This window comes from Taudactylus pleione, unplaced genomic scaffold, assembly GCF_031769625.1.
Source record: "Taudactylus pleione unplaced genomic scaffold, aTauple2 ptg000393l, whole genome shotgun sequence".
Taxonomy (NCBI): domain Eukaryota; kingdom Metazoa; phylum Chordata; class Amphibia; order Anura; family Myobatrachidae; genus Taudactylus; species Taudactylus pleione.
Genome location: NW_028284794.1, coordinates 712098 through 852611, shown reverse-complemented (window position 1 = coordinate 852611; position 140514 = coordinate 712098). Strand labels below are relative to the sequence as shown.

General features: G+C 44.1%; 1 protein-coding gene across 1 annotated transcript; it reads left to right on the top strand.

Moving 5' to 3' along the window:
• Positions 1-19621: 19621 nt before the first annotated feature.
• LOC148506831 (sialic acid-binding Ig-like lectin 12) lies at positions 19622-132127 on the top strand. The gene is made up of 10 exons (XM_088446079.1): positions 19622-19664; positions 80432-80839; positions 92119-92463; positions 116817-117176; positions 118451-118537; positions 124738-124839; positions 126437-126464; positions 126566-126627; positions 126712-126746; positions 130711-132127. The coding sequence occupies exons 1-10, from the start codon at positions 19622-19624 to the stop codon at positions 130831-130833; spliced, it is 1593 nt and encodes a 530-aa protein (XP_088302205.1). The 3' UTR covers positions 130834-132127.
• The last annotated feature ends 8387 nt before the right edge of the window (positions 132128-140514 follow it).

Genomic DNA, 140514 nt, shown 5'->3' with positions numbered 1-140514 from the left:
TCATCCGTACTTGGTAGCCCATATCTTATACACTTAATAACAAAGCCTTATGGCACACATTAAGGCATCAGCAGAAATTAAAATCAGGAGTTGGAGATTAACGAATGAATGAGGGTTTTACAACTATGGAAATAATAGACTTTCAAATAAAAAGGAAAGACTCTTTGTTGGGGCACTCTTGGTTGAAAAGATAGAATGTGGATAAAATATAACTTTTCAATTCATTATTTCAATTAAAGAATAGTTGTATCCATTGCAAAAAAGAGAGAAAGGTAAATGGGCAGATATGAAAATAAAATATACCCATATATCAGTCACAATACTACTTCTTATCACAAAAAAGTCTCATTACCCTATATAATGATTGGGACCTGTTCTATTAATGAAGGGTATTGGTTCATTGGAGACAATTATACTGTCACAGTGCGCCGGACACCAGCACACACTTACATGGTCCGGCAGCGCTGGTCTGCGGCGGGGAGTCTCCGGTGCTAGACGCTGCTTCCTTCCTCCCTCTGATGCAGGTGGCCACGGCTCCCAATGGGTGTGCTCTCCGACCTGTTAAATGTTTAAAGGGCAATACACTCCTCCCTGGTGACGTCACAGGAGGCGCCTAGTTCAATCCCAGCCTATATAAGGAAGTCCATGGGAGCACTCCAGTGCCAGAGTATAGGCTCCAGTACCTTACTCCAGCATTCCTGTGCAAATCTCGTTACCTGTTCCTGACCTTGGCATGTTTGTGACTCTGTTTTCATCTGATCCCTGGTACTTCGTTGACAATATGGTTTTGACATTGGCTATCCTCTTTGACCTGCAAACGTCTGCTCTCTGGTACTGTATTGTCTGTTTGGTTCTGACCTGGCCTGATGACTACGCTGAAAGTCTTCCCTGCTCCAACCAGAGTTCACCAGCACCTGTAGAGGGGAATCTATTCTGAGGGTCATGACCTTGTGTGTCAGATGCAGACAAGTCCAACTTTCTTGCGAGGGTCCCTGGTGAAAACCACCGGCAAATTAGACTCCATGCCTCAGAAATAGGTCTCGCCAGTCCCCAAGATACGGGTTGCATCCATTATCTACCCGAGAGTTGCGACACATACGTTTATGGGACTACAGATCAATTGCTGCAAAAACTGATATAACATATATGTAACAGTATAAAGAGGTGAAAATATTAAAATAAAATCACAATCCAATTGTAATGTAATAATATGAAAATAAAAATTGCTACAAGATCTCCTGGTTTGTTGTTTGATTGGGTAATTATACTCACAATGGAGTTTCCAGTTCTAGGTTTTGTGCCGGTAATGTTTTATATAGGGATGTACGTCGACCCCCGTATTTTGGTTTTGGTTTTTGGATCTGTGTCTCCTTCAAGGTTTTGGATCTGGATTTGGTTTTGCAAACCACCCTCAAGTGTTTTGGTTTTGGATCTGGATTCTTAAAATAAAAAATAGATAAAAAGTTTTAAAAATAGCTAAAATCATGCAATTTATGCCATCCAAAACCCGAAATTCGGATTTAAAAATCCAAATTCCGAACCGCAAAAATATCAGAACCGCGACCTTGATTTAGCCGGATCTCCTCAGTAGATTAGAATCGCAACTCGGATTTACCCGGATTCATGAAATGTGGGTGGATTCGGATTTCTGGAGAACCAAACCGTACATCTCTTGTTTTATAGTTCAATCTTTCTCATAACCCCATGTTTCCACAAGAAGAGTTTTATAATAGCAATATCATAAAACATGCCAAGTTGAGGTAAGAAGTGATCCCCAATATATAACAAGGATTGTGGACCTCATTCAGAGTTGGTCGTTGCGGCGTTACGGTCGTACTGGAAAAGGTGCCGGATATGCAAATGATGCACACGCATGTTCCGTCCCTAAGGTCGGATCGTTAGCTGGCCGACCAAGGGGAGGATGCGGTTGGATCGCTAAAAAAACGCCCCCATCTCGTACGCATTACATGTCATCTCCGGCCATATAAGGATTAATCGCAGTCATCGGAAACCATCGAACAGGTCGTAGAGCTAAAGGTTGACCATACCCTCTCTTAAGCTCTACGATCATGTCAGTGTAAAACCTCCCATGTCACGTGTGCCATGACGCTACTTTGTTAATTATACACTCCCATAAAATGCAGTTCGCATAATTAGGCACGCCTGCGTTCGGATCTCCACTCCCCCGTTTTCAAGCACCTTCCCCTGTTACCACCCACAAACGCCTCATTCTGTCTCTCAAACTACCGACCTGGCTGTGTTCAAGGAGAGAGAAATTTCTGATCGTAGCCGCTAGTTTGCACACGCGCATTGCAAACTTTATGCATGCGCAGTTTAGCGAACATCGGTGGCGTACGACTGTGCGGCCGCAACGACCGACTCTGAATGAGGTCCTGAGTCTTATTACAGGGTGTGTGACAATGCCAAATATATGTGAAATATTCCCATTACTTGCCTGAGGTAACCTTTTTTACTTGGATGATTCTTAGCACGCGTATATACAAAGTGTGTATATAGATAAATAAGCCAATACTGTATAATACTCACAAAATAAAATCACAAATGAACTATGGGGTGAGTCAGCACTGGATTGAATTGCAAAGCAGCATGCAAGCAGCTTTGCAATTCCATCCTTGCTATTATGTTAAGGCATGCAGGAGGCGTCATGTCTCCTGCATGCATTAATGATCCAAGCTGCATCCAAGGATGCAGCATTGGATCATCTCCGCGATCCTTGGCCGGCTGAGTGACCATGGGGTCACGCAGGCTGACAATCGCAGATGTTCAAAAAAGACCAGGAAATCTTCTGCCAATGGAAATCCTGGCCTCTTCCCTCCCCTCCCCCCAGTGGCGATGACACATCTCCGTTTTGGAAAATAGAGGCTGATGCTGACCCCTCCCCACCCCCATCCAATCACGCATGAACCGTAATGCACATTAGTGACCATATAGTATCTATGTCAGTATATATTGCAATCACAGAGAGTGGCACCATGTAATCTGAAACATCTTAGTAGTTAGCATCTGTTACCGGACGCCTTTCGTCTAGGATGGCCCTGGTCACAGGTTAGCGCTTTCGGACTCCCACTCACAGTCAGTGACCGCCTGTCACTGACTCCCCCCACTGCGGCGTGGACATTTACTGAAGCTGCTACCACCAAGCTCCTTTAAGCGGTGCTTGGAATCGCTTTTTACAGACAATCAGGTTCCTACCTTGGCACCTGGAACGGCTTCTGCTTGCATATGAATTTGACTAGCTGCGGCCACACACCTTAATTGGTGTCGGCTGATTCCTCCTAATCCCTCTCAATGGACCAGGTCTGCACGGTAGCTTGGCAGAGGGCCTGAACTTGGAGACGCTGAGCTCTTACCCAGAACAGCCGGAGAACGGAATTGCGTTTGGCACAATTCTGTTGGTCGCAGGATTGAGGAAATTGAAGTCAGGCAAGATGTTTATTGCTCAAAGTCTTAAAAAAGACTCAACCTTCCGAATGAAGGGGTATATTAGCATTCAGGAATCTTATCAATCAGCAGTTCTTCTCCTCAGAGAATTTACAAGGTTGTACAATATTACCAGGCATGAAGCCTTCTTTTATGCCACTCCAATACACATTACAACAGGGGGTAAGTCCGCCCTGGGTTTCTTTTAGACAATCAGGCTATCTCACAAAGCATAAATAAATAAGTCTTACATTTCATATAAATTAAATCAATTTCCTTGATACCACCCTAAAACATTTGGTTTCCTAAGCACAAACTGAGTTAGCATATACAGTTTCTGAAAAGGTAAATATAATGCAAATTTCTATTGCATTCGTCTTTTCACATGTTTATGACTAAACCAGTTTTGGCTTTCTGAGTCTTAACACCTTCTAAGTTTTTACACATAATAGAAGCTTCCTAAACACAAACAACTTGTTTTCATCAAACTGGCTGGGTAATGTACATAGAGACACACCAGAGACCTCTGCATTTCAATGAAAGTGCTAAATGAAGGTTTGGTCACTATGTCAGGATAAGTAACATGTCACTAGGAGGTGAGAATATCTCATAACCATTTGACTTAAATGTTACAGCCTTCTAAAACAAAACAACTTATACTTTCCTTATAAGTGCATAGGCTAAACATTTAAAAATTAAATTTCCACAACTGCGCACAGCACATTGAATGACATGTTCAAACACATTACATATACATTTGCAGTACATGGCACACTGCGCATAAAGGTCCTTTCACAAATGGTGCCGCAGCATGAGGGTTAATCTCTTCAGCGCCGTGGCAGCCATTTTAATCATGTGTGGTTGGCCTTCGGCCACACTTCTCCCTCAAGAGGGCCACCAGAGGGCCATGTCCCAACGATTTGGCTCCTGGTCCCGCAGTTTCTTGGGGGTTTAAGGGCAGCTACCAGGGTGGCTTTTGCTCCGGCCTAGACAGTTCATCCATATTGCAATGGGCCCTTCCTTTTTGGTGCACAATGTCCAAATAGTCACACTGAAGTCGAAGGCTCCACTGCAAGTGTCTGTCAGTTTCCCCTGTGGGGGGCCAGTTGCACACATAGTGCTGAAGGTGGTCCAATGCCCAAGCAATTGCTAACCACTGTGTTCCAAGTGTGGGATACCTCACCTCCCACCGTAGCAGTGTCCTGCTCAAGCAAGCCAAAGGGTGCTTCTGCCCATATGGCTCCTCCTGGCTCCGTACTGCTCCCAGTCCGTGCAATTATGCATTTGTTCGTGCCACAATGTCCTGGTCCTGAATTTGCACCATCTGTACTGGAGCTAGTACCAGAGTCTCCTTGAATGACTGGAATGCCAACTCATGAGCAGGTATCCAGTCCACTGACTTGGGAGGTCCCTCCCTAGTCCAATCTGTAAGGGGTGTCACTACAGCACTAAAGTCAGGGACAACTAGTTTGTAGGGCCTTACAGTTACTAAGGTCAGTACCTGTCTTGGGGTTGTGGGCCGGGGACAGTCTCTGGCTGCCTCTACCTCCAGTGTTCTGGGCCTACCCCTATCTCCCCCCACTCTATACCCCAGGCACTGCAACTGTGTCATCTCCACCTGGCATCTGTCTGTACTACCTGTCAGACCTACCCTACAATCCTCCTCCAACAACCTATGGCTAGGGGAAACTACTCTGTCACCTAGGCTTTCTCTCATCACCTTGTCCACTATACGTTCCACAGTGATAGCGGACAGATCACCAGACTCTGAACCCCATGTGGCATCCACCACGGTTAGGCTGCGTGTCTTCCCTGATCTACTTGGAACAAGCAGGGGACCTTGCTCCCTAACTGGCCTATCCCCTCCTACCTTCCTGGCTACCCTGTATCTTAACCCTTCCCGCCAGGTCACACTCTGCCACCATCCCTGAAAGGCCGCTGCCAGTATGGCACGATATGCCTTCCAGAGGTGAGTCAGCAAGCTGAGCTGCCCTGAACTCCTGTCTGTGGCCCTCACTTCCTTCTAAGTAGGGACAGTCAACAGGTGGATATGGGTTGCGATCACTAGGGTCAGTCTGTTTGAGGTCAGTCAAAGGGAAGTCAGTGTGGTCACTCGTAATCACCGCCGGAGTTGGCAAACCACTAGGGACAGGAGCATCACTGGGCACCCCCACAGGATCCAACAAGCCAGAACCGACATCCTCTGCATTGCAAGGGGACATAGGCATACAAGAAGCAAAAGGCATGCTGGGTAGATGTGCTTATCTAGCCACTGTAATCTTTTCCTCTGGGCTGGTTGATGCTGTGGTAAGCAGCGCTGGCAGTTGTCTAGCCGCTGTGGTCTTTTCCTCTGGGCTGGGCTGCTCTGATACAGATGTTGTAGACTGTGATCTGGAAACTTGACTCCAGGTGATGATGTCAGTAAACGTGGTAACGATTCCACCACCAAGGTCATTCCCCAGGGCCACATCAGTTGGAAGGCCATCCATGACGGCAACATCCCTCAACTCTGGTCCAACTCCCCAGTCCAGGTAGACTCTCGCCACAGGTACCTCTCGCTCCATTCCGCCTGCCACGGTCACTTTGGCAGTGCGACCTGTACTGCAGCAGGATCAATAAGTTACAAATGTAATGAAAAGAGCACATTTATTTTATTTGAAAAAAAGCTGCCTGATTTATATAGCGGTGGAACTTGACTACATTGTTGACAGTGACACAGCAGCAGCAGAGTGAGCACGGGACCCAGCAGGAAGTGGCTATTGCTATCTGAGAGCCATTGAGGGTTGGCAGTTGGTGGCCATCTTAGGAGAGAAGAAGCTGCTGTACTGCTGACCAAAAGGTGCTGTGTTCCCAGAGACCCGACTGGCAGGGGAGCAGACTGGTGAGCGCTGTCATCATGGCCAGATCAGGAACATCTCCCTTCAGCTGTTGTGTGTGTGCAGGAGGTGGAGTTGGGGTGGTTAAGCAGCTCCTCCCCTAGAGATGAGCAGTAGACAGCACCCAGAGAAGAGGGCTCTCCCCTGCCATCTACAGTGAAATGACAACCTTTGAGGTCTATTTACTAAGCAGTGTTAGGAGACAGAGTGAAAAGTGATAAGGTACCAGCCAATCAGCTCCCAACTGTCATTTTTCAAACACAGCCTGTGGGATGACAGTTGGGAGCTGATTTGCTGGCACCTTATCACTTTCTTATCACTTTTCACTCTGTCTCCTAACACTGCTTAGTAAATAGACCCCTTCATCATTTTGGAGAGTGAAAGATAGAGGAACTGTAGGTGCAGCAGTCAGAGACCTCAGGACTACCTCCTGAGCAGTGTGTTCTGCAGAAACATACATAGATTAATGAGATCCATGTATGTTTCTGCCTCTAATAAAACAAAAAAAAAGTAAATTAAGCAAAAAAATTGGGTTCTCTGTGAGCCAGTCCTGGTTTTGAAAGTACTGAGGACAAAATGTGTAGGGGACCCCGTATATTATGTACCAGCACTAGGCTCTGTGAGCCAGTCCTGGTTTTAAAAATATGGGGAAAAAATGGCGTGGGGTTCCCTGTATTTTTAAAACCAACACAGGACTCAAACTAGTTACAGTGTAATGCCACAGCCAGAGGACCATTTCACTGTGTCCCCCAGCCAAAGAATTAACACCCCAAACTAGTTAGCCCAGGCCCAGGAATCCCTGGGGAGGTGGGGACCCCCCAATAAAGGTGTTCCCCCTCTCCTGAGCACCCCAGGCCTGGGCTGACGCCTGGGGCACTTCCCTGTACCCCAGAGCAATGGGTGCAGGGGTAATAGTTATAATAATGCATTTTTATTTTTGCTTATTACAGTGAGACTACAGGTCCCAGCATAGCATACCTGCCCTTTGGCACTTTGGCACTGCAAGTGCCAGCAGATGGCCAGCACTGGGACCCCCACTGTAAAAAGAAAATTGTAGAACATCTACAGAGCACACACACCATACACAGTGAAAATGTATTACATACAAACATACAACCTATACTTAACTTGTCCTCAGGGTCCAGTCCCCTTGTTCAGCAGCATCCCCATTTTTCCCTAAAAAAAATTAATACTGATCTACCTCTTGGCACAGGCCGGCCCTCTTCTCCAGTAGAGATCCTGACCATAAAATCCTGGCTCTTTTGTCTCTACTCTAGACTTCCACCTTGCTCCAATGCTCCACAAAGCAGGGAACTGACAATGTGTAACAGTGTCCACAGGGCCGGTGCTAGCGCCCCCCTGCTAACTATAAATTTGCACCCTCCCCATTTTTCTACAAAGGGGCATTTGCTGCCATAGACATGTACTGCAAAAATGGGTGTGGTCTCACAAGAAAGGTGCATGATCACACAATAATATCTCTAATTCAAATTATGCTACACAGTAGCACAATCTTATTCACAATACACCACACATAGTGCCCCGGATTTACATTACACCACATAATAGTGTCCCTTATTCATGTTATGACACACAGTAGTGCCCCTTATACAATTCCCAGATTAGTGCTCCTTATACACAATGCCCAATAGTAGTAGTGCTCCTTATACACATAATGCCAACAGTAGTAGTGCTCCTTATAAAATGCCCACAACAGTGCTGCCCTTTACACATTTTCCCACAGTAGTAGTGCTCCTTATGCTATGCCCCAGTAGTAGTGCCCCTTATGCAGTGCCCCTTATGCAATGCCCCCATTAGTAGTGCCCCTTATCCACTGCACCCAGTAGTTGTGCTATATAAGCAGTGCCCACAGTTGTAGTGCTCCCTATGAAGAGCTCCCAGTATTAGTGGCCCTTATGCAAGGCCCCCATTAGTAGTGCCCCTTATGCAGTGCCCCAAGTAGTAATGCCCTTTATGCAGTGTCCCCAGTAGTGGTGCCTCTTATACAATGCCCCCATTAGTAGTGCCCTTTAAGCAGTGCCCAGAGTAGTAGTGCCCTCTATGCAGTGCTCCCAGTTGTAGGGCCCTATGCAACACCCACAAGCCCTCCATTTGCTCCCCTTTTTTTTAGAACCCAATTCAAGGTTCTCACACTCACTTACAAAGCCCTCACCCATTCCTCTCCCATTTGCATCTCTGATCTCATCTCCCTTCACTCTTCTGTCCGCCCTTTTCATTCACTTAATACATGCCGCCTTTCATGCCAATTGATTACTTCCTCCCACTCCCGCCTCCAAGATTTTGCCATCACTGCTTCCCACCTTTGGAACTCCCTCCCTCTCCCCATCAGACTCTGCACCTTTCTACAATAATTCAAACAAGCTCTTAAGACCCACTACTTCACTAAAGCCTTCCAGCTCTCATCCTAACTTGCTGCTACATCTTCCTTTCTCCGAGCCTACCCCATCTGTGTCACTCCTGTTTGTCTGCCCCTCCCTTAAAGAATGTAAGCTCTTTCAAGCAGGGCCCTCTACCCTCTTGTGCTTCTCCCTACTGTAATTTAATTTATCTCTTACTCCCCACTAGGGCAACTTGGCTGCTTATGTGGGTGTAGAGGTCGCTAATATAGCTATGTTTATTATACAGGTCCGTGTCCTGCTTTGTATTGTATTGTAAGTCACTGGCTACTTATTTGTTTATGTACTTTGTAAGGCGCTGTGGAACACTTGTGGCACCATATAAATAATAATAATAATAATAATAATAGTAGTGCCCCTTATGCAATGCCCCCAGTAATAGTGACCCTTATGCTGTGCCCCCAGTATTAGTGCCCCTTATGCAATGCCCTCATTAGTTTTGCCCTTTATGCGGTGTCCTCTGTAGTGGTGCCCTTAATGCAGTACCCCCAGTAGTAGTCTAGTGTCCCCAGTAGTAGTGCCCCTACATATAAAGAAAGTTAAGAAACACACACACAACACTATACCTACCTGAAGCCCCTCTCCTTTGCCTACCGCTGTCCGACTGCTCCTCACGCTCGGCACTATGGGAGAAACATCATGACATCATACATCTCTCCCTTCACCCACTGTAGAAGGTGGAACACAGAGCTCAGGAGTAATCTCCAGCCTCCAACTGCAGCTACAGGGAAGGACTTGGAGCTGCCTGGTGCCCTTTGGTAACAAAATCTTAGCGGGGTTTCCATCAAGTGGAGTAGACAGCAGCGGCACCTCTCCAACCCTGTGTCTTCCTATGGCCCAGGTCCGGCTGAGTGCATTGCACTAGCCCTGAGTGCCCATATTGGAATAAAAAAATAATTCAGCTCAAGCAGGCTGGTCCTATTTCCATATCTTATGGCTTACTGGGACTGATGGCCCTGTATACATCTGCAGTTGTTTCTGGATGCACAAAAAATATTACATTAACAAACAAAGTGAACATTACATTTTTTCAAAGTATTCACCAAAGGAGTCTATGCAAAGTTGCATGTTCTCAAATCATTTGGTGAACCAGCTGAACCAGTCTAAAGTAGGTACTGTATGTCTTTTACATGCAGGATGATGGTCTCCACTACAGCTTCTGGTGAATCAAAACAAATCCCACACATCTTGAGCCTGATTTGTTGGGAAAAAAAAGAAGTTACAGGGGGTCAGGTCTGGACTGTACAGTGAATGACCAAGCTCCTGGATACGCTCATTGACCAGAAATTCCACCACTTTCCTACACTTGTGGGCAGGTGTATTGTCATGATGGAGAAGGGCATCATGAGAGTGAGTTCTTGGATGACACCTGGAAATGGCTTACAGCACTTACGGCAGGCATTGGTTGGCGTACCAAGTCCCAGTGATGGTACGCTGCTGTATGAGTGATACGGTAGCTACATGACCAATCTTGTCCACAAATACAGCCCCCATCTGCTTGACCACTCTTAGCTTACATCAGAACTTGTTTGGTGGCGCACCTCCAACTGGAATAAATTGGACCGACTGTTGTTTTGTCTCTGGGTCAAAACTGTAGATCCAGGATCATCACCATGAATTCCCATACAGAGTTTGAGTGACTGCCATCAAACCTGGCCAGCATGTTGCAGCTCCAAGTCACCCGAGCCTCCTTCTACTTTCAAGTCAGCTGATAGGGCACCTAGTATGTAGAAACCTTGCTCAGACCAAGCTTTTCATGGAATATTCAGCAGATTGATCCCGATGAGATGCCTAGCTCCTTCTCTAACTGGGCCATGATCACCCTGGCATCCACCTCAACTACGGCCCACGTGACAGCAACGTTGTCCTTGGTGATGGGGGGCACAGGTCAGCTGCAGTACTCCTCGTCTTCCAGGGACCGTCTCCCATGCCGATATTTTGCAAAACACTCAGACACATTGGTTTTCCTTCCCAAAAGCAGCTCCCAATTGGTCAAAAGACTACTGCTGTCGCAGACCACTATTCTAGTCATAGGAATCAAAGCTCTCCAGTGGCCTCTGTTGAGTTTTCATAATGAGTTTCTTGAAAGGAAATGAACAAGCTGACTTCTTCGGTGTGCAGTGCTGCTTATATACGGTTCTGTGACCTGAAATTTTGCAAGAACTTTAGTCAAAGACTACAGTTCACAACCAGACAGTCAGATTGTATCTACTATTTTTATGCACTGCACATACAGAAACTTATTGCACAACCCTCTTACTGTACAATGCACTTTGTATGAGGCAGATTATACTGTAGCTTGTTACATGTCAATTATTCTCTCTTCATGTGCTTTCCACACTCTCTCTATAATCAAGTTTTTAGAACCCCCTACTCCAGAAGTCCTGAGTTTGCCCCTTGATGTAGTTATTACAGATTATTCCTGGCGATCTCCGTTGGTTGACAAGGCAAAAAAAACGTTATAATGACAAAGGATATTTTTTTTTATTATTCAATATTTTTTATTGATTTTCAGAAAACAATATCAAACATAAAAAGAACAAGAAAAAAGTGAAAAAAATTTAAATAAATGACAAAGGATGATTTAGAAGGTGTTTAACAGTCATTTTAATTTTCACTAGTATTACAGAATTAGATCAGATTTATGACGCATCACAAAAGTACATCTCGAGTGGGAACCTCCTACAAACATTTGCATTCCAACACAGAAAAAACTTGCCTTCAAAGAATCTCTAAACTACAATACATTGCTCATTTCCAGTATTCTTGAAAGAAGGTGTCAAAATTCAAACTACGTAATTAGGAAAAATGGCAACATTTTTAAATATATTAACTTTTTTTAAATTTGTAATTTAAAAAAATCCTTTTTACATTTAGGCACGCACCATCCCCAGAAGGTCCTGAGTATTTGTACTTGACCCTTAGCACACACAATTAATATAGTTTTCTCAGGCATGTACAGTATATCAGAGGTTCTCCTTCACCTCTAAAAAGTGGACTTTATTCTGCTTAACCTTTTACGAGATAAGCAATTTTTTAAAATACTTTTTTCTGTCAATCTTTGTTTGTTTATGTTTCCTGTCTGGATTCTTATTAAATATTGTTTACGGAGAATTTTACTCCCTTTTTATGGTCTGAGGTCTGCTGTGTCTGTTTTATGAAGCTGGAGGTTGGTCTTTAAATAGTAAAAATATGGAGGAGTGACATTTATATATGCACTTTAATTTGCATTATCTGGTATGCAGATGTATGTACATCTACTATTAATATGTTTGCATAAGAAATGACTGCACCATATTGCGTTTATTAGCTTGATCTAAGCCCTTTTTTAAAGGTTTTTTAAAGGTTTTTCAAGCAATATCACCCCTGGGACTCCTATCCTGAACATATTGTTGCCTAGTGTTTCCTGACCATAGGGGTGGTTACCTGGACATCAGATAAGCTTTAACATTATTATTTTTTGGTACGCACCTTACTTTTCTTTGAGCACAAATCAATATACTTTAATCATTACACAATTAGGCGCACGTCTCTTATTATTTTTCAGCATGTATATCAGAAGGCCTGATTCAGCAAGGATCACAACTGCAATTACTCACACAATCACCAAATTGTTGTGATCTGCAACAACCAGCCACTGCGATCGGGATTGCAATCGCAGAGGCCACGTAGACCCATTGCAAAGTGACAGGAAGTGCCATTTGTGGGTGGTGACGGAGGGGTGTTTGGCGAAACCCAGGCGTGCCAGTGCGTTTGAACGCTGTTGCATGGGCATGCAGAAATTATCCACTGAGATGCCTCATGCAGCATGAGTACTCACAGCATACGATGAGGTTAGTAATTTCTGAGAAAGGTCAGAGCGTGTGTAAGTGTGTGCGAGGCTGTGATGGTACTCCATGTTACCAATGGTTTCTCAGTCTTGTGTAGTCACTGCGTGTGATGAGGTTAGTAATTCCTGAGTAAGGTCAGAGCATGTGTAAGTGTGTGCGAGGCTGTGATGGTACTCCATGTTACTGATGGTTTCTCAGCCTTGTGTAATCACTGCGTGTGATGAGGTTAGTAATTCCTGGGTAAGGTCAGAGCCTGTGTAAGTGTGTGTGAGGATGTGATGGTACTCCATGTTACTGATGGTGTCTCAGTCTTGTGTAGTCACTGTGTGTGATGAGGTTAGTAATTCTTGAGTAAGGTCAGAGCCTGTGTAAGTGTGTGTGAGGCTGTGATGGTATTCCATGTTACTGATGGTCTCTCAGTCTTGTGTAATCACTGTGTGTGATGAGGTTAGTAATTCCTGAGTAAGGTCAGAGCCTGTGTAAGTGTGTGTGAGGCTGTAATGGTACTCCATGTTACTGATGGTGTCTCAGTCTTGTGTAATCACTGCGTGTGACGAGGTTAGTAATTCTTGAGTAAGGTCAGAGCCTGTGTAAGTGTGTGTGAGGCTGTGATGGAACTCCATGTTACTGATGGTGTCTCAGTCTTGTGTAGTCACTGCGTGTGATGAGGTTAGTAATTCCTGAGTAAGGTCAGAGCCTGTGTAAGTGTGTGTGAGGCTGTGATGGTACTCCATGTTACCAATGGTTTCACAGTCTTGCTAAACATTACAGATGTGTGTAAGGTAAGGTGGGCGTCCCTATGTAGTGCTGCAATGGCATAGCGAGTGCAATGGATTAGCATACTATCACAGTCAGACTGCGAGCATAATCACTATTGCATTCGCAATTGCAATCTGTAGTGAATTGGGCCCAGAGTCCAGTCTGCACACAGTAAGAACACCCATTACCTCCAGCATCCCCTGACAACAACCAGTATAGTTACAGTAAGAATCACTGCACAGACCCATGTGCTTTGTGCAGAGCAATGTCATGCAAAATAAGCTACACAATCTGACGCAGTACTTGCTCTGCATGTTTACAAATATGATCACATTATCTATGTTGTCATCTATTAAACCATACTTCCCAATGTTGTATTCAACCAGACTCTTCAAAACTACATCAAGCTGAATGGATTTTGTACAGTATCAGAGTAAAAAATAATTAGGAAATGAATATTTATACATGATTAATGAGGTTATCAGCTCTATCGTTCATTTAAATATTTCTGTTTACATGTGTCCATAAACTATTAGCTCCACTTGTATATGATATATAAGTTTTTAATGGGATGTAGTTAGGATACCGGCAGGAACTATCCCTCCCGAAAATATCCCAACAGCCACATCCTGACATGGGACTAAAGACAGGCACCCCCCCGGGAGGGTTAGGGTAGGGGAAGGGGAGGTTAGGGTTATGCACCACTTGGGGGGGTTAGGGTTCAGCACTAAGGTGGGAGGTTTAGTATTAGGCACCCCTAAGGGAGGGTTTGGGGTGGGGAGAGGGCAGGGTTAGACTACTTACCTGATGCTGTCAGGATTCCAACCCATTGAGTCGCCGCTGTCGGTATTTGATCTGCCGGCATTACATACCGATTCCGTTTTTAATGATTGTTCTGTTTATTGTTTATTCACAAAGTGCGTATTAGTATGGCTGTCCTTCCTACAGTCTTCTGAGAAGAAAGTAATGTGTCACAATTACTCAGTACTGTGCTGCTTCTTCTTTTAAGTGTGTATGTCACTGACATCATTGCACAACACACTTCGTGCTACTGCCAATGTCACACGAACTTCAGTCTGCACTTGCACAATCCTGGGGGTGCAGATGCTACTTCCATCAACAAGATCTGTGCACTTATGCAGATGGCAATGTCCTGGCATCATTAGTTCATAAACAAGTAAGAGATTATCATTATGTTTAATTTTCAAGACATTTGCCGCGATGGACAGTTGCTACACAGTCATATGAAACGCTAATTATACTGTACGTTGAAACGTAAAACAGACATATGAGGTTGGGGGCGGGATCTAATAAAAGCAAAATGCGTCCAAAATTCAGAAAACTGCAGTTTTTGGCGTTCTGGCAGCATTCCCCATATGTACTATGCTCCGTAATGAGATATAGATGGCTTTGCCTAAATCTGTGGTTTTCTCTTCTCATTGTTCACTGAGAGGGGATCCAATGGGATCTCTCCCAGTGTCCCCCAATGAGTACTTGTCACCTGACGCATGTACAGAAGAACTCACAAGGATTTCTGGGTCATAAACCTGGAAGGCCTAGCAGCGGTAGAGCTGTCCTTTGTGACTTTAATTACAGTTCTTAGTGTATATACCAGCATTATTAAAGCTGCTATGCATACTATAAGTGGTGGGATGTACCGCATCCAAAATGCAATGGGTAGTACATCCCGCTATGAATGAGGAGGTACAATAAGGACAGAGGACCCACCGCAGGAGAATTTATCTTGCGTTTCAAAATGTAGTGAAAAATTAATATATAGAACAAAACTATGAAAACTCGATGAAAATGCTGGTACACTGTACAACACATCAACTATTTATTTTTGGCTAATGACAATCAAAAGGGACATGGATTATGTGAATAACTATACATGAGTAAAAAGGAATAGGATTGAAATACTGTCGGCTGAATTGCCACTGGTTCAAAACCCGACAGTGAAAGGCCGACAGGTGAAGATCCCGACACCCGGAAGTGATTTTATAATGGGATATTTGTGTATAAACCTTGATTTGCGCTGGCAGTGACAAAGGCACTGCAGGAATGTGCGTGGTACCAATGCTTAGGTCATTAGGATGTAGAGCCTTGAGGGCCGCACCATCACTGCCCCCATGGCACCTGCATTTGGCTTGCAGAATGCCTGGAATAGCACCCTGCAGTTTCTTTACTTATTGGCACTGGTGACACCATCCCCTCTGTGTGACATCATGACATCACATGTTTGGGGGGTGGAATCAGCACAGGGTACAGAATCGCACTACTCTGGCACTGACTAAGCTTAATGAAAGACTTTATGAAATAGCCCAATACTATAATACAAAGCTGGATAGTTAAAAATGAAAATCCTGTTTACTAGCCTCTGTCTGACATAATGGGCCTGGGGGTCAGTGGGTTGTGTCAGTGTAGAAAGTGGACATATGTAAAGTTATGTGTGTACTGTATAATGGGGAGATGTTTGGGTAGAATAGTCTATGGAGGTTATGTGGGCGGTTCTGGAATGTGATAAGCTGCCTAAAAAGTATGTGAGTTTTCAGGGAATGCTTGGAGGTTTTGAGGCTAGAAGAAAATCTTGTTGTGTAATGGAGGGCATCCACAGAGAGGGCTGTATTATGAGTTAGATCTAGATGAGGCTGTGTCTTTTTCTGCACTGCATCTGTGGCTTATGCTATGCCGTGGCTGATTTCAATTAAAATGGGACACCCACTTGCAGCATCTTAAGACAGTGGTTTTCTGTTACAGATCGACTTTGGACGCACCTTCGGTGCACCACCACACCTTGTACTAGCCCTATAAAATGTGCATTTTATCCATTTGATTATGGTGTCCCCTGTGAGTGGCTGTGCATGTTTGGATGCAGCCACTTTCATCCCCAGTTACCTCCCAGTAACACCCACTAAAATCCACTAACTCTGCATCCTGAGCTGTAACAATTGGGATGCATGCACAGTGCGACACAGACACATGAGAAGATTTACAACATTGGCCAACTGCATGCGGCATTGGCACTGTGATCACCTCTGAATCAAGCCCTTCAGTGTGCAGCACAGTGTTACAGCTCAGCGATGAGTACAGAAATGGATGCAGAGTTAGCAGATTTTAGTGGGTCTTACTGGGAGGAAATGGGGGGAATGAAAGTGACTGCATCCAAACATGCACAACTGCTCATGCAGGAGACCATAATCAGACAGATAAACTGCAAGTTTCATAGGGCTGTTGCAAGGTTTGATGGTGCACCGAAGGTGCGTCCAACAATGCTACTGTTTGTTACAGAAAGATGTTGCAAGTGGGCGTAAAGTAATAGCAAGCAAGCGAAGAGCAAAGCTAAGTTCATTCCAGGGGTCTGATACGCTAGGTGCACTGCAGCAGGCAAAGACTTCAGAGATCATTCTGGGAGCTGGTGGACAGATGAGCATTCAATAGGGATATACAAGAGAGGAGAGTAGTCAGAAACAAAGCCGACGTGTTAGATTTTCAGTAACAGTTGAGGAGCAATGTAGAAGTTATTAGTCTCAAATGAAGCTGGAATCGGTACACAGGAAAGATGATCTATAGCATGGTGTGCAGTAGAAGGCTCTCATGTACAGAAGTATTAATTTCCCTGGCACTGGCACATGGGTCTGCCCTGGCTTTATAGCACTCGGGTGGGGATCTGAAAGCATTAGATTCTGCCAGCACTTCACACAAGTGTGGTTTTACTTTTCACAGTTCCTAAGATTTGTTTTGGGACAGTTCTCCATCTTCTCAGCCTGTGGGCAATTCTGCCAAAAGTAATTGAGCAATACTGCCAGCTTCCCATAATTGGCACACCAATACGAGAAAGATGCACTGTGCAGATATGTACCTGCAGGGGTTAATAATAGTGGGTACGTGACTCATTCTGATCATCTGCGTAAAATTTGTCTGTCTTTGTATTGCTCAGAAACAGCTACAGGCCTTGAAAAAACAGATACTGTTGGCAGAATATTGTATCAAATTACTTGTAGAACAGAGGTCATTGTTGAACAGTTAGGGCTCTATTTACTATTTGTAATGCAGATTGTAGTGTGATATTACAGACTGAATTCGCATTTCGAACTCAGGCAATATCACAGGGATTTACTGTAAATCCCTTGCAGAGAGAGAGCTTGCGATAAAGCTCTGTCCCTGCGAATCCCCTCCACCCACTTATCACGGTATTTTCGCAAAAAATACCATGACAAGTGCCGACACATGCACCGACCAACTGTCGCTAAGCCCCACCCCCGCCGCTAATCTTCACCCCCCGCAGCCCCCCCTCCCCCCCAGCGCCCCCCCTCCCTTAATTACACTTACCTGCAGTCATCGGTGCTCCGGTGATGTCCTCCGTGGCTCCAGTCAGCTGACATCCCATACTGCACTGGGACTCAGTCAGGTGACGACCGGGCCCCAGTGTAGGCTGGGAGACCAGCTGCCCAGAGGGAGGACATCACTCGGAGCCCCGATCACCGGTCCCTGGACTCTTTTTCACAATTTTTTTTTCTTTTTTTTAGCAGTGATCAGCGGAAATCTGTTTAGACCACACAGCTGATCACTGGGTCCGGATTCGGGCTCTGCTCTGCCCTTTAGAACGGAGCAGGAGCCCGGTAACTGGGGGAGACCCTGGATAACGCTACCTCCAGGTGGCGTTATTATCACAGGGCTTTCCCCGGTAATTTTTGACAATTTATTTTTAGCAACTTTGGCCAGATCACATTTCCCATTACAATTATGGGAAATGCGATCTGCTTACTAAAAATAAGTGATACTTAGGGCTTGGAGTAGAGTTTTCCAATTCTACTCCAATTGCCCCTGTACAGGGACCCTACAATGTGGCATTATGTGTACCAGGGGGCCCTACAATGTGGTATAATGTGTACAGGGGCCCTACAATTTGGCATAATGTATACAGGGGCCCCACAATGTGGCATAATGTGTACCAGGGGGCCCCACAATGTGGCATAATGTGTACCAGGGGGCCCCACAATGTGGCATAATGTGTACCAGGGGGCCCCACAATGTGGCATAATGTGTACCAGGGGGCCCCACAATGTGGCATAATGTGTACCAAGGGGGTCCCACAATGTGGCATAATGTGTACCAGGGGGGCCCACAATGTGTCATAATGTGTACCAGGGGGCCCCACAGTGTGGCTTAATGTGTACCAGGGGGCCCCACAATGTGGCTTAATGTGTACCAGGGTCATGTTTCTGTAATAAATGCACTGAAATGTGCTGAGCTATATCACCCACTTCTGCAGGAGCTGGGGCAGAGTGGGTACTAGGTCAGGCCCAGACAGCAGGTGCACACAAATCTGCCCCTACAGACCAGTACAGATTTTTTTTACCACATCTAACTTTATGACCATAGAAGTAGAACGTGGGTGGCGATCTGCGTTCTCACACATGCAAAAGCCACTAGTGCAGACCAGCATTTACGCAGTTACCACCTGTACGGCGGTATATGTTCTGCATGCTGATGATTTGACTTGTTGCAAACTAGGTGCATATGCTGCCCGTTAAGATGCAAAATCATATGTGAGGTGAACTGGGCATACTGCATGTGCGAATCACTCCCTACTGTATGCCAGAATCACTCTTTGATATCACACGCCCTAAGGAAGTCCTATCCGAGAACGGACTGACGAAATGCATTTGGGCGTGCCCAGATTATGTGAGCTGCTGTGATATTAAGGAGATATTCTGGCTGCTTTGTATATAGGCACAGGACGCTGGTTCTCTGGGTAGCGATACTGGTGACTGTGCAGCTAATCCTGTGCCTGTTATGTGGTGACATGCTGACTACTGTTTACTTAGGTGTATGTGATTATTATTACAAGTAACATTATTGCTTTTATGCGCCCTACATCTTCTGATTTATACACAGCCTATGCCTTCTATGGGAAGGTGATTACAGAGATGCTACGCTACATCTAAAAACCCTGCAATCAGGATCTATACTCTATATCCTGTATATGCCCTTTACGCTAATAACACTCATCAGCTTCATAATCCTCTATGTGAGTGCAGCACGGCTGAAGACGCACAGTGCGATCAACACATCAATGTTTTATCTATTTATATGGGAAACGGCTAAAGGCTAAGTCACATTTTTCACTCTGGACTTACTACGCCAGTGTAGGTATATGAGGAACTATGAAAAGAAGAACTAGTTGGGAGAACTTCTGACCACAATTCATGATGTCCAGGAAACGTGTTTTTTTTTGTATTTTATTTGTAACCACTGGGAAACGACAGAACCCGCCAGTAGCTTCACTTACCCGAACATGGAGGCCACCAAGCTCCTTCTCCTGCTATTCTCTATCCAAGGTGAGGGATCATTGTATATTATTCATTCTCTAGTGGTTGTAAACGGAATTTCCTGTGCACTATTCTCTTTGTGTACAGTTACAGAGGGGTGAGTGTAAAGCAGGCTATAGAACAGGGTGATGTATCATGAAGTTACCATGTGAGAGGTTCCAGAATCCTTACTACTATGCTCAGCCTGACCAAACAGAGAACCTGGTTATAGAGGTCACTGCTCTTATATATTGTATCCTAAATTGTATCAAATCATTTCAGTTTATCCTGAAACTTATATAATTTAGGGGCATATTTATCAAAGGGCTAAAAGCTTTTTTCTTTGTTTTCACTGTTTGTCCGATACGTCACACGGTATAACCTTGCTACTGCCGGTGACAACCCCCACCTTTACAGTGAGAAGGCTTAACAAGTTTTTCTATGATACTAGTATTACCAATTTTTTTCTTCCTTGAAATAATGGGCCTGATTCGGTATGGATCGCAACTGTGAATGCAATAGCGATTAGGCACGCAGCCTTACTGCGAAAGTATGCTACTCCATTGTGATCGCTATGCCATCGCAGCACTACACAGGGACGCCCACCTTACCTTACACACATCCGTAATGTTTAGCAAGACTGTGAAACCATCAGTAACATGGAGTACAATCGCAGCCTCGCGCACACTTGCACAAGGTCTGACCTTACTCAGGAATTGGTAACCTCATCGTACGCTATAAGGCCTCAAGCTGCGTACGGCATCGCAGTGGATAATTTATGCACGCCCATGCAACGGCATTCAAACTCACTTGCACGCCTACGTTTCGCCGACCACCCCCAGTCACCACCCACAAATGGCCCTTCCTGTTATTCACTCTGCGATGGGTCTGCCTAGTCACTGCGATCGCAGTCCTGATCGCCGTGGCTAGTTCGCGCATGTGCACTGTGATGCATGTGCATGCGCAGTTCGCAACAATTGGCCGATTGCATGCGTAAACGAAGTTGCGATCCTTGCTGAATCAGGCCCAATAAAAATAAACACACAATATTGCAAAGTGCAATAGCAACAATTGTGCATGATGGGAATACCTTACAGTAGAGTTTGCCATAGTGCAGTGCTTTTCGCATAGTAAACTATATTGCTCTCAGAAGGATCATAGAGAAACCTAGACCTGTGGTTCTCAATAATAATGCTGATGCCGGGTCACAGACGTTTGGGCTCCGCAGAGCAGCTGATTCACCTGAATTGGTGATGCCGAGGGAGGTGGAGTTGGGAAAATGACAATTTTTTCCAGAAGAAGAATCTGCTTTGAAAAGTATGGCAAAGCTAAAGGGAAGGGTATGTGGCAAAAGGGGAACTTTGCCATGTTCTGATGTCCAGAACAGGACTCGTTCCCCAGGAAAAGGACAGACAAGGTTAAGGATCCTGCTTTTTCCTGCAGAAATGGTTCTACACACAGGTGCACTACATGGGTGTGATGGGTTTGGGATGTGTGGGTATGAAAAAAGGATTGTGGGATTCAGTGGGCAGGGCGTCTGATGCTGAATAGCAGGTGGATGATAGTTAGGGCTGGTGGGGCATAGCTAGTGTCAGGAAGACATCTCATGTATACACATTCCTTTGTAAGCAGACTCTTACTATATACAGATGTGTCCTGCTACATCTTTGCCGATCACACTACAAACATGCGCACACATCGCACCATGTGATTAACCGCAGCAACATATGATACGGTAAGCTATGGCATGCACTGCGCATGCACCATGCAATCCTATGGAGGTACGGCTGTGAACGCAGTGTGCATATCCGCTCTCAGTCGCATGCTTCGCACTATGCGTGGCACGATTTACTGCATATGCAGCAAAGATGTAGCAGCACCCATCTATATGTATATATATATATATATATATATATATATATATACAGCAATTACGGCTGGCACTCCATCTGGTTAAAATTGAAATGTGCACCTGGTGCCTTCCTCAATTACCCTTCCCAAGTAAGGAAATAATGCACTCGTAGGTAAGTATATCAACATTTCAGAACTCTATTCAAGGTTCTTTCCTCAGGAAAAAAATCAATTGATTGTATCCTGAGGAAAGACCATTGAATAGAGTACTGAAACGTTGATATACATACCTACGAGTGCATTGTCATCTTTGTGAAGTTGCCGTGAGTGCTGCCTATTGCGCTATATATATATATATATATAGTGGATACTGCTTACTCTTGCTTTCTGCATGCACATACAAAACTGGTGTTTTCTTCTTAAACTGGGTACGCCCTTACCTGAGTGGCCAACAGCTGTCAAGCTGACCAAGCAGCCAATTTGGTAAGCTATACACACTTACCAATTGGCTGTTACATATATCTGTCCAGACATCACAACTGGGCAAGCATTAAAATGTACCCATCCAGTTGTGATGTCAGTGTCAGTGGCTACTTCAGCCAGTGTGCAGGTGGATGGTGGGTCACCCGTACACACATGCAGATGCACCAATATATCTGCATAATATATAGGCATTGGCTGTTCTGCAGGGCTGACCTGATATGTCTGTAAATGACGTCGTTCACAGACATATCGGTTGTACACACTCGCTGGTCCACTACTGATGTATTGTTCGCTGTTCGATTAAACAATATATCTAGTAGCGTTTGCCCATCATTACACTGCATTTTAGAATGGGGCAAGCCCACACCTCCCTCACAACTCTAATCGGGTCATACATTTTACATTTCCCACTTGCAGCACCAATTTTTTACCTCCAGTGCATTTAGTAATTCACTCCTAACACTAAATCATCCCCAATATCAATCCACAATATTGTAATCCTCCCCACCTTACATTTGGGATAGTAATTACATGCATTTGATCTCCTTTCAGATAGCAGTATATACCTTTTGATCATGTAAAGCTGAAAATATATATTTAGTTTTTTATTTTAACTTATTTTTCAAACAACTCGCTTTAATGTAATTAACAATATTTTATTTGATTTTAGTAATATACTTAAGCAGTACTAGATGGTTTTGACTAACATAGACCTTTTACATAATAGAGTTGGGGGACTCAATCAGCATGGTGTGGCAGCTTGGTGTTTGGCTGAGCACATTGCTGTTTAATACCGCAGCCAAAGAGCTTTCTCTAGACCATTGTGGGGGCACATTGCGACCATTATGCTGAATTTAATTTTCCCCCTTTATCTTCGCATCACTCAATTCTCATAAAACTTCTGTACTAGTATTTTGCATCTCAAACAATGTTTCTTTAACACAATTAATAATAATTAGTAACTTTTTATTTGATAATTCTTATATTGCAACAAGGGCAAGATATTAATGTTTCCCAACTTGGTTCCTGGTAAATAATTGAATATAAAACACCAATACATTTTAAATAATTAAATATATATATTTTTTAAATATAACAAAATATAAAGAGTTTATTCAGCACAGACACTGGCTGCTCCCTTTGTAGTAAACACGACAGCCTCAGAAAAGAAAAACAAGAAAAAAATAGGAAGATAGTAAATAATATATATATAAATTATTTTAAAATGTGTACACTACATTTTCCATTTGAATAGGTGTGTGTATTTATAATGGACAGTCTGTCACTTGGATTGTCAATTGCTTATGCAGACTTGTAGTATTAATGCACTATACAGTGGTGAGATGTATGGAATTACCGTGCGCTCACCTACAGGTAGCCGGCAATTGCAGGGAGGTGTTTTCCAACACAGTTGAGCCATCTCACTGGCTTTGGGTCAGTCGGTTGTAGCCTAATTGAAGCGGTGAGAGACACTTCAATGAAAAAACTTTTTTGGCTCACGAGTGTATAGTCACACCACTTTCTGTAGTGCTGGACAGCATCGTGGAGTGAATGTCCAATGCAAAACACAGAGCTACCACTGAACATAATCTGGGCAGGGTAAGCACAGCAATGTCAGACTTTAATCCTTAACAAGTTTTATTAAAAGTGTAAAATATTGTTTTTACCCTCTTCCTATCTCTGTCACATATGGTTTGTACACAAGGCATTTTTTGGCAGGACACATTTGCTAAGACTGGATTTTTAATATCACTTTTATTTAAATGGTCTATTTCTTATCCCTCAATTTGTGGGTATCAGTGAGGCATACAGAAGAGGGCACAGGAGTAATGCAGGGACGTTAAATCTCAGAATCTTGTATGTGCTCCTCCCTTATATACCCTATGCCTGCAGTAAGTACTCCGTATAGTGCCATGTCAGTGTATGTGCTCCTCCCTTATATACCCCATGCCTGCAGTAAGTACTCCGTATAGTGCCATGACAGTGTATGTGCTCCTTCCTTATATACCCCATGCCTGCAGTAAGTACTCCGTTTAGTGCCATGACAGTGTATGTGCTCCTTCCTTATATACCCCATGCCTGCAGTAAGTACTCCGTTTAGTGCCATGACAGTATATGTGCTCCTCCCTTATATACCCCAGGCCTGCAGTAAGTACTCCGTTTAGTGCCATGACAGTGTATGTGCTCCTCCCTTATATACCCCATGCCTGCAGTAAGTACTCCGTTTAGTGCCATGACAGTATATGTGCTCCTCCCTTATATACCCCAGGCCTGCAGTAAGTACTCCTTTTAGTGCCATGTCAGTGTATGTGCTCCTCCCTTATATACCCCATGCCTGCAGTAAGTACTCCGTTTAGTGCCATGATAGTATATGTGCTCCTCCCTTATATACCCCATGCCTGCAGTAAGTACTCCGTTTAGTGCCATGTCAGTGTATGTGCTCCTCCCTTATATACCCCATGCCTGCAGTAAGTACTCCGTTTAGTGCCATGATAGTATATGTGCTCCTCCCTTATATACCCCATGCCTGCAGTAAGTACTCCGTTTAGTGCCATGACAGTGTATGTGCTCCTCCCTTATATACCCCATGCCTGCAGTAAGTACTCCGTTTAGTGCCATGACAGTATATGTGCTCCTCCCTTATATACCCCAGGCCTGCAGTAAGTACTCCTTTTAGTGCCATGACAGTGTATGTGCTCCTCCCTTATATACCCCATGTCTGCAGTAGGTACTCCGTTTAGTGCCATGACAGTATATGTGCTCCTCCCTTATATACCCCATGCCTGCAGTAAGTACTCCGTTTAGTGCCATGACAGTGTATGTGCTCCTCCCTTATATACCCCATTCCTGCAGTAAGTACTCCGTTTAGTTCAGTTACAGTGTATGTGCTCCTCCCTTATATACCCCATACCTGCAGTAAGTACTCCGTTTAGTGCCATGACAGTGTATGTGCTCCTCCCTTATATACCCCATGCCTGCAGTAAGTACTCCGTTTAGTGCAGTTACAGTGTGTGTGCTCCTTCCTTATATACCCCATGCCTGCAGTAAGTACTCCGTTTAGTTCAGTTACAGTGTATGTGCTCCTCCCTTATATACCCCATGCCTGCAGTAAGTACTCCGTTTAGTGCCATGACAGTGTATGTGCTCCTTCCTTATATACCCCATGCCTGCAGTAAGTACTCCGTTTAGTTCAGTTACAGTGTATAGGCTTCTCACATTTGCAGGCTTTAAAGTTTTTTAATGTTCTCTGTGCTGAGGATTGTGGCTATGGCTCAGAGATGCATGCAGGAAACCCGCACAGTACTGACATTTGTGGGGAGTGGGAGGGGGTATTGAGCAGGCCCTGGTAGCACCAAAAACCACCTCCATGGACAGGCCCCAGATCCCGATGCTGGAGGCTCTGATGAGCACTAGTGCAGTGACGGGGTTCTCTCAGAATTACTGGGCGCTGCAACCTGTCTGTCACCATCACTTTCATGTTTCTGATTGTGTTTTCTTATTATCCTGTGGCTGTTAATCACTTACTGTACTATCATGTCTAAGGAAAGCAAAGGCTTGGAGGGTACAGTACCTTAGTTCAGTGGATTGTCCAATCTATAGTACCATCATGATGAGATCATCAGATGCTCCTGAAATTGTGCAGTCTGCCAGCTGAGGGTCTCTGTCTGACTTGTACTATGGGGTTTGGCATCTGATGGGACCAGGTCAATTGCTGCCTCTTTGAAAAGCTTGCTCAGCTAGTCTTTATTGCCTCGGAGTCAGTGCAGGTCCTTTTTAACCAAGCTGCTCTGGAAAGGGCTTCCGGGTCAGTTTCTTGACCCTGAGTTGTTTGGCCAAATGTTTGAGTTATTTGTCCAATACTCTATGGGTTCCCTGGCATTTACTCAGCTGGAACCTGCGTTAGAGGTGCTTCATTTGTGCAGGAGAGTATGGTACAGCAAGCTTCAGAATGGCAGGGTTTTTGGAAACTAGATGTGTCGAGAATTCTGGCCAAGATCTTCTACTTCCTAGTTGTGGAATAGTTTATTGGACTCAAATAATATTCCACCATGGTGATGTTGTACTTTATTTATCATGGAGCACCAGGATTCATCTAACCATGAGAGAGACATGTTGGATTTCAATGGACAGAGCAAAATGTTCCAGTCACCTGATGTTCAGTACAGGTGTTTTCTCAGTCACTAAAACTTTCATCCTGGGGAGCAATTCCTTTATTAGAGGATTTCTCTGCAGGTGGGGTTTGCCCGACATCGTTTTGATGATGTCATGGTTGAGCATTTACTGTAGATGTCAGGTCAGTGCCTTGGGACTTTAATTTTCCAGTTCATTCTAGTGGATATGCTTCTTTGGTTACTAAAGAAGATAAAAGAGAAGACGTTCCAGTCATTATAGTTACTTTGGACTGGCTAAGCAGAGCATGTTACTTGGACATACCCTGGGATGTTAGAAAATCCTTCTTGGCTTCTTCTGCCAAGACCTGACCTGTAAATCAAGATCTATGTTTCTTCACCTGAGCTAAGTAGCCATGCTCTTTGTGTAAATGCTTGTCTGAGAATCTAAGTAGGGTATACTGCATGTACTGCCCTCAATTGTGTCTCCTATATATCTCCGTCATATTATACTCATGTGTTGACTGCTCATACCATCCTCCTTTCAGTCTTTGGAGTCATTAGAGCAAAGATATTTTTTTTTTAATCTGTCTTCAGGGGATATCCCACAAATGTTCTTTAGTGGATAGACCCCTGAGTATGAAATAATAGATTTATTAATAATAGTAACAATGGCTATGGGGATTATTCCTTCCTAGACATTCTGTCCTGAGACAATGTTTATAACATCACAGCTTACTTTCCACCAAACCTAATAGGACACAAAAAATAGATTGATTCAATAGTGAGGTGAAAAAATAATGTACATTACTGTGTAAAGGTGCCCGGTAAGAAGAAAAGTCAGAGAGAATATAAAGCATAAGAATTGCAGGAACAAACCACAAATGTTGCTATTAATACTTTTTATTTCCTTTGCACATTTTTTCAACAATTGTTTTGATTTTGCTGGTTTTTACATTATGTTACCGTGTCAAAATCTTTTACATGGAATTTATAAAAGTTATAAAAGTTGTGGTTTATACATCAGTGTGATGCTGGTGCTTACTTTGGGGCTGCTTCTAATTTGGGAGCAAAAAAAAAAAAGCAGGTACAGTAACTTTTCCCCTGGACAAACCATATTGCAATGCAAGGGGTGCAAATATTTAATTTCTTTGTGTGCAGGGTAAATATTGGCTGCAATTGCATGTAGCCCACAAATGCTGGACAGATTAGATTTGAGTTTAGATGTCACATGACCCTCTCAAATCTCTCTGCACATCTTACATCTATCCCCCCTTCCCCCATCCCCACAGTGCAGCATGGTGTTACTAAGGTGCAAAGTGCTTTTTGTTGTTATGTTCCCAACTCAGATTCAGCACCTTTGTCTCTTAATGATTTGGAGTTTACTTTTTTGGTTATTGCGGAAGCACCTTCTGAAGTTTATATTGGAGGGTGCTTGTGTCCTACATAAATATATTGAGGAGATATTTGTGATTTTGGAATATTGATGTAATACTAAACGGATGTGGTTGTTACTGGTGGGGTTATTACTGGTGGGATTATTACTAAAGTGGTTATTACTGGTGTGGTTGTTACCGGTGGGGTTATTACTGGTGTGGTTGTTACTGGGGTGGGTTTTACTGGTGTGGTTGTTACTGGGGTGGGTTTTACTGGTGTGGTTGATACTGGTGGGGTTATTACTGGGGTGATTATTACTGGTGTGGTTGTTACTGCTGTGGTTATTACTGGTGTGGTTGATACTGGTGGGGTTATTACTAGGGTAGTTATTACTGGGGTGATTATTACTGGTGTGGTTGTTACTGCTGTGGTTATTACTAGGGTGGTTATTACTGGTGTGGTTGTTACTGCTGTGGTTATTACTGGTGTGGTTGTTACTGCTGTGGTTATTACTAGGGTGGTTATTACTGGTGTGGTTGTTACTGCTGTGGTTATTACTAGGGTGGTTATTACTGGTGTGGTTGTTACTGCTGTGGTTATTACTGGTGTGGTTGTTACTGCTGTGGTTATTACTAGGGTGGTTATTACTGCTGTGGTTATTACTAGGGTGGTTATTACTGGTGTGGTTGATACTGGTGGGGTTATTACTGGGGTGATTATTACTGGTGTGGTTGTTACTGCTGTGGTTATTACTGGTGTGGTTGATACTGGTGGGGTTATTACTAGGGTAGTTATTACTGGGGTGATTATTACTGGTGTGGTTGTTACTGCTGTGGTTATTACTAGGGTGGTTATTACTGGTGTGGTTGTTACTGCTGTGGTTATTACTGGTGTGGTTGTTACTGCTGTGGTTATTACTAGGGTGGTTATTACTGGTGTGGTTGTTACTGCTGTGGTTATTACTAGGGTGGTTATTACTGGTGTGGTTGTTACTGCTGTGGTTATTACTGGTGTGGTTGTTACTGCTGTGGTTATTACTAGGGTGGTTATTACTGCTGTGGTTATTACTAGGGTGGTTATTACTGGTGTGGTTATTACTGGTGTGGTTGTTACTGCTGTGGTTATTACTAGGGTGGTTATTACTGCTGTGGTTATTACTAGGGTGGTTATTACTGGTGTGGTTATTACTGGTGTGGTTATTACTGTAACCACCCCTTTCATCTGCTCAGCTGTTAATACTTTTTTTAATTGTCTGTAAATTGCTGCCAAATAATGAGCTCTTTCTGTACATTATTTGATTGTATTTTCCTATAGATTTTCAGAGGTGTGTAAATAACTGTTAAAAAATAATAAATAACTTTCTGCATTACCACCATATGCATTACATATAATATCTGTTTGTGTGGGCATGGGATCCATGGACTCTAACCTCCTATAATCATTAGGTTGACTTCCTGCTGCTTAATGTCACAGAGTGTTTGTCTCAGTAACATAAATACATATTCACATGTATTTATATAAAGGGGATCAATGTAGGATCAAATAACAAAGACACATTCCCTGTGGTGGCAGCAGCTGAGAACTTGCTATTTCTTCCCACAGAACATGAACATCTGAAGCAACATGAAAGAAATCAGCCCATATGAGATTATGGACCTGGTTCTGAGTCACAGGCTAAGCGCATGCAGCAGCGTCTTTTGGTGGTCGCCTGTCTGCGAGGTTATGCAAATGCCGTTACAAACTCCTTCCTTTGTGTACATTTGTTTGGCTGAATGTGCAAGGACTGAGAAACCCACTTCTAACACCAGTGCACACTATAATACCGATTGGTGCATCCTTATACACCCCCATTGGTCACACCATCAAAACTTGCACCAGCTCTATGGCAGGTGCAGTTTCTGCACCTGACCACGGCCTATGATGCGTGCAGCTTTGCATATGGGAACGCAGCTGCTTGCACTGATACATGCCCATGACACACCCATATCGCCCACTGAACAAACCATATTTGCATGCACACCTAGCCACCTCCCAGTCATTGCCCAGGACCACCCATCATGTTACCACAACATTTCTGATACTGTCTGACCTGATATCAACAGTGCCTTGGTGTGTGCATTCTGTGTAATGCATGCGCCATAGGGGCTTTCATAAATTCTTCTGCTTGTGCAATTTCATATAATCGCTCAAGTATGTGAACACGCCATTGTCCAGAATCAGGCCCTATGTGGCCCAGGAATTGGGCACTAAATACTGCTCTGTGACAGAATCGGCAAAGTTACAATTTGTTCTATGTAAGAGAGTGAAAATAAATAATAATAATATCATCAATAACAACAATAAAATAATAATATTAATAATAACAACATCAACAACAATACAATAATAATATCATCAGCAATATAATAATAATAATAATAATAATAATAATAATAATAATAATAATATCATCAACAAAATAATAATAATAATAATAATAATAATAACATCAACAACAACAATACAATAATAATATCATCAACATATAATAATAATAATAATAATAATAATAATAATAATAATAATAATAATAATAACATCAACAACAATAATACAACAATAATATAATCAACAATATAATATTAATAATAATAATAATAATAATAATAATAATAATAATAATAATAATAATAATAATAATAACTATATTGGGCAGCACAGTTATACATGAAAAAGATTTAATGTTGTAGTGGAAAACCACTACACTTCCTGGTGCTGTTGTGAAATTAATAATATAAGTCAATATCACCAGCTACAAGTACTTCATTAGAAAGCAAACACAATTATATGTCTAAATTTGATTGAGATTATTTTATATCACTATGCACAGTATTTCAAGTTTTTTCTAAGTTTCTATATACAGTTAAACATGCAAAAAATATTATAAAATACAGGTGTGACACATGAAATAAAGGCAGTTCTTACTGTATGTCCCATCATTCTCATGACCTAATAAAGACATAAATATTATAATTCAGTGAGAAGTATTTTATGAGAAAAAGGGAAACACTAGAAATTATTATGCGGTGTCCCTACAGTGATAGAAAGAAAGACTTTGCAGTGGGATTGTTGCGTTTGTCAACAAACACCTCCCCATCTGAGTGGACAGTTCCACAATTTGCCATGAACCATAAGTGCTCAGTCACTTCCCTAAAACAGAAAGCTAAGTGTCCTGCGTGTCTGCTGTGGTTAGTAAGTGCCTTTTACAGCGGATATTTGGCAAGCACTGAAACACATGGTGAGTTTGGTAATAATAAGATGTTTATTTATCAAAGTATTTTTGTTCCAACCAGTAAAAAATAAAAATACATTATTCTTTAAAGAAATAAAAAAGGTTCTGGGAATGTGTTACAGTACCTAAGCAGAACAAGGGATGCTAGACTTCAAAGTATACCAATTTTACAGTATAACCAAAGATGCCTTATTATACAGACACATACTGATCTGTACTTGGGACAGCTGCGCTTATAACGTATGTTCCCATTACTTATAGCACTGCACATAAATGAGGAGACCTTACTGCTGCCTCCGATGAACATCCTTATAAAATAGAGGAATTTGCATTAGGCAATGCAGATAAAAGGAAGTAAGAGGTTTAGCGAAATGGATGAGGGTTGTTAGTAACAGAAATGTGACTCAAATTACATGCTGGTGAGCTGCACTTTCTTACATATCCCTTTCAGCTATCAATGCCCCCCCCAAGAAAACTATTTCGCTATAATTAGGGGTGTGCGAGTGCACAGAGCCCTTTGTATAGCCCCCAGCCCCCGCTGCCCCATGGTCCCCACATCTGGCTATCAGGGTGTCTGGAACAGCATTGGGCGGCTAAGATCTCTGCAGAAGTGCCGCCCAGAGCAGTCTTACATTGCATCGGGTGTGTACACCGCTGCCCTTCCTGTGCCCCGGAGCATCCAAATTGTCTCAAAAATCTAGAATTTTGGCACTATGGTTCTATATTCAAGACTATATTACAGTTATTGTGCCATTGGTTATCAGGTAACTGCAATGTACATGGGAGGCTCGCAGAAAATAATTGCACAAGGGCACCCTTATTTGTTAAAATGCCCCTGATACTGTACAGATTAAATCAAATGTGCACACTTCCATGGTGATATTTAGGGCTCTATTTACTACAATCCGCATATTGAATGCGGATTGTAGTGTGATATTACTGCACTGGGGCCCGATCACCTGATGACCGGGCCCCAGTGTACTATGGGAGACCAGCTGACCGGAGAGGAGCCATCACCGGAGGCCCGATCACTGGTCCCTGGAGTCAGGTAAGTAAAAAAAAAATTTAAAATTTTTTTTTTCTTTTTTTTACAGCAATCAGCTTGCGGTCTGCTTAGACCACACAGCTGATTACTGGTACCAGCTCCCATCTCTGCTCTCCCCGTTAGAGCAGAGTGGGAGCCCGGTAACTGGGGGAGACCCTGGATAACGCCACCTCCAGGAGGCGTTATTATCACAGGGCTTCCCCCGGTATTTTTTTACAATTTATTTTTAGTAACTCTGGTCGGATCACATTTCCCATTACAATTATGGGAAATGCGATCTGCTTACTAAAAATAAGTGATACTAGGGGTTGGAGTAGAATTTTACAAATTCTACTCCAATTTCCCTGTAATAACTACAGGTGAAACTAAAATAATGTGAAAAGGGTGTGAAAACACCCTTTTTCACTTTATTTTAGTAAAAATAATGTTAATAAATAGAATGAGCTAATTTCCCTTTTTAGTGACATATCTCCAAATATGGTGACATTTCTATTTATATAACTCAGAGTAGTGGAAAATGTAGCAATCTGTGTGTTTTTGTTTTAATTATAACTTTTTGTCCTCTGCTTATGACTAAACTATGTTTCATAACATACTGCGTGTAATTAAATTTCTCACTATCTATTAATTTCTACAGAGCTGGAAGAATATTTTTCTGATCCTTAAGAGATATATATATATATACATATATAGGTGCAGAATAGTCCGGCACTCGCCAATGACAGCAATGACAGCAATGTGCCTGGGTGCCAGCAATGACAGCAATGTGCCTGGGTGCCAGTCCAACAAAAGTGCACATATATATGGGAAAACGGAGGGCACTTCATAGGTCTCAACAGCAACAGTATAACAAACCAGACAGAGCCAATAGTATAGCCATCGTTTCAGTGCACAGCGCTTTTATCAAAATACAGAATGTGTACAAAAACAGAACATAAATAGCTATCTACTCACCCCTATGTGGCAATCACCTTCACAATCTCCCCCACTGCTGCACCTGCCGATGACCTCACTCACATGGGACACACCAGCGCTAATACCAGACATGGGGGGCGTGGTCAGCACCCGTGCCGTCACCGAGGCAACCGACAACAAAACCATCAGATTGGTATACAGTATGACCTGGAGACAGGGCGATACATATAGATGAGTGTGCGCACATGCACCAAACTCATCAGGCAAATACACATATATGTCATAAAAAGCAGAAGACATAAAAACATAAAAGCAGTAGTGGTGGAACAATGTAACAATGAAACTCATGTAAACATCCTAACAATAGCTGTTGACATGTCCACAATGAAAAGCAGACCGCTGATATCAGTGTGCCCATATAAACGGGCACTATATAATAATCAGCTAGTGAAGAATGTGCAGATGGCAGGCTAGAGTTTCCCTATTAACATGATCATTATAGAAAACAGGTAAGGGAAAGTCTCTCATTAAGACCTAAAGGATGTACGGTCTGTAGAGTATAAATCCATTTAGCCTCTTCTGTAGAAGGATACGCCTTCTGTCACCACCTCTAATGTTAGGCGGTACCCAATCTATCATTTTATATCTAATGCTTGATAGATTATGCTGTAACTCATGAAAATTATAAGCAACTGGCTGATCGCAACCCTTACCCTCTAAGGCAGCCCTTATACTGGAACAATGCATGGCCATGCTTTCTATTAATTGGCGAGTAGTCTTGCCAATATACAACATACTACAGGGACATCTGATATAGTACACTACAAATTTGCTCGAGCAAGTTAATGCATGCTTAATAAAGAATTTTTTTACCCGATCTCGGGTGTACAAAAGTGTCACCTGTCTCTAAAAAGCTGCAGGTGGCACGTCCAATGCATTTGTAGTTACCCGGCTTACGTGTCAAAAAATGACTAGATTTGTCATTGTGTACTATAATATCCCTGATGTTTCTGCCCCATTTAAATGAGGGTAGTATGGAGGACCCTAGAAGGGCTGGGATCTGTTTATCTGTAGATACTATGGGACACATTTTTTTCGCCGTTTTCATTAGTTCCATGCTGCCAGAGGAGTATACTTGTGTCCACACTAGACAATTTGAGTGGTTCTTCTGCAGAGAGGGTGAAAGCTCATCGCTGCAACAAATAGCCAATGCTCAATCCTTGGCCCTAATATTAGATTTGTAATGATATAATCAATTGAGGAACTTGAGCATCATATTCTGCATCTGTATCGTAGCATCACTGGGATCACTGCAGATTCTCACCACTCTGATGATAGAAGGGTGTTCCTATCTGTAGTTTTGTAGTACATGGAGGTTTGAATGGTAGCAGCATGCTGGATAGTGATGGAAACATCCAAAAAATGGATACTGTCATAGCTATTTTCAAATTTTAATTTAATCGGGCAATCCCGCTTATAGATATCTTGAATCAAATGAACAAAATCATCCTGTGTGCCCTTCCATATTAGAAAAATGTCATCTATGTATCGACAATGCCCCAATATAGATGCTAAGACAATGGACTTCGAGAAAAAGTAGTCTTCTTCGACAGCAAACATAAATATGTGGGCGAAGCTCGGGGCTACGCATGATCCCATGGCACATCCGGAGCGTTGAATGTAAATCTTCTTGTCGAAAATAAAGTAATTCCTCATTAAAGTCCACGTGAGAAGCTGGATAGAAAAATCAATGAGAGGACCTTGGTATTCAGATTTGCGCAGAATGTACCTACGAACCGCTTCAATCCCTTGTGCCTGAGGGATGCTGGTATACAAACTGCATACATCAATGGTGCACATCAGATGTGACCCCTGAAGGGGAGACAGTGCCTGAAGTCTCAGTATGAATGCTGTGGTATCCTCCAGAAAGGTTTTTTCTTTCTGAATAAGGGGCTGAAGGAAGTGATCTAGATATTGCAAGATGCTGTAAAATAGTGAGTCACGAGCTGCTATAATAGACCTACCGGGCGGACAGGTAGCATTCTTATGCAGCTTTGGGATGGTATATAGGACAGGAATTTTGGGATATGGCTGAGTCAATGCATCTCTAGTGTATTGGTTAATAATATTATCCTGTACTGCCTGAGATAACATATCATCAAATTATTTTTTGAACACCAACGTAGGGTCCCCCGATAATAACTCGTTTACTGTGGTATTACTCAATTGACTGTATATTTCGGCTTTGTATGCTGTTAAATCTTGTACCACGATGCCGCCACCTTTATCCGCAGGGCAGATAGTAATATCCTGGTATGAACCAAGATTCCTTAATGCCTGTCTTTCCAAATAGGTGAGGTTTGCACTACTCTTATTAGGACTGGTTTTGTAGTTCTGAATCAAGGTGTCCATGTAACTTGTATAACATTTAATGTTAGCATTGGAATACAGGTTGAGTCTCCCATATCCAAAATGCTTGGGACCAGGGGTATTTTGGATAACGGAATATTCCGTATTTTGGAATAATTGCATACCATATTGAAATGCCTTAGGAATAGGGCCCAAATCTAAACCCAGAATGCATTTATGTGTTATATACACCTTATACACACAGCCTGAAGGTAACTTTATACAATATTTTCAATAATTTTGTGGCTCAAACAAAGTTTGTGTACATACATGAAATTCATTTATGTTTCATATACACCTTATACACAAAGCCTATAGGTCATTTTATACTTTATGTTTAATAATTTGTGCCTTAAACAAAGTTTGTGTACATTGAACCATCAAAAATCAAAGTTTTCACAATCTCAGTCATGCTAAAAATATTCCGTATTTCGGAATGTTTGGATATGGGAGACTCAACCTGTAGTAGGGAATGAATTTGGACTTTTTATATATAGGACCATGTTCTCTTTGCACTGGTGTAAGCCCAAAGTGTTCTTTTAATTTTATGCATCGATCGAATTTGAACAGATCAATCTTATTTTGGAAAACATCTAGATCTTTAGTGGGGACAAACGACAGTCCTTTATTTAGTACTTTTAGCTCCAGCTCCGTTAGAGTTCGTGAAGACAAATGAAAATCTACTGTCTCCGGTTGTAGATCTTTTTTTGCCTGTATTGCCCACTGACCTTTGCGCCTGATGCGGGTTCTCCGGTGAGGTCTAGGGTGGCTCTCGTGGCTATCCCTAAAGGTGGCCTACTGCTGGAAGTGGCTTGAGCTCCATCTGCACATTCTGCCTCTCTAGACAGTCCTATGGGATGTCCACTACAGACAACACTACAGGATTCAGGGATATATCCTTGCCACCAGGTGAACAATTATGCTTGACTGATTCTGATGCAGAAGCTACAGTATATTGTTCACAGCAAAGCTGCAGGATTAATCTGTAGCAGACTCAGTTGAACAATTGGTGGCACAACTGGCCAGATTAAAGAAACATGAAGTGGACTATTTCCTTCATGGTGTCTCTCTGTCAGATTATTATAGAGATAAAAAAAATACCCATGGGGTTCTGGATATGCAATATTCCAACCATTGGTAGACACAATCCAGAAATTCTGCCACCAGTGGGCAGCAGTCTTGAATAAATGTTCCTAAGATCTAATATTATTAGTTATAGAAGAATCACGGAGAGAACTAACCCTGGTTCAAGAGAAAATTAACAGCTTGGAATCAGCACACCTTACCAACATTAAAGCCAATAGTTCACAAGACTGGTGCAAGAAACTGCATGAAATTGAAAAATACAGAGCGGACCTGGTTCAATTTAAAAAATCTAAATTACAAACAGTAACCAGGTACTACGCTGAGTTGAGAGTGTACAGTTGGGCTTACAATAGTGGAACCAATCGTGATAAGCAACTGAAATTTTGGAAACAAAGGAGATTTCCCTTGGAGACATAACAATCAAGTGGAGCGGCCTTGTCTAGTGAGGCAGAATGTGCAGATCGAGCTCAAGCCTCTTCCAGCAGTAGGCCACCTTCAGGGGTATCAAGGAAGTGGTGGAGACCTGCGCTAGGATGATTATGTGGCTATATATGTTGCAGTGCTTGCTGCGGACCTCCCTGGGGATACCCACCCCAAATCATACAGGATTAATCAATTATGGATTGGAGGTCAGCGCTACACTTGGTGTAGTACGTAAAACTGAAACAGTGGGTGAAGATGAAAAAAGGATATTTTATTGTATAATTGTAAAAAAAAATTGTAAAATTGGGGGTCACAATGCCCCTATGTATATTACTCAGTGCAAAGTTTTGAAGCGCAGTAAGGGAACTGCGATTCAGTGCAGGGTGTATATGAAATGGTGGGGGGTATATATCAGCTGGGATACAGAACAGTCAGTGATACTCCCTGGGGTAGTGTACCATGGAGAGATGCAGCTGTGAGTCAATAGAAGTCTTAAACGCGGGGTGTCCAAGTCTGTGTCTGGCGGGGCGGGGCACAAAACTTACCCTCGACGTGCTTGTCTATTCACCTCCGGGTGAAAGAAATCCTCTTCTCCCATCTGGGGTCCTCCGGTCCTTGGCTCCGCTGTGTTAGCCAGCGCTTGTCAAGACGCGCCGCTGGTGGGGTAGCCACGAGAGCCACCCTAGACCTCACCAGAGAACCCGCACCAGGCGTGAAGATCAGTGGGCAAGACAGGCGAAAAAAGATCTACAGCCGGAGATGGTAGTTTTTAATTTGTCTTCAAGAACTCTAACGGAGATGGAGCTAAAAGTACTAAATAAAGGACTGTCGTTTGTCCCCACCAAAGATCTAGATGTTTTCCAAAATAAGATTTATCTGTTCAAATTCGATCGATGCATAAAAATAAAAGAACACTTTGGGCTTACACCAGCGGTGTCCACATTCATTCCATTCCCTACTATTCCAATGCTAACATTAAATGTTATACAAGTTACATGGACACCTTGATTGAGAACTACTAAACCAGTCCTAATAAGAAAAGTGCAAACCTCACCTATTTGGAAAGACAGGCATTAAGGAATCTTGGTTCATACCAGGATATTACTATCTGCCCTGCGGATAAAGGTGGCGGCAACATTGTACAAGATTTAATAGCATACAAAGCCAAGATATAGAGTCAACTGAGTGATACCACAGTCTACGAGTTACTATCGGGGGACTCTACATTGGTGTTCACGAAATAACTTGATGATATGTTATCTCAGGCAGTACAGGATAATATTATTAACCAATACACTAGGGATGCATTGACTCAGCCATATCCCAAAATTCCAGTTCTATATACCATCCCAAAGCTGCATAAGAATGCTACCTGTCCGCCCGGTAGGTCTATTATAGCAGCGTGTGACTCACTATTTTACAGCATCTTGCAATATCTAGACCACTTACTTCAGCCCCTTATTCAGAAAGAAAAAACCTTTCTGGAGGATACCACAGCATTCATACTGAGACTTCAGGCACTGTCTCCCCTTCAGGGGTCACATCTGATGTGCACCATTGATGTATGCAGTTTGTATACCAGCATCCCTCAGGCACAAGGGATTGAAGCGGTTCGTAGGTACATTCTGCGCAAATCTGAATACCAAGGTCCTCACATTGATTTCTTTTACCCAGCTTCTCACGTGGACTTTAACGAGGATTTACTTTATTTTCGACAAGAAGATTTATATTCAACGCTCCAGATGTGCCATGAGATCATGCGTAGCCCCGAGCTTCACCAACATATTTATGTTCGCTGTCGAAGAAGACTACTTTTCCTCGGAGTCCATTGTCGCAACATCTATATTGGGGTATAGTCGATACATAGATGACATTTTTCTAATATGGAAGGGCACACAGGATGATTTTGTTCATTTGATTCAAGATATCAATAAGCGGGATTGCCCGATTAAATTAACATTTGAAATAGTTATGACAGTATCCATTTTTTGGACATTTCCATCAATATCCAGCATGATGGTACCATTCAAACCTCCATGTACTACAAAACTACAGATAGGAACACCCTTCTATCATCAGACAGCCAACATCCACAATCCCTTAAATTTGGGCTCCCTTTCTCCCGATTTTTACGAGTGGTGAGAATCTGCAGTGATCCCAGTGATGCTACGATACAGATGCAGAATATGATGCTCAAGTTCCTCAATTGATTATATCATTACAAATCTAATATTAGGGCCAAGGATTGAGCATTGGCTATTTGTTGCAGCGATGAGCTTTCACCCTCTCTGCAGAAGAACCACTCAAATTGTCTAGTGTGGACACAAGTATACTCCTCTGGCAGCATGGAACTAATGAAAACGGCGAAAAAAATGTGTCCCATAGTATCTACAGATAAACAGATCCCAGCCCTTCTAGGGTCCTCCATACTACCCTCATTTAAACGGGGCAGAAACATCAGGGATATTATAGTACACAATGACAAATCTAGTCATTTTTTGACACGTAAGCCGGGTAACTACAAAAAATGTATTGGGTGTACCACCTGCAGCTTTTTAGAGACAGGTGACAATTTTGTACACCCGAGTTTAGATAAAACATTCTTTATTAAGCATGCATTAACTTGATCGAGCAAATTTGTAGTGTACTATATCAGATGTCCCTGTAGTATGTTGTATATTGGCAAGACTACTCGCCAATTAATAGAAAGCATGGCCATGCATTGTTCCAGTATAAGGGCTGCCTTAGAGGGTAAGGGTTGCAATCAGCCAGTTGCACAACATTTTTGTGAGTTACAGCATAATCTATCAAGCATTAGATATAAGATGATAGATTGGGTACCGCCTAACATTAGAGGTGGTGACAGAAGGCTAATCCTTTTACAGAAGAGGCTAAATGGATTTATACTCTACAGACCGTACATCCTTTAGGTCTTAATGAGAGACTTTCCCTTACCTGTTTTCTATAATGATCATGTTAATAGGGAAAGTCTAGCCTGCCATCTGCACATTCTTCTCTAGCTGATTATTATATAGTGCCAGTTTATATGGGCACACTGATATCAGCGGTCTGTTTTTCATTGTGGACATGTCAACAGCTATTGTTAGGATGTTTACATGAGTTTAATTGTTACATTGTTCCACCACTACTGCTTTTATGTTTTTATGTCTTCTGTTTTTTATGACATATATGCGTATTTGCCTGATGAGTTTGGTGCATGTGCGCACACTCATCTAAATGTATCTCCCAGTCTTCAGGTCATACTGTATACCAATCTGATGGTTTTGTTGTTGGTTGCCTTGGTGATGGCATGGGTACTGACCACGGCCCCCACGTCTGGCTGGAGTGCTGGTGTGTCCCATGTGAGTGAGGTCATCGGCAGGCGCAGCAGTGGGGGAGATCGTGGAGGTGATTGACAAATAGGGGTGAGTAGATAGCTATTTATGTTCTGTTTTTGTACACATTCCGTATGTCTTGATAAAAGCGCTGTGCACAGAAACGTTGGCATATACTACCGGCTCTGTCTGGTTTGATTTACTGTTACCGCTGAGACCTGTGGAGTGCCCTCTGGGCCTGATTCAGAGCCGGATGCTATTTGCGCTCGCTCGTCCAGAAAAAGGGGCTGGCTATTTAAATTGACCATTCGCTCTTTGTGGTCTGTTGACGCCTCTATGTCTGAATGAGCGAACAAAACATGCGGACGGTTTTTGTAAAAAACGCCCCCTGGCCGCTCGCATCATACTTCATCTCCGCTATTTATTAGATTAATCGAGTACATCGAAAGGCGAATGAACTGCTCGCTATTCTTGTGGTAGCATTTTCCTACCGCAATCATGCGAGCAGTTCTGGCTAAAAGACACCCAACTGACGTGGTCGATGACGCTGCTTTGTTAATTATGCACACCCATTAAATGCCCGTTTTGACCGTTTGGCACGCCTGCGTTCGGATCTCCACTCTCCCGTTTTCAAGCACCTTCCCCTGTTACCACCCACAAACGCCTCATTCAGTCACTCAAATTAGCAGGCATTCGCTATATTGCGAGCACACAGTTTCTGACCGCACTGACTGGTTCGCGCATGCGTACTAATACCCATATGCATGCACAGATGTGCGAACATAACTCCGAACGAACGAGCGGCCGCTTACAAGCGGCTCTGAATCAGACCCTCTGTTTTCCTATATATGTGTATATATAAATATATATATATACATAAATGTGTGTATATATATATATATATATATATATATACACTGTATATATATATATATACATATGTGTATGTGTATACCGCCACCAGTCCCAAGTGCTCTGCCACGGCTTCCGGGTCCGTCCTGGCTGCGCCCACACATGACGTCACCCACGCGACCCGTTGCCACGGCTACAAAGTGAAAATAAAAACATTTACATGGATATTTAATAAATACAAAATTAATACATAGCAATGCAAAAACACATATAAATCATACATTAATGTGCTAATAGAAGCTATAATTGAATCACAATCTGCCAAAAATATAATGTATATGAAGAACTGATTTATATAAACTCATATCTACTATCTAAACACCCACTCTGTTATTAGTATCTGAACAAAATGATGTCAGAAGCATCCTGATAATGTTAATAACTAATTAAATCCAATGATTTTAAAATGAAGTGGCCATATGCAATAACATTGGTCATCCCGGGTGAACAACAATGGGGAATCAGACCTGTCAACTGTCAAGCATCGTAAAGGAGCACAAAAAACACACCAAAGTAGAGAGAGTAACCTAAACATATTACAAATTCCCAAAGATAAAAGTTATCAATACCATTCACCATATATGCTTTTATTGCAGTTTATGGACCTAATGCCCATTCTCCATCTATGGTATACAATAGTTATGCTGCTTTACAAAAAACAGTGTAAGCCTAAGCTATCATTTAATCCTTTCGGATGTACGGTGCCAAGGCGATATATCCAGTGCGATTCGCATTGTAGTAGCCTTTTCGACAGATCACCACCTCTGCTTAATGGCGGAACGTGATCAATTAGAATGTAACGTAATGTGGAAATATTGTGTCCAGTCTGTGAAAAGTGCCTAGCTACAGGCTGGTCACTAGTCCCAGAACTAATAGCTGCCCGAATAGCAGAGCGGTGTAACGCCATGCAATCCCTCAGGGTCCTATCTCTTTTTCCTACATAGCCAAGGCCACAGGGCACCGCAGGGCAGAGGGCGATGTTTGGGCTTGTCAATTTTCCTATTTATTATCATTCTCACATATGGCTTCCTCTTCTTTTATCCCCAGCATCTCCTGGCCTCCCTTATCTCTTCCCTGACCTTTCCCCATGAAACCATGGCTCTTTTTCAGGCGCACTATCTTATATCCCTATTTAAAAAATGGAGGGGGGGAATGCCAATGCTCTCTCTGGCAAAGGACACCAAAAAGTCCAGTTATGAGAGAGAGAGAGAGAGAGAGAGAGAGAGAGATCTGTATTGTGGCACACTGGCACATAGATGCTTTCTATTTGTTGATATGCTATAATAAAGACAAATCCATATAGTACTACTGGTGGGTAGGGCTGCCATCAGATATTGTAGGGCCTGGGACTGATATCACCATTCATTGTTTGTGCAACTCCAGCCTCACAGTGTCTCTCCAGTTCCAGCCAGCCCCTTCTGTCTCTCCAGCTAGCACCTCTTCTGTCTCCCCAGCCAGCACAACATCTGTCTCTCTAGCCATCAACCCTTTTATCTCCCCATCCAGCACCTCTCCTGTCTCCCCAGCCTGCACCCCTTCTGTATCCACAGCCAGCACCCCTTTCATCTTCCAGCCAGCATCCCTTCTTTCTCCCTGTTCACATTCTAGAACTCTTTCCAATAGGAAAGAGCTGGACATTAACCACAGTCACAACTACACTGTGTAAATTGTGGTGTCATTCCTATGAGCATCATACATGCCCTGCATTAAATAAATCCTGTTTTGGGAAAATATATAAATTTGCAAAATTCAGCAGTTCCAAATTCAAGAATGAACACAGACAGTTCCACGCAAAGCGTCCAGACAGTCTGCCACACAGGAAAATATATAAATAGTTTTTGAAGAACAAAGAACGTGGTCATGTTGTCTAATCATTGGGGATAATACTGCGTTCAGGCTTGTCTCTCTGTCATGGTATGTTAAACCTCGAAAGTCCAGTTATGGCTGTGACAGAGAGAGAGAGAGAGAGATTTGTCTGTATTGTAGCATACCAGTACATAGATGTTTTATCCTTGTTGATATGCTACAATAAAGACATCTCTATAGTACTACTGGTGGGTAGGGCTGCCATAAGAAATTGTAGGGCCCGGGACTGACAAAATAGGCAGTGTTTGTGCAACTCCAGCCTCACAGTGTCTCTCCAGTTCCATCCAACCCCTTTCTGTCTCCCCAGCCAGCACCTCTCCTATCTCTCAAGCCAGCACGCCTTCTATCTACCCAGCAAGAACCTCTCCTGTCTCCCCAGCCAGCACCCCTTCTATCTCCACAGCCAGCAACTCCCTTCTGTCTCCCCAGCCAGCACCACATCTGTCTCTCCAGCCATCAACCCCTCTATCTCCCCAGCCAGTACCTCTCCTGTCTCCACAGCCAGCACCCCTTTATTCTTCCAGCCAGCACCACTTCTGTCTCCCTGTTCACTTTCTAGAACTCTTTCCAATAGGAGGGAGCTGTACATCAACCACAGTCACAACAACGCTGTGTAAATTGTGGTGTCATTCCAATAAGCTTCATACATGCCCTGCATTAAATAAATCCTGTTATGGTAAAACAATTAAATTTGCAACATGCAGCAGTTCCAAAGAATAAACACAGACAGTTCCATGCAAAGCGTCCAGACAGTCTGCAACTCAGGAAAATATATAAATAGTTTTTGAAGAACAACGTACGTGGTCATGTTGTCTATTACCTGGGGACAATACTGCGTTCAGGCTTGTCTCTCTGTCGTGGTATGTTAAACCTTGAACAATGGGAGGGACCACACTCATAGTAATAACCAATCCATACCTGAACCTGATTTTGTAGTGATGTGCAAGTACATACTGAGGGCACCACATACTGTATGAGGGGAAGAAAGCCCAAAGCCCCTTGCAGGGGTCCCTGGTGAAAACCACTGATATATGCTAGACTTTGCACATCTGCTCTGGGTATACACTAATCCTAGCTGTATGGGCAAAAATCACATTATCCAAGCGAGAGTGGTGACAGGTAATGGCAATGATTGTAGGGTGAATAGATGCAACAGGACACCTTGGACTAAATTTACGAAGCATCAGATTTTGCAATCTGCCGATTTGTGCACTGACCCGTTTTATATCCTCATGTTTAGATCTGTTTTTTTTTTTTTTAATTGATTCAAATTTTAAAAACAGCTAAAATCATGTAATTTTTGCACTCAAAAACACTATTTTCGGATTTAAAATCCAAATTCCATACCTCAGGAAGATCAGAACCGCCATTTGGATATGTCCAGATTCTTGAAATTTGGGTGGATTTAGATTTCAGGAGAACCAAACTGCATATCTCTATAATTTACTAATGCCAAAACCATCACAGGGAATGTAGACTTTAGAATAGAAAGCAATATAACTGGCTATCAAAGCACAATTAATGTTTTAGACCATGAAAAACAATGGAATATAAACCTCAGATTTATGAAGCAGTTGTTTTGAAAACCTCTGTAAAATCACCGGTAAACTAACCCAACGTAATGACTTTGCGATTACTGGCTAGATGGCTGAAACAGTGGGTAAATTAAATTATTTTGACAGGCAGGATTGATGGACGGGAATATCATCCAATTGGGCTATGGGGAATTGTGATGTCTTTCACCAGACATGAATGGTCTTAGCAGAAATACACAAACAAACAAGCATATAAACATAAAAAACAAATGGAAGACACACCTCAAATAGACAATAAACAGAAATAGAAACAAGACACTTATAGAAAAAAATATCACCACAAGTAGAAATCACTTCTTGTACTCATTTCCCAAAACTTTCTCCTTCTCCACTTACATTATTCACAAACCCACACAGGGAAAGAAGCCGGCTGTCTGTTTCTATGATGCAAATAACATTTTGCATTGTATGGAAGACACCATAGTGGGTTGTAATTTCTTATCCAGCAGTATTGATGGCAGATTATGTTTAGACAAAAAAACCCTGCTCTTTATTAAATGCTAGCAATTTCACATAATAATCCACCGTCAATCCGTAGTGGTTTATGGCGGGTTCTAAATGACACCAAAAATGCTGCTTAGTAAATTTAGCTCCATATGGTTAATTATATTAATGTTATCACTTCATTTTTACAAAAGCAGGAGAAACAGAACATTTTCAACTGTTTTTATGAAAAAAAAGTTTTTGGTCCATTCATCAAAAGGGTAATGCAAGAGATAACACAGATATCTCCTGCTCACCTTTCTCTCCTGGAATTGCATGTTGTCCCCATTCACTAGTATCACATATATCTCCTGCTTACCTTTCTTTACCGGAATGGCCCACTTTCCTCATATTCTAGTATCACAGATATCTCCTGCTTACCTTTCTCTCCAATAATGGCCCAATGGCCCCATATACTAGTATCACAGATATCTCCTGCTTACCTTTCTCTCCTGGAAAGGCCCGCTGTCCCCATACACTAGTATCACAGATATCTCCTGCTTACCTTTTTCTCAAGGAATGGCCAGCTGTCCCCATACACTAGTATCACAGATATCTCCTGCTTACCTTTCTCTCCTGGAATGGCCCGCTGTCCCCGTACACTAGTATCACAGATATCTCCTGCTTACCTTTCTCTCCCGGAATGGCCCAATGTCCCCATATGCTAGTATCACAGATTCACCTGCTTACCTTTCTCTCCTGGAATGGCCGCTGTCCCCATACACTAGTATTACAGATATCTCCTGCTTACCTTTCTCTCCAAGAATGGCCGCTGTCCCCATAAACTAGTATCACAGATATCTCCGGTTTACCTTTCTCTCCTTGTCTGAACTGATGCCATCTTCAGATGTAGAGATGTGTGTGGTCCCCATGTTTTGGTTTTGGTGTTTTGGATGCAGATTTAATTCAAAATTTATAAAAACAGCAACATTCCTGTAATTTGGGCCAGTTTTTGTTCCTACAGTATTATTACAATCAATAACATTAATTTCCAGTCACTTTTGACCACCTCACAGCTCACAATATTGTTTTCACCCATATTGATCAAGGGCTCCAGTGAGGTAACTGGCTATGCTAAGTGACAGAGCAGTGGCACATATACATGACAGTTTAAAAAATAATATAGCACATCCATGAAACACAGTGGCACTGCAGTGGCAGACAGAATGGAAGTTTAATATAAATTGTATGATGCTACAGAATGTTTTCACTAACCAAGAACTAGATCAGAGGGCCTGATTCAGAGCCGGACGCTCTGACCAGAACGCTCGCTCTGAATCAGGGCCGGCCTACCTAAAATTGGTGCGAGCTTATGCGAGCGTCCATGATGATGGGCACATTGGTCAAGACCATCGCGACCATCGGGCTTGCGACGAGACCCTTGCGGTAGGGTCTCGTTGCCGCAAGCCCTGGAGTGATTTTGGCTCTATCAGAGCCAAAATCACTCCCACTGACATCACCAGTGATGTTAGTGGGGCCGGACCCAGACGGTAGGCGTTCCCATGGGAACGCCTCCGTCTGGACAGCCACACCCCCGGCACGCCCACCAAAGGGGGCATGCTGTCAATCACCATCAACAGCACCCTTTGGTGTGAGACCCTGAGCGACGGCTTCCCCTTCGCTTGCCGGGTCTCGCGCATGCGCACGATGGAGCAGCCGCCGTCGTGCACATGCGCATTTGGGTACCATCAACCCGCTTGCGAGCGTCCTGCGCTCGCGAGCGGGTCTGAATGAGACTCAGAGTCCTGATGCCAGCACAAGTAAATGGAGGTGGAGTATTTAGTGGAGGCCAAGTAAAGCATTAAAAAATTTATTAATTACAGTGTTAATATAATGGTCAAAAAATAAATCCGAGAAATGGAAAACACTAGTACAAAACAAGCATACAAAATACCAGTGATATTAATTGATTGATTAATTGTGATTGCAGTACTAGTATAACTATAAAAAAAACAATCTGAGACAGGGAACATATTATTAAAAACAAACATCAAATATTCCAATAAGATTTTTAAAGTGGAACCTGAATTTATAAAGCCAATCATAGGCCTCAGGATGCAAGACAGATTACTAGCCTTGTCGATGTTGATAATTCATTTTAATTTTATTATTATATGATTTGATTATACTACTATATCTGCTGACCAACTGCAGACACTGAGGCTAATACGAATTAAAAACTGGTGAAGCATGGCATTGCCAGCTACAAAAAAAACATGAATGCTCTAATACAGTACAGTAATATACACGGCCGTCATACACATAATATTGGCAAAGCCCAAAATGAAAAGTGGTGCAGGATGGAATTGCCATTGGGCTCTACCTCCCACCCTATTGTTGAATATTAGAAAGGAGATACAAAGTTTAACAAATATCAGAGATTGCCACTTTTCGGCTTAAGTGCTTGATTTGTTTGGGCCTCCTCAAAATAGGCTTCAAATGGGCTCTAGTTGGTTAACAGTGTTGTTCATCATCTCTACTTGTTGGATATGTAATTATCATCTTCCTCCTTGCCCTCATCAGTGTTAATATCATCATCTTATAATATTAGCTCCTCCTCACTAGAATCTACCATTACAGACGTTTCTGTACTTTGTTGTAATTGGTGGAAAAGGTCTTCCTCATATAATTTGTAGTTTATTTTTATGAACTTCAGTTCTTCCACAATTTAGGAAGTAGCCTCCTACACCAATTGCTAACATGTTTCCTGGTTGTGCTAAACATTCAATCTACACACTGGAGTACACTCTGGAGGGTGGGCAGCTTAAATAAGACAAAAGCTAGTTTGTTCAAGGGGCTTCAATTTACCTTTTATTTCCTCCCAGTTCTCAAAGGGACTGTGTGACATGCTAATTTGTACATTATCATTAAAATAGCCCTCCGCCATTTTATTGATGCTTACCTTAAAGGTTGAGTCATAGTAGAGAGGTCAATAATTGTGGTCAATTCTTTTAAGCTTGACCCAATGTCATAATGGTGTTTCAATCTGGTGTGCTGAATTGATCCATTCTCATCACTAGTGGGTCTCTTGGAAAAGGTCAGTTTGTTTGCTGGCAGCAGCATTTGCAGTAGAAAGTAAAGCAGGAGACATCCAGTTTGTATTGATGTATTGTCCTCAGTGCAGCATGATTGGCCCATCCTCCTATTTGTACACACTGGACTTTTCCCCACTCACCGACTGTAGCATTCGTCTGGGTTCTCTAGGCTCAATGGCATGAGCAGTATCCTGTCGACTCTGCTGGAAGGATCTCCCTCTCCTCGGTTTTGTCTCCTAGCTGCCTCCGGCTCTTGTGGCCTCTGCTATGGCCCCCTAGCCGCACCATCAACTCCTGTGTTGTGCTCCAGCTTCCTTATTCCACCTGCAGCTTCCTAGCTGCACCAGCAGTTACGTCCCTCTGAGCCTAATCAGCATTCTCGGCAGGTCAGTGGATGCTAATTGTACACAAACTTGCACACTAACTTGCTAACTTGTACACAAAATTGTACACACACTTATACTCAAACTTATGCATTGTCCATCAGGACTTTGGATGCTGATTTGTACACAAACCTGTACACAAACTTGCACTCAAACCTAGGTATTGTCCAACAGGACTCTACCTTACGTACTGTCTGTCAACACTTTGGACGCTATCTGTACTGTAACTAGTACACAAACTCATACTCAAATCTTTATGCTATTTGTCAGGACATTGTTTCTAGTTCAGTGCTCCAGCCACAACATCGGCTCTCAAAGCCAAATCAATTACCAACTCTTCAGCATCGTCTCCAAGCCGCACCATCAGCTCTCAAAGCCAAATCAATTACCAAATCTTCAGCATCGGCTCAAAGCGCACCATCGGCTCTCAAAAACAAGTCAATTACCAAACTCTTCAGCATCACCTCCAAGCCGCACAATCGGTTCTCAAAACCAAGTAAATTACCAAACTTTTCAGCATCGGCTCCAAGCTGCACCATCGGCTCTCAAAGCCAACTCAAATATCTTCCTCTTCAGTATGGGCCTCAGGTTGCCTTTTCTATTCATATATCCATACCACATTTACCACTAACAACTTCTTGAACCAGCTTCTTGATGCATCGATAGTGTACCACCTCCTGTTCCAGATCTATAATCATATCTACTATCCACAATTTAGTCTCCATTCCAACTGTTGCTCTCACCATTGAATCCTTTTGCTCCTCCATGTGAATAACTACCACCTCGAGGTATAAGTCCAGGCGGCCGCCTAAGTACTGGTGAACATATCCCAGATCTAAGGGAATAACGGGCGGTTGTTATTGGCAGAAGATCTCGCTAGCCTGGTTCTAGACTTTTGCACATGCAGTAGGCATTGGATATCATAACAGTTTGGATTAGTTTGGATTTATCTTACTGGCTATCCAATCCAAAACACGTGATAGCCAGATAGCCAATATGATGCTGTTAATGATGAGAACCGAACATATCTGAGTAACTCCGAGTAAAACCGAACCACACATCTCTAGTTCTGTGCTGACAGTGGCCCTGTTTCAGAGCTGGATGCTCTGACAGAGCGCTCGCTCTAAATCAGGGCCGGCCTTCATCTTTTTTAGAGCAGCCTCCTGGCCACTCACTCAGCAGCCTCCTGACCATCACGACCATCGGGCTTGAGATGAGACCCTTGTGGTAGGGTCTCATTGCTGCAAGCCCCAGAGTGCTTTCGGCTCTAACAGAGCTGAAAGCACTCCCACTGACATCACTTGTGATGTCATTGTGCCGGCCCCAGACGATAGGCGTTTCCATGGGAACGCCTCCATCTGGGCAGCCATGCCCCCGGCCCGCCCACCAAAGGGGGCGTGCTGTCACTCAACATCGACAGCACGCCCCCTTTGTTGCGAGACCTGGAGCGACGGCTTTGCCATCGCTCTCTGGGTCTTGCCCATGCGCACAACGCAGCCGGCTCCGTTGTGCGCATGCGCACTTGGCCACCATCAACCCACTTGCGAGCGCATAGCGCTCGCGAGCGGGTCTGAATCAGCCCCAGTGTCTGAATTCACTTCACTGATTTATAAGTGAAATGCTTTAAGTAGTAGCTTGCATAAAAAGGAGAGTATTATTTATTGTGCTGGAGTAAGCTACAATGCCCCACCTCCCCCAGTCCATATGTCATGGATTGTCTTAACAGGGTTAGCCATTTAGCTATCAGATCCCTGAGTTTTCCCAACAGGTTGAGAACAGTATGCCTCTTAGTGAAGCTGGTGATATAGGGATTAGTCTGCCTGTGAATGAGCTGGCATAATGTGTTAGTTACTGCTGCTCTATCACTTGTGGTCACCCATAAACTCTCCTCTGGGATCTGTGAAGATTATGAAAACACAGTTTGTACTTCAACCAGTATCATTTTTGTGCCCTAATTTGCCTGCTTTAAATGTGACACCACTAGACCTAGAGCGAGAATGTCTTGCATGTGAGGTTACAGAAGATGCCTGACTGTGTGTGGCACCAGCTTCCACAATGGGCATTCTAGGGCATGAAACAGCAGTAGCAGGAGCACCACTTACAAACAACGGCCATGGTATGATCATTTCTTTTCCACTGCATTTGGTATATGGCATGTTGGCAATTTTGCATTTTCAGCAGTCAATTTTCCCTTATTGATTTAGGTGATGAAATATTGTTTAGATTTTGGGTGGCCTTTTTAAACCTTCTTTCCACTTGACCACCTTCAGTAGATGTTAAAGTACTATGACTGGCAGCAGCCGCAGAACTAGTACTGACTTGCTGCTTCTGGTCTTCTGTTGACAGTTCCATGATTGGTTTTATTTTTGAAACCAGGACAGGAATAAAGCTACTATTGTTCAATTTAACTACCACCATACTAAGTGAATATACAACCATATGATAGGAAAAAGAGGGACTGTTACCTTTACCATGTTTTACACTTGAGAATTTATTTGAGAAGCAGATGATTGAGGTAGATACCATCACAAACACTGTTGCTTACACTGGAAGTAAAGCACACTATGTAATGTTTTTTCTAAATAATTTATTTTTTGACACAAACTGGCAATTTTTCTCATGCACTAGGAGGAACAGGTCTTCTTTGCAAGAATGATTTTGGAGTGTAGATGATGGTGGTAATACCACCACACACAACATCGCTTATACTGGAAGCAAACACATACTGCAATTTTTAAATAAATGACTTTTTTTTTTTTTACATAAACGCAGGCAATTGGTTTCATGCACCAGGGGAGGAGAATTCCACCGCACATAGGGCCTGATTCAGAGCCAGATGCTATTTGCGGCCACTCGTTCAGAAAAAGGGGCTGGCTATTTAAATTAAGCGCTCGCTCTTTGCGGTCTGTTGACGCCTCTATGTCTGAACGAGCGAACGAAACATGCGCTCACTATTTTGGTAAAAACGCCCCCTGGCCGCTCGCATCCTACATCATCTCCGCTATTTATTTGATTAATCGAGTACATTGACAGGCGTATGAACTGCTTGCAGTGCTTGTGGTTGGATTTTACTACCGCAATCATGCGAGCAGTTCTGGCTAAAAGACAACCAAGTGACGTGGTCGATGACGCTGCTATGTCAATTATGCACACCATTAAAATGCCCGTTTTGACCGTTTGGCATGCCTGCATTCTGATATCCACTTTTCAAGCACCTTCCCCTGTTACCACCCACAAACGCCTCATCCTGTCACTCAAATTAGCAGGCATTCGCTATTTTGCGAGCACACGATTTTCGACCGCAATGACTGGTTTGCGCATGCGTACTAAAACCCATACGCATGCGCAGTTGTGCGAACATCGCTCGGAGCGAATGAGCAGCCGCTTACGAGCGGCTCTGAATCAGGCCCATAGAACAGTACATAGTCAACATGATTTTTTTTTTGCATTTTTATTTATATCAGGAAAAAAAGACTCAAAACAAAAAGATCTTCTTGGGGTGCAGAAGTCTCAGACACAGTAAAGCATTTTGTAGACCGATAAACAATATACTGCAGTCAGTGGCATAACAATGGCCCCCGTAGACCGTGTGGTGGCTTGGGGGCCAAATTAGCGGGGTACGGGGGCCATCGCTACACCACAAAATGTCAATCTCAATCCAGCAAGTGTGAACACTGGCCTCTGAAGCAATCAGTAGCTAATGAAGGCTCTGATCAACACAGAGGCCAACAGTCCCAGTGATGCAGTGCGGGGTGATGTCATGACATCACCTGCGATGTGAGGTATCTGCGATTCTGCTGGATTCAGTTATATCCAATCAGTGATAGAGGCAGTGTGAGACCTGATGGCGTGAATCCAGCAGTGCACAGCATGCTAAGGTAAGTACTACACAGGGGTGTACGGGGCCCACTGGGGGCTCTTCTCTACTGGGAGAGGGCACTAGTACTGGGGGGCACTGCATAAGTGGCACTACTACAGGTGGGCACTGCATAATGGGCCCCACTACAGGCAGCACTGAATAAAAGTCACTACTACAGAAAGTACTGCATAAGAGGCACAACTACAGGGGGTACTGCATAAGGGGTAACTGCATAAGGGGCACAACTACAGGGGGCACTGCATAAGGGGCAGAAATACAGAGGACACTGCATAATGGGCACTAACCTGATACACACAGAGTTTACAGGATATATCCTATGTTCCCCGGACATAAAAACTGTGCAACTTGTCTTCAGCTGAGGTGAAAAACTGGAAGGAGTAGAGAGGAGGGTTGGTGAGGTAGATATTTCAGGGTGGGATGTAATTGGCATGGCATAATGTCTAATGGGCATTGTGTGGCACCATGTGCTATAAGGGGTATTACTTAGTGTGTCATAATGTGTTATAAAGGGCATTACTGTTTGGCATAATATGTTATAAGGGGCATTATTGTGTGGCACAATGTGTAAGGGGCATTACTGTGAGGCCTAATGTGTTATAAGGGGCATTACTGTGTGGCCTAATGTGATTTAAGGGGCATTACGGTGTACCATAATGTGCTGTAATGGGCGTTACTGTGTGGCATAATGTGTTATAGGGGCATCACTTAGTGTGGTATAATGTGTAAGGGGCATTACTGTATCACAAAACTACACACTTTTTTTGGGAATGCGCATGCCAGAGGTGACTGCAGAAAACCATCTACTTTGGGAGGGGGGTGCATCAGAATGTTTTTGGCAAGGGGTGGCACAATTTATAGTTACACCACTGACTGTTGTGATAGATTTCCTTAAGCAAAAAAGGTGCATGTTCACTTTTACAAACAAAAGAAAATCAATAAACAGCACCACACACAGTAGCCTGTCTGTTTGCACTGCAGTGTATGTGTGCAGTCTGTGGACCTCATTCAGAGTCGGTCACAAGCGCTGAGCACTCGCAACTGACTCGATGTTTTGGACCTGCGCACGTGCAGCGGCCGCACAGCACGTGCGCAAGCCCCGGAGCGAGAGAAAAACTCTCTCGCTCCTGAGCTCACTACAAAAGGGGCGGCTGTCGATGTTGATTGACAGCTCGCCCTGTTTTGTAGGCAGGGTGGGGGAGTGGTTACACAATGCCTGCCGTTTTGTGGGCGGCCGCACTGACATCATCAGTGATGTCAGTGGGGAGCTTCTTGCTCAATCAGAGCAGGAAGCTCCCTGGGGCTTGCGGTTGCCGAGACCCAACCGTAGGATCTGGTTGCAAACCCCGATGGTCGCGATTGTCTTGACCATCGTGACCATCACCTGGTCAGTCACTAAGCTGTGGGAGGTAACCCACAGCTTAGCTAGCGACCAGGAGGCCGCACAGAAAAAAAAGAAGCGCCCGCCCTCATTCACAGAGAGCGATCGCTTCTTGCTACCGCCTCTGAATGAGGGACAGTGTGTGTGACAAATAACAAACACTGACAATTATACCTGCAGCAAACCCTTCACAGGCAATTGGATCTGTATCTCCTTCGTGTTTTGAATCTGAATTTGGTTTTGGCAAATCCACCCCTTGCGTGTTTTGGTTTTAGATCTGTATTTTGTTTCTCAAAAAAAAATCATAAAAACAGCTAAAATCACATAATTTGGGCCTGTTTTTGTTCATACAGTATTATTAACTTCAATAACACTTATTTCCAGTCATTTCCAGTAAATTTTGACCACCTCACAGCTCTCAATATTGATTTTTTCATCTAGTTTAGGGCCAAAAGGTTGCATCCAGCTAGCTGGCTGACTAAGCTAAGCGACAGTAGTGGGCGGCACTAACATTTGGCAGTTCAGCTTTCAACATGGCACAGAGTGGCATTGCAGTGGTAGACAGGATGGCAGTTTAATAAACTATACAACCCCTAGGAATTGTAAAAGCCAAGAATGTTTTCCTTAGCTAGGTCAGAGGCCCGATGGAGTTGGAATATGTTTATGGACTGAAGACAGGGAAAGGATAGAAGGAATGATTAGTTTTTAATTTATTTCTTTTAATGTTTTGATTATTAAAAAAAATTATGAGGGAAGATCAATCTAGGATCAAGTTCTTCATTTCCTAAAAGACATCTATGATCTGGAGGAGGTTTTTTATACATCTAATAGATGTGCAGACAGACCACCTGCAGAGTCACAAGTACGTGGATGATAAACTGTGGTCTGCCCGGCAGTGTCACCAAACAATAATAGCGCAGCTAAGTTGCTAACGCACACACACACAAAAATAATATATATATTTTTTTATTTTTTTGTGGATTTATGATATTAATTTTATTTCACTTTTATTTCTTTTATACTGGGGAAGAGCACCACTGAATGAGGCAGCAGCCCCTTGATGAACAACACAGATAGCACCCCTTCTTTATGGATGTGACAGAGTGGGTCTCTCCCACATTCTGAGGAAAGGGTTAAATTCCCTGTAGCCAGGGAGGAACCACATACTTACCTCAATTAAGACCAGCTAAGGTATAAAAACCTGGTAACTGTAGTCAGTCAGTGGTAATGGGAGAGAGAGGTTACACCTTCAGTAGCTCTCTCTGTGCTGGACAAACCTAACCTTGACTGTGCTGTGGATGCTCTGTTGGTATGAAGTTCTGACTCATGTAATCTGACTTAAATGTTTCCTGAACTGTGTTTGCCTTATGTAAGAAGCTATTACACTTGTTCTGCCTTTTCAAGCTGGGAAAAAAAACCTTACTTGTTTGCATCATCTCAGTCTCCAATTGGTCATCTGAACTTACCCACTATATTGTGGTATCAGAAGTTGGATAAAGTGGGTCCTGTGCCAAGGATCCTAAAGAGACCACCATGGAAGCTGTTTTGCAGCAAATGTTGGACTTCTTTAAACAGCAGCAAGCAGTGGTAACTGCTCCAGTACTTCCCAACATGCAGGCCTCAGATGATATGGAGGCCTTCTTTACCACTTTTGAAAGAGTTGCTACCATGCAAGCATGGCCCAAGATTCCTGGGCTATATGGATTGCTCCTCTGCTAACGGGGCAGGCCCAAGCTGCATATGCCGCCATCTCCCTGGAAGATGCAAAAATATATGACCGAGTGAAGGATGCCATAGCAGATCGGTTTGGCCTCTATCCAGATGCATACCGGCAAAACTTCAGATATGTGTCCTGTGATTCTGATGGAAGGCCACGCGTCCTGGCCCAGAAACTGGCCGACCTCGCAGTTAAACAGCTGCAGCCAGACCTACATAAATCTGCCCGGCTGGTAGAGTTGGTCACTCTCGAATAGTTTGTTGTGCTTTTCCCTGCCAAAGTTGCTTACTGGGGCTAGCTACATCGAGTTGAGAATTTGGATTCTGCTGTCCGGCTAGTGGAAAATGCCTTGCTGGTGCAAGATGGTATGGAGAACCTTTCTTCTTTAACAACACTGTAGTCTCCCCGACTGTCTCCACAGCAGGTGTTGTCTTTGGATAAGGTGCCCCCCCATATGGATTCAGATAGGCACTAGTGTCCCTCATAGACAATGGCTCCAGGGAAACTGAGGCCCACAGCTTCACCCTTCTTTTCACGTAGAGGATTTTTGGCCCAGAAATTGTTCTATGGGGAAGGTGAAGGCTGCCCATTTTCCAAAAGATGGAGGTCCAGAGTTGAGGACTTCCCCAATTATTCCAGCTCAAGTGTGTTCCTCATGTGGCCAAGGTGGACATCACGAATGGGCATGTCCAGGGATGGATTGCTCTTTTTCCGGTGTCTTTACGGCTATAGAGACCTGCCTTCTTCCACCTAGAATACAGGTATGTGTGCAAGTCAGCAATAGGCTGGTCGAGGGCTTGGTGGACTATGGATCTGCTGCTACCCTGACACATGGGGATTTGTTGTCCCCCGAGTTGTTGTTGCCTAACGAACTAGTGCACATGTTTTGTTTGCATGGATATGTTCGGGCCTTTACCTGTTGCCATGATCCTTTTGATAATCAAGGGAAAGACAGCCAAACTATGTGTGGGTGTGTATCCTTGGTTACCAGCCACTGTGTTAATGGGTCGTCACTGGCCTCAGTTCTGGGCTCTGGTTCTGCCGGAGGTACAGGTGCCTGCAGCACCCCTTGAAGAGACAGTTTCCATCTCCCCTGATTTGTTTCTGTCTTGGGTAAAGGCTCCCAAATCTAAGAAACAAAAGAGAAGAGATCACAAAGACAGGCTTGCTCGTTATGTTTTGTTGGGACAAAAGGTCTCTTCCCATAATGCTACTGTTTGCAATGTGCCTGGAAATGCTGATGTTCCTGTTCATGTCAATGTATCTGATAATTCTGATGAACCTGTCATTACTAATGTGCCTATGCATGCTGATGTCCATGGTAATGCTGAGAGGTCTAGGAACACTGATGTGTCTAGCAGCCCGCCTAATCCTTGTGGTGTGGGCAATAATGCTGAGGTTCAATTAAGTAGTATTAATGAAGAGGTTTCAACACTTCCCCTTGTGCCTCAACCTAATTTAAGAAAGGCCCAATGGGAATATCCTGCTTTAAAAAGGTCCTTTCAACAGGTTCTTTCAGTGGATGGTGTCCTGTTGTCAAATGTAACAGAAGTAAAATATCCCCATTTTGTGTTGCTTAGAGAGGTTTTAGATCGACTAGACAAGCACAGACAAACGGGGCAGGTGATATGACAGTTGGTGGTCCCAGGCCCTTCAGGAAGCAGATTATGGTTCTAGCCCATGCAGATCATTGTGGTGGTCATTTGGGATGAGATAAGATGGTGGAGAAAATAACCTCCCGGTTCTATTGGCCAGGTGTTTATACTGAGGTCTCACGGTTCTGTTCCGCTTGTTCAGAGTTTCAAAAGACAACAGTAAACTGACCAACTCCTGCCCCGCTCATCCCTCTCCCAATTGTAGGGGTCCCCTTTGAAAAAATAGGGGTTGATTTAGTGGGTCCAATTGAACCTCCATCTATAGGCTATAAATTAATTTTAGTTGTGGTTGACTATGACTATGCCACCCATTATCCAGAGGCATTTCCCTTAAAGGTTGCTACAGCCAAACAGGTAGCGACTAAGTTTTTAGAGCTGTTTTCCAAGGTAGGATTGCCTAAATAAATTCTTACCGACCAAGGGACAATCTTTATGTCCAAGTTAATGCAAAGGGTGTTTAAGTTGTTAAAAATCAAATCTGTCAGAACCTCAGTATATCATACCGAAATGGATGGCTTAGTTAAAAAATTCAATCGTACACTAAAGTCTAAGTTAAAGAAGTTTATAGAGATGGGAAAAAGGTGGGATGAGCTTCTACCCTATTTGCTGTTTGCAATCAGAGAAGTGCCCCAGGCTTCTACTGGCTTTGCCCCTTTTGAGCTTCTTTATGGAAGGAAGCCATGGGCTGTTCTTGACCTTCTACAGGAAACATGGGACGAACAACCAATAGAGGGTGAAAGCATCCTTCAGTATGTGGTCCAGATGCGTAATCTCATAGACCTAGTAGGTCAATTGGCTAGGGAAAATTTGGTAAATGCACAGGAGGCCCAAACTTCTCTATAACCGTAATGCCCGAACTCAAGTTTTTTCACCTGGGGATAAAGTCCTTTTGTTGTTACCTACTCAGGGAAGTAAATTACTAGCATGGTGGCAAGGGCCATTTGAAGTAATTAGAAAGGTTGTCAAAGTAAATTATGAAGTCTCTCAACCTGACTCCCATAAAGGTAGGCAGATTTACCATGTTAACCTGTTGAGAGCATGGAAGGATCAAGAGGTGTTTTTTGTAGACCCTGGTAATGGCCATAGTGTCCTTGGGGTCTCATTCAGACCTCTACATCGTCCTGCTTGCAAGTGCATCGGCACTTGCGAGCGAGTCTATGTAGAGGCCCTGCACACGTGTCTCTCGCTCCGGGGCTTTCTACAAAAGGGGCGGCTGTCAATGGTGATCGACAGCTCGCACTGTTTTGTAGGAGGGGCAGGGGGGGTGGCTTGCCAAATGAAGGCATTCCCGACAGAATGCCTGCCATTTGGGGGCGGCTCTACTGATATCACTCGTGATGTCAGTGGTGAGCTTCTGGCTCTAGAAGAGATGACAGCTCACTGGGGCTTGTGGCAAACAAGACCCTACCACAAGGGTCTTGTCGCAAGCTCCGATGGTCACCATGGTCTTGACCATTGCAACCATAAACCTGGCCGCTCGCTAAAGCTGTGGGTGGTCACCCACAGCTAAGCGAGTGGCCAGGAGGCCGGCTCATTTTAGAGATGCGGCCACCCTCATTCAGAGTGAATGCTAGCATTTTGCGAGTGGCTCTGAATGAGGTCCTTACACCACAGACTCCTCAGTCCGGTGAGGTATCTCCACCGCTTGAACCTTTGATTTCAGACCAGCTGAAGCCTCCCTTGGTGAACCTTGTTAATGAATTCTCAGATGTTTTTTCTGATAAATCAGGGAGGACCAATTCAGTCTTACATGACGTTATAACCGCACCTGGAGTAGTAGTTCAACAAAGATAAAGCTAATCCAGGAAATTCAAGAAATGTCTTGGTCCTGAAACCAGATGGTTCTACAAGATTCTGCATAGACTACCGCAAAGTTAAAGCAGTATCCAAACTTGATACCAACCCTTATCGAACAAGCGTCGATCACCTGATTGATAGGTTAGGTTCGGCCAGATATATTTCTACCCTTGATCTTATGAAGGGATATTGGCAAATTGAGTTGACCAAGGAAGCTAGGAAAAAAACAACTTTTTCTACTCCATTGGGCCTTTTTCAGTGGAAAACAATGCCTTTTGACTTACATGATGCCCCGCCTCTTTTCAGAGGGTAATGGACCGGGTGCTTCGTCCTCATCAAAATTATGCTGCAGCATACTTGGACAATATTGTCATATATAGTCAGTATTGGAATGCTCATGTTAATAGGCTTAGGGATGTTCAAGTCTTTTGCCGTACTAACAGACACCTCAGATGGGGCCTTGGGGGCAGTTTTTTGTCAGGAGTTTGATGGCATTGAACACCCTATATCTTAGTAGAAAGTTGTTCCCATGAGAGACTAGGTATTCTGTAATAAAAAAAAGAATACCCCACTATAAATGTTCTCTTGAGTCATTGAGATATTATTATCTTTTTGGGGCCAGGACTAAGGACACTATGGCTATTACCAGGGCCCTGTGGTTACTGATCATGCACCGTTAAAATGGTTACAGTCTATGAAAGATTCTAACCTAAGACTGACAAGGTGGTACCTGGCTCTCCAGCATTTTTCTTTTGAAGTCCGGCACAGACCGGGATGTCTACATATGTATGCAGATTTTTTTGTCCCGAACTAGGCTGGAGAGTCGGGCTTCAGTCATGGGTGATTTAGGCTCGCCCTTTAATGGGGGAGGTATGCGGCAGAGTGGCCTCTCCCACATTCTGATGAAAGGTTTAAACTCCCTGTAGGAACCACGCCCTTACCTCAATTAAGACCAGCTAAGGTATAAAAATTTGGTAACTTTAGTCAGTCAGTGGTAATGGGAGAGAGAGGTCACACCTTCAGTAGCTCTCTGTGCTGGACAAACCTAACCTTGATTGTTCTGTGGATACTCTGCTGGTATGAAGTTCTGACTCATGTAAACTGACTTAAATGTAGAGATGTGTGCCGACCCCCGTGTTTTGGTTTTGGATCCGGATCTCCCCTAGATTTGGATTTCTTTCTTTGGCATTTAGGTTTTAGATCTGTATTTTTTCCAAAAAATGATATAAACAGCTATATCCACATAATTTGGGCCTGTTTTCGTTCCTACAGTATTAGTAACCTTAATGACAATCATTTTCAGGCATTTCTAGGCATTTTTAACCACCTCACAACTCACAAAATTGATTTCACTATTTTCAACAATATAGGCCAAAGGCTGCAGCGAGCTGGCTAAAGTAAGCAACAGAGCAGCAGCACAAACACACGGCAGTTTAAAAAAATATAAGACATCTATGAAACATTGCCATACGGCAGTGGCAGACAGGATGGCAGTTTAATAAACTATAATAATGTCAGTCGGCAATGCCCCAAATTGTGCCAAATGCAAAGGAAAGAGGTGCAAGATGGAATTGTCCCTCCCACCCACTCTTATGTTTAATATTAAAAAGGACATGCACAGTTTAACAAGCCAAGCACTTTAGCCACTAGGACTGACACTTTCGTGGCTGAACTCCTTGGTTTGTTTGGGCCCCCACAATACATTTTTTGGAAGAACTACCTTCAATTATTAAGGAGGAGGTTGATGATGAGGGTGTTGGTGGTGGAGATTGCATGTGCTGGTCCAAACTGCTGGTAGCTGATACTGGACTGCTTGTCATTAATTTACAAATTATAATTTTGTTAAACAAATTGCATGAACTCACTGCAAATGATGTAACAGGGAGGAGGTGCCTAGCTGGTTAACGTCCCTTCCTCTGCTAACATTGGCTTTATAAATGGAACAGACGCCTTCACAACTGTTGTCAGAAGTTAGATTAAAATAATTCCACACCCAAGACGTTGCTTTTCTGGCTTTCTTTTTATCATTAGCAAGAACTGCTGCCACTGGTGGCTGATTTACCCAAACCACATCCTTATCATCAACATCCACATTAGCGTCAGATAGGACACAAATTTCCCCCTCATCCTTCTTTTGCACTTCCTCCACACTATCATCCTAATATTTTACTATATCACCATCTAATACTAGCACAGCCGTCATGGCGTCAGTGATCCACTGTGAAACTGGGTGACAGCTGTTATACTTACTTCCTCTATCAAAGGACTGTTTAATAGTCAATTGTTTTTTTAAATTACTTCTGATCACGAATGAGGATGTTGATGATGATGCAGGTGTTGGTGTTGGCACTTGGATCCCACAGAGAGGGAGCAAGTAGGTGACACTGGACTTGTTATGTTTTGAGTTTTGGAACTTGGCAACATACACTTTGATATTTGAATGCGCTCCATGTGACTTAACAAGGAGGAGGTTCCTAGGTGGTTTATGTCCCTCCCTCTACTCACTCTTGCTTGGCAATGGTCACATATGGCTTGACAACTGTTGTCCAGATCGGGGTGGAAATAATTCCACACGTGAGAATCAGATTTTTTTGTCTTTTATCCCTGCATGACAACAATGGGCTTTGGCTTTTTCAAACCATGGGCAACAGCTGTTGCCTTACTTACACAAAGGACATCCTCGGCATCAACATCCTCATGACCAACATCTTCATCATCAACATCCTCATCATCCTTAGCACCTTCAACTACCAAAATATCCTCCTCTTCTTCCATGTGCAATTCCACAGAAGCATCCTCAGTGACTTCGTCTGCAAGATGTTGACTGCTTTTCTCCACATTTACAGACGGCACACAAATGTTAGAGCTTGGAGGATCCTCCAGTACACTAGTATTTTAGGTCTGGCTCACACATGGCAACCGCGGACACACTTGCACTCTCCTCAGGGATTTGTGATTTTGATTTCTCAGCGTATACAGTTGGAATTTCCAAAGGGCTATCAGAATCAGAACCAGCTGTCTTTCTAAAGAAAGGCCAAGGCCTTATCCTTACCTTGCCACTTCATGTAGTGAATGGCATATTGCCAATTTTTTGTTTATCCAAAGGCAAATTTCCTTTTCATTTTTTTTTCTTTACTTTGGTAAAACTTGCTTTACTATATCGATGGCGTGACTTAAGCCCTGGGGCATGGGCCTTCATAGAGGACAAGGAAGTTGATGGCCTTACACTGCTGGCGGCAGCTACAACATGTGGTTCTTGGCATTGCTCTCATGTCATGTGACAACCCTCCATATTTTCTGCAGTCTTGAAGCAGTTTCATTGCTGACTTGCTAGAACGTATGCGGCTAAGCCTAACATGCACAGACACACATACAATTATTAGAAAAAAAAGACAAGATTCTTTTACTTTTTTTCAGCACCAGAACTTGAGTCCAGAGCACAGATTGATGATGACTGGAGTCGGGCAGCACTAGCTTGCATTGCTGACTTGCTGTATTTTGTGCAGTTAAGCCTAACATGCGCACAGACAAATATATATTACACAAAAATTTGGGTCCAGAACTGGGGCTCAGATGGACGCAGCAGACAGCACAGCAGAAGGCATCAGCCCAGATGGATCAGCAACAGCCCAGATGGACACAGCAGACAGCACAGCACCAGCCCAGAATGGATCAGCACCAGCCCAAGACACAGCAGACAGAATAGGACACAGCAGAGAGAACAGCACATCACCTCTCCCCATCCGTACACTACCCACTTTCCCTGTTCAGTCTCCACAGCCGGAGTGAAATGGCGCCCGCCACATCCCTTATATATAGAGATGAGAGCTCATGAGCCGCGAGATTTCATCTCTATGGTTTTGCCTCGAGATCCGAGTAAGATGGAAACAACCGAGCCAGCTTGGATCTGAAACCGCTCATCTCTAGTTAAGCATGGATATTACTAAAACCAGGACTGTTAGTGTGCTTTGAGGACCGAGTTTGGGAATCACTGATCTAGATTTTTTAAATAAAATAGATGAAAAGTTTTGAAAACAGCTAAAATCATATAATTTATGCAACCCGAAATTCGGATTTAAAATCTGAATTCCAAACCACAAAAAGATCATATCTACAACCCAGATTTACCCGGATCTCCTCTGGAGATTAGAACCGCCACTCCGATTTACCCAGATTCCCTAAATTTGGGTGGATTCGGATTTCTGAGAACCGAACTTCACATCTCTACTCAGGGCCGCCATCAGGGGGGGACTGTCGGGACTACTGTCATGGGCCCGGGCACTCCACCAAAGGAGGGGGGCCCGGCCTGCTCCTACCACCCACCCGCCGCTATTGCTACTAGAGGAAGGCAAAGCAGCCTCCTGTCGGATGCCTGCCTGGCCGGCCACTGCTGCTAATGAATAGGGCCCCCCTGCTGCTGCTTGAGCAAGGCAAAGGAGCCTTCTGTCGGATGCCTGCCTGGCCGGCCGCCCACCCGCTGCTGCAAATGAATAGGGCCCCCCGCCGCTACTGCCTCGCCCGGCACATGTCCACATGATCAATGAAGTTTATTACCCGGCGCACGTGATGACGTCACCGCGCCACTAACTGATAGAGAGAGGAGCCGCAGCGCCCTTCCAGACACAGAGCAGAAGCCTGGATCTAATCTGAAACAAAAGGTAAGATAATTAATATCCTGCCTGGCTGCGGAAGAAGGGGGCTGGCTGGACCAAGACTGTGTGCAGGCTGCAGTGAGGCAGAAGGGGGATAGAAACGTCAGAGTGCAGGACTGGAGAGACAGACTGTACTCACTTAAGCTATATAGAATTATACAAACATATATGTGTATATGTGTGTTTCTATTCATCTGTGTGGGGGCATATCTTTTGCATCTAGCAGCAGCAAGCCAGGCAAATATGCTGCATGTGCAGTTGCATTTATATATACAGGGCTGTAAGGAGGGGTGTGCGGCCGCACAACGCGGGCTCGTCTGGGGGTGTATTAGCCGTACCTGCCGCCGGCTGCAGCCCACGCCCTCCTCCACCTCATGGTGTCTGTACTGTATGGGGGGGGGGGCCCTGCCTATTTTGACTGTCCCGGGCCCCACAATTTCTGATGGCAGCCCTGTCTCTACTGAGGACTGACCAATTTATAACCCAGGCATGGAAGACTGGGATGCTAGCAAAAAGTTCAAAAATGATGGCCAGATATGACAGCATATGGAGGGCAGAAATAGCAGCAGCCTGCCCGCCTGCACCACCCGCATGGGCAAATCTAACAGCCCTTGTTTATAAAGGGACAGGGCTCTCCACTGCAACCCAGAGATTGCATTGAACAGATGCACTAAGGACAGAGGGGGAGCACCCTCCTACACACCAGCCCACCCCCCAGTAATGCTGCTGTAGCAGCCCAAGGAGGGAATGAACAAACAAATGGGGAACCAACCCTGCAGCCTTTTATAACATACAAAACTGTGGAGTCAGGGACCAGATTCTGGGGAGACTGAACACCAGACTTATGGTGCATTAGAAGCCCCTCAAACACATAATGGCAGCCACAACTAGCGGCGTAGCCACGTCCTCTGATTGGGTCCGGATCATGGGATGGCGCACCTGCGACCGGACTCTTCCATCTGCAACATAGAGGCAGCAGCATATGCTGCCTGCCTCGACATAACTGGATTGGTGGGGCCAGCGGCTATAGTAGCTGCCGTGGCCCCACCACAGCACACATGCACGGTCACTGCTTGGGGCCTACAAGGAGCTTGGCGGTGGCCGTGACGTAGCGGGGTACGACGCAATGCGGCGGCTACTGCTGGCCATCCCCGACATGGCAGCATTCAAAGCAGAGCTGCCAGCCAAAGCCTCAGCCGTGGCTTTGCCTTACAGTGCATGCATGGTTGACGCCTCAGACGCGTGTATAGTTGAGGCGTTGCAGTCACGGCTGGGACCAGTACTGGGGCCTGCTGTCACAGGGCTCAGGCTCCAAAGGCACACATAGCTTGCCAACCAGGAAGCAGAGGGGGGGGGGGGGGCACATGCTCAGCAGCAAGATTTTTAAACAAAAATGGGGGGGAAGCAGGTTAAGAAAAGAAGAGGAGCTAAAGGACATGGAGTGAATAAAGGAAAGAAACAAAGGGGGGCAGAGGAGCCATAAATGTCTTCTTCTGACACCTAGAGCCATATTCAATTAGTTTTGCACCTGTGATAAAGTTCCACCTGCCGGACTTTTGGCCGACATTGCATGTTTTGGATGTGAAAACTTTTCATGCGCGCCCCCGCTTTTCGCTGTATTTAATTCCAGACCATGCAAAAACGGCATGAGAAACAGGCGGAAAGTGCTGTCAGAATTGGAGAAATCAGCCTGAACCCCCAAAAAAGATGCACTAACATTAGGGGTCAATAAATGTGTTTTGGGTACTGAAATTGCTTATAATTCTTGTTATTAGCGTCCTTGTAAAAGTGGTGAAGAATGGCATTAAGCAGTATTTATTGGTGAAAATAAGTAGTCTTGTCAAATTTGGGGTACATGAAAATGGGTGCCAGCATCTTTTATAGTCTCTAAAGTGAAGTTTTTAAAAACATGAAAACCGCACCTGTTACCTGCACCTGCAATCCCAAAAACACCTGACCCATCCTTGCAGACCCCTAAGAAGGCTATTTCCTTAGTTTTTATGCTTGTCCCCCCACTTACTTAACTTTTTCACCACAAAAATTAATACTTTTTTTTCTGTTTATTTTTTTACACAGTTGTACTTTGGGGGCTGTCCAAGGGTTCTGAGTGGTTCCCCATGTTTGCACCCCAAAATATAAATGTTGCACTACTTTTCTCCTGCTTTTCGTAGGCAAATCTTTTTCACCTATTACATTGTACTCACTTTCCGTGTACGCGAAAAGCATCTGGAATTGAATACGGCAATAAGTTTCCTCCAGGCGAAAGTCTGAGATCAGTAAAACTTTTTTGCGGTTCTCGACTTTTTGCGTCTAATTGAAAACGGGCCCATGTTTTGTTTGTATGCTTGTAAATGTATTCATAAGGACACTGATGTATGGGTAATTACTAGAGATGTGCGCCAACTCTGTTTTGGTTTTAGTTCTGGATCTCCTCTGGTTTTGGATCTGGATTGGTTTTGCCAAAACCACTCTTGCGTATTTTGTTTTTTGGTTTTGGATCTGTATTTTGTCTAAAAAAAAAAATGATAAAAATAGCTAAAATCACATAATTTGGGTCTGTTTTTGTTCCTACAGTATTATTAACCTCAATAACATTTATTTCCAGTAATTTCCAATCAATTTTGACCACCTCACATTATTGATTTTTTTTCATCTAGTTTAGGGCCAAAAGGTTGCATCCAGCTAGCTAGCTGGCTGACTAAGCTAAATGACAGCAGTAGGCGGCACTAAAATGTGGCAGTTCAGCTTCCAAGTTCCAACATGGATACAGTGTGTTATCCAGTGTGGGTTGGATACACCAATAGTGCACTTATTGTGACAGCAGTGTCGGCAGTGTGGGGTGTTAGCGGTGTCCTCAATGTGAGAGTGCCAGTGGTGTCCTCAATGCAGAAGTGCCGTCAGTATTGGCAGTGTTGGCAGAGTGGGGATCCTGGCAGTGTCCTGAGTACATAGTGCCGGCAGTGTCTGCAGAGTGGGGGTGCCAGTGGTGTCCTCAGTGCAGGAGTGCTGACAGTGTTGGCTGTGTGGGGATGCCTTCGGTGTGGGAGTAGCACTAGTGCGGGGTTGCTGACAGTGTCCCCAATACATGGGGCATTAGTGCAGGGGTGCTGGTAGTGTCCTTAGTGCAGGGTGCCAGCGGTGTCCTCAGTGCATGTGTGCCGACAGTGTCGGCAGTGCAGGGGTAGTGGTGGTGTCTTCAGTGTGGGACTGCCGGCAGTGTGGGGTCGGTACATGCAGTGCAGGGGTGCTGGCAGTGTCAGCAGAGCGGGGGTGCCAGCGGTGTCTGCAGTGTGGGGGTCCTGATTGTGTCGGCAGTGCATGGGTGCTGGTGGTGTCCTCAATGCAGGGTGCCAGCAGTGTCAGCAGCGGGGTTGTTGGCAGTGGGGGAAGCTGCCAGTGGGGGTCGGCAGATGGGGGTACCAGCATTATTGGCAGAGCGGGGTGCTGGCAGTGTCACAGTAGGGGATGGGCGGGCGGCATTTTCCTTCTTTCTGTGTTCCATATTCAGTGGGCTTAATGCTGATTGGCTGAGAGCCATGACAGAAGGCTCTCTCAGCCAATAAGCATTAATCCCGCTCAATGCAAAAGCTTGCAATCCGACAGCGGGATCGCAAGGTATTGCCTTGGAGAGGGATCCGGGGCAGACAGGATCCCCGAAATTTGGGTAGGTCCGGTTCTCTAAGAACCGGACCCACTCAACTGTAGTAATTACTGCTGTGCTTCTTTATTCAGCCATTTGCAACCTATAGACATACTGTACACCAGACTACATCCACTTCCCAGCATTCCCCATGGTCCTAGGGGCTGACACTGAAGATTCAGGCTTTCACATACAAGTAAGGCATACCTCCCAACTGTCCTGCATCCAGCGGGACAGTCCCATTTTTCTGGGACTGTCCTGCTGTCCCACCCGCAGGCCTCAGTGTCCCGCGGTGGGGCGGAAGTTTGGGAGAGCACATACCGATGCTCTGCATAGCAGAGCAGCGGGTGGGCAGGAGGAGAACAGATGTCGTGCAGATGCGCACGGCATCTTTTCTCATGTGTACGGGCTGCCCAGCATCTCGGAGAGTGCTGGGCACTCCCCCAAAGTGACGAAAACGGGGGAAGCCATGATTCTCCGCCCCATTTTCTATAGACTCCACACCCTTTTCCCAAAGCCACACCCCTTTTTGGTCGCGCGCACCTACGGCATGCAACCAGTCCCTCCTTGAAGTGATGAAATGTTGGGAGGTATGAGTAAGGGAGTGTCCACACACATTAAGCATATCTAATGCAATAACATCACAGAGAGTAGTATGGAATCTGCTTGGGTAATCAGTAGATCTCCATTCAATTAAGCCTTACATGCCCTAATTTCACCTAAAGCCGCCAACCCAAACTGCTTTGCTTCTTATTGTCTTATCATCTTTAAAAGCAAAATGTATTACTATTGTTCATGCATCAAACCCCTACATGCCAACACTCAATCACTTTTAAAAACAAATTGCCGAAAGATAATTGTGTCTCTAGAAAATGCATTTTATGGCCTAAATCATCCCATTACAAAATAAAAAAAATCCTGAAAGATGATAAGAACCTTGAAGTACAATGACACAAATAAGAAGTTGGGACCTAACCACAAGTAACCATTTAAGAGTCACTCCTCTCTGATGCGCCTATTCATTATCAGGGCCGGCAACAGAAATCTTGGTGCCCGGTACACTGATGTCTCTGGGAGCCCCAACTTCTCACCATCAGCCCTGACCCCACACATACACCATACCTTCCAACACTTGAGCTTCACAGGTCAGGACTTCTGCACGCTGAAGGTGCGCACTCCCAAACTGTGGGTGTGGCCTATCAATAAAGGGCTGTGGCCTAGCAGAACACTCCCATTTACATCACTAATGGGTGGGTCCAGCATCTCCGAGATGCTTGGCTGCCCACGGGCTTCCTTCCCACACTGTGAATAGATGCCGTGCAGCAGTGCATGCTCCCCCCAACTTCCCCCCCCACCGCAGGACGATGCGGCCCACAGGTGGGACAGCGGGACAGTCCCAATGAAACTGGACTGTCCCGCTGAATGCGGGACAGTTGGGAGGTATGCATACACATTTGTGAAGCATGATAATATTAACTGAAAGATATGTAAGCTTTTAAATAAAGTAAAAATACATTATGGCTTACCACAATGTCACCACTGATGCAGGCTTTATTTTTTGTCTGCCGTTTCTTCCAAGGTCTTCTTGATGACAGTGATGTGGATGCCTCCGGTATAGAAGGGATGGTGTCTGTGGCCAACCATCCTCAGTCCTCAGCCCCTCATCACCTTCCTCAAATTCATCCTCTCATTACTATTCTCAGCCAAAAAACCCTCATTACTGTCCTCTGCCTCAAACCCTCATCACCATTCTCAGCCCAAAAGCCCTGCATCACCTTCCTCAGATCTCAGCACCTTCATCAGACCACAATCACCTTCCTCAGACCATCACATTGCTCAGCCCCATCACCTTCCTTAGCCCCCAACCCCCTTCACCTTCCTCAGTCCCCAACCTCTGGCCCGGGCTGAATCTTAGCCATCTGGATCAGTCCAGCACTACCCAGGCCAGGCTATGAGGGAACTGGTATGGGTACCAGTGGCAGCGGCATGTTGGATGGAGCACAGAGTCTGCCATCCATGGCCCCAATTTGTGCTTCTCTTCACTTTGGGACCCCTCTGGACTGCAGGGCTTGGTACAGGTGTACCCTTAGTCCACCTGGTCGCTGGGCCTGTTCATTATCGAAGGCTGAAAACAATTTAGTATCTATGGGGCATATATATCACAATCCGCATCTCATATGGAGATGGAATGTGATAATTTGCCTATATTTGCATTGTAATATTTGAATAAATCACAAGGATGTATCATATATCACATGCAGGGACAGAGCTTGAGAAAAAACTCTGTCCCTGCACATCTCTCCCCTGCATAGCTCTGTGTATTTTTCTTATGTCTATGCATGCACCTCCTGCTAACCCCTCGCATGACCCCCCTCTCCCCCACTAAGCTATCAGTTACCTGCACAGCTATCGGTGATCTAGTGCGCTCTTCTGTCACTCTGGTCAGCTGATTTCTGGGCTCCTACTCTGAGACCCCAACATCTGACTTGTTGTAAATCAGCATCTCAGTTTCTAGCATAGAGCAGCTGACCAGGATCACAGAGCAGGAGTCCAGGGATCAGCTGACCTGTGTCACAGTGGAGCTCACTGCTTGCACAGAGCAAAGCAGGAGTCTGTGAAACAGGGATAAGCCCAAATAATGCCAACTCTTGGTGGCGTTATAATCACAAAGTTTCCCCTGATATTTTTTTACAATTCAAATTTAGTAAATCTAAGCAGATCACATTTCCAATTACAGTTATGAGAAATGCAATCTGATAACTAAACAAATGTGATACTTTTCCTGTAAAAGCCCTGAAATAATGTGAAAAGGGTGTGAAAACACCAATTTTTACCATATTTTAGTAGAGATATACGCTGAACTCCGTGTTTTAGTTTTGGATCTGGATCTCCCCTAGTTTTGAAATTGGATCTGGATTGGTTTTGCCAATACCTCACCTCTGTGTTTTGTTTTGGGGTTTTGGATCTGGATTTTTTTCTTACAAAATCATAAAAACAGCTAAAATCACATAAAATGGGCCTGTTTTTATTTCTACAGTATTATTGACCTCAATAATATTTATTTCCACTCGTTTCCAGTAAATTTTGACCACCTTACAGCTCACTATATTGTGTTCATCCAGTTTAGGCCAAAAATTTGCACCAAGATAGCTGGCTGACTAAGCTAAGCTGCAGCAGTTGGCAGCACAAACGCATGGCAGTTCAACTTCAAACATGAAGTTGAGCGAGTTAGAGGCCTGAGGGAGTTGGAGTATGTATGTATTTGAAGGCAGGGACAGGAAGAGTTGATTGGTAGTAAATTTAATTTAATTTTTTGATTCTTAAGAAAATTTATGAGGGAGAAGGGGAGGGGAGGAGGCATTTACAAAAAAATGTGATACATTCACATCAGTCCTTGCCACAGAAGAATCCTTGAGCATGGCTGCTGCTGCTGGGAGTTGATTTTCTCATCCCAGAAGGGGACCAGGAAGACTTCTCTAGTGCTATCCACATGAAAAAGCATTGCCCAACCTGTACAGGGACATATTAAGTTAGTGGCCTCAAGCGTAAGATCTATGATTTACGGCAGGGGTAGTCAACCCTGGTCCTCGAGAGCTAACAGCAGTGCATGTTTTCAAGGTCTCCTCACAGAATTACAAGTGTAATAATTAACTCCACCTGAGGATCTTTCTAAGCGAGCAATGAATACACCTGTACACCAGCTAGGTCGTCTGGAAAACTTGAGCTCTCGAGGACCGAGGTTGGCTACCCCTGATTTAAGGCCTTACGTTGTGTCATTCTTGAGAATTCTGCACCTGCTTCTGTGGCTAGGAGTGGATTTTCATCCCAGAAGGGGACCAGGAAGAGTGCTTCCCAAAAACAAATAAAAAATTGACTTAAATAATAATTTGCAAACCTTCTGTAAAGGCATTTCCCAACCTGTACAGGGACATTTAAAAAAGCAGAGTTAGTGGCCTTCAAATTGCCATTGTTCCCACTGCCCACTTAACCAAATCAGATATGTGAACAAGCGGAACAGAGCATTAAATGCAACATTTCAGATTTAAGGTTTAAGTCTTACGTTGTGTCTTTCTTGGGAATTCTTGAGCACCATGCCTGCTTGCTGAGAGTAGATTTTCATCCCAGAAGGGATGAAGACATTGTTTTTTCTTCCCAATAGACACAGATTTGAAGAGAAAGAGATACATGTAAATAACTACTGGCAGGAAAAAGAGGCAATTTGGGGGTAATTTTAGTTTTACTACAGTTTCTAAAAATGAAGTGTTCATGTTGCCTATAGCAACCAATCAGATCCTGCCTATCATTTTCTAGAATGCAATAAAGAAATTAATGATAACTACAAACTGGTTGCTATGGGCAACATGAACACTTTTCATATTTAGAAACTTTAGTAAATAAATATAGCCCTTGGAGGTCCTTACACAAAAAACCTCCTTTGCTTTACTTGAGCTGCCCACCTTCCAGTGTGTACTGAGAGTTTTCAGCACAGCCGGGAACCTTGTCAGTGATCGGCCTGAGACTACTTCCCCAAAATGTAAAAAAATTATGTCCATTAAAATGAAAAGCAAATTCTACCATGAAGACCTTAACCGTCAATTACGTGCAAAAATTACACAAGCACCTGTAATGGTGGATTCCAGCGGGGACAAATTAATATTATGTGAAGAAAAAGATGTGTACATCACCCCAGATTATACCATCACCCAAGCCTATATCGTCATCCCATCCTGATTTGTCTATAAAATAAATTACAGCAGCGCTCCCTATTAGTTTGGGGATTCATTGTCCACTTTAGTGTATGTGAGCTCCATTTTAGTCCATATCATCACCACACCCCCTACACATCTTCTGACCTGGGCTACAGGAGGAGCAGCTGCTCTCTGGAATACGGTTGCATGGAGTTGCCCCTCTGACTCACTGAAAGTCAGGTAGAGGGGCCATGGGTAGGGAGTGGGGACACTATAATCAGAGAACACAGTTTTAGCTGCTTTATTCCATTTTTTAAACCATATCCTCTATTTTCACTTTTGAAAATGTTTATGCAGATCTCAGCAGAGTTGTTTGTGATGGCTAGTGTGCACACACACACAAAGAAAAAAAACACATTGATTGATTTCATTTTTGGGGCACTTCGGAGAGCACCTAAATGAGGCAGCAGCCTCTTGATAAATGACACAGGCAGCACAGCACCCCTGCGCACCTACACCGATGACAGGTGTGGCTAACACGCAGACAAAAATAATACAGTAGTTTATTTTTTTATTTTAACAATGGGGTGAACCCCTGAAAGAGGCAGCAGCCCCTTGACAGACAGCAGCACAGCACCCCTGCGCATTTATGCTGATGACAGGTGTGGCTAACACACACAATTCTTTTTTTTTCACACTGGGGGTGGGTGAAGAGCACCCTGAAGGACAGAACACCCCCTTGGACAACACAGCACTACAGCCAGCCCCTATGGATAGGACAACAGCCAGCCCCTATGGATAGGACAACAGGCCAGCCCCTATGGACAGGACAAAAGCCAGCCCCTCTATAGACAACAGCCAGCACTTATGGATAGGACAATAGCCAGCCCCTATTTGGATAACAGTAGCCAACCCCTATGCACAGCATCAGCGTCAGCAACAGCCGGAATAAAAAATGGCGGCGATCATAGGACCTTTATAGAATCCAAAACCTGTGAGAATCCGACAGCAGGATGATGATGTATTGCCTCATTTTCAGATCCGAGTCAGGTGGGATAACCCAAGCTGACTCGGATCTGATTCATATCCCTGTAGTTCGGTCGGGTTCGGATCTCTGAGCTCTGAACCCGCTCATCCCTATATTTTAGTAAAACTAATATTAATGAATATGCCTGTAAGACTGTATGTAATATTGGAAGTAATAAAAAACTATTGTAGAGAAATGCTAAACAGACATTGTAAATACACTAGGGTCAGAAGTGGTTACTATTAAGGGCTTTATTCATTATCACTTAATTTCTACAAATGCCTGTGAAAATGTCATTTTCACCTGATTTTGTAGAAATTAAGCTTTCGGGCCATTTATAAAAAAATGTAAAGCAGGTTATATCTGAGATCTCTCCTGCTTACCTATCTCTCCTAGAATGGCCCTGAGCATTTGCCATCTTTAGATGGCATTTGCTTCCACTTAAAGAGCTGACCAGGGCTTTTGTGTGCCTGTCTGACCTGTAGGTCATGCAGGCGCACTGGTTTTTACTACTTCAAAAGGAGCAGTGAAAAAATTGTGGGACGCAGCGGATTTTTAGATCAGCTTTCATACAACTGTCTAGAGAAAAGAGAAACTGGACACCAGTGTGTATGTGACCACATGCATCTCCCTACTGCCTTTAATGATCCAAGTGCACAAATTTATATAGTCCAGTCTGTTCAAGAAAATACATCTGTTTCTCATTAACTGCCTCAGAACTGATGTGCTGGCATTTGAATAACCCCTTCCTTCCCTGACCATATACTACTGTGTCTAGGTTTCATATTTTGAAGACTTAAAATCAAAATGTATTCATGTTCTGGACAAAAATGAGTTCTATGCTTTCATATTTCCTTCCTTTTTATTCAAATCTTACTATTATCTTTCTAGCTTACCTAGCCATGCCCCCACCTCTTACGTATCTGGTCCCTACTTCACACAACAAGTTATCTCTTCTAACAAGGTAGCTGCATGGGTCAGTTGCCATTCAAGATCACATAGGCGATGAGTCCCTCAGTTCCTATAGTCCTGTATCTTCTTTTTAATCTGTATTCTTGTAAAAGCCTTCTATTATTGCAATACATTGTTCACACAAGTCTCTGCCAAGCAATGCTTCTCTAGTTCTGCAAATTGCACAGAAGTTCTAGATGTGTTCATGTAGCAGGATCATAGCTGTCTTTGATGTTTCTTTGGACGTTTTAGACCTAGAACAGCAATCAAGGTAAATGATTATACATAATGCCAATACCTGAAAGCCATCCTCCTGTTCCCTTGAACCAAATTCAACCATGAAAACCATTCATTACTATCAATATCACACTCTAGTTCATTATGCATCTTCCTAAACTTCTCCTTCAATTCCTTAACTTTCTTCAAGTGTAAATATATCGGCTCAGAGAAATTATTAGCTATGTAATTACAGCAAGTAGGTCCCACTATTTTACACATACTTCCCTGTGTACCTGTGAGATACTCAAGGATCAGACTAAAGCTGCATACACACACAACAATTTTTTGAACGATTATCGTTAAACGATTTTGTTTAACAATAATCGTTTGAAAAAATCGTTCACTTTCTGAGTCAAATGATGAACGATTATCGTTCATGCGCGTTCACGTTTGTAGTTCAGTCAGACTTGTCAACTGAACGATTTTCATTAAGGGAATATGCAAAAATCGTTTGTAGTTCATAAAAATCGTTCATTACACTTTAAAAAATCTGACATAAAATCGTTCATAAAATCATTGGTAACAAAATCGTTGTGTGTGTATGCAGCTTTAACTGTCCCAAAACCTTCACCTGGAATTGTATTTTATTTATTTATTAACAGTTTCTTATATAGCGCAGCATATTCTGCGCTTTACAATTGGAACACAAATAGAACAAAACTAGGTAATAACAGACAGATATATAGGTAGGAAGGCCCTCCTCGCAAGCTTACAATCTATAGAAAAATAGGCATTGATACACAAGGATAAGTGCTATATATTGCAATTTGGTCCATCCAGAATGCAGAGTGTCTTGGTGGGCTGCATAATCCAGTCACACAGGAATGTTGGCCAAATATCAGGAGGATGTGAAAGACAATGGGCCTGATTCAGACCCACTCACGAGCGGCTGTCTGCTCGCAAGTGGGTCGATGTTCTGCACTGAGCATGCGCACGAAGGAGGGAGCTCCGTCATGCGCATGCGCCAGACGCGACGGACTTTCCTTCGCTCGTTGTGTCTGATCAAAGGGGGCGTGCTGTCGATGTTGATTGACAGCACGCCCCCTTTGGTGGGCGTGCCGGGGGCGAGCCTCCCTGACGGGGGCGTTCCCAAGGGAACGCCTACCATCAGAAGCCGGCCCACTGACATCACTAGTGATGTCAGTGGGAGTGATTTTGGCTCTGATAGAGCCAAAATCACTCCGGGCCTTGCGGTTGAAAACCTCAACCGCAGGCTCCGGCTCGCAGTTTCGATGGTCGCGATGGTCGTGACCATCGCGGCCATCAAACTGCACGCTCGTATAGGCTGTGGGTGGTGACCACAGCTATACGAGCGTCCAGGAGGACGCTCCATAGTTATGGAGGACGGCCCTCATTCAGAGCGTACGGCTCTGAATGAGGGCCAATGTGTGAGGTTATGTGTGGACTATGATAGGGGATGTAATAAGATATGGAAGCTATGAAAGTTATGTGGGTGGTTATGGAATCTGATAAGCTTCAACTCATTCAACTCATTAGTAATTATTTCAAACACATCAAATATTTAGTCTGTAACAGTATCAAATAGTCTGGCTAAAGCTTCTATATTGTGAGCATTCTTTACACTGAATCCAGATACTGATAAACCTAGAATCAAAACTATGGCCCTCATTCAGAGCCGTACGCTCTGAGCAGAGCGCACGCTCTGCATGAGGGCCGGGCTCCATTTTCATGGAGCGTCCTCCTGGACGCTCGTATAGCTGTGGGTCCCCACCCACAGGCTATACGAGCGTGCATTTTGATGGCCGCGATGGTCGTGACCATCACGACCATCGAAATTGCGAGCCGGAGCCTGCGGTTGAGGTTTTCAACCGCAAGCCCTGGAGTGATTTTGGCTCTATCAGAGCCAAAATCACTCCCACTGACATCACTAGTGATGTCAGTGGGCCGGCTTCTGACGGGAGGCATTCCCGTGGGAACGCCCCCGTCAGGGAGGCACGCCCCCGGCACGCCCACCAAAGGGGGCGTGCTGTCAATCAACATTGACAGCACGCCCCCTTTGATCGGACACAACGAGCGAAGGAAAGTCCTTCGCTCATCGTGTCTGGAGCATGCGCACGACGGAGCTCCCTCCGTCGTGCGCATGCTCAGTGCAGACCATCGACCCACTTGCGAGCGGACAGCCGCTCGCGAGTGGGTCTGAATCAGGCCCTATAACAAGAGCAAAGCATAGTATACAGTACATTCTCAAGCCTTTGTCTGGCTTAGGGCCTAGAAACATATATCTATTCATAACTTGAAATTACTCCAACTCCCCTTGTGTGAAGATCTTGCATTGTAAGGCATATCCAAGTGTTCTTTTCTGCCACCTTTACTGCTGTCGGAGAACTTGATAAGGACCCTCGTATCTGGGTTCTAGGACTTTCCTCCCATGCTTCATTATCACGACCCAATCACCTGGTTGCAGTTTGTAGGTGCTGCAATCTGTATTGGGATCTAGAAGATAAGAGAACACCTGGTGGTGGACTTTGGTTAGTTTCTATTATATACTATATGCATCACATGTTGAGTCAAGTCTCCATGCTCCTATTGTAACTGTTGTAGATAGTCACATTCTATTCTAACAGCTATACTAAATAGTATTTCATTAGCTATCATCCTATGTTTCCTACTGGGAGTGTATTTGATTAACAACCATATTAAAAATAAACATTCTAACAAACTCTTTTAAAGTTCAGTTTGAGTGTATAGTTCAGTCTTTATACTCTATCATTGCTTTGGAGCCTATGAGGTAAATTTACTAAAGTGAGAGTTTTTAGAAGTGGAGATGTTGCCCATAGCAACCAATCAGATTCTACTTAACATTTAACTAGCACCTTCTAGAAGATAATAGCTAGAATCTGATGATGTTGCCCATAGCAACCAATCAGATTCTACTTAACATTTAACTAGCACCTTCTAGAAGATAATAGCGAGAATCTGATTGGTTGCTATGGGCAACATCACTTTTAAAAATCACTTCTAAAAACTCTCACTTTCATAAATTTACCCCTATATGTCCTCAGATTCTCCATACATTCTAAAAATGTTTTCAGTAAAATGGGTACCTCTGTCACTTTCTATTACCTCAAGTATATCATATATACAAATCACTTGCTACCTTGCAAAACCATAGCCAATTTGACAACCGGTCTGAGTACAGAACATACCAACACTTAACTAAAGGCCCCAATACATCAGAGATTGATTGCAGCAATCGTGCAATTTGCAATCGATTGTGTATAAAAATCTTTCCCTTTTTCAATCGATTGTGGCATCTCTGCAATCGATTGAAAAAGGGAAAGATTTTTATACACAATCGATTGCAAATTGCACGATTGCTGCGATCAATTTCTGATGTATGGGGGCCTTAACTTGATGAAATCAATCTTTAGTTTCTGGTAGGAATAACATCTGTGGGTACTCTTTTCTTTAATTTTCTAGTACCTTTTCTGGGCTGTGCTACAATTAGGGGTAGGCCTATGTAGGCTTTCAATGCACACTCTCTACAGATGTCCCCATAGAAAAATGGCAATTTACACATATCTCTTGACTCAGAACTAGCACATTAAGCCTTTCAATTTCTGCCCAACTTCTCCACTATCTCCCAGACCACCTTCCATACTGATAAGCATTCTCACATGTCACATCTTCGCAACACAATTGATCCAAACCAATCTACTTTCACCATAAGTTCACTCGACTCTCTTATCACATATATTGGCCTCACTACATCGCACAAACAAATATCCATTTCATCACGGCACCCAGTTATCAGCAGAAACTCTCACAGCATGCCTTTACAATACAAAATAAACGGCATAGCAATAGTATAAATATACATTTAAAAAAAAAACAACCACTAGTTTATATAAAGCACAAAATTCCTCTGCAGTTTTAATTGGGTACGTGGGCATCTGGGGGTCGTTTCTCTATTCTAATTCAAGTCTATTACATTTCTCAATCAGTGTGTTACCTAGGTTATATTTATTAACATAACCTTTGCTTCTTCTCCTCACATCTATCATATTGTGATGTTTAAACCAGTCAGTCTCTGGGTTGTCAGCCTTTTTAAACACATTCATCAAATGTTCCACTTTGATTCCCATAAAGCTTCTTTATCACCTGAGTGGCAGTACCCTCAGGCACCGGCTTACTATCGCCATTTCCCATTGTTAGAACAGTCCCTCGTCTAACTTTGGTGGATCAAAGGCCCTCATTCAGAGCCGTACGCTCTGAGCAGAGCGCACGCTCTGAATGAGGGCCGCCCTCCATAATTATGGAGCGTCCTCCTGGACGCTCGTATAGCTGTGGGTCACCACCCACAGCCTGTACGAGCGTGCAGGTTGATGGCCGCGATGGTCTTGACCATCGCGACCATCGCCACTGCGAGCCGGAGCCTGCGGTTGAGTTTTTCAACCACAAGGCCCGGAGTGATTTTGGCTCTGTCAGTGGGCCGGCTTCTGACGGTAGGCGTTCCCTTGGGAACGCCCCCGTCAGGGAGGCATGCCCCCGGCACGCCCACCAAAGGGGGCGTGCTGTCAATCAACATCGACAGCACGCCCCCTTTGATCAGACATAATGAGCGAAGGAAAGTCCTTCGCTCGTCGTGTCTGGGGCATGCGCACAACGGAGCTCCCGCCGTCGTGCGCATGCGCAGTGCACAACATCGACCCACTTGCGAGCGGACAGCCGCTTGCGAGTGGGTCTGAATCAGGCCCTAAGTCCCTTATGATCCAAGTATCAGGCTATTGGTCTTCCTCTTTAGAGGTTATTATTCCTGTCCACAATAATAATATGAAATGTTTATCTTTAGGCTAACAGTCAGATTGAATTTTCCTGTTTCAGTTATTAACACTATTGTCTTGATGCAACTCTCCTCCTATTTCTGAACACACTGTCTGCCAGGGTCTACCTTTCTGTTCTTCAGACACTAAAAAAGACAACACCCTGCTATAAATGTATCAAATCCTTCCTCCAGTACCCGTATGATGTACTTTTCTAAATCTAATGGAATTTCATGGAATTATTATATTTCATAAACAAACCACTGAGTGGGGCCCTCTTCTTAAGTTAAATCCATGGGTATTATCAAAGTTACTCGACAAACACAATAAGGACAGGTTTGGTACATCACAAACAGGCAAACAAGAATTCAAACATTCACCTATCATTCACTGAATAGATAACAACAGATTCTAACATTTTAAACAACAACACCTTCAGGGTGACCAATAATTACCCAGGACTGACTCCAGGACAGAATGTTAGCTGCAATGGGGGTACAGATGCCAGGAGAGCAAATATTTTTACTCACCCGGGATTTTGTCCTGGCATCTCCACCCCCAGAACATGCCTTGATGTCTTTCCAGTGGTCAGTACTGCTGGGCATCTCAGTGGAAATCCCCAGGTTGTCAGATCTGTCCATTTTCTATGAAAAGTGGACTGAGTTCTTGGTCACCCTCAGGGCTTTCTCTGCTGCAGCTTACATATGATCGTATGGAGAAAAGAGACACTGGACACCAGTGTATGCGTGAGACCACATGCATCTCACTTCTGCCATTACTGATCCAAGGCCCTGTTTCAGAGCCGGACGCTCTGAATCAGGGCATTTTTTTTTTAATTTTTGGAGTGGCCTCCTGGCCGCTCACATTTCTGTGGGTGACCACCCACAACTATAGCGAGCGGCCAGGATGATGGTCACGATGATCAAGACCATCAAGACCATCGGTGCTTGCGACAAGACCCTCGTGGTAGGGTCTCGTTACTCGCAAGCCCCAGAGAGCTTTCAGCTCTAACAGAGCCGAAATCTCTCCCACTGACATCACTAGTGTTGTCAGTGGGGCAGCCCCCAAACGGTAGGCGTGGGTATTATCATGGCAACGCCTCCGTTTGGGCAGCCACCCCCCCAACCCGCCCACCAAAAGGGGCGAGCTGTCACTCAACATCGAGTTCCCATCGCTAGCCGGGTCTCGCGCATGCGGCTTGCGACCGGGTCTGAATCAGGCCCCAAGTGCACAAATTTATACATTCCAGTCTGTTCAAGAAAATACATCTGTTTGTCATTAATTGCAGCAGAACTGATGAACTGGCATTTAACTTAAAACTTACTGGCATTTGAATAACCCCTTCCTTACCTGACCATATACTGCTGTGTCCAGGTGGCATATTTTGCAGACTTAAGAACAAAATGGATTTGCGCTGTTAAAAGCACCAGGAAAATAGCCATCATGGCAATTTTCCAGACATTTTGCAAATGCACAGTATGGAGAACACAATTTTCCCAGTGACCTGTGCATGCATTGTAGACTCTGGGCACAGACTAGTGCCCAGAGTCTACCGGTTTGGCACTGCGCTGAGTGCACTGCCGACCACCAGAAACAGAGGACGGGGCCCTGAATTGAGACTGCATACTCTTGAAATACCCCTGCATACTTTAAAACATAACAATACTAAAAAGTGACAAAACACAAAATAATGAGAGTTTAAAATCAGAAAAACAATATGTCATTTTTCCAACTCGACAAAAGAGAAATTAATGATCTTTCTCCCTTTTAGGAGGAGCCTATTGTGACCCAGATAATGCATATTGTACAGAACAACCAGGCACAATAATAGTAGAGGAAGGGGGATCAGTGACTCTTCCATGTAACTTCAGTTATCCCAAGCACTGGGACAGCTCCACAGAGGTCAGAGTGTACTGGAGACAGGGAAACAGCAGCCCCTGTGGTAATGGAGAGTTCATTTACAATCACACAGAAGGCTGGACACATAATAACTACAGAGGACGGATCTCATTGGTAGGAAACCCCAAGGAACAGAGGACAGCAACTATCAGAATCCAGGACCTGAGGACGACAGATGGTCCCTTGTTCTGCTGCCGGGTCCACATAAAAAATAACAGAACAATCCCAGATACAGCACAACAATGGCAAAATCGTCCTGGAACATTTATATACTTCAAAGGTAAAACTCATCAGTCACATCTCATATATCCCAATTGTCTGTGTCACTGTGTAACCCTACAGGGGGAGGGACAGACTCATAGCTCCCTTATGTCTGTGTCACCCTGCAGGGGGAGGGACAGACTCATAGCTTCCTTTTGACTGTATCACTGCAGGTGAGAAACAGGCTTTTTTTAATTCAGTATTCCTTTATGAAGTTTCCTATTTAAAAAAAATAAGACAAATACAATTATTTCAGACAACATATAGAATACATACACATTGCACATCATAGGTGTCAACCGTACACTATGTACAGTTGCATACAGTACAAAAACACAGAAACAGATCAAGGCCAAACTAAAACACAAAACATAAAAACAAAAACAAAAAATATATCTATATATTCTTCCCTGCCTACACTTAGGCCCTGATTCAGAGCCGGACACTCTGACAGAGCGCTCGCTCTGTATCCGGGCCGGCCTTCCTGTTTTTTAGAGCGGCCTCCTGGCCGCTCGCATAGCTGTGGGTGACCACCCACAGCTACAGCGAGCGGCCAGGAAGATGGTCGCGATGGTCAAGACCATCGCGACCATCGGGCTTGCGACGAGACCCTTGTGGTAGGGTCTCACTGCCACAAGCCCCCTGAGAGATTTCGTCTCTCACAGAGCCGAAATCTCTCCCACTGACATCACTCGTGATGTCAGTGGGGCCGCCCCCAAACGGAGGCATTCACATGGGAACGCCTCCGTTTGGGCAGCCACTCCCCTGGCCCACCCACCAAAGGGGGCGTGCTGTCACTCAACATCGACATCACGCCCCCTTTGGTACGAGACCGGGAGCGACGGTTTGCCCGCCGCTATCCGGGTCATGCGCACGACGGAGCCGGCTCCGTCATGCGCATGCACACTGGGCCACCATCGACCCGCTTGCGAGCGGGTCTGAATCAGGCCCTTAGATTCTAATTGTGTCTCCTATTTTTTATAGAAAGATTTAAGTTCCACCACACGCTTAATAAGGGTTCCCCTTACAAATTATTTAAAAGCATCCTTTACTATTTCCACACTAGCAGAGCCATTATTAACATCAAAATAGCCCAACCAGGTTGCTTCCAAATCTAAACAATCACCCATATGGCTAAACCAAAAAGGATCAAACTTCCAAAATGATTGTCCCTTCTGCAATCCCAAATCCAAAGTCTTAACCAAAAGGTAGTGATCTGATATCCCTCTTAACTCAAAACTAAGGGCCTGAATCAGGGCCCTCCTCCATTAAAATGGAGCGTCCTCCTGGACGCTCGTATAGCTGTGGGTCACCACCCACAGCATATACGAGCGTCCAAAAAGATGGTCGCGATGGTCTTGACCATCGCGACCATCGGACTTGCGAGGGAAACCCTGCGGTCGGGTTTCCCAGCCACAAGCCCTGGAGTGATTTTGGCTCTATCAGAGCCAAAATCACTCCCACTGACATCACTAGTGATGTCACTTGGGCCGGCTTCAGACGGCAGGCGCTCCCATGGGAACGCCTCCGTCTGGCAGGCACGCCCCCGGCACGCCCACCAAAGGGGTCATGCTGTCAATCAACATCGACAGCACGCCCCCTTTGGTGCGAGACCCGGAGCAATGGGAAGCCCGTCGCTCGCCGGGTCTCGCGCATGTCACGACGGAGCTCCCTCCGTCGTGCGCATGCGCAGTGGGGAACATCGACCCACTGCCGCTCGCGAGTGGGTCTGAATGACCCCCTAAATTTGCTACCACTCTAGATACCAATTTAGTAGAAATGATGGCAAGATCAATCCTAGATAGTGAACCATGAGTATGTGAATAAACAGGAATATTTCTTCAGTTCTGGGTTTCTCACACATCTATCAGTACAATATCTGCCACCACTGCAGCAACACTGGCTCCTTCTAGCAGAAAGGGAGCCGATGTTTGGCTTCCAACGGTCCAACAAGGGATCTACCACATTATTACAGTCCCCAATACAGACAGTAGATGTGTCTGGATACTAAGCCAGACATTCAATAGCTTTTTTAGCTATTTTGTGAGTATATGGTGGAGGAACATAAATTGCCAATATAAGCAGGGGCATAGAATTAACCCAGCATTGAATAAATACATACCGTCCCCCTATATCCATTTGCAAAGAATCCATAAACATGGTACAATTTGCAAATGATCCAATGTTGTTTGGCATTTTCCTAAAACTCCTGAACACTCCCGGACAAACCATATTGTGCATAAACATGGAACGATTGTACAAACAATATAGATGGGTCGTTAATGACTGCAAATTGTTAACAATATATCGGTTGGCAGCAAACAACCTCACGATGCATCTTCTGTCTCTTCGTTGGCTGGTACAAAATGGAGGAGGGGAGTGGCCAGGATAATTTACGACTCATCATTCATCACATCATTCATCATGCATACACACAGAACGATGTGTTCCAAATCGTGAATGATAGGTCGATATCTTTCTGCATGTTCAAGAGATCAGCGACCACAATCAACGACATTCGACAGCGCGTATCATGCATACACTCATCACTTTTAAAATGATTTGTTGTTCCAATAGATCGAAAACAGCCAAATAATAGTAAAAAAATCGTACCATGTGTGGGGTGCCTTTAGAACTTAGGGCCTGATTCAGAGCCGCTCGTAAGCGGCCGCTCATTCGCTACGAGCAATGTTCGCACATCTGCGCATGGGTCGTAATGCACATGTGCCAACCAGTCATTGCGGTCGGAAATCGTGCGCTGGTAAAACAGCGAATGCCTGCTAATTTGAGTGACAGAATGAGGCATTTGTGGGTGGTAACAGGGGAAGGTGCTTGAAAACGGCGTGTGGAGATCCGAACGCAGGCGTGCCAAATGGTCAAAACGGGCGTTTAATGGGTGTGCATAATTAACAAAGCAGCGTCATCAACCACGTCACTTGGTTGTCTTTTAGCCTGAACTGCTCGCAGTGATTGCAGGAAGTAAAACCTACCACAAGCACTGCGAGCAGTTCAGATGCCTTTCGATGTACTCGATTAATCTAATAAATAGCGGAGATGATGTATGATGCGAACGGCCAAGGGGCGTCTTTACAAAATAGCGAGTGCATGTTTCGGACGCTCGCTCAGACATAGAGGCGTCCACAGACCGCAAAGAGCGAGCGCTCAATTTAAATATCCGGCCCCTTTTTCTGAACGAGTGTCCGCAAATAGCGTTCGGCTCTGAATGAGGTCCAGAAACCCCTTTTGACACCTGTTGGGAATGAACCTGCACTATTTGCATGAGACCACTAGAGTTTGCAGATGGGGCACATGAAACAGGCAGGGATCCACAGGGTAATTACCCTGGAGTTTAGCAGCAATCAAGGCAAGATTTAATCATATCTGGAGCGGAGTGTGTGTTGGAATCACAGGAAGGCAATGGTAATTGTAGCAGCAATCAGGTATAGGTGTGTACTGGCAGGGCCACCATCAGGGGGGTTACTGCCGGGACTGGAGTCCCAGGTCCGGACACTCTAGGGGCCCGTCCGCCCATACCCCTGCTGCTGCCACCGTACAAGCACGGACACCCACCCGCTCCACGTCCTAACAAAGCCGCGGCTGGACACTCGGGGGGCCTGCTGGTGCCTAGTACCGCCGGCAGCCCGCTACTACAATTATCTAGTGACTGACAGGCCTGGTCGGGGACCTGCTCCTACCTGCATGATGCACACTACTACCCCATTTGCCGCACAATAGAGGTCACTCCTGGGTCACTTCACACCTAGCCGCCCCCCCCCCTCCCCCCGCTCTGCCCGTACAATAAAGTTTTCCGTGTTAGCAGGCACAACATGACATCATAACATCATGCTGTGCCACTGAAAGAATGAAAGAAGGAGGAGCCATGGTGTGTGCGGACTGAGGAGCAGCCAGAACAGGAGAAGACTGAGGAAACTAAGGTAAGTGTTTGGGGGCTGGGGCTGGGGCTGGGGGAGCTGCCTATTTGTAGCAGGCCAGCTACTCAGGATACTAGCTGGAGTATAGCTGAACCAGGACCTGATAAAAATGAACTGGAATCCACAAGAACAGAGCTGGGATGGACATGGGTACAGGGCAGACACAGGAGCAGGACTGGCAGGGACTACACACAGGGGACTGAGGCAGGGTTCAAGGATGCAGATATATAATGGCAAAGTGACTATACACAGACAAGGGTTCAGGAACAGGAACTGCACAGTGCGCATCAACTGCGTGACTGTTCACTAGGTGCAGAAACTTAGCAATATCACCACTAGGCAGGAACTAACCAGAATCCCTAATGAAAGGAGACAGACCAATCACAGAGTCATCAGGCTGGGGTCAGGTAACGAGGTAAATCAAAACAGGTGAGTTGCTCCACATAGCAGCCAGCATCCAGCAAATTAGTTACTAGGAAATAGAGATGTACGGTTCGGTTCTCCAGAAATCCGAATCCACCTGAATTTCGTGAATCCGGGTAAATCCAAGTTACAGTTCAGATCTTTTGCATTTCGGAACTCTGATTTTAAATTTGAATTTCGGGTTTTGGTTTGCATTAATTACATGATTTTAGTTGTTTTTAAAACTTTTTTTTAGGTACTTCCGTATCCTTGTGGCCCCCAGCTGGCTACGCTACTTATGTATCTTCACTGATTAGTGAAGATACGTCATATGTGGGGGCGAGTGTGTTCGGCTGGTCATATGCGGCGAGTGTTCGGTGGCTAAAGAAATGCAGCGAGTGTTCGGCGGGTAAAGAAAGGTAAGTCTGACTTGTATTATTGTTATTGCTCTACAAAACAGATATATCGTGCGTCGTCGGTGCCGAAATGCCCTAGGGCACGGCGTCAGCGCAGAAATACATTAGCAAGAGTCAATAGTGTAAGTAGTACAGTACCTTACGTAGTGGTTAAGTAAGTTACGTAGCGAGGGCCGCAAAGATACGGAAGTACCCTTTTTTATCTTTTTTTTTTTCATTTAAAAAATCCAGATCCAAAACCGAAACCAAACCACATGTGGGTGGTTTGCAAATCCAAATCCAGATCCAAAACCTTGAAGGAGATACAGATCCAAAACCAAAACACGGGAGTCGGTGCACAACCCTACTAGGAAACAATCAGAACATAGGACCTCATTCAGACCCGGTCGCAAGCGCAGAGCACTTGCAACCGGATAGATGTTTAGGCCCTGCGCACATGCAGCGGCCGCACTGCGCGTGCGCATGCCCCGGAGCGAGAGAGAAATTCTCTCACTCCGGAGCTCTCTAAAAAGGGGCAGCTGTCGATGTTGAGGAACGCCTGCCGTTTTGTGGGCAGCCGCACTGACATCCGCAGTGATGTCAGTGGGGAGTTTCCTGCTCGATCAGAGCAGGAAGCTCCCTGGGGCTTGCCATTGCCTAGACCCAACCTTAGGGTCTCGTCGCAAGCCCCGATGGTCGCGATGGTCTTGACCAGTGATCGCGGTGAGCGACAAAATTTGTGGGTCCCAGAGACCCACCATTTTAAAAAAATGGGGTCCTACCTGAACATTTTTGGGTCCCATCATAATTTATGCTTTAGTGCTCCCCATATGCCACCACACATCCCCACATGCCCCTAAAATGCAGATCTGATACCCCCCACAGCATCAGTTATCCTCACAAGCCCCTTAAATGCATTTTTTAATGCCTCCATGATCTTTCAGGTAATATGACTTGTCTGTTCACAAAACCCATAGTGAATAAGTAGGCTTACCATATCATCCCTTTAAACTGGGACACTCATGGATTACACAGGTTCTGTGGCTCATTAAAACCAGGTGAAATCTAGGCATGAAGTCAGCCAGTCACAGAACCTTTGTAATTAATTCACGTGTCCCGTTTTAAAGTGATATTATGGTTAGCCACTTTAGGTAATAGGCATATTTATCAAAGGATAAATGCCCGGTCTTTACACATTATTTTGCACATTATGCCCTTTACACATTATGTCACACAGCAAAGCCCAGCCTTTACACATTATGCCATGCAGCAATACCCCTTACAAAATGATGCCGCACATTAATGCCCTTTACACATTATACCGCACATTAATGCCCTTTAGACCCCCTGTGCATTTCCCCCTGTGCAGTGCCCCCAGTAGTAGTATGCCTGTCAGGCCACCTAAGCAGTCGAATGAAGGTATCTGCCCCCCTAATATGTGTGAGTGACCTGGGCATTAGGCCCAGGCCACTAAAGGGCAAATAGGAGGGCCCTCTAGTGACCTGGGCCTAATGCCCAAGTCACACACCTATTTGGGGGGCATATACCTTCAACTGGGCCTAATGCCCCTATGTTGCCCGGGCCTTGTGCCCACCTATTGCCTGAATTTACCCCACGGGCCTAGTGCCCGACAACCCTGGTGGTCTAGGAAGGAGTAAAATACTGGTGGCCCAAGGCCGCCTATCGGTACGGTGGAAGAGGCTGCGGGGGGGGAGCTTCGTTAGCTCTTTTGCTTTCCTCCCCCGCAGTCCTCTTCAGTCCTCAGCTTGTCTTCTGCCACTGGCCCGTCCTGGCCAGCGGCACCGCCTCTTCCTTCTTGATCACGCCATCTTCTGGCTTCTTGCGCGGCCACTGGAACTGTTGCCCCGCCGCTCCTCACTTGTCTTTGGGAGGTCTTCACTCCTCCCCTCCGCCGATGTACTGAATGTTCCCACTCAGCAACGTCTATTCAAGATGCCGCGAGTGGATGGGGCTATGATGCGATGAGCTGCGATTGGCTCATCGCGTCTGCCTGCTATTGGCTGCTAAACTGCAAACAAAAGGTCGCGGCCAGTGCCAAACCACTGCCGCCGCTACTTGACTTCCGGGCAGCGAGCTCCGCTCAGCTCGCACCCGGAGCCAAGCTCCTCCCGCCGCCACTGGTGGAGGGACCAGGTGGTCCCTTCACCAGGTACCAGCCGTGGTGGCTTACCCGGTGCTGGGAACAAACACTGTACCAGCGCCGGGCACGGATGCTGTGCCGATGCTGGGATCAGACACTTGATCCCAGCACGGCTTTCCACAGCAGCAGCCAATGAGAGTCTATCTGACTCTCATTTGCTGCTCTAACAGACAGCGTTGTGTCTGTCTCTGCAGGGGGACGCGCTAACCCACAGCTTAGCTAGTGACCAGGAGGCCACACTAGAAAAGTAAAGTGGCCGCTCTCATTCAGAGCGAGCGCTCGCTTCTTGCGACTGCCTCTGAATGAGGGCCATAGTCTGTATAGAGCCGTAGCGGACATACATAACAATGCCATTGTGGAGGAATGAAATGCCCACCCAACCCAAGATTTTTTAATGACATCTGCTTACCACTTACTAAGGGTTTCTGGAAGGCATATACTGTAATATCCGCTTTACAGAGATCTCTTTAGCTTATCATTATGCCTTCTTACATTCCAAATTAAAAACTTAATCTGAGACATAACATCCACATAACAAATGTAAAACAGCAGTATGCTTGATGCGAGGGAAGAGGAGAGAGAGGAAGGAAAAGGCAGTACCTCTCAAACGCCCAACCTGTATACCTAGCCCAAACTTTGGTATACCGATCTGCCCAGCTATTTTGTTGCTCATGGCGTGGCGTGCAGGCCTCTGAGTCGCGCCATGGACTTGTGGTGTGGCGTGCAGGCCTCTGAGTCATGCCATGGACTTGTGGCGTACCATGGTATTCTTCAATGAAGGATATGCTACGGCATGTAATACAGTGCTTAACCGCTGGGTGGCGAGTGCTCCACTGTTGTAATTTGTACTGAATGCCTTGTACTGAATGCCATACTGTTAAACTTACAGTAAATTGGATGGATATCACATTCACAGCATTCGCATGTTTGCACAACCAATATTTTTAATGTCACATAATGTACATACAGTACAGTACTGTACCCTACAGTAAGATCTTATAACAGGATGCAAATCACTGCACATACAGTATTATACATACTGTGCAGTAACTGAACAGTAGAGAAGTTGCCCGAGTTGTTATCACGGTATAACCGATACTGTAGATTAATGAGATGCACGCACAGCTTTCACTGAGATGGGATGAATTACAGTATGACAATTGTTTTTTTAATTAAAAACAGCAGCGGGAGGAGTGCACAAGGATGAGGCCGCTCTGTGCGGTTCACTGTAGCTGGCATGTGGGCTAGTGGTTAGGTGATCACTTTGGAAGAATTATGGTCCCGGGTTCGATCCCTGGAAAAGAATATACCGTAACGTATACTGTATATTTTTTTTATTGGCACTATCTGCTCTGGACACTATAGTGAAACTACTGTAGTAGTGTTGTACTGTAATACTGTAATGTTGTTGTTTAAAAGGCTGCTTAAAAGTAAGACATTACAAACTGATTGTGTGTTTAAATAGTGCAAAACTTTCATCAATGTCTGCGCTGTGGTGGCTGTCAGCTCCGAGGGGTTGCAATGGGATTTCATGCGCATGCCCAGTGGAGGGGTTACAATGGGATCTGTGGCGCCAAGCCATATGCCATGTAGCGCTATGCCATGGCGTATGCAAGATCATCACTGCGCATGCACAGTTGTCTGTATTACTACAGTACTGTACTGTATGCTGTTGAATTTTCACCCTTGCGCCACTCTGCGCTGTCCAAGACTTGTACACAATAGTCATTTCATGACTTCAGAAACCACTACAGTAGTGCGCTCTCTTTGAGAAGGAAGCCTCTAAATTATAAACTGACTATGCTCTGTATTACAAACTAACTGTGTGCCTAAAGCGCAAAACGCCAACATGCGACAATGTAGATGCGGTGTCAGCCTTACAAACTATAGCGACGTCTCTTGGACTGTATCTGAGAGTGGTTTCTGTCTGTGAGAGAGCTCTCTGTGTTCAAAGCTGACTGTGCGTTTGAAGCGCAAAATAGCGTTGCATCGCAAACTTGCGACAATGGTGATGCTGTTCCAACCTTGCACACTATAGTGATTTCTCATGTCCAGTAAGTAGTAGTGGGATCTGTATGAGAGAGAGCTCTCTGTATTACACGGTTGGCGCTATGGTGGCTGTCAGCCATCTGCGATGGATTAGAAATGGAGGGGATATAATGGGATCTGTGGCGCCAAGCCATACGCCATGTAGCGCTATGCTATGGTGTATGGAAGATCATCACTGAGCATGTGCAGTTGGCTGTATTACTGCAGTCGGTATGCTGTTGAATTTCCATCTCTGGCGGGCGCATGCCCAGTAGGAGGGTTGCGATGGGATTTCTGGCACATGCCCAGTGGGCCGAGAGTCATACACAGTTCATCAGGTCCCTTCCCCCAAAGCAAGCAAGAGCCTCTCATTACCATAATAAAGGATGCTTTTGTTAATCCATTTAGTGTAAGCAGTCAGCTCTGCCCTAGTGTCCTGAAAAATGCTACGAATAGTGACCATTGCCAAGGACACCATCCCCCGTCTGCTAGGACAACTAGTGTGCCACTGACGGTGCGGTTGAATTTTGCACCACACAATAGTGATTTCATAACTGCAGAAACTGGTAGTGAATGGACTGTGTATAGCGTTACACCACAAACTTGTGACAATGTAGTGATAGTGATTTCATGACTTTAGAAACTTTTCAATCCCGTGATGCCCACACTACTTTGCCATTACGGTTATGACTACACTACAGTACACCACGGACGCCTGCCGTAACGAGCGAATTAGTGCCGGCTTCGTGCGTCATGCGCCGAACGGTATGCGTATTGAAAATGGCTGCGATAAGGGGCGAGGAGGTTCATGTCTGGCGAGCTCTTTGTCCTAGCGAAGTGGCGGGACCAAGCCTTCACCACGAATTTAGACAAAGAGCTCGCCTACAGAAACGCGAGTGCTGAAATCTACAGGCGTTTCGGCCAGCGCCGAAACGTAAGGTCCCTGGAGTGCAGGTGGTCGGACCTGCTGAGGAGGGACAGGCCTCGCCTAGAGCGGATGAGGAGGTGTCTAAGGCGCAGTAAGTACAGTATTGCTGTATAATCACAAGAATTACAGTATACTGTGCAATAACAAATACAGTACACTCCTTACACTTACCCTAACCTAAAAAAAAAAGTAGGGGAGCAATAAATAATAATGAGACCTAGACAAGAAATGCTCTCCAGCCATTATTTCTCAAATGTGCTTTAAATTTATATTTCTCACACCATATATATGTTAGTAGCACAAGAAAAAATAAAAAGGGGAAAATCAAATAGATAAAAAATAATAATTATTATTAATAATAATAATAATAATAATAATAAATTAATGAATAATATACCTTAAATGCAAATAATACAATCACAACTCCGAATAAATATATCCCTAAACACCCGTTCTGTCACTAATGTGCCAAGAATTAATTTTGAGTAGGCTTATAGCTCCCTTCTGTCTGTATCACTGTGTCACACTGTAGAAGGAGGGATAGACTCATAGCTCCCTTCTAAACAAAAATGGCAGCTGCTCAATCAATCTAGCAGTACTATTCAGGTGCATGAAAGGGAGTTAGTCATATTAAGTAGAAAAAGGAAGGGGGTTTAACCCCCTATTGTTCCTCAGCACACTAAATAATACTTGCAACAATATATGAAGACTATATGGTCATAGAAATTCAGAGATATTGGTTGCATGAATTTTGCAAATACATGGGAAGCTGCTAGGCCACATCACGGCTTCTGTCATTAGCAGTCCCTAACACTAAGGGGTTCACGTCTGGGGCGCAGTGCACCCCTAAAAATGTCCAGCCATGTATTTGCAAATGCATGCAACCAATATCTCTGAATTTCTATGACCATATAGTCTTCATATATTGTTGCAAGTATAATACAGTGTGCTAAGGAACAATAGGGGGTTAACCCCCCCCTCCTCCTTCATAGCTCGTTTCTGTCTGTGTCACCCTGCAGGGGGAGGGACAGGCTCATAGCTCCCTTCTGTCTGTGTCACTGTGTCACCCTGCAGGGGGAGGGACAGACTCATAGCTCCCTTTTGTCTGTGTCACCCTGCAGGGGGAGGGACATGCTCATAGCTCCCTTCTGTCTGTGTCACTATGTCACCCTGCAGGGGGAAGGACAGACTCATAGCTCCCTTCTGTCTGTGTCACTGTGTCACCCTGCAGGGGGAGGGACAGGCTCATAGCTCCCTTCTGTATGTGTCACTGTGTCACCCTGCAGGGGGAGGGACAGGCTCATAGCTCCGTTCTGCCTGTGTCACTGTGTCACTCTGCAGGGGGAGGGACAGACTCATAGCTCCCTTCTGTCTGTGTCACCCTGCAGGGGGAGGGACAGGCTCATAGCTCCCTTCTGTCTGTGTGATTATTTTTCTCACCTCTCTCTATAGATAATATCTCTGTAGAACAGCCGGATGTTGTTCCTGCTGCAGTGGGAGAAAATGTAACTATACCATGTTATGTCCACAAAAAAACAGTTGGCAATATAAGAGAGGTCATCTGGAGAATGGGACGAAGTGACCTGTGTTCTATGAATAATATATTTAATAGATGGAAGGAGGAGAATAAGACACAGAAGATTGGACGATGGTCAGTAGTGAATTTCCCTGAGGACCTCTCATTACACATAAGAAATGTTACATCATCTGACAGTAAGCGGTACTGCTGTGAGGTGAGGACAATGCTGAGAAGTCCTCTCCCTGGATCTGCACGTGGCACAGATTTAGTTGTTGGAGGTAACATAATTGATAAATCTAGATAATTACTCAGACTTCTTCTCATAAAATGAATGTGGCCAGCAGTTATGTTAATAATGACAGATTTATTGTTATAACGTAATGCTGTTGATATGTGTTGGTAAATGTATAACAGAGGTTAGTTCACATGACGATAACTTTTCCAGAGAACATGTGCAGGGTGTATACAGCAGGAAATGCAGATATGGGGATGGATGTTATACTGTAGGTTGTTATTTTAGGTGAGATTATTAAGTAAATGCTTGTACAGCCAATGTCTTCACTCCACCATTTTCAGAGCAACACAACCCACCCTCCAGATGTTTATAATCTTCAAATTACAAGTCTACTGATGTAAAAGTGCGTTAGTTGTTGAGCTGGAGGGGGTGGGCTTGCCAGGGCATTATGGCATTTGGAGGACCATGTCAAGGGCTCACTGGTACCAGTAGTCCAGAGGGCCTGCCGAGCAACAGTGGATGAAATCCCACTCCTAAGCAAACTTTCTCCATTTCAAATTTATTCTCTCCCTCTCTCCCTCTCTCCCTCTCTCGCCCTCTCCCTCTCTCTCTCCCCCTCTCTCTCTCCCCCTCTCTCTCTCTTGTCTCTTTGCTACTTTCTACTCCCTCCTCTGCCTTCATCTTCCCTCCTTACTCTTACTCTCTGCCCTTGATTTTGCCATCCAATTCACATCTAAACATTACTCCATACATCAGGACATTCAGCCCACTAGACCCTCAGCTCCCCTTTCACTCCCTTCCCAGGCAACCCCCCTCTATTCATTTTACCAACTCTGCATCTGAAGATGAAGTCATGACCCTCATTTAGTCCTCCCCTCCTTCCTCCACCTATTTGACCCTATCTCCTCCCACATCCTACACTACCTCTTTCCTGTTGCCTGTTCCTTTATCCTAACACTCTCTCCAACTACTGTCCCATATCTCTTTTTTATCCCATTTGAATACAAACTCATTGAGTTGATCAACAACCATGTAACTGACTTTCCTTCCTCCCACTCGCCGCTTGAGCCATTTTAGTCTTGCTTTCATCCTATCCACTCCACAGAAACAGCCTTTACTAAAATTAGCAATTACCTCCTTGCTGCCAAATCCAAGGGCTCTCTGCTTATTTTCCTTGATCTCTTTGCTGCTTTGACACTGTGGACCACCCTCTCCTCCTACAAATCCTTCACTCCCTTGGTTTGCATGAGGCTGCCCTCTCCTGGCTGTCCTCCTACCTCTGTGACTGCTCTTTATCTATCTCCTCTCATGATTTCACTCCCGCCCACACTTTCACTAACAGCAGGTGCCCCCCAAGGTTCTGTCCAGGGAGCACTTCTATTCTCTTTCTATACAGTCTCTCTAAGGTGAGCTCATCAGAACTTTTGGCCTCCAATATCATCTTCATGCTGATGACACTCAGATCTTAATTTTCTCCCTTGACCTCTCCCCCTCTCTCCTGACAGGTATCTTCAACTATCTCACTGCTATCTCATTCCTGGATGTCTCAGCGCTTTCTTAAACTTAATAAGTCTAAGACTGAGTTGATCATCTTCCCTGCCTCCCACATAACCTCACCTCCCACAATGTCATTATCAATTGGCAGAACGACCATCTGCTCTAGCCCCCAAGTGCACTGTCTCGGAGTTATCATTGGCTCCTCCCTCTTCTGAAAACCACACATTCAGTACATTTTGCAGTCATGCCATTTCCATCTCAGAAATATTTCTAAGATAAGCCTTTTTCATTTTGGAGGCAACTAAGACCCTCATCCACTCACTGGTCATCTTGATAATGTAGCCTTCTGGTCTCCCTGACTCCCTCTTCTCATAACTCCAATCTGTCCTCAATGCTGCTGCCCAGCTCATCTTCCAAACATTCTACAGTATATCTGCCTTCCCTCTCTTACAGGCCATACATTGGCTTCCCTTCCCCTTCAGAACCCAATTCAAGCTTCTCGCACTCACTTACATAGCCTTCACCCAATCAGACACTCCACTTCTCTACTAAACTTCAAATGGGCCTGCAAAACCCACTACTTCATCAAAGCCATCCAGTTCTCATTCTAGCCCACTGTTACTTGCTCCTTCCTCACTGTCTACCCCATTTGTGTCACCCATGTCTGTCTAACCCTCACCTTTAGAATGTAAGCTCTCACTTGCAGGGCCCTCTTCCCTCTTGTGCTACTCCTGTCTCTTACTTAAACTGTGATATTATCCCTACTAAGGTACCTAACCCTTGGTTGCTGCCACCCTGCTGCTTACTAGAGTGTTATGATCATGGATGCAACAATGTTTATAAACCATGTCCTTGTCCTGCATTGTTTTTGTAATGGAAGTCACTGTTTTCTTGTTTTGCTCATTTGTAAGGCATCTACAACCCTTGTGGCACAAAAAATAAAGAATAATAATAATAATAATAATAATAATAATAATAATATTAATAATAATATTATTATTATTATTATTATTATTATTATTATTCACTCTCTTACACACCCTCATTTAGCCAGTTATTACTCAGTCAATCCATAGGATAGAGTCATCTTTGGTCCAAGTAAGAATTCCATGAGGTCTTGGTCTAAAAAAAAACACAAATACAAAGCAACTTGTCCCATTCGGGACCACACACGTTTCACCTTTTTTCTCTATATTTCTTATCAATACAAGGCTTAAGTGCTAGTTCTGATTAAGATAAATTATTCACTGCAGAGGGAAAGTGTGATTGTCCTTTGGATTATTATGACTACCTGAACTACTTTGTGTGAGCTCACTAGAGTTATACTGGCAAGGTCTTCAAGTAAATAACAGACCCCTGTTGCTCCCTTAGAGCTTTAAGCACTCATTGGTACTTAGGTTGCCACCTGGTCTTATGCTCAGAACAGTACAGGCTTACAGAAGTTCAGATGGTCACAGGAGGTATGTATGGGTAAGCGCTTCACTTTTTTTCATTTGTATGTTCAATTTTTGTGGAGTGCAGATCCCACTGTGTTAGCAGCTATCTGGTTTAGTGGTCTGTGAAGTTAATACAGAGCGCACCATTAACTTTTGTATCTGTGCATCATTTTTACTGCCTAATTGGTGCAGCTGAGTAATTGACTTCCCACATCAAGATGAGTCTCGCATGTTACTCTGAACATTTTAAGACAGGAGCATTTTTATAGAGCTGATTAGAGAGGGGGGGTTACTGAAACCAATACCTCTTTGCAAGATTTGTTCTTTGATTTAGAAGATTTGTTTAAAGGATGAATCCAGACACTGGCTAAACAAATGTATGTTGGAAAAATACATTGATGCTAAAAGAATACCCAGGAACTTGCGTATATTTAAGAGTTGTTCATTTAAAGATGATGTTGTTTTTTTGGAGAAATGGAATGATGCACTTGATCAATGAGCTTTTACACATGAGATTATCAGTGTCACATAGAAAACAAGAGAATAAAAAAGTTGAGACAGAATTAGAAAATGCACGTACTTCACTAGAACAGTTCCAGGATCATCCATTATATAAAGAAAAAGATCTGGAGGGGAATATTCAGGTAGAGAAGTTGAGAAAGAAATTATAGATTAAAAGAATAACAAATTTACCCATGATCATAGGGATTACTCTGAGGGCAGAGTTAGGACCTACAATAAGAAAACATTTAATGAGGAAAATTCTTATATCAGGGGTAGAATTAAGAATAAAAAAGTCCAATCAGGATATCAATATAGATCAAGAAAATCCTACAATGATTGCCAACAAGACTCCCAATATTATAGATCTAAATTTTTTAAAAGGTACAGATCAGATAAAACTGAACCCTTAAATAAATATGACGACTATAGAAATAAAAATGACAGACTAAAAACTCAGTTAAACAAGCCCTATGTCCCTTTTCAATGGATCAACGAGAGGGATTTAAATCACCAATTAACTCAATCTCCACCAGATCAACACAACCGCCTCAAAACGCAAATAGGGAGAACACCAAAACATAGGAGAAAAGAAGAACAAGAGGTAAGCAAGGAGGGATGGTGGATTCTTCAAAAAAGAAAAAAATACAAAGTAAGAACCCAAATATACCAAAATTAATATTTAAGCTATCCACCAAAAAACTAAGTGAAACTCAGATGAGTTTGTTAGCAAAAGGGTTCAAATGTGCTCCTTCCTCAAACCCTAATTTATTTGATTTGTTTTTAGAACTAAATAAATTAATTATAAACTTATGTAGGAAAAGGTACTTTGCTACCAAAAATTTCAACCTTTGGGAGATGAGTCCCCTAACAGAAGATTATAATATCCCCCTCAACGATCTATGTGATTTATTAGAAGAAAATTATGTGACTTCTGACACTACTGTCCCTATTTTTTACATTAATACAGAATTTAGTGAAAGGAAAATATCCTGTTGTAAAAAATTAGCGCCGGGAAGTGTAGTGATTTCACTACAGCATCTAAATTTGTCTTCGTTAATAAATCACAATTCTATCCCCATAACTATAAGAGCCCACCAGTAAAAACTTTTTACCAAAAAACTTTGAAAGAATTTGAGACCCTTTGCATGAAAAACCATATGACTTTTAAATATGGAGAAAATCTCACACCCCATGAGATAAAAGCTCTAAAAGAACTCCAGAGAGATCAATCAATTACAATAAAATCGGCTGACAAGAGAGGAGGGGTTGTGATATAAGATACTAGAGATTATCTAATGGAGAAAGAAACAATGTGTCTGCGCCAGCATCAACACTCAGGATTCCCAGATGCTGATATTAATTGTCAATTTATTACATATAAAACTGAACTGCAGTTCAAAAATAAAATAAATCCAATATCATAAATAAAACACAAATTTAGGCATATATATATTACAACAATTGCCTCAATACATTGCAACATATCAATTTTATCAATGGTATGTGAATAGATCTTTTCACATACCATTGATAAAATTCACTAAGCAATTTCAAAATGAACTATTCATTTCACTACAGGATGCATTGACTTATATCCAAGGAGGAGTTTTTGTTCCTTTATTCAGCACATCCAATCATCCAATCACGATAACCTATTATCACCTACCCAAAATTCACAAAACACTTCACAATCCACCTGGGTGTCCCATCATTTCTGGAAGAGGGTCCCTCACTTCCAATCTTTCCCACTTTCTGGATAAGTTTCTTCAAGTTTACCCTGTTTCACTGAAGTCACATGTTAAAGACATCAGTCATTTACTACAGTTGGTTTCTGATTTAAATTGGCAGGAGGATTATCTATTTGTCTCCAGTGATGTGTCATCACTTTACACAATTACACAGCATGATTTGGCCATTGATAATATGCTTAAAATGGATGACGGGTTATCATTGGAACAGAGTAACTTCACTCTTTCCTCTGCTGCGATGGGGACCCGGTTTGAGACAAGTTATGCAAATATCTACATAAGGACATTTGAAGAACAATTTCTATGGAATGGCCCCTTCGGCACAAACCTGGTCTTCTTCGCCCGGTACATAGGTGATTTTTTTTTGTTTGGAAAGGGAGTTTATCTGATGTTTTACGTTTTGTTTAGCACCTTAGATTTAAAAAAATATAATCTCACTTTCACACACACTTCACATCATCAAATTATAAATTTTTTGGCTATTATGCTGGAAGTTGTAAATAACAAAATCACAACATATTCATACCAAAAGGAGGTTGATTGTAACAATTATTTGCATTTTACAAGTAACCGTCAGAATAGTTGGTAAACGAACATCCTCCATGGACAACTACGCAGGCTAAGGCGTAATTGTACCAATCTCAATAAATTTCATGAACAAGCTACCACAATGATGGAATTATTGAATACAACACTTCAGATCTAGTTTATTGTTACCATCAGGAAATAGAAATGGAAATAAAAGAGAAATTAACAACAAAAAGTATGATGGTTCGACCGTTTTTACTACCAAACAAAACAGCATGGCCCACAAGATGAAAAACATTATTAATAAAATTTTCCCATTCTAAAATTAGACCCCCTCAATAAAGGATGAATTGAAGGACAAACCCACGATTTTTTTCAAAAGGGCAGATAATCTCCATAATCTCCATAAGAAAATTCACATTAAAATAGAGATGAGCGGGTTCGGATCCAAATTTCGGAGATCCGGGGCGATCCGAGCGATGGTCGGATCTCCCTGCCTGCCCCGGATCCTTGGCCCGAGGCAAAACCTTGTGACCCCACTGTCGAGTGGCAAGCTTTTGTATTGAGCGGGCTTAACGCTGATTGGCTGAGAGAGCCGTCTGTCATGGCTCTCATCCAATCAGCGTTAAGCCCATAGAAAATGCAGAGAGAGAGAGAAAAAGAAAATGGCACCCGCCATACCCCTGCGCCTGACACTGCCAGCACCCCCCGCTGCCGCCACCACTGCCGACACTCTTGCACTGCTGCCCCACGTACTGAGGACACTGTCAGTGACCCCCATACTGCCGACACTCCCACACTGAGGAAACCACCAGCACCCCTGCACTGCGGGCACTGACAGCACACATGCACTGAGGACACCGCTGGCACCCCTGCTCTGCCGACACCGCCGGCACCCTGCATTGAGAACACCCCTGCATTGTCGACACAGTCAGCAAACCTGCACTGAGGACACCCCTGGCACCCCCACTCTGCCGACACCGCCAGTACCCTTCACTGAGAACACTGCCAGCACCGCAGCACTGCCATTCCATGTACTGAGGACACAGCCAGCAACCCCTGCACTGCCGACACAGCCAGCAAACCTGCACTAAAGACACCACTGGCACCCCCGCACTGCTGACACAGCCAGCAAACCTGCACTAAAGACACCGCTGGCAAGCCCCTCACTGCCGACATCACCGGTAACCTTCACTGAGAACACTGCCAGCACCACAGCATTGCCATTCCATGTACTGAGGACACCATCAGCAACCCCGCTCTGCCGACACTGCTGTCACAGTAAGTGCACTATTGGTATATCCAACCCACACTGTATAACACACTGTATCCATGTTGGAAATTAGAAACTGAACTGCCACATGTTAGTGCCACCCACTGTGTCACTTAGCTTAGTCAGCCAGCTAGCTGGATGCAACCTTTTGGCCTTAACTAGATGAAGCAAATAATATTGTGAGGTGGTCAAAATTGATTGGAAATTACTGCAAATAAATGTTATTGAGGTAGTTATACTGTAGGAACAAAAACAGGCCCATTTTATGTGATTTTAGCTGTTTTTATGATTTTTTAAGAAAAAAATCCAGATCCAAAACCAAAACACGGAAATAAAACACGGAGGTGAGGTTTTGGCAAAACCAATCCAGATCCAAAACCAGGGGAGATCCAAAACCAAAACACGAGGGTCAGCGCACATCTCTACTTTAAAATAGAGAGACTGACAGTGGGACCATAACACTAAAGACATCTTTACCATCAAAACCATTGGGATGTTAGATGCACTAACTGTAAATATATTAATCATCACCAGAATGCATTTATTTCAGCCGTTACAAAACAACATTTCAGCATTAAATAGTTTCTGAATTGTGAGATGGACTTTGCGATCTATGACCCTGATTCAGAGCCAGACGCTCTGAATCAGGGCGGTTTTTATTTTTATTTTTTGGAGCGGCCTCCTGGCCGCTCGCATAGCTGTGGGTAACCACACACAGCTATTGCGAGCAGCCAGGATGATGGTCGCGATGGTCAAGACCATCGGGCTTGCGACGAGACTATTGTGGTAGGATCTCGCGGCCGCAAGCCCCATAAAGCTCTCCCACTGACATCACTGGTGATGTCAGTGGGGCCACCCACAAACGGCAGGCGTTCGCATGGGAACGCCTCCGTTTGTGAAGTCACCCCCTTGCCACGCCTCCAAAATGGAGCGAGCTGTCGATCAAAATCGACAGCCGCCCCCTTTTGGTGCAAGACCCGGAGCGGCGGAGTGCCCGTCGCTAGCCGGGTCTCGCGCATGCGCACTTCGGAGCCGGCTCCAGCGTGCGCATGCGCAGTGGCCTAACATCAGGCCCTATGTCCTCTCAAGTCACTGTTTAAAGTAATATGTGGGTCGAACAATCATGATATGTAAAAATTGATTCCTGGAACACTGCAGGAATGTTAAAAATAGGAATTTGAAATCCAGTATTGCTTGCCATTTCAAACAAATACATCATGCTGAACCTAGAATTGCTTTCTGCAGTTATAGTAGATCCTATACCACCCACCCAGAGAGGGAGGGATTTCTACCACAAAATATGTGCAAGAGAAGCATACTGGATCCATACACTTCATACTCTGACCCCAGATGGCTTTAATGATACGGTGGAATTAGACTTATGCTAGGAGTATTATTTCACTTAAGGTTCGGTAATGATATTTTTATTATTAATATTACCAGTCTCTTATAAATTATTTTATTATATATATTATTTTATTTATTGTTATTTCTTTCTTTCAGTATTCATATTTTCAAAGGTATCTTTATCATTTATTTATTTTTTATTGTTCAATATGTGGATAATTATAAATAGTTGGTTAATTATGGACTACTAGTGGTATTTTTATTATTTTTAAATGTTCACACTCGCATTCCTTCATCCAGCCTTTCTTGTAATAATAACAAATTGCAAATCTCCTTGAGAATTGTGTATGTAGTTAGGGTAATATATAAATCCCCCTCTCTAACATCAGCTCCACTTTTTTAAAATGTTTCAATTATTATTTTTTAATGGTCTCCAAATTGTTCACAAACGTTAATCATATTTTCCTGTTTTCTATATACCTTTTAGGAATGTTCTATTTTTATGTTTTATTGCATGGTGCACAATATGCCTATTAATGTGAAAAGCTACCTGTATATTCTGGTATCCATGAATACTCCCCCCAAACACAAGTATAATTTGTTCCTTAATTAAATGGTAGAAGAGGTTTTGCTATAAATACCTCGTTCCGGCTCCACACACAATATCTTGCCTTCTGATGAAACCTGGGTTTGCCATACCAAGAGAAACGCGTCAAGGACACAGGAACACTTAGGATTTTACTCTTTGCGGATTCAACATAAGAAAAGTTTTCTGATCAGTATATACAGTGATCATATGCTTTGCCCCCTCCAATCAGTATCTCCAGTCTTCAAAAGCACACGTTAATGGAAAAAAGTTCCCAATTTCCAACATCATAGTTGATTTCAGCTGGAGAAAACATCCAGGAAGAAGAAGGTGCATGAATGTAACTTATTATCCTGGAGATCCCTCTGAGACAGTATTGGAAGGAGGGACTCTAATACAAATTAGGAGCAGCTGCAGTGCTGGATGTCCACCTGTCAGTTTAAAGCAGCCCCAGCAGACCCCATGGCCGCCAAGCATCCTGCGTCTTCTAGCTGGAGGGACCATCAGACCCTCCAGCCAGAAGACACAGTGTCCCAGGTGCTTAGCAACAACCGGGACCTGAGAAGGAAATAAGCTGCGGCAGCGGCTTGTGACAAGGAAACAAATGAATACAGCTAAACTATAGAGGACAAGTCCCACTTATCCTCTGAACTGAGAGGCCTTTCTCTTACTGATCCTAATGACCCATGGCAACTGCTGGCAGCTGCCAGGATTGAGTGAGACATGTGATCGACACATACATGCATGCCAAAATTACTTTTGTTAAAAGAAAAAATATGGAAAATGCTATTCTCCCAATCCCGCCACCTAGAAAGAAAGGGGGACCCTCATTTGAAAGATAGGAGTCCCCTCTTTCAAACTCTGTGCCCCCAAGGAGATCAGTGACATCACCAGACTAAAGCTCTTATATTACAGAAAAATCATAGTCTCGAGGGATGGGAGATGCTCTTCCCCCAACCTGGCATCTATAAAGGGACACCCATTTAAATAACATGACCCCTTAGTCCTTATTGTCTGGTGATCACCTATGATAACTGGACAATTTTAACCTGCACTTTAAAATATGTTTTCCATGGGATCGGTATGGAATACCACCAGACGGTTCTAATCCTGATGGCAGAAGACCGGCAGTGAATATCCCGACAGGTAAGTATTTAATGTATTTACTAACCTAACCCCTCCCTTACCGGTGGTAAGTATCCTAACCCTCCCATCTCCCCCTAACCCTCCTTTAGGGGTGCTTAACTCTACCCTCCCCCAAAGTGCCTAACCACCTGTGTAAGTGCCTAAACCTAACCTCCCCTTCCCCGCAGCCAAAACCTAAGTCTCCAGGGGGGGTGCCTATCCCTAACCCCCTCCCCCTAGCTTAATCATAACCCTCTTGGGAGGTGACTAACCCTAAGTCCCCCCTGGAGACCTTAACCTAACCCTCCCCCCAGCGCAGCTGTCCGTGCCTGGCTTACCTTCGATTGGTATGCCGGGCTTTGGGCTCCCAGTGTAGGTAAAATAGCAGGTGTCGGAATTTTGACGCCTGTCATTAGAACCTTGTCGGGATTAGATAGTCGGGAAGCCAGCGGTCGGCAATTCGACCATCAGCTTCCAGACTGCATCCCATTTTCCATATATATGGGAGGCGTAGCTATTACGTGGTGATCACCTGTGATCTCCAGACAATATTACCCTGTGCTATAGAAAATAGTCTCTGTATATGGGTGGGATTGCATTACATGACCCATAACACCCAATAATGCAGTACATATCTAAATGTGTCTTTGTTTACATATGAAAGAGGGAATCCCTTTAAATTATGTGGCCCCCTTAGCGGTTGGTGTCTGGTGATCTCTTGTGAACACAGATAATAATGCCCAGCACTATGGATAAAATAGTTTTCCATGGATGGGGGAAGAACACATTGGGCCTAGTTCAGAGGTGGGAACTGCTGTGTCCTCTTTTGCATCTGTTGCCCGACTTGGAGCTGTGATAATAAGCAAATGCTAGTTTCCGCCTCCTCCTGGTGTAGTAGCCAGCGTCTGACTGTGCAAGCCCTGAGATGCCCACTTCCAGCTTCTCTGCACGCTGTCACACTGCTGGTTATTGCTGACACGCCAACATCGCATGCAATATCTACACCTCCTCCAGCCCTATGGCAGGTACAGTATCTCCATTGAACATGGCCCCTGTAGCTGTGTGTCTGAGAACGTAGCAGCTCACATTGACACACTCACAACACGCCCATTAGACAGACTATTTTTGCGTTTACTTCCCAGCCAACATCTTGGAACGCCCATCACTTAGCTGCTCCATTTCTGATTCCGTCTGTCTCAATCACAACAGCATATTTGTGCATTATCTCTGTGTGACACTTGCGTCATAAAGGTTTTCAGAAGTTCTCGAGCATGCGCAGTGGCACATAATCACTGAACTATGAGAACATCGGCAAGCCCCATATCTTACTGCATGAAAATGATATTTTGATGCTGACTTTGTCTGATAAATTTGCTATAATACATTTTCTGGGGGATGGACACTCTGGGGCATATCCTATTATGCGCATGATTTTTGCGGTAAAATTGCCACAGCCATCTCGAGCACATTTTGTCATTAACATAGGTATGCATGTCCTGATTTACACATTATCCAATTGAAAAACAAAATTGGTTGCTGAAATTTTTCCAGCAGGAACCCACATTAATTATTCTTTGAGAATGTGAAATTCAGCCTGTAAGAAACCCCCCCAAAAAAACAAAAATAAAAAAATATATATTGGCTAACAGTATAGATATTAATAAGGGGAATATTTACTAAAGGGTGATTTTAATAAATTTTGATCAATTTAAAATTGATGAAAAGTGATGTCATGTTTCTGGAGCTAAATCACACATTTACTAATACTTAAAAAAAATAAAAAATACAAAATTGGCTGTTAAAAAATTTGTAATTTATCCCCAGAAACCCAATTTCATCAATTTTACATCTTTCAAAATTAATTACCCCTTACTGTCCCAAGAAAAAATATTGAGCTTTAAACATTGGACTGAAAAGGTCATGTTCTAAACTAGGATTAAGTGAGTATGGAATTTTTTGTACAGGTTACGTAGTGTGACAAGGATCACATACACCAGTGTACAAGTTTCAATTGAAAGGTTTAGTTCTCCACAGTTTTCCAAAAAAGGCAGTTCTTAGCAGAATGTTAGCAGGTTACAAGTAAGTCACAGGTTATAGCACAGGTCACAGAAAGTCACACACACAGCAGTATCCAAATAGCAGATCCAGGACTCCTAACAGTAGCCACCCCCTGGCCTATCGCCTGGGTGGCTAATTCACCATCAGGATACCTGTCTCCTGTGTCTGAAACCTTTTTAAAACAAATTGACAGGTGTCCGCAATCATGTCTGCTGCTGCTGCTGCTGCTGCTCAGACTTGGACACCCAAAATATCTGGACTAGATCTCACATCCTGTAGTTCTGTAACCATGTCAGATGTGTGCTGTCCTTGTCACAGTGGATGCTACTGGACAAGTAGACGTGAATGGCTACAGGGATTATAAGTGAGTGAGTGTGAATGTGAGTGTGCATGTATGTTTAATTAAAATTATACTTTCATGGTGTGTGAGTCTTGTCTTTATTTTAATATTTCCTTTGCATGTGAACTAGAGGTACCGGTGGCCCCTTAATGCCCCATATGGTGATATGTGTGGCTCTACAAGTACTAGCATTCGGGGAGGCTTGCTTGCACCTCTAGTTCTCCAATAAAAGACAATATTATTCATCTAATTTTTATAGACAATTAACCTGGCACCCACCACCCAGGTGTGCCAGTGATAGCCTTGGAGAGAGGGGACAGTTTATTGGGGGTCCCCACCTCCCCAGGGATCCCTGGCCTGGGCTGACAAGAGGTCAGGAATAATAATTTGGCTGGGGGACCTGGTAAAAGGGTTCCCATGCAAATGGGTTATTCAGCTGTGGAATTACACCCCCGGCTAGAAAGAGACTGGTGCTGGTTGTGGAGAATAGGGGGGACCCCTACTCTTTTTGTCCCCAATATTTCCACAACCAGAAGCAGTTCACTGAGCCTTGTGCTGGTTGAAGAAAATACGGTGGACCCGTAAGTATTTTTTCCTCTGTATTTTAAGAAACAGGACAGGCTCAATAGAGCCCAGAGCTGGTTATGCTTTTAGGGGAGAAACCCACGTCTTTTTTTTAATGTTTCCATTTTACTTTTTTTATACACAAAGAAGCATGCAAGGATCTCACAGATCTGTGCATGTTTCTGTGTAACTCGGACTTGCTCAGGCTAGACTCCCTAGTCTGAAGCAGGTCTTTATTTATGAGATTTAAGGCCCTCATTCAGAGCCACTCGCAAACAGCAGTACGCTCGTTGCGTTCCGATGTTGACTAACCACGCATGCGTCGGTGTTACACTGCGCATGTGCGTACGGCAGATTGCAAGTTTTTTTTCTCTCGTTCCTAAAATAGCATACAGGAAGTGACATGTCAAATGTGATTGACAGAACAGGGCGTTTTTGGGTGTTGACGGGGGTGGAGATGGAAAAATGCAGGCGTGGCGAGGCGTTTTTGGGGCGTACATACATTAGCAGATGCGAACGTCAAATGTGTTCGGACCGTCACATACGTCACTGGAACATCCTCTTTCCCTTCAAAATGCTCGCACAGTTTAGGGTCTGGATTACTCGACCACATTGGCGATGGCCTTCTCCTCCGTCCCGGGACTGCACGATGTTGCAGCGATTAATCGCGGGTGGTCACAAAAGCAATTAGTGTTGTATTGAAAACCGGCTTGGTATGTGTTTGGAAAGCAGTTTATTGGGATAGCACAAAACCGTACGCAGGTGGAAATCATACCTGCTAATGTCAGGATTACACAATCAATTGGCGTACATTTTTTGGGGTTTTTTTTGGCCTCAATTTGTTGTTTATGGCCTATTGTGACAATAATGTCATCATGTTTTAATTAGCTCCCCTTTTTTTTTTTAATGTGCAATTTGCATCGTTATGTGATTTTTTAAACGTTCCTTCAAGAGGCCTTTTTTTTATACAAATGAAATGGTTTTTGGTGTCCTTTTTTGCCTTTAGGGCCAGGATTAAATGTAACCCATTTGTACAATAATGTCACAATACAATGTCAGATTTTTTTCATAAATTTATTGTTTAAACACAAACCAATTGGCATAATATTTTGTTTTTTGTTTTTCTGCCAAAGACACTTTTTATCCAAAATAAATAATCAATAACTGATAACATAAATGTACAAAAATAACTTAAAAACATTTCACAAGAAAGGAGAGGGAAGTTTTGACCAGAAAGGAATATGAGCCAAGCACAGAAGGAGTGTGGGAAAAGTCGCCATTGCTGTCACCGTTTTTTCGCCCGTTTGGATGGGGGAGGGTGGGCGCCAGACCGGGTCTGGGATGCCATCGGGCTGGCCTGTCCAGAGGCAGATGTTGTGGCCTCTGGACTAGGCACAGGGCTAGGCACATTTGGAGGATTGGCTGATGTTGTGCCAGAGGTGGAGGATCCTGATGTTCCGGCAGGAAGGGAGGTCGGCTCCACCATGTGCTGGCGAACGAGCTGCTCCAGGGCATCGGCGATGCGGATGTTGGCCCTGGTATTTTCCGCCAGGGCCTGACCAATGGTCACGTTGGCCGCAGCATTTTGCTCCAGGGCCTCAGCCACCCGTATCAGACTGGCGTCCATCCTCTGCAGAATCTCCGTATGGAAATCCGATTTGAAATTGAGTTCTGTGAGGAGGCCCACTGCCTGCGAGGGGGCACGCCCTGGACTGGCTTCTGCAGAGTCCTCAGCCGGATGTACTGGTTCCTCCCCTGCAGAGCCAGCAGAAATTCTTTGGCCAAGGCTTCCCTCTTGAGCAGACTCATCCGCCTGTGTCTCTGTTGGAAAAATGAGAAAAGACTCACATTAGAATCTACATATTGGCACAATAGCATTTCAGAGTTGGTGACATCACAATACTTACCTGGGCCAACATGAGGAGCCGCAAAGTCTGGCATGTCCGTATCCATGTTGGACACGCCAAACACCTCTACAGGCTGCACACACCCCTGTGCCAGCTCTTCTAAATCCGTCAACTCCAATGACACAGGGGTGGGACCCCCACCTGTCCCCCTTGCATGCCTAGCCCTGTCCGCGAGTTTTTGCTTTAGGCGATATATGAAGTCGGCCCATCTGTGGGGAAAAAAGGAAGCCATTATCCTTTGGTTTAAAATGGGGTTTGTTTTTAGGGGGGGCAAGGGTTTACTTACCGCCGTTTGACATCCCGGGCTAGACGGACATAATCACCCACCCTATTGACAGCAACGGCTACCTCTTCCCACATTCTCCACTTCTGGCTTAGACTCATATTCCTGTCTGCCTGTGGCAGGATGTCCACACACTTCTGGATCAAAACCTCCATCTCCTTTCTTGTGAAATGTGGCTGCCTTTTTTTTTTGGCCGCTTTGGCCGGAATACTGGGCCCAGCAGCCTCTTCCATGTCATCCTCCTCACCTATTTGTGTAAATTTACAGAATTCTCAAAATCACAACTTGCCTAATCTTATGTTTCAAATTAATCGTTGATAGAAAATGCATGAAAGACTTACCGCCTGACTCTTGTGCATTTTTTCCCTGGTCTGTCGCCATGTCTGCGGTCCAAACAAGAAATACACCAGAATTTGAATGTGTTTTCGTGACGTATTTATACATGCGTCCTTATTTTGCGGCCGCATCATTGATTGTGCGGCCCTATGATCCCTCCTTAATTTGTGCGGGAAACGAAACACTATTTATGGCTTGGTGTGTCTCAAGTCGAGGTGGCGTTTTTGGATTGTTGGAGGTTATCTTGGCTGGAGTTTATTGATTGCGTAGAAAGGAGTTGGAGGTTTGAGATTCGTTTGTTGGTTAGATTTGCGTTTTTTTTTCCGTTATCTTTGTTGATTTATATTTTTTGGACCTCGTTTGTTGATTTGGTAAGTTTTGTGAAGTCTAACTTTTGTTCATTTGTTTCATTGTGTTTCGTTTATTTTGTAATTTTTGGATACCTAATTTATTCTATTTTAGATTTTGTTTATTTTCGACCCCAAAGACCTTTTGATTTTGCATCTTAGATATTTGCTCTTGGTAAGTCCATTTTTTATCTTGTATTAGCGAACTAATTAGCGCATTTTTAGTAGTTACTCTTGTGACTTGTATTAGCGAACTAATTAGCGCATTTTTAGTAGTTACTCTTGTGACTTGTATTAGCGAACTAATTAGCACATTTTTAGTAGTTACTCTTGTGACTTGTATTAGCGAACTAATTAGCGCATTTTTAGTAGTTACTCTTGTGACTTGTATTAGCGAACTAATTAGCGCATTTTTAGTAGTTACTCTTGTGACTTGTGTTAGCGAACTAATTAGCACATTTTTAGTAGTTACTCTTGTGACTTGTATTAGCGAACTAATTAGCGCATTTTAAACAGCTTAATAATCATTCTAACTTTTTGATGGTTTAGCTTTCGCTTTTTGAGCCAACATTTCGACCCGTTTTGATGTACTGTGTTAAATGTCGCTTTGCGGTTTTGCTAAATGGGTGTTTGGCATATTTGAACTTTGGTCTAGCACAAAATGTATCCACAAAAATGCACAGAGTGAAATGTGTCAAGTAATTTTGTTGTTTATTTTCAGTTTGGACGTATCATGACAATACCCCGGCATGTAAGCAGCAATGGATGGTATCATCAAGCTAAGTTGTTTTAATATAGTTTTGGGGTGGGTCAAAAGCCTTACTTTTAAATTTTTGAATTTCAGGTTGATCTGGGGAGGATTGTTCTGGCCATGCTCCCGGAAGCCGACCAACCTCAATCTCATCCCAGGCGTAGGCATCGTAGGCATGCAAGGCCCCAGATATTTCGAACACGTGTCACCCTTTTTGGAATGCCCAATGATGAGGTTTTAAGACGCTACCGTCTACCTCCCAAAATCATCATAGACACTCTCTCATTAATAGAAAGTGATCTTGAGCGGCAAATTGACAGTCCAACAGCAATACCACCACTGACGCAATTTATGGCGGTGTTACATTTCTGTGCCTCAGGATCGTTTCAAACAACGGTGGGAATAGTGGCGGGCATCTCCCAATCCTCCTTTTCCCAGATACTGAGGGCAGTGATGGAGGCACTTTTCAAGCACCTCCATCATTTTATTCAAATGCCTTTGGATATGGGTGCCCTTAGTGTGGCCAAGGCCAATTTTTACCAAATAGCTGGCTTCCCACACATCATAGGGGTTGTGGATGGTACTCACATACCACTTCAGCCTCCAGCACGGCTGGAGGCCATATTTCGAAACAGGAAACACTATCACTCCCTGAATGTAATGGTGGTATGTGATGCCTCCCTCCAGATCCTGTCCCTGAATGCTAAGTTACCAGGAAGTGCACATGACTCCTTCGTCATCCGGCAATCAGGGATATGGCAGAAATTAACCAACCTACAAGCTGGTGATGCGTGGCTTCTGGGTAAGTGGAGACCTTTAGTACATAACAATGTTAAGCTTGATACACAGTGTTCCTGATGTTGTCTCTTATTTTTCACAGGAGACAGTGGATACCCTTGCATGTCCTGGCTGCTCACTCCTTATTTGGCTCCCACACCAGGCCCACAAAGTGAGTATAATTCCGCACTTACAGCCACCAGGCAAGTGGTGGAGCGCTGTATCGGCCTTTTAAAAGGCCGATTCAGATGCCTCCACCGCTCTGGTGGCGAGCTCATGTATTTGCCGGATATGGTGTCGAAAATTGTGGTCCTGTGTGGGATATTTCACAACATCGCCATAAGGAGTGGTGTCCCAATGCAGCCAGAGGATGCCTTACCTGAGGATGGCCCCCCCGAGGTTGGTCGGAGGTCAGTATGTGGGGGGGCCATACGCGATGATGTGGTTGCCAGATTTTTTAGGTAAGTTTGACCCAAACTACAGTGTTTATACCTAATGTGTTTGTGTTTGTTTGCGAACATCTAATTTATTTATTTTTTTTCACCATCTTCTGTTTGTTCACATAATCTTTGCCACTCCAACGTTCACTACTTCCTGCTACCCTTACCAAACCTGGATCTGGTGATTTTGGCCATATATTCTGGAACCCATATCGCAACGCCATGTTTGTGGAATCATGTTGGCATGGTCCTTCGTCAACCAGTTCTTGATTGTTTTTTGTAATTAAATATTTTATTTGTATGTGTTGTATTTGAGATTATCACTGTTTTTTTTTTTTGGGACTGACCACTTTGATTTCTCATTTATGTTGTGAATAAATGTTTGGAGAGTGAAATGGTCTTCCTTTTTTTGGACGTTAACAGCAAGTGTAACCAGGTTAACACACCTTACAATTGACTAAGGGGTAATCCAGTACTGACACCAGTTGATGTAAACTGAAATATGTTTGCAGGTTCCCAACCCACACCAAAAGGAAGCCTGTCCAAACCTTTGGATTTTGAAGATTGGCCTAAGCAGCTTGCACACCAACTAGGAACCTGTAAAATGGCGAAATATCTAATTGACACTACACCCAAAAAGGGAAATTACATTGTTACTGTTATGTGTTTCTTGTGGCTGTTTAACATACAAATACAAAATACAATCTAACTTTTAAAAAAGGGAAATCCTTGCAGGAACAGTCTACTTATGTCAGGGAAAACTATTTGTGTTTTTGAAAAAAAGAATGAGCCAGAACGTATATTAGAACTACAAAATTTATTTACAAAACGAAAATAAACAAAAAAAACTACTGGCGAAGGATGCCAGACAGCCGGTCAAGGGCCACAAGAATGCCAATGACATGTTGGCGCATCTGACCAACACAATCCTCCACCTCTTGTCGACGCCTCTGTTCCTCTGTGGGTGAGAAAAGTGTGTGGATTAATAAAACAATAGGGAATCCACATTAAAAAAACAAAAACACAACGAAATCACTCCTAAACCGAAAAAAGAAAAACAAAAACAAAAAGCGGGTGCTGGCAAAAATACAAGGCCTATGTACAAATTCCCACAGGTGTGATATGTGTATGTTGAAATCAGCAGGAAGAGGTAAAGGCAAACTGCTAAATCACCAAAAGTAAACCAAACAAGCACGAATAAAGGCACGACACATGATTACATACAAACAGTTTGTGGTTAAAAAAAATGAGAAAGAAAAACATACCGGGAGCCAAAACGGGAGCTCCGGAAGTCCCTCCATGTTCCTCCTCGGAGGAGCCTTCATTCCCCAAAGAACAGGGAGGGGTAATGATGGACTCCGGGGAGGGGGTAATTGGAAGAGGGGTGGGTGGAGGAGAGGGGGAAGTGGGACGGAGGGGAAGGAGGCCCGACAGTTCCGGGAGAGGGTCTGGGAAGGCTGGGGAGGAGTGGGGTATAGGGGAAATATTTGGGGTGGAGTGTTGGCTGGGGGTTGGGGATAGTGGCCGGGAACGCCGTCTGGCCGGACGGTGACGGCGTAGTCTTGGCTGTCCTCCTAAAATATGTCAAACAAATTGAGGTTAGTTTCTGGGCAAATCCGGGGCCCAAATAAAAAAAAAAACCAGCAACAAAAAACATGCAAAAAGGAGTAGAATGAAAAAAACAGAAATAGAGGGAAAACAAGCACACGCTGATATGAGGACAAATAATTAATAGGACAGACAGGAAAACATGCACACGCAGATATGAGGACAAATAATTAATAGGACAGACAGGAAAACATGCACACGCAGATATGAGGACAAATAATTAATAGGACAGACAGGAAAACATGCACACGCAGATATGAGGACAAATAAGTAATAGGACAGACAGGAAAACATGCACACGCAGATATGAGGACAAATAAGTAATAGGACAGACAGGAAAACATGCACACGCAGATATGAGGACAAATAAGTAATAGGACAGACAGGAAAACATGCACACGCAGATATGAGGACAAATAATTAATAGGACAGACAGGAAAACATGCACACGCAGTTTGCCCCACAAACACAAACATGAAAACCACAATACATAACACTTACTTTCAAGGATCTGCATGCGAAAGCATGCCAGCAAGCGGGGCGTTCGCCGTTGCAGGTCTGACCACCTGCGCTCAAGCTGCCCGATGTTGCGGCGTGAACCCAACGACCGCAGGTGGGCCCGTGCCTCCGCATACGCGGAGCGCTTCTGCCGGTTGGTGATGGGTGGAGGCTGGCTGGTGATCCGCCTATCCATCACCTCCGTAAGCACCAGCAGCTCGCGCCTGGTGAATGCGGAGGCTCTCATGATGGCAATGGAGTTTTTCATACAAAACATTTTTGATAAAGTGTGGCAAAAATTTCTGATTGGCTAATGTATTTTGGAAATTAACAGGAGCAATTTTATTGGTTAGTGTATGAGTCATGTGTTCAACAGGGCCAGAAATCTCCTGGAGAGTTATGATAGGCTTGATGCAGTGACATGCGTTTGCAAATTTAAATAAAGAAATGAACCCAGGGAAATATGCGGGGATCCACAGCAATAGAACAATTGTTTAATTGTGGTTCACATGTTTTTTGAACAATAAAAGCGAATGTTCCATCCGTTCGTATTCTGCGGGTAAACACAAACACGGACAAAAGTAAAGTTTCTTGCATTGTGTTGAAAAAAAAAAACAATTAAGCTAATTGATACATTGATTGGCATGATACGATTGAGGGAGGTAGGCAGAATAAAGGAGCAGGTAATCGACATCTGACAAGGCCACTTCCGGGTTCACTTGTGCGTGCGTTCCCTTCAAGCCATTTCGGGGATGTACGCTCGCTGTTTCGCACGCTCGTTAGTTAGAGGAGGGGTCGCCTGAGTTTAGGGAGGAATTTTAGATGCGAACGAAAATACGAGCGAGCCATTGAATTTAAATAATTTTGTACGTACGCCTAACGTACGTGCGCCCGCTTGCGAGTGGGTCTGAATGAGGGCCTAAATCAGTAATAGTGATCAGTAATACTTGCACTCTATTACATTACCCAAGTTGTGTCCTCATAATGGCAAAACATCTGGATGGGTGTTTTGGTGAGTTGCGGGGGTATGAGAAACATGCGAGTTTACATGTTCTCTCACACTATTACATACAGTATACTCGCACATTTTCCAAACTCGGACCCTATTACATTTTGCCCCTAAGGTTTTTTGGTATTGATACTACAGTGTGTTGTGTTCCTATACGTGTTTTTGAATCAACTACATTATATGTCATATTGTTTTGTCATGCACCTGCTTTGCACAAATTCACCTGTTTAAACAAGGAATAGCTGCATGAAGTTGGCTGCATCTGTGTGGTATACACAAGTGTGCCGGTTCTGATGGGGGGTACTAGGTGTGTGACTTGGTGAATGGAGGACTGTTTTTATAAATGAAGGCTGGGTGCACAGATGTACCACTTGTCAGAATATTTTGCAGATGGTAGAGCACCTGCAGATACTGAACAGCCCAGTACTCAACCAATGGAGTGTTTTTTTTGGCAGTAACCTGAATGTACAGACGTACACAAAGTTATGCTCCTAGCATTGCGCAGAGCTTGGAGCATACAGACCGCCAGCCGGTGACTGTATATTGGAAGCGGTGCAGAATGCAAGAGGTGAACACCACGGTGGTTGCAATATATCGCAAACTAAAGTTAACATGACTATTGTTCACTATGTCGCTTTAACACAGTGACAAGATGGCATCATGCAGGCTCAGAAGTCCTGATTGTTTCGGGAATGAAGCCTCCCTAAGGAGCCCATATGGAGACTATTAGGGGTATTCAATAAGGAGCGAAAACTCAGTTTTTGCGTTAATTTCGCACCTATGACGTCATTATCGCAGGTTTTAGTTTTACACCGTATTCAATTTCAAAGACTTTTCGCAGGTTCGAAAAGTCTTTGAAAAAAAACGGGGATAACTTTTCACCACTGAATAGGTGGCAAAAAAAAGTGCAGAATTGGTGTTATGGGGTGCAGGCTTAAAAAAGATAGCCTGCACCCCTGGGAATGACATTTTAAAAATAACTGTAAAAAAAAAAAAAAAAATAGGGACACCCCAAAAAATGAATTTAAAAATTGGGGTAAAAAAAAAAATGTGAAAAAAATGTTTAACAATAGGGAAATAGGTTCAGGGCTATTCTGCAAGTACGCTGCACTTGTATTCTAGAATAGATTAATAGCAGCAGGTGTATTCTAGAATAGATTAATAGCAGCAGGTGCACAGTTGCAGAATTTAAAAAAATTTACTTTAGGGACATAAAAATATGCTAGTACCCATTTTCATGTACCCCAAATTTGACGGGACCACTTAAAAAAAATGAAAAAAAATAACCTAAGTGCTCTTCTGCATCACTTCTTCAATGTCGGGAAAAAAGCACCTGCCGCAGCTATTTAAATCCCCGACTTTCATTTGCAGGCTAATACGGGGGTACCCATAGTGATCCCCCATGTTTTGACAGCTTTAGGGGGGTCCTACAATTTTTTTCAGGAAAATTTCGTAGTTTATTGCAAATCCCACTTCGCCAGGTCCCATTTTCATAGATTTTATATTGAATACGGGGATAAAGCGGGCGCGCGCCCAATACTTTATCCCAGAAAAATCTCCAATGTGGAGCGAAAATTCCAGCACGGACTTTTCGCTCCCATATTCAATACCCCTCTGTGTGTCTTAAGTGGATAAAAGTTTTACTATATTACCCTGTGTAGTTTTATATATTTTTTTTCTGGGGAAACACGTCTTTTCATGTTAAAGAGGAAGATTCCCGGGACCTGATTCAGACCCGCTCGCTAGGAAACGTTCGCACGCAGGCAGCCAATGTTTGCCTTCTGTGCATGTGTACGCATCGCATTGCGCATGTGCATGAACAAGTCCAAACGATTGGGAAGCGTTTGCACGCTGGGCACAGAGAGCCTGGCAGAATGAGTGACAGGAGAAGCCATTTGTTTGTGGTGTCAGGGGCTGGCCACTGGAAAGTGGGTGAGTGGATGTGCAAACACAGGTGTCCCCGAGCATCTTTATGCAGTTTCAGAGGCGTGCATAACTAAGAGGCAGCATCATAGTACACATCACCTGGCTGAAATTTACACTGAAGTGATCGCAGTGCTTGCGGTAGGTTATAGTCAACCTCAAGCAATGTGTTTGCTTCCAATGGTACCCGATGTACCGATGGTTGCATACACTTCCTGGAGATGACGTGCGCAAGTGGGCATCTTAAGACAGGCTGGTGGGCATCAGCATACACAAAGCGATCGCACACCAAGTCATAGTGGGCGTGCTTATGCCTTGCCGTGCGATCGCCTGCTATGCTGGGTGTGTGCCAGATTTGCATACGCTGGGTGCGTGCAAACGCATCTAGTGAGCGGGTCTGAATCAACCCCCCAGTGTGGAGAACATCAATTTCTCATGGAGTGTTTTCCTTAGTGCCTGAGGATCTATTTGGTGACTTTTGTTAGATAATATAATAGAAAATAGTGAATGTGTAAAATCTCTCTTCTGCTGTGGTTTTCCTGAGTATGGACAGTAAGTAGGTGCATAATACAAACTCTAGTCTTACAGAATGCATTGTGAATGAGGTCCTGTGCATGCAGCAAGCACATATGGATACTGCATTATTATATTGTGTGGTTCTTTGAAGAAATTGAAAGCTGAGGGCCTGATTCAGAGCCGGACGCTTTTTGCGCACGCAGGTCCAGAAAAAGGGGCAGGCTATTTAAATGAACCGGTCGCTCTTTGCGGTCTGTTCACGCCTCTATGTCTGAACGAGCGAACAAAATATGCGAACGTAATTTTGAAAAAAATGCCCCCTGGCCGCTCGCATCATACGTCATGTCCGTTATTTATTAGATTAATTGAGTACATTGGACGGCTTATGAACTGCTCGCTATTCTTGTGGTTGGTTTTTCCTACCACAATCATGCGAGCAGTTCTAACCATAAAACAACCAAGTGACGCGGTCGCTGACGCTGCTTTACTAATTATGCACACTGTTAAAATGCCCGTTTTGACCTTTAGGCACGCCTGCGTTCTGATCTCCACTCCCCGTTTTCAAGCACCTTCCCCTATTACCACCCACAAACGCCTCATTCTGTCAATCAAAATAGCAGGCATTCGCTATTTAGCGAACAAACGATTTTCGGCCGCTCTGACTGGTTCGCGCATGCGTATTACAATCCGTACGCATGCGCAGTTGTGCGAACATCGGTCGGAATGAACGAGCGGCCGCTTACGAACGGCTCTGAATCAGGCCCTGAATGTGAGGCAGTCCTTATTCTCTGTTCTCAGTCAAAAAATGTGAGATGCAAACTGATAGTGAGCAAATTATATATCACAGGATCTTATGAAATGTATACAATGCTATAAATAGATTCCCAGCATATAACATCCCTTTATATAGCTCTTATAGTGTTAAAACTGTGAATATTTCTTGCTGGTAATTACAAATGAAATCTGCGTCATCATTTCTCATGTTATCTTTTCAGCCTATAACATTGACCCTGAAGTAATAACCCATCAGTCTGAGCCATCAGGGAGCACAGAAGACTCTGTCACCCTCAACTGCTCGTACTCCCTCCCATCAGACAGAGACCCTATGTGGATTGGAATCTACTGGAGAGTTGGCAGCTCAAGTCATGTGTATGCCTACCACCCCTCCAAAGAGATGGTTCATCCCAGCTACAGAGGAAGGACAGAGCTGAGAGGACAGGCTGATCTCTATATAAAGGGGGTTAAAGAAACAGACTCTGATACATATTACTGCTTCGTGGTGCTTAAATACTGTGTTGGCTCTAACAATATCAGCTCAATGATCCAATATGGCAGCCGGACAGAACTAAAGAAAAGTAAAACCTGAACACATAATTTACTGACGTTTGTGTGTTTGTGTCATGCATACCTTTTTATTTCTCTTCCCTGGAGAAGCATGGGTAAGAGATGCAGGAAAGTGGCAATATGGGGCGGGGCCTGATGGTTTTCATCATTAAGCCCCTCCCCTTGTGGTAAATGGTCGCTATTGGCTTAAATTTAAATAGGGGGTGGGGACAAATGATGTGATTCATGAAGCATCACGTCATTAAGCCCCATCCCCTTCACGGAGAACCACGATCGCCACAGAAATTCTCCCCAATCTGCCCACATCACTGGGAAGTGGGCAGAATGCGGGAGAAATGCCTACACTACTGGGGGTGCGGAGGTTACCCCAAAAATTGTGAGGCTCCTACAGTATGACTTCCGGTAGACTAGGCACGTATGGTGTGTGTGTGTGTGTGTGTGAGAGTTTGTGTAATGGGGTTGGAATTGATTAGAACTAAACTGGAGTATTTAAGTCTTTTTTCATTTGACAAATGTTTTTATTGATCTTAAATATATTTTAATATTTATTAGACTACATCTAATGCTGGGCATTTACTGTCAGACTGATAGATATTTAGCTGAAACCATCATATATTGTGGCCAGACACTTATTAATTAGGATGTCTCCCTCTGGCCTCCCTGAATTCTCCTTTAAGGACCTATTTATATTTAGGAGCTGGATGGCCCCTGATGATTAGGTGTCCAACTCACCATGAGTTGCAGCTGTGATTACTTAATTACCGGAGCAATATTGCTCCAGTGTGTGGACAACTGCCCAAAAAAGCCTGTCCCTGCGAGCCTTAACACTGCTCCTTCAGTACAAGTCCTACTTACTGGAGATGTGCCAGCCAACTGCACATGTGTTACCTGGGTTCATGCATTTGCACAGCTGCAATACACGAGTGGGGAGGCGGAAAATGGATCAGATCCCTCTTCACAACCCCTGACCTCCTTCCCAATAGAAGGTGTGGGGAGCCGTGAATCAATGCCATGTGAAGATGCTGCTGGTTCCGGCAGCCAAACTTTGAAAATTTTCAATCTTTAGAGCTGATAATAATCACCATTGTATTACAATCTCTTTCATTTAATTGGATGATGATGCATACAGTTGTAGACTATGGGATTTTGAGAGTTTTTAAGATATGTAGAAGTAGTGACTCTCTCCTCACTTGTGTCTCCAACTGTCTCTCTGCTATTTCCTCCTGCATGTGTCAGTACTTTTTTAAACTTAACATTTCTAAGACTGAGCTGATTGTCTTCTCAGGTTCGATATCGGATCCCGACGGTCAGGATGCCGACGTTCAGACTACCAACAGTGGCATCCCGGCAGTCAGAATCCCAACAGATTCCTGTAAGTATTATACTGTAGCCCTAAACCTCCCTCTAACCCTAACCCATCCCTCCTGCAGCCTAACCAAAACCCTCCCGATCCATAGCCTAACCCTAACCCTACACTCCTGCAGCCTAACCCTGACCCTCCCCCTAGTGTCTAACCTTAACACTCCCCCTAACCCTAAGCCTCCTGCTACCCCTAATACTTACCTCCACAATCTGTTGGTATTCTGACAGTCAGAATGCCGCTGTTGGTATTGTGACCATTAGCATCCTGATTGTCGGGAGGCTGACTACTGTTCCAAGTCCTGTCTCCTCCCTAAATTTCACTATCCTTCAGCAACCACACCAGCTCATCTATACAACAAGTCTGCTGTCTTGAAATTATCCTTCACTCTGACCTCTCCTTCAAACCACATAATCAGTCCCTCTCCTAGTCTCACCACTTTCACCTTTGTAATATAGTATGTCCAGTATCAGAACCTATCTCAGCATAGAGCCATCAAAGACCCTCATCCCCGGGAGACGGTCAGGGACGTACCAGTCCAGGTGCTCTGGCGGGGGTGCGGGCTGCTGCCGGCGCCCGGGGAGGTCTCCCCTAGGTAATACTGAGCTCCTGGGTCTGTGGATATGTGGAAACCTGAGGTCAGGTCTGACGCTGCCAAGTGCTGGGAGCTGCCATCTTGGTTTAGATCACATGGCCAGTATGAACCAATCCGGGGATGGTAATGCTCAGCTGACTTTGGCAGCCAATAGCAGTCCAGCCTTGGGTATAAAATGGGTTCTTGGGAGTTCAGAGGTTGCCAGTGCAACGTTTCACATAGTTAGTCTGTGTGCTAGTTCTCTGTGCTGCTCAGCTAAACTTGGTTATCATCCAGAGTTCTCTCCTGGAGACACCAGCTAGTACTCCTCGCTCCTGGAGGACTGTATCATTTGCCAGTTCCTGTCTCCACCATCACTGATAGCCTGATTCTTCTGTATCAAGACCTCTGTGATCTAACCTGCTACCTGCTCAGTCTATACTGTGTCCCACCCTGCTGAGAACCCCTGTCAACTTCAGGGTCTCCCGACCTCCTGTTGTCTCCTGCAAGTGGACCTTGTGGCTTCACCTAGTCTGCTCTCCCTGAGATACAAAGATTATCCAGTACTCCCATGGCTCCTGTTAGCTGCTTTTCCATTTAAAGGCACAGTCATTCATGAGTAAGAATCCTATCCAACCAGCCCCGTTATAGTTTCAAGAATCTGCTAAAAAAACCCACTCCTGTGCCCAGCTTGGATCCATCCTGCACTTTGAATGCGCACAATATAGACTTCAATGGGTAATCACCGGCTACGAGATCTCACAGCCTGGCGATTGCTGCACTGTGCCGGGATGTATGCGCACATGTGGGCAAATCGTGGCAATGATGACATGACCATGCATTATTTCCCATTGAACGCACACCTCAGGCCTGGTCTACTTCTATAATCTGCACCTCATCACAAAGCCACAGCTGTATCACTCCACAAGAGTAAACAATATCATCTCTAAGAGTAGATACACTGAACACAGAAAAGAAGCACATCACTGCATCACTGACAGACATAGACATCACTGCATCACTGACAGACACAGATATCACTGCATCACTGACAGACATATACATCACTGCCTCACTGACAGCAGCACATCACTGCCTCACTGACAATGGCACATCACTGCCTCACTGACAACGGCACATCACTGCCTCACTGACAGACATAGACATCACTACCTCACTGACAGATATACACATCACTGCCTCACTGACAGCAGCACATCACTGCCTCTCTGACAGACATAAACATCACTGCCTCTCTGACAGACATACACATCACTGCCTCTCTGACAGACATACACATCACTGCCTCACTGACAGACATACACATCACTGCCTCACTGACATACATTCACATCACTGCCTCACTGACAGATATACACATCACTGCCTCACTGACAATATCACATCACTGTCTCACTGACAGACATAAACATCACAGCCTCACTGACAGACACACACATCACTGCCTCACTGACATACATTCACATCACTGCCTCACTGACAGCAACACATCTCTGCCTAACTGACAGACATACACATCCCTGCCTCCCTGACAGACATACACATCACTGCCTCACTGACAGCAGCACATCCCTACTTCACTAACAGCAGCACATCACTGCCTCACTGACAGACATACACATCACTGCCTCACTGACAATATCACATCACTGTCTCACTGACAGACATAAACATCACAGCCTCACTGACAGACACACACATCACTGCCTCACTGACATACATTCACATCACTGCCTCACTGACAGCAGCACATCACTGCCTCACTAACAGATATACACATCACTGCCTCACTGACAGGAATACACATCACTGCCTCACTAACAGCAGCACATCACTCCCTCACTGACAGACATACACATCATAGCCTCACTGACAGGAATACACATCACTGCCTCACTGACAGACATACACAACACTGCCTCACTGACATACATTCACATCACTGCCTCACTGACAGCAACACATCTCTGCCTAACTGACAGACATACACATCCCTGCCTCCCTGACAGACATACACATCCCTGCCTCCCTGACAGACATGCACATCACTGCCTCCCTGACAGACATACACAACACTGCCTCCCTGACAGACATACACATCACTGCCTCCCTGACAGCAGCACATCCCTGCCTCTCTGACAGACATACACATCACTGCCTCACTGACAGACATACACATCATTGCGTCACTGACAGACACACACATCACTGCATCACTGACAGACATACACATCACTGCTTCACTGACAGAAGCACCTCACTGACAGCAGCACATCCCTGCCTCACTGACAGACACACACATCAAGACCTCACTGACAGACATACACATCCCTGCCTCACTGACAGCAGCACATCCCTGCCTCACTGACGTCACATCCCTGCCTCACTGACAGCATCACATCACTGCCTCACTGACAGCAGCACATCCCTGCCTCACTGACGTCACATCCCTGCCTCACTGACAGCATCACATCATTGCCTCACTGACAGCATCACATCACTACCTCACTGACAGCAGCGCATCCCTGCCTCACTGACAGCAGCGCATCCCTGCCTCACTGACAGCAGCGCTTCCCTGCCTCACTGACAGCATCACATCCCTGCCTCACTGACAGCAGCACATCACTGCCTCACTGACAGCAGCACATCCCTGCCTCACTGACAGCAGCACATCCCTGCCTCACTGACAGAAGCACATCCCTGCCTCACTGACAGCAGCACATCACTGCTTCACTGACAGCAGCTCATCCCTGCCTCACTGACAGCATCACATCCCTGCCTCACTGACAGCATCACATCCCTGCCTCACTGACAGCATCACATCCCTGCCTCACTGACAGCATCACATCCCTGCCTCACTGACAGCAGCACATCCCTGCCTCACTGACAGCAGCACATCCCTGCCTCACTGACAGCAGCATATCCCTGCCTCACTGACAGCAGCACATCCCTGCCTCACTGACAGCAGCACATCCCTGCCTCACTGACAGCAGCACATCCCTGCCTCACTGACAGCAGCACATCCCTGCCTCACTGACAGCAGCACATCCCTGCCTCACTGACAGCAGCACATCCCTACCTCACTGACAGCAGCACATCCCTGCCTCACTGACAGCAGCACATCACTGACAGCAGCACATCACTGACGCACTGACAGACACACATATAACTGCCTCACTGACAGCAGTGCATCCCTGTCTCACATTACTGCCTCACTGACAGACCTACACATTACTGCCTCACTGACAGACCTACACATTACTGCCTCACTGACAGACATACACATTACTGCCTCACTGACAGCAGCACATCACTGCATCACTGACAGCAGCACATCCCCACCTCATTTACAGCAGCACGTCACTGCTCACTGACAGCAGCACATACCTGTATCATTGACAGCAGCACATCACCGACAGCAGCACATCACTGCCTCACTGACAGCAGCACATCACTGCCTCACTGACAGCAGCACATCACCGACAGCAGCACATCACTGCCTCACTGACAGACATACACATCATTGCGTCACTGACAGACACACACATCACTGCATCACTGACAGACATACACATCACTGCTTCACTGACAGAAGCACCTCACTGACAGCAGCACATCCCTGCCTCACTGACAGACACACACATCAAGACCTCACTGACAGACATACACATCCCTGCCTCACTGACAGCAGCACATCCCTGCCTCACTGACGTCACATCCCTGCCTCACTGACGTCACATCCCTGCCTCACTGACAGCATCACATCACTGCCTCACTGACAGCAGCACATCCCTGCCTCACTGACGTCACATCCCTGCCTCACTGACAGCATCACATCACTGCCTCACTGACAGCATCACATCACTACCTCACTGACAGCAGCGCATCCCTGCCTCACTGACAGCAGCGCATCCCTGCCTCACTGACAGCAGCGCTTCCCTGCCTCACTGACAGCATCACATCCCTGCCTCACTGACAGCATCACATCCCTGCCTCACTGACAGCAGCACATCCCTGCCTCACTGACAGCAGCACATCCCTGCCTCACTGACAGCAGCACATCCCTGCCTCACTGACAGCAGCACATCCCTGCTTCACTGACAGCAGCACATCCCTGCCTCACTGACAGCAGCTCATCCCTGCCTCACTGACAGCATCACATCCCTGCCTCACTGACAGCATCACATCACTGCCTCACTGACAGCAGCACATCCCTGCCTCACTGACGGCAGCACATCCCTGCCTCACTGACGGCAGCACATCCCTGCCTCACTGACGGCAGCACATCCCTGCCTCACTGACAGCAGCACATCCCTGCCTCACTGACAGCAGCACATCCCTACCTCACTGACAGCAGCACATCCCTGCCTCACTGACAGCAGCACATCACTGACAGCAGCACATCACTGACGCACTGACAGACACACATATAACTGCCTCACTGATAGCAGTGCATCCCTGTCTCACATCACTGCCTCACTGACAGACCTACACATTACTGCCTCACTGACAGACATACACATCACTGCATCACTGACAGCAGCACATCCCCACCTCATTTACAGCAGCACGTCACTGCTCACTGACAGCAGCACATACCTGTATCATTGACAGCAGCACATCACCGACAGCAGCACATCACTGCCTCACTGACAGCAGCACATCACTGCCTCACTGACAGCAGCACATCACTGCCTCACTGACAGCAGCACATCACTGCCTCACTGACAGCAGCACATCACTGCCTCACTGACAGCAGCACATCACTGCCTCACTGACAGCAGCACATCACCACCACACTTACAGCAGCACGTCCCTGCTCACTGACAGCTGCACATCTCCACCTCACTGACAGCAGCAGATCACTAACAGCAGCACATCACTGCTTCACTTACAGACATTCACATTTATAAAAGAAAAAAAAAATCAAAAAATGTCCAATTTATTTTATAACTCAATGGACCTAACATTAGTCCTTTTCAAAGAACTTGAACAGGACTTACCTGAGCAGCCACTTCAGAATGCAGTACAGCAAACAGTGAGCAGACATGCCAGCCCTGACCCTGAGAAAGTATTTAGCACTTCCTGCCAGTACAATTAACTGTACAACACACGCTTTCTTTCCTAAAGAACCACTCTTACAGTGACATTAGTCATTAATGTTCAACTGTTTTAGTCACTTACACTGTTATCCAGTTATATGTTTATTCATTAAACAATAATTCAAATTATACAGCCTATTCTGATCTAATTTTTCCTCCTATTCTGTATCTGTGTCACCCTGCATCATCTCCACATAGAACTATTGTGCTACAATAGGGACCATTGTATAAGATAGATATAGCACTCTAGGATGTGTGGTCACACTCTGATGTACTTAGGCATTGGGTGGTTGAGCGCACCAAAGCGTGCATATATCAGAGCATGACTGCACACCCAACAGTGCTATATCTATTACATACAAGTGCACACACACACATTATATATATATATATATATATATATATATATATATACAATATGTGTACCTATGATTGTACATTTCTGTTTCAAATGCACAATATGGAATTGTTTAATTACACATCTGTTCATCTGATTTTTTCTTATTGCTTTACAGCTAAGGATCCTCTGGATTACATCCCATTGATTATTATTATAGCTGTCATCCTGCTCATTGTGATTATTCTGTGCATTATACTCTTTTTCCTGAAGAAAAAAGGTGAGTTAGTGCAATAATAGAAATTAAAGGAGTCAGGAAAATTTGTTGGGCTTGCTGAGTCTGTCACTTCCCCTGCAGTGTGGCACACTGACATACATGGAAGGGTCATAACAAATTATATGGAAGTATATAACAATTATTTTAATTTACATATATACAGATATTATGTTAAACATATATATGCTCCTTTCTGTTCCATGTAATTATATATAAATTAAAGCATCAGTAATTATGTTTCTAGAAACTGTTATATTTGGACATATGTGGAACTGCAATGGGGATAATTTATGCCCCAAGTTTTGCTAACATCTATATTGGAAGCAGGAAGAAAGACTTCATATATTTAAATACTTCATCATATTAAAACTGTACATAAATTACATAGTGATATCTGGAGTTCTAATGAGTTCAACCACTTTTAAAGTTTTATTAATACAGATTATTGTACATGTTAAATTTTGCATTTCTAGAATATGAGGTATGTTTACTAAAGGACGGTTTTGCATTTTCGTTGGTTTACCAGCAGGATTGCGTTTTGCTAATACAGAAAAGACCAAACTGCCAGAAACCTGCTGGGTTGCAGACTTTAGAATACCATAGAACATCAAAGCACCACCAATGTGTTTTGCATTCAGTATAGAAACCACAGGTTTCCTAACCAGCAGCTTTAGAAACCACTGCAAAGCCACTGACATACAGTACTGGCCAAAATAAATGATTAGCTAACGAAAGGCGAGATGGTGTGTGCAAACTCCCAGCAATGGACTATTGCTGACTCAAGGGCCACATTTTCCTCATATGAAAAATGTTCATTTCTAACCGGTTTTAGTTTTATCAGGCAGGCTATCGTCCCCTGCCTCCTGCACCTGTCCTCTTCCCCACTTCCCTCTCCATCTAAAGACTTCTGTATCAGATACAAAAATAGGGCAAACAAACACAGACAAAGACAATCTAATAACAACAATACACCTACAGAAACTCCACTCACACACAAATAAACAATGACAAGCATTAAAATAAAAGAGACAAAAAAAAAGAAACATAACAATACAACAGTAAAAATACAAGAGAACATTACTTACAATGACAATTGCAAATATATTTCTCTAATGCTTCCTCCAAACTCTAACCCTAGCAAATTCAACTCTCCCCCCAAAAAAAATTGGTGCTTGGGGCATCTTATAAGATGTTTGTGATGTCTAAAGAGCATGTGGAATATACTGTATGAAAACAAATACAAGAGCTCCATGAAGTGTCTATTGGTTAGTTTTTGTTGGTTTTTAATCAGTGTCCAGCTTTGTTTGACTGCGGACTTCATTGGACTCAATTGGAAACAAGTAAACTGATGGTTGAACGCACCAAGGCATGCATATTTTTTTTATATTCTTTTATATATTCAAAACCATCGATGGCAGTTTTCACAACAAAGCTAAAACCAGTGCTTAGTAAATACTGTATTTGCCACCATTAGCGATACCCATCAGTAGAGAAATTATGCTAAAATTGCTGCTTACAGTAGTTAGTAGTTAGATAATAAACTTTGTAATAATAAATAACTGTGTAGTGATTTAATGATAACTTGTAAATTTGTTTTCAGGAATTATTTGCCGGAAAGAAAGAGGATTGTGAGTATATCTGTAATACTGACTTATCTCCCATCCTGCTATTCCCTATCATTTAAAATAATCCATATATTTACATTACTATTGTTTCTCTGTGTCTCCAGGGAAGACATGAATTACATCACCTCTGACTATGCTACACAACCCAACAATAACTCTCTAAACAGTATGTATAGGATATACGGCTGATATAATGAGACAGTAATACCTGCGGCTCTGTAATAATAATGTACTTTTTCTTGTCACCCAGTGCCAATGTCAAGTGTTGAACCAACTGGTCAAGAGGTGAGAACTACTAACATATAAAGCAGAATTTAATGTGAATTTAATGTGACTATGCAACTGTATCAAAATAATGAATGTTATTGTTTATCCAAGTGTTGCAATGTAATAATCGTACATGTTAACTCATGTGGCAGAGTGAATTACTTACCATGTGCCTTTTAATTAGGGATGTGCAGATTCGGGTAGGTTTGAATTTTCCCGCCAAATTCTGATTTTTCCCGCCAAAAATCGGGTCTCAGAAAGAAGCAAAACATCATCTTTTCTGGACAAACATCATCATTTATGAACTTTTGTCCAGGAATAATGATGATTGTCCATGAAAGATGATGTTTTGCCTCTTTCTAAGACCAAATTTTTGGTGGAAAAAATCCAAACTTGGTGGGAAAATTCAAACCTATCCGAGCCTGCACATTCCTACTTTAAAGGAGATTTAGCTCTAATTTCAGGCAGGGGACAGGATGGATGCAGCTAAGCAGAGCACCTGGACTAATCAGCTCTAAATAGGGCCTGATTCAGACTTGTATGGAAACTCAATGATTTGTGTACAAGTCTGATGGCGGCAGGCTGTGCATGCATATGACCCATTCTGCGTATGTGAGTGCCCACTAAGCTGCAGCATGATTAACATGCTGTGGCCATTTGGAGGCTGGACTGGGGCTGCAACGCTGACTGTTTTACAAAACAATAGCGTGTCACGCCCATTTTGTAGACATGCTGAGGTCCAGGTCCGCATCTTTCTGAGGTCATTCTTAGGCTTACTCAGATGGTCGATGGCTGCGACTGATGGTCATGACGGTGATGCTACATCGTCAGATGCGACACACAGATCTGCGATGTCGGCAAGAGGCTTCGTTTATCCTCAGCCGCCTCTTACTGCATTCGAAAATTATAGCATCTTAGTATATTAGTGTCTATCTCTGAATCACCCCAATGGTATGCAGTCAGGAAGCCGACCGTCGAAATACCAACGGCCGGCTTCCCGACTGTTATATCCCGGCAAGGTACTAATGATAGGCGTCGAAATCCTGATGCCTATCATTAGCCCTATGCTGCGAGACCGACACCTTGCATACCGAGTGAATGGAAGCTGGGTGGCGGCAGCGGACAGCCACGGGGGGGTTATGTTAGGGGCTCCTGGGTGGGACTTAGGGTTAGGCACCCCCCTGGGAGGGTTAGGGTTAGGCTAGGGGAAGGGGGGTTAGGGATAGGCATCCCCAGGGGGGAGGTCAGGTCTATGCACCCCCCATGGGAGGGTTAGGTTCAGGGTGCGGGGACGGGGGGTTAGGTTTAGGCACCCGTAGGGGGAGGTTAGGGTTAGGCACTTGTGGGGAGGTTAAGGTTAGGCACCCCTAAGGGAGGGTTAGGGTTAGGGGGAGAAAAGGTTAGGGATAGATTAGATACTTACCCTTTCGGGATATGGTCCTTTCTAGCTTCCGGGGTCGGTATTACATCCGCCAAGGCTGAAGTCCCTCGGGATATAATACCGATTCCCTCCCCAGTAGCACATCAGGGACCTACCAGCCTCATGAGAAGGAAAGACATGGACTTAATACCAGCAAATTCCGATAGAGCTGGAGTGGAGTTCAGCCTTTAAATAGGTGCTGGTTACTGAGTGCAGGGCAAACAATGATGGGTCATCTGGCCGATCCATTGAACTACACTGAAGTGTCAGGAGTCATTGGATAGGTGTCTAGGCCAAGGTGAATATTTGCTCCTTTTCTTGCTTTGCCCCCAATTCTGATCAGCCCCTGTTAGTTTATGTGGATGTTGTCTGCCACCCTCACAAATAAAACACAGTGCTACAACCAGTGTTACATTGTGAGCACTATCCTGAATGTGTCTGCGTCATCCACAATTGGGAGGGTTTTAGCAATTGTGCCCACAAGAGCCAGGAATGTTGTGTCCTTGCACATAGAATAGTGCTAAGTGATATTTTATATTAGTACATCGTATGTTCCATTAAGGAGTTTTATATCTCCATGACAGATCATATTTACTTTCATACTATGAATCATTTACACTGGGGTGATTCAGCAATGGACAGAATTGCAAAGCTGCACACAGGCCATAGAACATATGATGTATACACACAGGCTATAGATATATGATGTATGCACGCAGGCTATAGATATATGATGTATGCACACAGGCCATAGATATATGATGTATGCACGCAGGCTATAGATATATGATGTATGCACGCAGGCTATAGATATATGATGTATACACGCAGGCTATAGATATATGATGTATGCACGCAGGCTATAGATATATGATGTATGCATGCAGGCTATAGATATATGATGTATACACGCAGGCTATAGATATATGATGTATACACGCAGGCTATACATATATGATGTATGCATGCAGACTATAGATATATGATGTATGCACGCAGGCCATAGACATATGATGTATGCATACAGGCTATAGATATATGATGTATACATGCAGGCTGGCAGCTTTGCAGTTCTGCCCTTGCTAATATGCAAATACAGTTGGAGGTGTATGACACCCCCTGCTGCATTTGTGATCACAGCACTGCGACCAAGGTCGCAGCCAGGGATTACCATTGAGACCATCGGTGCTCGATGGTCACAATGGTGGATGGAGCCAGCCAGCTGCATAAGCCTCAGCATGCTAAGGCTGGCCAGCTGCCTCCCTGGCCTTGCCACTCCCTGAACACGGGGCAAACGCTCCCATTTCCAGGAACGCCAACCGACCCCGCTCCACCCTTTTAAATGCCTCTGCCTTCCAATCAGGCAGAGGCACAGAAGGGGCTGCATACAATTATACAGGACCCAGTCGGCTCAGTCACAGAGTGGGTCCTGCGCATGCAGAGATTCCTAATAATCAGGTGTTTGCGTGCAATGCTGAATCAGCCCCACTGACTGAATTATCTAATCTACCCTGAAGAACGTTCCAGTGTTTTTGCCACATGTTGTCGCTAATGGTACCCCAAACTTTCTGGGTTTCGGAACAGTATATTAGGCTGACAGTAACTATGACAAAATTCATAATGTCTACACACAGCCTGCATATCGTATTTCCAGAGACTTGTTCTACTTATGTGTTTTATTATGTAGTTTTACCATAATGAAGTTAGAGTTTTTTTTTCTTTTATTTATTTAGGGTGGGGGGTAAATGGGGGGGTAAATGGTGATTATATTTTCCACTATTAGGAAAGAAAATGCTCTGCCGATCTATATCCAAGAGAGCTAGGAACATCATGATCATAGTGAACACAGAGTCATTCTCACTAGAATTCCAAGGAGTGGCAAATAATGGCATATAATGTGTTCCTTCATTAAGAACCCAACTGTGAGGTCACCTCTGTCTTCTAATTCGGCACCACACCTATCACTATACAGTATGTTACATAAAACTCTTGACTTCACATGAAACAGAATATTGCCCCGTTCATTGGAGGTGGTTGTAGCCCTGGGGACTGACTTTAGCATCTCAAACATTTGCTAACAGGTAGTTACCCCTAGAAAAGGGGAAGTATAGTCACTGCTCAAGCTGGATTGGTGTATTAAAAGTTGCTGTACACTAGCCAACAGGTAAAGGGGGCTAGCGTTAGTTTAGTCATCAGATTGGTGGAAGGAGGGTTTCTGAAAACTATAGAAGGTTCCATATGATTTCGTTTGCTCAATTTTTTCATTGGATTGACACTATCCCCCATCATGGGATGTCTGCTGAAGTATATGCACCAGAATGGTAAGATTCTCCACTCTAGAAACCATATAGTAGTAGGAACTATTCAGAACACTAGCCAATCCATTGGGTGCAAACTGGGTTTGAATCACTTCTGATGGCTCTGGGATATTTCACAAGAGCTGAAAGCTGTCACTGCCAACATAATACTTGTTTCCACATTCTACCCTGTGTAATACTAGTGTAACATAAAGTGTAGTCCAACATTGGGCAGAAACAATGTTTTTTTTTTTTTCTGTTGCAGGATACAGGGGGTGTTGTCTATGCCCATTTGAATGTCACATCACTCCAAGGCAATCGGAGTAGAGAGAACAACCGAGACGCTGACTCGCAGGTTCTATACGCAGCTGTCAGGCCTATACACTGATCCGGTTGTATATATTTAACCTCTTGTTCATACAAGGGTATGAAAATAAAACATTGGACTGGTTTGAAAAAAACCAGGCAAGGATAGGACCTACTGATAGTAGGCCAAGGAGCCACTCTATTTAATTTAAGGACTTTGATTTCCTGTTCCTTAGTATTGTTTTCCAAGTTCTATTATTAAATCTGCGCTCTCATTAAGGATTTTCATTGTTGCTATGAGTTTATCGTATGAGCAGAGATGAGCGAGTCCATGTGACTAGTGATGGTTTGCTTGGACAAAACTTTTTGTTGAGCAGCTTAATAGCTTTATATGTCACCAGTCTGTGCCAATTGTGGGGTGTCCTTTAATCACATAGCAATGAATGGCCCATGCAGAGTTGTTCGAAAAACTGGTGAAAATTTCTTTAGAAAAAGCACATTGGAAAATGTCATAAGGGGAACATGATTTAACTGTTCAATGAAGCGCCACAAAACCTGCAATGCCAGGAAATGTGGAGTCACTTAAGAAAGAAGTAGAGCCTGAATACAGGGCCTGGTTCAGCAAGGATCACAATTGCTGAGCTGCCTAAAGGCGGTCACAAACCCCATGTCGGGAAACAGAAGTCATTGCCACCTCCTCCCCGTCAATCAATGCCAGTCTACTGCCAGTCTGCGTGCAGGATCACAGACCCGTTCTGCACATGCTCAGAATGGGTCAGGCATCTGCGCAGATCCCCGAACATCAGGAATCTGCGTTCAGCAATGCACTAGGGTGCACTACAAAATAAGGACTACAGACCACTGTGAACAACAGAAAATCTTATGGATCTATTGAGATGATATCATAGACCTTATGTAAAAAATGTATATACTATAAAAGAATACACCAAATAAATGATAGTTCTTGACTTTCATATGAGTCTGGTAATAATAATATATAATTTTTATTATACTTCTTATACTGATGTTATCTAATGCTGCAAATTCCATATATAGCCAGATATAAAATGGTCTCCTATTAGTAGAGCAAATAAGAAATGGCCACATATACAGTATTAAGGATTCTTAATAATAGTCATCATAAATATATTGACTGAATAAACGTTATATGGTGATCTGGAATTAAATACAGTAATTTCTTAGGAGTTAATTTCATTAGGAGTGAAGTTGACATTAAAGATTTATCCTATTATCCATCCTTTATAAAGTGCAGATGTATGGAAATATAAGTGGGGTTTCTGCTTCTGTTATACCATTAAGATATTTGTTATGTATTATACTACTGTATATCATATTATTCTTATCTTTCTATTTTGTCTACCTTAAGCATTGTGACTTTTCACTATATTAAAATCCATTTAACAATGTTCTGTGTTTGTGTTCTTAATTTATTCATGTGCAAGTTACTCTTGGTAATTTTTAAATATTAAATAACTGAAATATAGGGAATTGTTTTGTTAACAAGAACATGATGAATCTAACCCATCAATGCTACTTAGGTCCAGTTGTTTGCCATGTGTAGCACCTGACTTAACAGTCCAGTCAAGTGCCAGGAAATTTCAAATTATTCCAAGAAAGAGGTAGAACTTGGGAAAAGACCAATTTGAACAACTTAGGGCCTGATTCAGCAAGGATCACTATTCTACTTATATGCACGCAACGCAGTTGCTAATATCAGCGGTTATATGTAAATAATTGCATTTGCATTGCGATTGCAGCCTGACATAAGGACGCCCACTTCCCCTTACTCACATCCGTATACTAGGGCAACATAGCAAAACAATCGGTAACATCAAAACCATATGCACAGTTAGGGCAGGTCAGACCTCACTCAGAAATTGCTTCCTTCTGTGTATGCTATGAGTCCTCAGGTGGCATCTGGTATTGCAGTGGCTAATTTATGCATGCCCCTGAAATAGCGTTGAGATGCACTGGCACACCTGCGTTCACCCTGCCACCCCCCCCCCACCACCACCCACAAACAGCACTTCCTGTCTATCACTCAGCCATGGGTTTGCGTATCCTCTGAGATCGCAGTCCCGACTGCAGCGTCTGGTTCACGCATGTGCACTGCGATGAATACACATGCGCACAGCAAATTAATCGTCCGATTGTGATCATATAAGCAACTGTGGGCCGGATTCAGAGCCGGACGCTCTGAACGAGCGCCCGTTCTGAATCAGGGCGTTTTTGTTTTTTTTGTGCGTCCTCCTGGACGCTCGCATAGCTGTGGGTTACCACCCACAGCTTATGCGAGCGTCCATGTTGATGGTCGCGATGGTCAAGATCATCGTGACCATCGGGCTTGCGACGAGACCCTTGCGGTAGGGTCTCGTCTGCTGCAAGCCCTGGAGTGCTTTTGGCTCTATCAGGGGCAAAAGCACTCCCACTGACATCACTAGTGATGTCAGTGGGGCCGGACCCAGACGATAGGCATTCCAATGGGAACGCCTCCGTCTGGGCAGCCACGCCCCCGGCACAATCACCATCGACAGCATGCCCCCTTTGGTGTGAGACCCTTAACGATGGCTTGGCCGTCGTTATTTGGGACTCGCGCATGCGCACTTGGGCAACATCGACCCGCTTGCGAGCGCTCGCGAGCGGGTCTGAATCAGGCCCTGTGTTCCTTACTGAATCAGGCCCTTAGATCATATTGATCTATTAAGGTGGCATCATAGATCTTCTAAGGAATAGAAGAAAATATAATCCAAGTGAATACATCCAATTTTTCAGATTGACATTAATCTGCTAAATCAAAAAAGACACCTGTGGATTGATGGACTCAAAACCAGTCTAGCAAAACAACGACATGAGATTACATTCTTACACATAGCAATATCACCATTTTATTTGCACCCTCTTCAACCCAGTAAATCAATGTAGCAGACCAGAAACCAAGCAACTAAAATATACATATGCTGTTTAATCTAAAATGGTGGCTGATATGAAAAGGAAGGTCTTCATATTCGCACGGAAATTACATTTACTAAACACGCTATCTAATTTAAACTAAAATGTCGAAAACACACAAGATCCAACCTATTACCAGAAATGATGTTTTGCCAGGTTTTGAGATTGGATTCTTAAAGGCAGAACTGAAAATCAACTTGGTTCTACACGGATCCCCAATATTTGGTTTTCTCATATCCTTCCAACCCCAAAAATATTCATCTCTAGCTTTAAATGAAATGTATTTGGAATTTCAAAAGCTACACTATTTCCCACAACTGTATTTCTGACTAGACTAATATCCATGTACTCAGGAGCTTATTCAGACCCGCTCGCTAGGCTGCGCTTGCTCGCAACCATCATGGGGCGGATATGCAAATGCTGCGATCGCACGGCCAGGCTATAGGATGCCCTTTATGTCTTAGAGAGCAACAGCTGAGTGATCGCACAACCGATGTAATGACGGCCACTTTTCTTACTTGGCACACGTCATCTCCATGAAGTGTATGATTAACCAGTAACATCGAGAGACATCAAAGCTGCCTGCAACCCTTGAGGTAGACCCTAACCAGTTGCAAGCACTGTGATCACTGTAGTGTGAGATACAAGCAGGTGACGTGTACAATGACGCTGCCATGCTAATTATGCATGCCCAAAGAATGCAGTTTTGGCTCACAGATGTGCCTGCGTTCGCTCATCCACTCCCCCGTTTTCCAGGACCTTCCCCTGTTACCACCCACAAACGGCGCTGTCTGTCACTCAAAGTAACACTCTATTTGGGGGCTATGATCTTTAATTTCCCAATCGCACAGACTGGTTCACGCATGCATATTTTTCCGCATATGCATGTGCAGACGGGCGACAATCGCCCAGAGCAAGCGATCGTGGCTTAGAGAGCGTGTCTGTATCAGGTCCTCAGTGCACACCCCTACATATGAAGTAAGATTGGCTTTTACAATCCTTCACTCCATCGGCTTAGTTTAAATCCCACTATCATGGTTCACCTCTGATCTGTGTAATCGCTCATCCCTGTCTTTATGACTACCTCCACCTCCTCTCTACTCCCCCTTCCTGATGACTATGTCCTTGGTCCCTATCTCTTCTCTCTCTACATCTCTTCCCTCAGAGAACACATCAGCTCCTTCGGCATCCAATAACCCCAGAATGCTGAAAACACCCAACTTTAGATCTCCTACCCTGACCTCTCAACCTCTGTCCTCTGTTGTTTCTGCAACTGTCTGTCAGGCATCTCTGCTTCAATGTCACAATGCATCATGATGCTGAACTCCTGGTAATCCCCATCCACACATCTCCCTCTCTGTATCCTAAGTCTGAATGTTTTGGTGTCATCCATAACTCAGTCCTTTGTATTATCCCCCACATTCAGTCCCTCACCCAATCTTGCTATTTTCACCTCCACAACATTTCCCAGATCTCACTCTTTCTTACCCTTGAAGCCACTAATGCAATAATTTATGACCTTATTTCCTGACTTGATTGCTGTAAGCTCCTCCTCTCTAGCTCAGCCCATTCTCATTTTGCTCCACTGCGGACCATCCTCAGATTTGCTCTTCTCATGCTCCTCCCCCACCAGCCCCCATCTGTTAATCACTCCACTGGCTACTTATACTTTACACAAACAAATACTCAAGCACTCCTCCCCTACTTTACAACTCCATATTCATCTCCACACACATTCCCTGACCTCCTCCTCTACTCCTTCCCAAATGTCTTTTCCCATTCTCATCTTCAGCATCTCCATGTCTGCTTCCATCCATTGGACTACTATGCTAAATCACCATTTCACCTAACCACTGAGCCTTAAAATGTATAATAAAAATTCACATTTTCACTGTAGGCTACAGTACACCTCCTCCTAAATCTGCATCACAGTGCTCTGCTCCCAATGCCCTCTTTGTGCCACTCATTTCTCTTTAGAATCCAAGCTTCTGAGAGCAGGGACCTATATCCTACTGTTTTCTCTACGTAAGTATGTAATTTACTATTATGTCCTTTGCAGGTTGTAATTACTGTATCTAAGTCTGTATATATGTGAATTTGTTTACCTGTATATATCTGTCAGTATTGCTTACTGGGCTGGGTATGGGATGCTGATGCTTGGGATCCCAATGGTCAGAATCCCAATGCCGGCATCCCAATAGGGTTAGGATACCAACACCTGTCGGTAGGTATCCTTACCCTACCCCTCCCTCCCCACATCCTAAACCTAACCCTCCCTCCACATACACTAAACCTAACCCTCCCTCCCCATACTCTAAACCTAACCTTCTCCCTCACCCAGTGCCTCACCCTAACCTTAGTACTATCAGGATGCCAGTGCTGGGATTCTATATGGTGTTGGGATTCCGGCATTGGCATTGTGAGCGCGGACATCACACATGCAGAGATTTAAACTACATCCCTGTACACTTTGTGTAATTCTATGCCTATGAGCACCACTATGAAGGCATTGTGGCACTTTATAAAGATGATAGGATGTTAATAATAAAATCATTTATTTTGTGAGTGTAACTTGTAGAGATAGATGTGTCCATAGACACTGTGGTTTCAGTCGTGCCAAGTAGCCCCTCTCGGTGTGCTAGGTCCAGGACAATTGTGCAAAGACTCTTTCTCACTCAAAATGTGCATCTTAATAGCATAAATTAAATAATAGGGAGTGGTAAAACTGCATTGCTGGTTTGCACAGATCGATTTGATGCTCAACATTTGTACATCTGTGTGCGACTATTTCTAAGTCTGTAAATCTGTTTGCGACTATTTCTAAGTCTGTAAATCTGTGTGCGACTGTTTTTAAGTCTATACATCTCTGTGCGACTGTTTGTAAGTCTGTACATCTGTGTGCGTCTGTTTCTACATCTGTACATCTGTGTGCGACTGTTTCTACGTCTGTACATCTGTGTGCGACTGTTTCTAAGTCTGTACATCTGTGTGCATCTGTTTCTACGTCTGTACATATGTCTGCGACTGTTTCTAAGTCTGTAAATCTGTGTGCGACTATTTCTAAGTCTGTAAATCTGTGTGCGACTATTTCTAAGTCTGTAAATCTGTGTGCGACTGTTTTTAAGTCTATACATCTCTGTGCGACTGTTTGTAAGTCTGTACATCTGTGTGCGTCTGTTTCTACGTCTGTACATCTGTGTGCATCTGTTTCTACGTCTGTACATCTGTGTGCGACTGTTTCTAAGTCTGTACATCTGTGTGCATCTGTTTCTACGTCTGTACATCTGTGTGCGACTGTTTCTAAGTCTGTACATCTGTGTGCATCTGTTTCTACGTCTGTACATCTGTGTGCGACTGTTTCTACGTCTGTACATCTGTGTGCATCTGTTTCTACGTCTGTACATCTGTGTGCAACTGTTTCTAAGTCTGTACATCTGTGTGCATCTGTTTCTACGTCTGTACATATGTGTGCATCTGTTTCTACGTCTGTACATCTGTGTGCGACTGTTTCTACGTCTGTACATCTGTGTGCATCTGTTTCTACGTCTGTACATCTGTGTGCGACTGTTTCTAAGTCTGTACATCTGTGTGCATCTGTTTCTACGTCTGTACATCTGTGTGTGACTGTCTCTAAATCTGTACATCTGTGTGCGACTGTTTTTAAGCCTGTATATCTGTGTGCGACTGTTTTTAAGGCTGTATATCTGTGTGCGACTGTTTTTAAGCCTGTACATCTGTGTGCGACTGTTTTTAAGCCTGTATATCTGTGTGCGACTGTTTTTAAGGCTGTATATCTGTGTGCGACTGTTTTTAAGCCTGTATATCTGTGTGCGACTGTTTTTAAGCCTGTATATCTGTGTGCGACTGTTTTTAAGGCTGTATATCTGTGTGCGACTGTTTTTAAGGCTGTATATCTGTGTGCGACTGTTTTTAAGCCTGTATATCTGTGTGCGACTGTTTTTAAGGCTGTATATCTGTGTGCGACTGTTTTTAAGTCTGTACATCTGTGTCATGGCTACAGACACTTGAGACTTCGGAGGAGAGGCTTAACAGGTGGTATGAACTGAGGTGGTTGTTTTGATATTTTGTAGATGTTTTGCAATCTGCGATCAAATTAACAATCGGTATCCATTTAGATTAATAATATTATATTGCTGTTAGATATATATCTAATTACTTGATGGGTACATTTGAGTATAGTGTTGTGATTTGGAAATGTTCTTGTTCCTCCGATCTAAATGATATGTATACTAATAATATATAAATTAGACCTGTGTGGAGAAACTTGATTAGATGTTGTTACTTAGCTATTCAGTTACGGAGTCATGTGTGCCCTTAGCTACTACGTTGCTCAACAACCTGATGCTTGCTGTTTATACTCTAGGCTGTGCTATTTAGTGGCGGCCCGTGATGACGTCTTCTGTGCACATTGGTGACAGACCGGCGCACAGAGCTGACGTGCGTTTCACGGATGGATTCTGACAGGGAGATAGTTCCCGCGTCTAGGGGAATAGGTTTAGGTAACATCTGGAACCTGGACTCTATGACACACAGGTCAAAAATATATTTTTGTTTAATGTTATGTGAGTATATTTGTCCATGTCTGCTTTATCTTACTACTTGGGGGAGGGGGATATGGGTATTTATAGATTTGTTGTATATGGGTTATTGTACCTTGACAAAGTTCCAAAGAGGATCGAAATGTCAGAATCTGACTGTGTATATGGATATGGAATAAAGCTTTTTGATAACTGTTTTGGAAGACTGGTGAGTGAGATATTGTAAATTTTATATATATATATATATATATATATATATATATCTATGTCCAGGTTATCCGCCGGCACTCCTATAAGATTACAACAGGCACTGGTGCTCTTTGCAAATTAACATCACTCCAGGTAAGGAAGGGCACTCAGAGATTGGGCAGGATTGCAATACATTTACCTTTTTATGCATAGAAAGTCTCTGAGTGCCCTTCCTTACCTGGAGTGATATATATATATATATATATATATATATATATATATTAGGGGTGTGCACAGGCCACTTTTCGTGTTTTGTGTTTTGGTTTTGGATCTGGATCTTTCTTCGTGTTTTGGATCTGGATTGGTTTTGCCAAAACCACCCTTCCGTGTTTTGGGTTCTGGGTTTTGTGTTTTGGATCTGTATTTTTTTTTTAAAAAGCATAAAAACAGCTAAAATCACAGAATTTGTTGGTTTCTCTGCTCCTATGCTATTATTAACCTCAATAACCTTAATTTCCACTCATTTCTAGTCTATTCTGAACACCTCACACCTCACAATAGTGTTTTTATGTCCAAAAGGTTGCACCGAGGTAGCTGGATGACTATGCTAAGCGACACGAGTGGGCGGCACAAACACGTGACCCATCTAGGAGTGACACTGCAGTGGCAGACAGGATGGCAGTTAGAAAAACTAGGCCCCAAACTGTACATAATGCAAAGAAAAAAAAGAAGTGCAAGATGGAATTGTCCTTGGGCCCTCCCACCCACCCTTATGTTGTATAAACAGGACATGCACACTTTAACAAATCAATCATTTCAGCGCCAGGGTCTGCCACACAACTGTGGCTGAAATGATTGGTTCGTTTGGGCCCCCACAAAACAAGCTGGCAATTAATGTGTCCCTGCACAAACTGGCTCTACGGAGGCAAGATGTCATCCTCATCCTCCTCATCCACCGATTCCTCACCCTCTTCAGTGTGTACATCCTCATCCTCACAAAGTATTAACTCGTCCCCACTTGAATCCACCACCACAGGTCCCTCTGTACCTTCTGGAGGCTGGTCTCCCTGGCAGAGCTGATAATTCATTTTGATGAACATCATCTTCTCCACATTCTGTGGAAGCAACCACCTACGCCTTTCGCTGACAAGGTTCCCGGCTGCACTAAACACTCTTTCGGAGTACACACTGGAGGGGGGGCAACTCAGGTAAAATAGAGCCAGCTTGTACAGGGGCCTCCAAATTGCCTCTTTTTCCTGCCAGTACAGGTATGGACTGTCTGACATGCCTACTTGGATGCTGTCACCGATGTAATCCTCCACCATTCTGTCAATGGTGACAGTATCATATGCAGTGACAGTAGACATGTCAGAAATTGTTGCCAGGTCCTTCAGTCCGGACCAGATGTCCAAACTTGGTCCTGCCTGCCCTGCATCACCGCCAGCGGGTTGCTTAGGATACCTAAGTTTTTTCCTGGCAGCCCCAGTTGCGGGAGAAAATGAAGAAGGAGCCGTTGACGTGTCACGTTCCGCTTCAGCTGACAGTGTGTTCACCAGCAGGTCTTTGCACCTCTGCAGGCTTGTGTCAGCCGGAAAGAGAGACACCACATAGGCTTTAAACCTAGGATCAAGCACGGTGGCCAAAATGTAGTGGTCTGATTTCAACAGATTGACCACCCTGGAATCCTGGCAAAGCGAATGAAGGGCTTCATCCACAAGTCCCACATGCCGAGCGGAATCGCTCCGTCTTAGCTCCTCCTTCACTTTCTCCAGCTGCTTCTGCAAAAGCCTGATGAGGGGAATGACCTGACTCAAGCTGGCTGTGTCTGAACTGACTTCACGTGTGGCAAGTTCGAAGGGCTGGAGAACCTTGCACAACACGGAAATCATTCTCCACTGCGCTTGAGTCAGGTGCATACCCCCTCCTTTGCCTATGTCATAGGTGGATGTATAGGCTTGTATGGCCTTTTGCTGCTCCTCCATCCTCTGAAGCATATAGAGGGTTGAGTTCCACCGCGTCACAACCTCTTGCTTCAGGTGATGGCG

What these genes read in the sequence shown, in the direction of transcription:
- LOC148506831 (XM_088446079.1), top strand. Translation starts at nt 19,622, where the DNA reads ATGGAGGCCACCAAGCTCCTTCTCCTGCTATTCTCTATCCAAG. An exon ending in CCGGACAGAACTAAAGAAAA is followed by an intron (nt 117,177 to 118,450) that starts GTAAAACCTGAA and finishes TTGTCTTCTCAG; the next exon opens with GTTCGATATCGGATCCCGAC. An exon ending in CAGAATCCCAACAGATTCCT is followed by an intron (nt 118,538 to 124,737) that starts GTAAGTATTATA and finishes ATTGCTTTACAG; the next exon opens with CTAAGGATCCTCTGGATTAC.